This window comes from Sorex araneus, chromosome 5, assembly GCF_027595985.1.
Source record: "Sorex araneus isolate mSorAra2 chromosome 5, mSorAra2.pri, whole genome shotgun sequence".
NCBI lineage: Eukaryota > Metazoa > Chordata > Mammalia > Eulipotyphla > Soricidae > Sorex > Sorex araneus.
In genome coordinates, this window is record NC_073306.1 from 75117381 (window position 1) to 75261559 (window position 144179).

The 144179-nt window shown below is 39.5% G+C and overlaps 2 protein-coding genes across 5 annotated transcripts; both read left to right on the forward strand.

Moving 5' to 3' along the window:
- Positions 1-1150: 1150 nt before the first annotated feature.
- On the forward strand, positions 1151-29898 carry LOC101548739 (calcium-activated chloride channel regulator 1-like). Its single transcript, XM_004603620.2, has 14 exons — positions 1151-1309; positions 6844-6984; positions 7292-7439; positions 8046-8154; positions 11931-12111; positions 15962-16189; positions 17658-17882; positions 20642-20819; positions 21683-21783; positions 23342-23566; positions 24091-24361; positions 25940-26107; positions 26825-27064; positions 29558-29898. The coding sequence occupies exons 1-14, from the start codon at positions 1151-1153 to the stop codon at positions 29896-29898; spliced, it is 2715 nt and encodes a 904-aa protein (XP_004603677.2).
- A 20706-nt stretch (positions 29899-50604) lies between these two features.
- Positions 50605-93040, forward strand: SH3GLB1 (SH3 domain containing GRB2 like, endophilin B1). 4 transcript variants are annotated; one of them, XM_055139655.1, is made up of 11 exons: positions 50605-50862; positions 66851-66992; positions 70450-70578; positions 74467-74600; positions 75651-75743; positions 79442-79528; positions 80941-80964; positions 86932-87021; positions 87394-87494; positions 91438-91666; positions 92577-93040. In XM_055139655.1, exons 1-11 carry the CDS (start codon positions 50791-50793, stop codon positions 92682-92684), a joined length of 1209 nt encoding a protein of 402 aa, XP_054995630.1. In that variant the 5' UTR covers positions 50605-50790; the 3' UTR covers positions 92685-93040. The 4 variants fall into 4 exon arrangements, with proteins under 4 accessions (XP_054995630.1, XP_054995631.1, XP_054995632.1 ...); XM_055139656.1 differs by having other exon boundaries at positions 50608-50862; positions 79442-79480; XM_055139658.1 differs by lacking the exon at positions 50605-50862 and adding an exon at positions 51372-51513.
- Positions 93041-144179: the final 51139 nt, after the last annotated feature.

Sequence of the window (144179 nt, forward strand, 5' to 3'; positions counted from 1 at the left end):
CAACTATAGCTTCTCTTTACTTTTGGCTCTCTCTTCAAAGACCCTTTTATAATATAATATAATATAATATAATATAATATAATATAATATAATATAATATAATATATACACACATATGTAATTTTTTTTGCTTTGTCATTATAAAAGTCTCTTTGAACAAAGCCTTTTGGAATGCTATGAAGAAATCATTTGAGGGGGTCAGAGGTAATGCAAGGGCTAAGATGTGTGCCTTTCATGCACTCCACCTGAGTTCAACCTCTGGTACCGTATTTCATGCAACCTACCTGATTTCAATCCCTTATATAGGGTATATAGTCCCTCAAGCACAGCCAGGGTTCACTCCTGAGCACAGAGGGAGGACAACCTCCCGAGGGCTGCCAGTTGTGACACAAAAAATCAAACCAGAAAAAACAAAAAAATAAAAATTGAAAAACCCACATTGGGTCTTTGAAAGGGGTTCTCAGGTAACAAATCAAAAGAGCAATCTTAATTGAAGCATACTAAGTTTTCAAATTGAAGTTTTAAATCACTCAATGCTATTTGAAAAATGAAATATGCATTAGTCATCAGGAAAAAGAATACACCAGAAAACCCATTTCCCATTGACCTATACTTCCCCTGAACACTGTACTTATGTCACTCCCATTTATGTAAGAACATAAATCCTAATTCACTGCCTCTCCCATTCTACTTCCATTGTTTTGTTTTCTTTTCTTTGGTATGCTCAAGAGGTCCTTTAACTACTCTGTTCAGGTGCTTTTCATTTCAGTTCTTCATTCATCCATAGAAGGCTTTTTAGAAATAGATCCCAGAACCGGAATATCTCTGATACCTTTTGATGGTAATTATGATGATGACTGATACCACAATGAGACTGACAACTGTACAAACAACTGAGAAGAACTGCTCAGTTTGATGAGTGCATAGCAATTTAGCTTTCTTAGAAAGTATGACGAATGGGTTTTCAGCATAATCCCCACTGTTACTTAACAACTCAATCTACTCAATGAGTAAGATAAGGAAATTCACCAAGATATATTAGTAATTTATTGTATTTATGCAAATTTTTTTGTCTAGAGGAAATTTCCTGAGTTAACCGCTACTTAAATACTCTACTCACATTCCCTGGAGTTTAGAGCACATAGGCAAAATGGTGCTCAATTCGAACTTAATTTTGTTCCTAGCCTTGTATCTCTTACCAGCAGTGAAAAGTTCAATGGTAGATTTGAAAAATAATGGATATGAAGGCATTGTCATTGCAATTAGCCCGAATGTATCAGAAGATGAAAAACTCATTCAAAACATAAAGGTAAGGGAAAGAAATCTTATTATTCATATATCTTAGTAAGCATTCTCAATTCATGCTCTCTCGGTGCAAACAAATACTCAAGAGTCTAGCTTGGATACTGAAGAAAAAGTACAGCAGGTAAGGTGATTGCCTTGTATACGTGGACCCAAATTCACTCCATGGCACCAAATATGGTCTCTCAAGTACTGTCAGGAGTGATTCCTGATCACAGAGTAGGAGCAAGCCCTAAGCACAGCTAGATGTGTTTTAACTTTGTTTGTTTGTTTATCTGTTTGTTTAAGCTTTTTGGGTCATACACAGCAATGCTCAGGGGTTACTCCTGGCTCTGCACTCAGGAATTACTCCTGGCGGTGCTCGGTGGACCATATGGGATGCTGGGAATAGAACCCAGTCGGCCGCGTGCAAGGCAAACGCCCTACCCACTGTGCTATTGCTCCAGCCTGTATTTTAACTTTTCAAAATTGCTTTAATAATATTTAGATAGTACATATCAATCTGCCAGTTTGGGAGTGAGTGGTCTGTGAAAATATTCACTGAAAAAAATAATAATCATAAGAAAAGTTTACCAGGAAAATAGGATGCGTACCAAAAAAGGGAGAATTGGATCTTTCTACAAAGAATAATAGTGCCAGTATTACCCTTTGTTCAGATTTTTTGCCCATTTGTGGAGAGAAGACCCCCACCCAAGGGAGGCAATCTACAGGACTTGACCTGGGACTTGCAACATGACCAAAATCTAGGAGTCAGGTCTGAATCTTAAAGCTCTAAGGTTACCTGCATCCTACTGATAAGTACTATGCTGAGTTGCTATAAGTTATCATCTGGGCCTTACCATGAGAACAGAAATTTTACTGAGATATTCTGTGGGGGCAATTTTAGGGATTTGTCTCCCCATTGTGGTTGCCTGAGTGATTTTATGGCATGTATTTCCTACTGGGTCCCTTGCTTGGTTACTGGATGCCTAGGAGCAAAGAATCAGGTAAACAGTGGTATTTTATCACTACCACAGTTTAACTTCAAAATAGAGGTTTTGCTGTCTAATACTCATCACTAAGATAAATATCTGCTTAGCTTAAGCATTTTTAATCATATATTAATGGCATTAGTTATAATCCTAACACATTATTAAGCTGAAAATGTCTTCAACTAATTAAAATAACAGAAAGACCTTAGAGATCGTGAAGAATTATTCTCAAATTTTATAAAGTTACTTTCATTTTAAATAATTAATCTAGACTTATGTCCTAACAGTCCATTATCTTATATATTTTTCAGTTGTTCATACATGTTTGGTTATAAAAAATTCAAAAGTCTTATATTTGACTATAAAAAATATAGTTTATATTGGTTTATCCCTAATTTTATTTGTATTAGTATAATAAAAAATATTTCAAACTTCACTTTTTAATACATTCTCTCTTTGTTGAACCCTGTAGAATAAAAGATTAGTGGTAAATTTAATGTATATATAATTATTTTTAATGATACATACCTGAAGTAAATACTATAAGTTATGACTTCAATAAAGAAAACAAAACAATTATAAAGTAAATGAATCACCATCTATCATTTATTTTACTGAATCATAGTGAGATACACAGTTACAGTTTTTTATGATTAGATTTCAGTCATATCATGTTCTCTCTTTCTCTCTCTCTCTCTCTCACTCTCTCTCTCTCTCTCTCTCTCTCTCTCTCCCTCTCCCTCCCTCTCTCCCTTCTCTCCCCACCCTATCTCCGTTCCTCCCTCTCCCAACTTCTCTGTCTGGGCTTTATGGTTCACAATACAGATAGTGAATGGTTACCAAGTATATCTCTTTACCTACTTTCAACACTCAGTTCTTGTCCAGCATGATCATTTTCAACTGTTATTGTCATACTGGTACTTTCTCTATCCTAACTACCCTCTGTCCCCGACACACTTATGGTAGCTTCCAGCCATTGACCCTGTTTTCCCTGGACTTGTATATTAGTTTCATAGTATTTTTTGTTTATATCCCACAAATGAATTCTACATAGGTCCCTTTCCTTCTGACTTATTTCACTCAGCATGATATTCTCCATGTCTATCCACTTACAAGCAAATTTCATGAATTTATTTTTCCTAACAGCTGTCTAGTATTCCACTGTATAGATGTTCCATGGTTTCTTTATCCAATAATCTGTTCTAGGGCACTCAGGTTGTTTTCAGATTTTGTCTATTGTGAATACTGCTGCAATGAACATAAAAGTGCAGATAATGTTTCTGGTATGTGTTTTTGGATCCCCAGTGTATATTCCCAGAAGTGGTATTGCTAGATCAAATGGGAGCTCAACTTCTAGTTCTTAGACGAACGTCCATACTGTTTCCCAAAAAAGGTTGGACCAGTCAGCATTCTCACCAACAATGAAGGATAATCCCTTTCTCCCTGAATTAGTGCCAGCACTGATTGCTCTTGTTCTTTTGGATGTGTGCCAGTCTCTGTGGAGTGAGATGATGTCTCATTGTTGTTTTCATTTGCATCTCCCTGATTAGTGATGAAGAGCGTTTTTTTTCATATGCCTTGTGGCCATTTGAATTTCTTCTTTGAGGAAGTTTCTGTCCATTTCTTCTCCCCATTTTTTGATGGGGTTGGAATTTTTTCTTGTAAAGTTCTACCAACACCTTGTGTATCTTGGATACCCTTATCAGACGGGAATTGGGTGAATAATTTTGCCCATTTCGTGGGATATCTTTGCATCTTGGTCACTGTTTCTTTTCAGATGCAGAAGCTTCTTACTCTTTTTTAATTTATTTTTTTTATTAGTGAATCACTGTGAGGGTACAGTTACAGATTTATACATTTTTGTGCTCATGTTTCCCCCATACAAAGTTCAAGAACCCATCCCTTCACCAATGCCCATTCTCCACCACCAGTAAACCCAGCATCCCTCCCACCCTCCCCAGTCCCATCTCCCCCCACCCCAAACTGCCACTATGGCAGGGTATTCCCTTTTGTTCTCTCTCTCTGATTAGGTGTTGTGGTTTGCAATAAAGGTGTTGAGTGGCCATTGTGTTCAGTCTCTAGTCTACATTCTGCACGCGACACCCTTCCCCCGCATGACCTCCGACCACATTTTACTTGGTGTTCCCTTCTCTGAGTTGCCCAGAATGAGAGACCAGCCTCCAAGCCATGGAGACAGCCTCCTGTTACTTATTTCTACTATTCTTGGGTGTTAGACTCCTAGTCTATTATTCTATATTCCACAATGAGCGCAATCTTTCTATGTCTGTCTCTCTCTTTCTGACTCATTTCACTTACCATGATACTTTCCATGCTGATCCACTTATATGCAAACTTCATGACCTCATTTTTTCTAACAGCTGTGTAGTATTCCATTGTATAGATGTACCAAAGTTTCTTCAGCCAGTCATCTGTTCTAGGGCACTCAGGTTTTTTCCAGATTCTGGGTATTGTAAACAGTGCTGCGATGAACATATAAGTGCAGATGTCATTTCGACTATACTTTTTTAGAAGCTTCGTACTTTAATGTAGTCCCATTTGTTTATCTTTGCTTCCAATTGCTTGGTGTTTCATCTTTGAAGATGCCTTTAGCTTCAATGTCATGGAGGGTTTTGCCTACATTTTCTTCCATGTGCCTTATAAATTCAGGTCTGATATTAAAGTCTTTAATCCATTTTTAATATGGCTTTTGTGCATGGTATTAGATAGAGGTCATTTTTACATGAAGCTGTCCAATTTTCCCAGCACCACTTGTTGAAGAAGCTTTTCTTGCTCCACTTCATATTTCTTGCTCCCTTATCAAAGATTAAATGTCATATATTTGAGGGTCTGTATCAGGATATTCAATTCAATTCCAATGGCCTATAGGTCTGTCTTTATTCCAGTACTATGCTGTTCTAACTACCACCTTGTGGTACTTAAACACAACCACAGTTTGAAGTTGGGGAAAGGGATGCCTCTCATCTTCTTTTTCCCAAAGACTGCTTTAGCTTAGCTATTTGTGGGTCATCACTTACCCTGACTTTAATCTCTTCAAAGACATGTGAGTACACATGAAAAATCGTACAGATCTGATTCCAGACCACCAAAATAAAGTGAACATTTCAATAAAGTGAATTTTTTAATTTCCAAGTGCTTATCAGTTGTTTATTCTATCCTGCGTTCTAGGAAGTGTGCATAGAGTAATAGACATGTCTAAAAATATGTTACATACCTAAGGTTAAAAAAAAACTACTCTTGAATAAAGAAAAAGATTATTAATGAGAGTAGATAGTGATTTGTATAGTCATACAATAGCAGCAAAATTGGGATCCAAAGCCATGAGAAAGATACAAAATTTTCCTTTGTTTTTATTGGGCAATCATGTGTGTGTGGAAGAAAAGGAGCTGCAGTCAGGGCTCGCTATAGACTCCGGGATCACTCCCGGCAGTACTTGAGAGACCATATGTGTGGCCAGGGATCACACCAAGGTTAGCTGCATGAAAGGCAAGTGCCTCCTGGTGGAGGGATGTAAACAAAATGCAAACATGAAAGTTCATAAGTTTGTAACTGTACCTCAAGGTGATTCACTAATAAAAATTTTTAAAAAAAGGCAAGTGCCTTAAACTCTGTATTATCTCTCTGGTTCTGAGAACTATGTAATTTTATTTCCATTACTACTTAATAAATTCTTGAATCCTATAAATACGTTTCATGTGAGAAGATCACTGTATCACTGTATCACTATCATCCCGTTGTTCATCGATTTACTCGAGTGGGCGCCAGTGACACCTCCATTCGTCCCAGCCCTGAGATTTTAGCAGCCTCTCCTTACTCGTCCTTCCCAACAATTGGAGGTTCTTTTCAGGGTCAAGGGAATGAGACTGTTATTGTTACTGTATTGGCATATCGAATATGCCACAGGGAGCTTGCCAGGCTTTTCTAAGTGTGAGAAGATAACAAGTAAATACAGGAAAAACATTTTCAGCCACAGTTTATAAAATCTACCAAACTTTAAACTCCTAACCAAATCCTAAATATTTTTGTTCAACTGAAAAAGCAGTTTGCCAATATCTTAACATTTCACTTAATCTCTCACTCTGCGCCCTCACTTCCTTCTCTGTAATAGAAGTCTGGGTAAGCATTTTTTAACAGTTACTTTTTGAATATATAAAAGCAAGAAGGTTATGAGCCTGAGAGATAGTAGAACAGATAAGACGCTTACCTTGCATGCGGCTGGTGAGGGTTTAATCCCTGACATATCCTTGAGATATCCCTGAGATATCCCAGAGACCCACTAGAACTGACCCCCGAGCACAGAGCCAGGAATAAACCCTGAGCACTGCTAGGTGTGGCCCTCAAACAAACAACCAACAGCAGCAGCAACAACAGCAACAAAATATTTTGTTGTTTACAGATTTGAAGAGATGTAGTAAATTCAACCTTTCTTTTTGTTAGTCTTTGCTAAAATATTTGGGGAAAGGGAACTTTGATTCACTGCTTCTAGTTTGTACATATTTTAATGCTCATTTTATTACAAAATCGTTACCAAAGATATTTTTAATTTTGTCAGGAAATGGTGACTGAAGCTTCTACGTACCTGTTTCACGCTACCAAACGAAGAGTTTATTTCAGGAACATAAGCATCTTAATTCCAATGACGTGGGAATCAAAACCTGAGTACTTAACATCAAAACTAGAATCATATGATCAGGTGGGGTATTTTATTTGGCTCTGAAATTGATCCTCCCTGTGGTTTTTAAAATTCATATTCTTTTTTATTAACCATCACTATAAAAAAATTCTTATTTTTAAAATTCCTAGTTTCTTGGCCAGGGATGTGGTTCAATTATAAAGTGCATGCCTAGCATGAGTGAGGCCGGGAGTTTAATTCCTGGCATCTGTACACCTACATCTGTACACTCACCTCAGGTGAAGTCCCTCTTTTTAAAAAATGTATAATCTCTTGTTTCTATTACTCTTGAACCCTATTTTGGTTCGTTGTTTTGTCTGCTTTTTAGGCAGATGTCATAGTTGCTGATCCTTACCTAAAATATGGAGATGATCCTTATACACTTCAATATGGACAATGTGGAGAAAAGGGACAATATATACATTTTACTCCAAATTTTTTACTGACAAATAACTTGCCTATCTATGGACCCCCAGGTAAGGATAACTTCTATCATCATTTCTATTGGAAGCTGCATGTATACATTTAAAAGATGCAGAGCCTAGCACGCTACCCATGGCATTTGATATGTCAAAAACAGTAACGATAGGTCTCATTCCCTTAACCCTGAAAGAGCCTCCAATCGTTGGGAAAGACGAGTAAGGTGAGGCTGCTAAAATCTCAGGGCTGAGTGTAATAGAGATGTTACTGGTGCCCGCTCAAGTAAATGAACAAATAGGATGACAGTGATGATAAAGTGATACATATGTATGCATATATATGTATGTGTACTATGTATATAAAATTGTTATTAATGGTAGCTTTAAAAATTTAAGAGAAAAATGGGCATTTACTAGTACCAAAACATAGGCATTTGCTAAACAAAGTATGTTTTTTTGGAAATATACTAGTATCTATGTTCAACTTAATAATCTTTCATTATATGTGTAGCTTTAATAATACAATTAGCCATTTATTCATAATAAAATTAGTTATTTATTCATACTAATTCATTTCAACTTTTTTTTGTATAATGAAATGAATAGGGGTAAGGCATTTTTAAACTTCATTAAAATATTTATAGTGGCAATATTCTCTCATAGGCAGAGTATTTGTCCATGAGTGGGCCCATCTCCGATGGGGAGTATTTGATGAGTACAATGTGGATCAGCCATACTATATTTCCAGGAAGAACACCATCGAACCAACAAGGTATCATTGTATTGAACAAATATGAGTAGTTTTCTTGTGTGTACATGTGTATGTGTGTGTGAGTGTGTGTGTGTGTGTGTGTGCATTTTGGTTGAGGTGCTCCCAAGCACCAAATGGGTTTTGGTTCAGGGCGCAGGCCTAAGAACGTAATGCTGCTTGCACCCTGTAATGCTGGGGATACCTGGGCCACTTAGGGGATGCAGTGCTAGGAACTGATCCCTAACGGATGTGCTATGTCTTGGTCCTGAGAAAATATGTTTTTTAAAAGATTTTACTCTTTGCCAGATGTCTGCCCTATATGTATCCACATCTTTCTGGGGAATCTACATCAGAATAAAGAACAATCAGAAATTGACAATCATTTCAGGATTTCTGGGGAATATTCTAAAATACGCTTTCATCAGAGGAGAAGGGAAAAGGCTCTTGCCTTAACTTTTTTTTAATGTAGGAGTACTGCTATTTATTCAGCCACTGATTAAACTGATTGAATTGAGCATGAACTCCACATTACTTTTTTAAAAAAAGAATTTAATTGGATATCCATGAGGTAGATCATTACAAAGCTGTTCATAATTCGGTTTCAGTCATACAATGATCCAGCACCCATCCCTTCACCAGTGTACATTTCCCACCACCAATGTCCCTCATCTCCCCACCACCATCCCCTAATCCCCCCAGCCCCTACCTACAGCCTCCCTCTACAGGAGGCACTTTCCTTCTTGCTCTCTCTCTTTTACTTTTACGCATTATGGTTTACAAATACAGGTGCTAGGAAGTGATGGTATTTGTTCAGGGCATTTGGTATTTTTATCAGGACGGTAAGGCTAGAGTAGCTTTTCAATTAGCTTTGGGGTGTGGATGTGACTGCTGAAGTTTCCAGAAGTACAGGGAGGTGGGGGGAGGTAACCCATCCCGACCCCAAGAAAGCCTGGAGATTTCAGTTACAAAACCCGCATACCAATATTTTCAGCAGATTCTATCTTGGTGAGGTACAACCTGAGACAGTGGAGTCAGACCAGGGATATGGTGGTGATTTTGGATTGTGAAAGCAAGCAGCTGCTGGGGGCTCTGCTTGGGTGGCACAGGCCAACCCACCCCGCCTCTGACTTATCTCGATCTGTTCAGCCATGCACAGGTCCAAGCTTAAATGTGGCTTTTGATCTCTTTCGAGATTTATTTATGGGTCTCTGAAGCAAGGCTGGTAGTAGAGTTTACAGGGTGGCGCTGGAGTTGGTTCATGGGGTGTACTGCCAGTGTTTCCATGAGTATTGGAAAGTTTGGGGAGGTAGCCCATCCCAACTCCAAGAAAGTCTGGAGATTTCAGTCACAAAACCTAGGTATCAGAATTTTCAACAGGTTATATCTTGGTGAGGTCCGTCCTGAGATGGTGGAGTCAGGCTGGGAGTATAGCAGCAATTTTGGATTGTGGAAGCAAGTGGCTGCTAGGGGCTCTGTTTGGACAGGCCACCAGGCTAACCCTTCCTCCTCCGTTTTACTCTAATCTGTTCAGCCATAGGTGGGTCCAAGAATAACTGTGGCTTTTTATCTCTTTTCACATTTATTGATTGGTTTCTGAAATAAGACCAAAAAATGAGCTTATATAGCTGAGCCAGAGGTACTTTGTGGGTATGGCTCCCACATACCTAACTTTTGGCAGTTTAATTTCTTGGGAAACTTGGTCCCAAGTTGTTGGAGTCTGGTCAAAGGCACAGCAGCAACTTGAGGGTGTCAGGAAGCCTGAAGGCACCATCAGGCTGCTGATGCACTCACCCCACACGCACAGGTTGACCTGTTGGCGGCACCATACCCCCCACCTTGCTTTAACGCAAGAAACGTTTTACGTGAGAAACAGATTCAAGATTTTACCCAGTCTTTCAGGTTTTTTAATTAAGGTTTTTACTGCATTTTTAAATGTTTACTGTATTTTGCGGGGGCAATGGGAGGCACTCTGGACAGTGCTCAGGGAGCTCTTTGAGCAATGATTAGGAACCAAGCAGTGCTGGGATCAAGTCTAGGGCCCCTGTATGCACAGCATGTGCTGTGGCCCTTTGGGCTCTCTCTCTAGCTAGACTTATAACTTCATAAGGTGAATTTACTCCTCTAAAACCAACTCAACTTCTGGGGATTTATATCAAACATATTTTACTTTTTAATTCAATCTTAAGTGTAAAAAGGAGGGAAGGTTTTTCCTAAAGATAACTGGGTGAAGCAACTTTTTAAAGAAATATAATCCTGGGTGTACTTAAGTCCTGCTTTAGGTCCTATTTATGCATCGATGAAACATCTAGAATCAATGTAATGGGAAAACAAGTATTTAGGATAAAAACACATTATAGGGAAGAGAGGAACAGAATGCCTTTCCCCTTCTCCTCTGAGTGTTTAGTTTCTCTCTATCAGGAGGAGGTCCTCATTCTTCTCACCTAATCCCAGACATAACTTACTCAATAGCACTTCCTTTTCCCACATAATGTTAGTTCATCCTTTAAGATATATGTAAATGTTTTTTCCATAAACATTTTACACTCTCAGTTATGGTTAGATAGACTTACTAATGTTCCTAAAGAGATGCACATTGTATTTTCTCACACAGGGCAGTAATTAGCAGTATAATTTTATTTTCCCACTAAATTCTAAGATACCTGAGATTTATTGTATTTTTATCCCCAACCTCCAAATTAATAAGTAAAAGCTAAACACCGAATATATCATACAACAAATTTTTCATGTTAATTAAATTGAATGTTTATCAGTCATAGAAATTCATCAATAAAGGCAAATATCTCTGAAGCATTGAAATATAATTTTGCATCTTTTTCTAGAGTTAATTCTCTTAGAAAATATGACTCACAATCTTTTAGTTTATGTATCACTGTATCACTGTCGTCCTGTTGCTCATCGATTTGCTCGAGCAGGCACCAGTAACATCTCCATTGTGAGACTTGTTGTTATTGTTTTTGTCATATAGAATATGCCATGGGTAGCTTGCCAGGCTCTGCTGTGCAGGCAAGATACTCTCGGTAGCTTGCCGGTCTCTCCGAGAGGGGCAGAGAAATCGAATTCGGGTTGGTTGTATGCAAGGCGAACACCCTACCCACCGCACTAATGCTCCAGTCCACTTTATGTAATACAAATAAATTAATTATATTGGATTCATGTTATAAAGCTTAATATTAACACAGTGAGAATAAATCCTGTGGATGAACAATGATCTCTTTTAGAATCTTTTACTCATACCCCCAATTCTCTAACAGGAACTTAATAATTATTTTAATGATCATAAAGATTAAATGGTTTTTGTGCAGGCATTTCCATGCAAGATTCATTTTTATTTTTTCCTTCAATCTGATTCATTGCTTTCCAAAAGGTAAACTGAAAAATGCTATAAACATGAAATTACATATTGCTTTGCATGTTTATGGCTATATGTATACATCTCTATAGCAACATACATATGTATGTAGCATATATCACTCCCCACTAGAAACAATTCCTACTCATCACTTGATTCACTTAATCTTTATCTAATTATCATCTTCAGCTCAAGGTTACAAAGACAACAACATATGTATTCATCAATAATTCATACTAATAAATATGAACTAATAAAATTTCTTCTTAAACTCTATGGCAAATAAGGTTATAATATTGTGCCAGCTTGCATACAAAAGAAATGTGTGATACATAACATATACCAAATGATTTTGAGGAAAATATTTGTGGAAATTAGTCTATGGTTTATATAGTCTTATTTATAAATGCAATCTGACTCTTTCTAGATGTTCAGCTGGTATTACTGGTACTAATGTAGTTGCCAACAAATGCCAAGGAGGCAGCTGTATAACAAGGCCATGCAAACGTGACTCACAAACAGGCCTGTATGAAGCAAAATGTGCATTCATCCCAAACAGATCTCAGACTGCAAAAGAATCTATAATGTTTATGCAAAATCTTGATTCTGTAAGTACCTTCTTTTCTTAATGTCGCAAAGCAATCTGCAGGGAGAAAGTAATTAGGAAAGCTATATTTTCTACTATGACAATATGTGCCAATAGAAGTGAAAACAACTAAGCCAGCCAATGAATTAACATCCATGTTCTCCAGCCTTTGGCAAGATGTTTCTGGAAATCATTCTACCCTTTCTAACCAGCCTGTTTCTTTTCTTCGGATGTAGAACTGTACCCTACTCATTATGATCACAAATATGTTCTTATAATCTCCCTTTCCTGATTTGATCTCTATGGACTTGCTTCTAAAATTACAAGCTTACTCTAAATTCTCTCTTTTAGTGTTCATAGCCCAAATTTTTGGAAGTAATACAGTATATATTTTTGGAAATTACTGACATTCCAGATTCCAATTATTTTCACACCAACTTTGAAAAGGGATATGTGAAATCATACATGGCTCTCTTTCTATAGAACAGAGCCAAGGAAATAAGTTCAAAATCACTAATCTAATTTTTTAAATTACAACATAATAATTTAAGCTCCAAAGCTAATTTTTAACCTGAGATGTCGAGTTTAAATATACAAATCTTATGAATAAGTACAAGTGTCTTGGAGTCAAGGTAGAGTTAATATCAAAATCCGGTCTGTTTATTTTAATCTCAGCACAAATTAATCTCTAGGAGATTTAGTTGTTTCATCTTTTAAATAGGAAATAGAAAACCCAACTTCACAGTGTTGAAGTTAGACATACAAGAACTAATAAAAGTATGTGCATAGTGGTAGCATAAGGTAAGTACAAAATAAAATTTAATTTTTTTAATTTATAAAAATATTTGGATAATAACCACCTGTTCTTTTTCCTGGTATAGTTCTATCTTAATCAAGGCAAACATATTGTTATCTAAAGAAAGTTTCAAAATATGAACAAAAAATATTTAATGAAATTTATAAAAGTTGTCCAAAACGACAATTCAAAAAATACTATTTTTCAATATTAAGACTCTTTTAAGAGGAAAATATTTATAAATCCACTAGTTATCAGGATTCACTTCTATAATTAGAATAATAAGAACATATTTCTGGAGGCTGGAGAGATAGATAGCACAGCAGTGAGGGCATTTGCCTCACAAATGGCAAACCTGAGTTCAACCTTTGGTATCCCATAAGGTCCCCTGAGTCCACCAGGAATGATCCCAGAGCATCAAGCCAGGAGTAAGTTCTGAGCACCACTGTATACAACCCCAAAAAATCAAAACAAAACCAAAATAAGAGCCTACTGCTTCCCATAACATTTGAAATTATTTTGAAGCCCAAGGCATTGATGATGAGTAAAAACTGTAAACTTTTAAATACCCCAGTTAGATATTTAAGTAGTAGGACTTGTTTTTTAGGCTAATATAACTCCTTTTAGAAATATTTCATGTGCGAGAGGGCTAGAGCAATAGCACAGAAGGTAGTGTGTTTGCCTTGCACGAGGCCCACCCAGGTTCGATTCTCAGAATCCCATATGGTCCACTGAGCACCACCAGGAGTGATTCCTGAGTGCATGAGCCAGGTGTAACCCCTGTGCATCACTGGGTGTAACCCCCGAAAAAAAAAGAAAGAAATACTTCATATGCAAATCAGAAAAATTTACTTTAATCTGCTGAATATGAAAAAGCAAAGTTTATTCAAAGAAATTCACATCAAAATATATTACACGACACATGGATGTATTAGAATATGTACTGTTTTGTTCTGTGAAATTCAAAAGGATCTGACTACCAGGAGAGAAGATGTTAAGTACTGAGACATAAATAATAATAAAGAAAATAATGTAACTGATATATGGAGGACAACCAAAAATGTAAGATGTGGTTCAGAGATAAGACAAATTCCAAACATTAATCATACAACTTGTAAAGAGTAACACCAACTTCTAATTTATTTTTAACAAAAAATTTTTTCGTATTCACAGAAGCAGAATGGAAAAATGCAGAGATGCCATGAATGAGTGTACGAGTTGGCATGGCCCAACTTATTTTTATACAGCATTAAAATTTTTATTACTGAGTAGAAACAACCCAAATAATAAAACAAAGCAAAGTTTTAGAAAGTGGGGAAGGTTTTTAATTTACATAAATTTTAATATTCCATTTTTCATTTGTTTAGTGAGTTTCATGCATATGCAAAAGACAGTAACAAATTCAGTGTGAACAAGTAAAGGATAAATGTTGAGTAAGAAGTAGGAAATAGAGGGCTGAGCAACAGCATAACGGGTAGGGCCTTTGCCTTGCATGCGGCTGACCCAGGTTCAATTCCCAGCATCCCATATGGTCCCCTGAGCACCGCCAGGAGTAATTCCTGAGTGCAGAGCCAGGAGTAACCCCTGTGCATCGCCGGGTGTGACTCAAAAAGCAAAAAAAAAAAAAAACAATGTTGGAAATAGATTGAAACAAGAAACTAACCTTCAAAACTAAAAGCCGAAGCTTTGCTTCAAACTACTTCTGGAGTCTGTAATCAGTATACTTCTTTCAGGAAGATAATTTTGCTAAAAGGACAAAGTAACATGAGATGCTGGTGGAAGCAAGGATACCAACTGGAAGATCATAGCTTATGTAAATAAGGACCTGGTGATGCTCAGGGACTACTCCCAGCTTAATGCCTGAGAAACTCCCTTGGTGGTGCTCAGGGATCCAACTCAGGTCCCCCGTATATCTCCCAGACAAAGAGATCTATAAGTTTTGTCCTATCAAATATAATACCACCTGGGATATGTAAATGAGAAGCAAAACATAGCAGAAGAAAAATAAATTCTTAAAACTAACATAAAAGTTACTCAAATAATTTTTTTTGGTTTTTCTAAATCGGAGTTTTTCAATCACCAGCACTGCATGTGTGGTCCAAAAAACTAAATCTGAGCTTACATCTGGAGGCTGTTTGGGAAATGCTTTTCTGATAGACTGAGCCTTATTTCAAGATGAATCCCTTCCTAATGCAGATTAATGGATTAATTTTTTCAAGTTAGTAATACTTGGAGAATCAATATTAATGAATAAAAATCCTTATTACTGAAAAATGGAAGACTCATTTACTCCCTTTGCCATCAAAAGAGAAACTTTCTCTACATTTTACATTTTTTGTTTCTATTACTTTTTCAGGAGTATTATTTCACATCTCCACAGTGACATAGAACTCCCCAGAGCCAATGATTACCCAGATTGATAGAATACTTGTTTTTAAGATTATTTTGGAGGGTGATGTGGGACCAAACTCGGTGCTTGGGGCTGCCACTGGCTCTCTGTTGAAGGTTCTATCCTACTGAGTTGGGGGCCAATATTGTTCTGGGGATTGCATGCTGGCTGGCCACATGGAAGGAAAGAAACTTAGTACCTGTACTCTCTGACGCCACTTCTCAATATTTTTAATACACTGAAAAAGTTGGAAATTTATAGACAATTAAAGAAGATAATTTTCTTTATTCCACTGTTAAGAAGCAACTAGAAATTTTTATGTTATCCCTTTCCCCACTAAACACAATCCATGGCTTGAAGCTCACAAAAGGTTAGAAGGGAAAGAAGTTATAAAGCAGTGTACCAACTGCTTTTTTTTTTAATGTGTACCATTATCACTTTATTCCCCTGACTGACACCTAAGAGAATTTTTAAAAACATTCAACAGACATGGGTAACTTTTCCTTGCTTTCACTCCTCTCAAGTCTGAAAAATGTATGTCAGAAGGTGAGGCTGTGAAATAATTTTTAATTGTCAGGAAATAAAAATATTTGGATGATGCACAAGACAGTCTGCTGATTATTTGGAAAGGAAGGCGATGCCTCACCAGATATGATGACATTGTTTTTTCTTCATTTTTTCCCCTAGGTGACTGAATTTTGTACAGAAAAAACACACAATACAGAAGCTCCAAATCTACAAAACAAAATGTGCAACCACAAAAATACATGGGATATAATCATGAGCTCTGATGATTTTCAGAAAGCCTCCCCTTTGCCTGAAAAGTTTACACCACCCCATCCTACATTTTCATTGCTCAAGGCCAAAGAGCGTGTGGTCTGCTTAGTACTTGACAAATCTGGAAGCATGAGTTCAGTAAGTCATGTAGCTGTCTATAATGGTAAGGGGTAAGACCTTTTAAATTAAGGAAGTTAATAGAACTATAATGTGATCTTTGGTTTCATTCTAAAGTTATACTTTTTAAAATTTTTTTTTAATTAGTGAATCACCGTGAGGTACTGTTACATATGTGCAAAAACGTTCATGTTTGCATTTCAGTCATACAATGATCGGTTAACCATCCCTCCACCAGCGCCCATTCTCCACCACCAATGATCTCAATATCCCTCCCACCCCTTTACCCTCTTCCCCTCCCCACCCCACCTCTGTGGCAGAGCATTCCCTTTTGTTCTTTCTCTTTGGGGAGGATATTGTGGTTTGCAATAGAGGTATTGAGTGGCCATCGTGTTCGGTCTATAGTCTATTTTCGGCAGCTCCCAACCCGAGCGGGTCCTCCCAGCACCCTTTACTTGGTGTTCCCTTCTCTGTCTGAGCTGCCTTTTCCTCCAACATGTGAGGCCAGTTTCCAAGATGTAGGGCAAACCTCCTGGTCCTTATCTCTACTATTCTTGGATGTTAGTCTCCTATTCTGTTACTCTAAAGTTATACTTAATAGGGGTTGGAGCAATAGCACAGCGGGTAGGGCGTTTGCCTTGCACGCGGCCGACCCGGGTTCAATTCCCAGCATCCCATATGGTCCCCTGAGCACTGCCAGGAGTAATTCCTGAGTGCAGAGCCAGGAGTAACCCCTGTGCATCGCCAGGTGTGACCCAAAAAGCAAAAATAAATAAATAAATAAATAAATAAAGTTATACTTAATATATCCACAATACTAATAAATTTTAGTGCAATGATCTATTTGAATAAGTACTAGAAGATAATCAGCAAAAGCAAAATAATTGTACATTCATTATTAAAGATAATACAGCTCATTTTTATATTTATTCTTTAGCTTGTGGTGCTAACAGACCAGAAATAATATAACTGAACAACAAGAAAAATGAAAAACATCCGTATTTTTTCTCAAAAATATGATTATATTCTACGTGTGAAATAAGACTTTTTTACTTACTATACTTTAAGCACTCCACATAAAAAAATGACCCTATAGCATTATTTAAATGGGTCTATAATATTCACATACCATAATTTAGTCAAATAGACTAGTTATTGGGCACTTTAGAGATTTTCAGCTTTCTATTATAAAAAATCTTGATTCAATGAACAAATACATATGCAATTTTAAAATATTTTTCTTAAGAAAAATTCCTGAATACAGAAATGTTAAATTAAAATATTAGAGTCTTGATGCTTTTTCAAATATGACAGATTTCCTTGAATTTTCTCCAACAACATATCTGTTTAGTATAATGAGGGAGTAATATCCTAAAACATAGTAACAAATTATGATCATGCTCTCTGGGCTTTAACCCACTTTGTCTTTTTACCAGTGAGTCAGAATTTGAGGACATTTTAAAAATTTTCTGATATACTTTTCTTACAGGAAGACCGTCTGCTTCGAATGAATCGAGCTGCAGAGCTCTTCTTGATCCAAATTATTGAAAGGGGATCCTTGGCAGGGTTGGTTACATTTGACAGTACAGCTAAAATCCAAAGCTATCTAAGAAAAATAACAGACGAAAATGATTACCAACATATCACTGCACACCTGCCTCAAAACGCTGATGGTGGTACTTCTATTTGCAGTGGACTCAGAGAAGGATTTCAGGTAAAAATTAAACTGCTTTTCTAACTGTATTTGCCATTTTCTACTATTTCCTCAACTACCAATAAGGGGGGCTGGAGCGATAGCACAGTGGTTGAGCTTTCGCCTTTCTCTCGGCCAACCTGTGTTCGATTCCTCTGCCCCTCTTGGAGAGCCTGGCAAGCTACCAAGAGTATTGCACCCATGCAGCAGAGCCTGGCAAGCTACCCGTGGCGTATTGGATATGCCAAAAACAGTAACAATAAGTCTCTCAATGAGAGATGTTACTGGTGCCCACTCAAACAATTCGATGAGCAACGGGATGACAGTGACAGTGACCAATAAGGGATTATAGATATATAATTTTAATTTTAGCATTTATTTATTTAAAACTCTATCCCCTTTTCAAGACGTTACTGGTGCCTGCTCAAACAAATTGATGAACAACGGGATGACAGTGACAGTGATCCCCTTTTCTTGTATCCTTTGCACCTTTTCTCTCACCCCTATCTTTTTTCTGTCAAATAATCTTACTTTTATCAAGGCTCAGTAGCTCATTTATAGTTTTACCTGTTTATCAATTTTATACTCTAATATTGCACATTCATCAGTGAAATCCAATGTTCATTTCCTTCTCACTTATTCTGTTCACACAACCCCCTTTCCAATTTGTTGCAAATAACAACACTGAATTTTTTTAAGCAACTGAATAGTATTGCTATGTGTAGGTGTGTGTTTGTGAGTGTGTGTGTGTGTATCAATCTCATATTGTTTATCCAAATAGTTAGCAAGAGTTATTTTATTTGTTTCCATATTTTTGCTGTTGCAAATAAAGTTGCAGTGTACACTTTTAAAATTTTAACAAAGTAAAAACTATGAAATAAAATATTGAAAGCAGCAACTTTTGAGTACTCTCATTGGACTTCCTTCAGTACACAAGTGAATTTTTTCCAACCTAAGATTGTATTCCAGTCTGTAATGTTATTCTTTTTACCTTTCCTTTTTTTTTTTGATGAATCAAGGTAAGTTTTTAATTGAATGAAACTTACTTAGACGAGAGAGAGAGAGAGAGTGAAAGAGAGAGACAGAGAGAGAGAAAGAGAGAGACAGAGAGAGAGAGAGAGAGAAAGTATGCTTTCAAAAGAAAACAGGCTTCTCCAGAATGGAAAAGCAAAGAGATAGAGAGACAAGCAAGCAAGATACACGCTCAAGGGAGAGCACAGACTTGAAGAGCCTAAAATGCTATTCTTAAATCAGAAAACTGCTTTCCTTTCTGCCTCCTGTCTTTGCCTCACCTAAAAAAAAAACAAAAAAAAAACCCTGAGAACTGTGATTATTACCCTGGCCCCTTATTACAACCAGTGTTAATATCCTCATGATATGTATGTATTGTAAAGTTTAATGGCTTAAGATTGCACATAAGCCATGGAATAAGACAAATCTCAATATATCATATTTGAGCTAAATTATGTCAGCTAAGTTACTCAAAAATTTATACTTTCCTTAACCAGGGAAATGTGAAAAATAAATGGTACTATCTTGTTTCATTGTAAGAATTATTTAAGTAATCAAGACAAAATTGCTATTATTATGATAATTATCATGATGTTTATTAATTTTAAAAATTTAGCAGTACAGCTGTTAGAAAAAAGGAGGTCAAGAACTTTGTAGTTAAGTGGATGGGCATGAAAAGTTTCATGCTGAGTGAAATGAGTCAGAAAGAGAGAGACAGACATAGAAAGATTGCACTCATCTATGGTATATAGAATAACAGAGTGGGAGACTAACACCCAAGAACTGTAGAAATAAGTACCAGGAGGTTGACTCCATGGCTTCGAGGCTGGCCTCACGTTCCGGGGAAAGGTCAACTCAGAGAAGCGATCATCAACTACATTGCAGTCGAAGGCCATGTGGGGGAAGGGAGTTGCGGGCTGAATGAGGGCTAGAGACTGAGCACAGCGGCCACTCAACACCTTTGTTGCAAACCACAACAACTAATTAGAGAGAGAAAGCAGAAGGGAATGCCTTGCCACAGTGGCAGGGTGGGGTGGGGGGGAGATGGGATTGGGGAGGGTGGGAGGGACACTGGGTTTACGGGTGGTGGAGAATGGGCACTGGTGAAGGGATGGGTTCCCAAACTTTGTATGAGGGAAGTGTGAGCACAGAAGTGTATAAATCTGTAACTGTACCCTCACGGTGATTCTCTAATTAAAAATAAATAAATTAAAAAAAAAATAAAAAAAAAAATAAAAATAAAAATAAAAAGTAAAAAAAAAAAAAAAAATTTAGCAGTACATATGTTAGGAATATCCCATAATATTCATACATGTTGGTTTATATGTCTTAAGATTCTAGATAGCACTATAGCACTGCCATCCCATTGTTCATCTATTTGTTCGAGCAGGCACCAGTAATGTCTCCAATGTGAGACTTGTTGTTACTGTTTTTGGCATATCAAATGCGCCATGGGGAGCTTGCCAGGATACTAGATATATTATAATATTTTAACCACAGGGTCTGGTTAGATTATGCCAAACCTTATCCAAAACCATAAATATCTCTTAATTCTTTATATAACAAAAACCTATAAGTGGACAATTATTAACATAATCACAAGTGCTAATAATTATTGATTATAATATTCTTTCACTCTTGGGTAGTCTGAATACCTTAAATCACCTACTTTGATGCATGGGCCTAAAGACCAAAAATCATTTTATCCTTACTTAAAAATTTTTAGGATATTATATCCTCTAATAAATGATCTGGTTTTTCACTATCAGGTAATAAGGAAGAATTATCAGAGCACTTATGGGTCTGAAATCATACTATTAACAGATGGGGAAGATAATGCTGTAAGTTCATGTTTTGAGGAGGTAAAACAAAGTGGTGCAATCATTCACACTATTGCTCTGGGACCTTCTGCAGCCAAAGAACTGGAGACCTTTGCAAATATGACAGGTAAACCTTTGAAATGCAGTTCAAACACCAAGTACGTATTTAGTCTTTCACTTGCAGGATATATTTCCTCTTACATTTAAAAAAATGCTCAAAAATGTCCCTTTGTTTTTGATTTCCATCAGATTAACATCTATTCTTTATCCACAACACTTTCCTCTATATTTATGGACAATAATTTTGTCAAGTAGTGTCAACATTTGCTATCCTCATTCATTCTCACCACTTATTCATTTTCCACCACTTTCATTTCTTTACCACTCATTTCTCATCACTTTCCACAAAAAATAAAACTCCAAGACTATGAATGACTTCAACTGCAATTCCAAAAGTCTTGCTCAGTAACTATACCGCTCACTCTATTCTAGAGATTCAGTTAGCTAAGGAAACAAAGACCACAAAGAGTACAAATTAAGAGTTCTGATTGCCAATTCTTACTTTCTAACTCTAACTAATTACTTTCTAATTCTTACATCTAACTAATCTCTGTTAATTCCTGTATTACATAATTTCTGCATTTAATTTTTACCTTCTTCTAAACTATCGCTATTCTGGTACGTGTTAGACACAACCAGAAAATAAGCAGCTGGTCCAAAAATTTGTCTTGAATTTCACTGTTACCACATTCTTCACAAATTAGCCATTTTATTAACATGGCAGGCAATTCATTCTAAGATTGATTCACAGAAAAATAGCATTTAGCTGGTTCTGTTTTTTCATCCTAATTTATTTTGATTAATGTGTAATTCTATATGTGTGACATTGAAAAGTATTTAAGAAGAAAATGTAAAAAATATCAATAATACAGCAATAGAAAAATATTTTATCCAGATATAGTACTAAAATTGAATAAAATTTCATTATAGGAGGAATTCATTTTTTTGTCAATAAAGACATAAATGGCCTTATTGATGCTTTCAGCAGAATTTCATCTAGAAGTGGCAGTATCACTCAGAAGGCTATTCAGGTCAGTATTAAATAAAAATATTTTGCTCTGCCACCTTTGTATTAGATTTCTATTATGAAAGTGGCAAGTTCTTCCTCTAAATAGAATACTCTTTTGTCTAAAATTTTTTCAGATGTGTAGAAGGAAAACATCTATATTAAATTTGCTTTTCAGTGACCCTTAACTATATCTTTTTTTAAAAAATTTTTTTAAATAATGAATCACTGTGAGGTACAGTTAAAGATTTACAAACTTCTGTGCTTGCATTTCAGTCATACAATGATCGAGTATCCATCCCTCCACTAGTGCCCATTTTCCACCACCAATGGTCCCAGCACCTCCAACCACCCCCAACCTGTGCCCCCCAGCCCACCCTGCCTCTGTAGCAGGGCATTCCCTTTGCGCTCTCTCTCTCCTTTTGGGTTTTGTGGTTTGCAATAGAGATATTAAGTGGCCATCATGTTTGGTCTATAGTCTACTTTCAGCGTGTGTCTCTCATCCCAAGTGGATCTTTTTAGCACCCTTTACTAGATGATCCCTTCTCTGTCTAAACTGCCATTTCCTCCAGCATGTGAGGCCGGCTTCTAAACTGTGGAGTAATCCTCCTGGTACTTACCTCTACTATTCTACTATATATTAGTCTCCAATTCTGTTACTTTATATTTCACAAATGAGTGCAGTATTTCTATGTCTGCTCCTCTCTTTCTGACTCATTTCACTTAGCATGATACTTTCCATATTGATCCACCTATATGCAAATTTCATTACTTCATCTTTTCTAACAGCTGCATAGTATTCCACTGTGTAGATGTACCAAAGTTTCTTTAACCAGTCATCTGTTCTCAGGCACTTGGGGTTTTTTTCCAGATTCTGGCTATTGTAAACAGTGCTGCAATGAATATACAAGTGCAAATGTCATTTCTACTATACTTTTTTTGCCTCTCCAGGATATATTCCCAGAAGTGATATTGCTGGGTCAAATGGGAGCTCAATTTCTAATTTTTTGAGAATTGTCCATGTTGTTTTTTAGAAGGGCTGAACCAGTCAGCATTCCTACCAGCGGTGCAGGAGAGTCCCTTTCTCCCCACATCCACACCAACACCAGTTGCTTTTGTTCTTTTGGATGTGGGCCCATCTCTGTGGTGTGAGGTGATATCTCATTGTTGTTTTGATCTGCATCTCCCTGATGACTAGTGATGAAGAACATTTTTTCATGTGCCTTTTGGCCATTTGGATTTCTTCTTTGAGAAAGTTTCTGTTCATTTTATTGCCCCACCCATTTTCTGATGTGATTCGATGTTTTCTTTTTGTAGAGTTCAACTAGAGCCTTGTAAATCCTTGATATCAACCCCTTATTAGATGGGTATTGGGTGAATATCCTTTCCTATTCTGTATATATATTTTCTTTTTATTCTTCTACTCTGTATAATTGTTAATGCTCTTGAAAATTTTTTCAGAAAAATTCTTCATTATTTTAATTAGTTCTTTAAAAAATAGGTTGAGTTCTTAAAAATGACTAAATTGAAATTTTAACAACTTTTAACATCTGTTTTATGTGTTTATTATTTTTGTCTAACAGTTGGAAAGTAAAGCCATAAATATTAGAGGAAGGAGTTGGATAAATGGCACAGTGCCTGTGGACAGTACAATTGGAAATGATACTTTCTTTGTTGTCACATGGACAACTAAAAAGCCAGACATATTTCTCCAAGATCCAAAAGGAAAGAAATACATAAACAAAGATTTTGAGAAAGACAAGTTAAATATTAGGTCTGCCCGTCTTCGGATACCAGGTATTGCAGAGGTAAGAATATTTTTTTTCTCTATGCTTTATCAATCAGTTTTGAGAGGGGAGAAGGAAGTCAACACCTTACATACTCTCAATATTAAGATGGTAGCAATATTAAGATGTCATAAAAATGAAGCCTAATGGTATGATTAGGAATTCTTAGCCAAACTTCATGATATGAAATAGTGTATGAAAAATCATTACTATAAATTTGCTTGGGCTGGAGCGATAACACAGTGGGTAGAGCGTTTGCCTTGCACGTGGCCAACCCGGGTTCAAGTCCTCCATCCCTCTCAGAGAGCCCCTGCAAGCTACTGGGAGTATCTGCCCATGGCAGAGCCTGGCAACCAGTGGCGTATTTGATATGCCAAAAACAGTAACAAGTCTCAGAATGGAGACATTACTGGTGCCCGCTTGAGCAAATCGATGAACAACGGGACTACAGTGCTACAGAGCTACTAAATTCCTATATAACTTTGAATAGCAAACAAGGAGTAGGAAAATAAACAAGTCTCTCAAATAGGTTATTTAATTTTCAGACAGGCACTTGGACTTACAGCCTACTGAATACAGATGCCGACTCTCAGCTGCTAACAGTCACAGTGACCACGAGAGCAAGAAGTCCTACAACACTTCCTTTAACAGTGACTGCTCACATGAGTCAAAATACAGCACATTATCCTAGCCCCATGATCATTTATGCACAAGTCAGTCAAGGCTTTCTGCCTGTTCTGGGAATCAGTGTAACAGCCATTATAGAAAATAAAGATGGACATCAAGTAATATTGGATCTCTGGGACAATGGTGTAGGTAAGAAAACTCCCTCCCAAAATTTTAAATAGTATGATAGGTGCCAGAAAGATAATACAAAGGGCAGCACACTTGCCTTGCATGAGGCTGACCTGGGTTTAATCCCCAGCATACCATACGGTCCCCTGCCATAACTGATCCCTGAGCACAGAGCCAGGAGTAAGCCCTAAGCTCTCTTTTTTTTTTAATTAATTTATTTTATTGAATCACCATGTGGAAAGTTACAAAGCTTTCAGGCTTATGTCTCAGTTATACAAGCTTGAACATCCATCCCTTCACCAGTGCACATATTCCACCATCAAAAATCCCAGTATACCTCCCACCCCCTCACACCCCCACCCCTCCACCCCCGCCTGCGTAGCTGATAAATTTCACTTCACTTTCTCTTTACCTTGATTACATTCCATATTTCAACACAAAACTCACTATTGTTGGAGTTTCCAAAAAAAATAACAGCCCTGCTAACAAGGAAGCATTTGATAATTAGTTTTCCATTGCTGAGAATGAAGAGATATGAAGTCATGCAGCCGCTATTGTGGCTGCGCTGTTTGGGAGTTCTGTATTTTGGTATTTTAGTAACTGAGTCCAGGGAGATTTATCTTAGAAATTGCATCATTTCCCTTCCTGGGGCAGCATGGGGCTATGGCTTAGTTCACAGTCTAGAGACATTTCTGTGAGCAGCTGCTGGTACCAAAAGTAGTCTAGCTGGCCTCCAGATTGTGGTTGATTAGCATCAGAGCAACCACACAAACGTGTGGCCACCCGGGTCGCATCTCGGCAGAGAGCGTGCCAGTATCGCCCTGTCCTGAGATAGAGCCCCAGTCCCTCTGTTGCAAGTTCATGCCTCTTTTTTTTTTCTTCCCGCGCCACCAAGTTCATACCTCCTTAATGGTCCTTATAAAATGGTGGATGCCACGCCTTTTCGTTACCCCGAAAAGGAGAAAAAAGCTGAGAAAGAAAGACCTTTCCCCTCCTCGGCTGGCCTGGGGCTATAGCTTAGTTCCCCTAAGCTCTCTTTTGGTAGGGCCTTAAAACCAAAAGTAAGTAAAATTAAATAGTATGATAGTTGAGTCAGTGAGATGGCTTCAAAGGGCTATAGTCCGCGCATGCAGCCCTAAGTTTAATCCTCATTATCATAGCCCCCTGAGTACTGACGGCTCTGAGGCCTCCAAAATAAAAAATAATATTACAGTCACATAACTTAAAAATCAATATGTATTGATGGAAAACTAATTAAATATATTTAAATAAATTTAACTTTAATGTTAAAGCTTTTACTCCATAATCTTTTTCAGAGTTAAGCACATTTGCTTTCTTTAGATTTTATGAAGAACTTTAATTTTCCCATAGAATTGAAAAGGTATTTTTTAATTTTAGTGTCAAAGCTTTACATATTCTCTAGTTAACTTATTTTCCTTATTTTGATAACATTCCTTTATGTAGTTGTTACAACTACATAATGGACATGTACATTGAACAGTCCATTATGTACAGTCCATTATGTAACAGCTCATGAACAGTAAGAATGATCATTTTCTACTCTAATCGCTAATTATTACACTTTAATTCGATATCAAGGTGCTGATACTGTCAAGAATGATGGCATCTACTCGAGATATTTTACGGATTATCATGGAAATGGTAGATACAGTTTAAAAGTACATGCCCGGGCAAGAGATAACATGGCTAGGCTAAGTGTAAGAAGACTGAACAAAGCTCTGTATGTACCAGGCTACATTGAAAATGGTAAGTGGTGGGTGCTGGTGCTATAGTATAGTGGGTAGGGCATTTTCCTGTTATGCCGCTGACCCCGGTTTGATCCCCAGCATCCCATATGGTCCTCTGAGCACTGCCAGGAGTAATTCCTGAGTGCAGAGCCAGGAGTAACCCCTGTGCCTTGCTGGGTATAACCCACAAAGAAAAAAAAAAGGTGCCATTAAATTAGATATCATTTGTTTAGGTAACTTACATATAGTAAGCATCGAAAATAAAATGCAGTATGAAAAAAACCAAATGCATATCATTACATAATCATCCGCATGTTTCAAAAGTCTATCTATATTAGTGAACCTAATATAGCACTATGCTCCCACTTGCTTTGCTCACATATGCCTCAATTCATTCCATTTACAAGAGCACCTCCTGTGTGGTAAACTCTGTGCTAGATGTTAGAGCTACCAAGAATGTGACCCTTCAGTTTCCTCAAAGAACTTATAGTAGAGAGAAATAGATTAAAAGGCAGTTTTATGTCTCCTCATCAGTTTTAGCATGGCATCTCAATAATAATGTCTCCTGCTCAATTTTTAAATGATGTCAATAAAATAAGTCTTTTTTCCCACTAAAAGTTGTTACTTTTTTCCAATGTCTACTATTAATCACTGTTAAAACTCTTAAACTGCAATATGAGATTATAAGCAAGGCTATTGCAATACCATATGTTAAAAAATTGCTTTTTTTTTATAGGTAAAATTACAATGAACCCGCCCAGACCAGAAGTTGAAGATTCCACGGGAGAAATTAAAGTAGAAGACTTTAATAGAATAACCTCTGGAGAATCATTTACTGTATCAGGAGCTCCTCCTCCTGGTAATAACCCTCATGTGTTCCCACCTGGCAAAATTACAGACCTCGATGCCAAATTTAAAGATGATCATATTCAGCTTTCATGGACTGCCCCTGGCAAAGTTCTTGATAAAGGAAAAGGTAAGCTTAGCATTGATTTATAAGTTTTTATCAAGTTGAAATTAATTGACCAAACTTTATATTTTAGGGGTACAATTACATAGACATTAAATTTTTAAATATACTGTAAGAAATTTCAGCATCTTTCACGTCCTGCTTATAAATAACACAGAATGTTTACTGTAGCCATTATTCCCATATTTTAATAGTTGAACACTAGAACTCAAAGTGACAATAAATGGACCCAAGTTATTTTTTAAATTTGCTATCCTAGAATTCTAACATACTCTTGTCAGATTATGTTCCAAACTGCTTCACATCTTAAAAATTATGTTGTGGGGCTGGAGCGATAGTACAGCGGGAAGGGCGTTCGTTTTGCACGCAGCCAATCTGGGTTCGATCCCCGGCATCCCATATGGTCCCCCAAGCACCACCAGGAGTAATTCCTAAGTGCAGAGCCAGAAGTAACCCCTGAGCATCTCTGAGTATGACCCCCCAAAAAATTATGCTGTGGAATAATATAAACAGAATCAACAGCTTTCCTTTGAATTCCCGCCTAATAATGAAAAAATGTTCTACTTGTATGTTCACATGGTTTTGTTCATTTATATTTTGTTGGATTTTCAAATACTGTTAGTTCTTTAAAAATAATCCCAAATCTCAACAGAATGGTAAGTGCATAAGACACAAACCAGAAGCTAATGATATGGTATACATAAGACCTAAAGCCCCTGACGGAGGATCATCTTGCAAGGTTTATCTTTTAAAATAAAAATCTTCAGGAAAAACTTTCCCTGATCTAAGTCATGGAAAATGAGAGAAGAAAAGTGTGTGTGTGGGGGGGGAAGGGGGGAAGGAGTGAGGAAAAATGCCAGCCATAGGGAAGCTTCGGAGGGTGGAGGGCAGTGATGGGAGGGAAACTGAGGACATTGGTGCTGGGAAATGTACACGTATACACTAGTGGAGGGATGGGTGTTGGAACACTGTATGACTGAAACCTAATCATTAACAGCCTTGTAAGGGTCTATGTCACAGTGATTCCATAAAAAAAAATTTTTTTTAAATAAAAGAAAAATGAGAGAAGTTGGCTAAGTGAAGATGTCCCTTAGAGAGATGGGATAGCATGCAGGTAAACAACTAGCTTGAAGTACTTGGCCATAGAGTTTAAACAAAGTTCAAGACCAAGATGCCTGATTTACTTAAAGTTCCTAAAAAATAATTGACTTTTAAAATTACTTCTGTCTTGTTTTTAAATTTAATTGAATTTAATTACTAATTGAATACCCATGATATTCAATTGTTGTGCTAGGATAATAAAATCTTTTAAAAAAGCAAAATTCAACCAATCTTGCTATTTTCTCCTAAAAGTAAAATAAGAGCAATATGCAATACTGAAAGACTTACTATCTCAAGGCTTATACGATTGTCACTGCTGAAAGGTTATATATTCCAAAGTCTTTCTTCTGTGTTACTATAAACTCCTGCTGTATTCTCTCAAAGAAAAAGAAGATTTTTAATCTCTAATTCACAAGATAGGTTTTTAAAGTTACATTTCTGATTAACATTATCATTTCTTTAAAAAATCATTCAAACGAAAAAATATTGAATATCTATAAAAAGTTTTTTATTACTATCATGTTGAAAATTTTTATTGTGACTCCTTTTGAAATACACTTTCACATATTATCACTGTATCACTGTATCACTGTCATCTCATTGCTCATCGATTTGCTCAAGCAGGCACCAGTAATGTCTCCATTGTGAGACTTGTTGTTACTGTTTTGGGCGTATCACATATGCCACGGGTAGCTTGCCAGGGTCTACCATGCGGGCGAGATACTCTCAGTAGCTTGCTGGGCTCTCCGAGAGGGGCAGAGAAATTGAACCTGGATCAGCCATGTGCAAGGCAAACGCCCTACCCGCTGTGCTATCGATTCAGTCCCTTACATATTATAATCAAACATATAACACAAACCAAGAAAAAAATCTTTATAATATTACTTCCATTAAAAAATTCACAAATGATGTTAAGTGACTGAGTTTAGTTCTACATTCAATTCAGTCAAAGTTAAGCTTCAGTTCAAGATTGGGGTTACAAGGAATGTGTGTCATTCTGATGATAGTAGGTAAATGAAAAAAAATTATTCCACTTGGATAATAGGAAAGAAGGCATTTACCTGTACATAACCACAAAAACCTGAAAAACTCAGGTTTCTAATTTCCATTTCTCCTTGTAACAAATATGAAGAGGTTGTCGTTATTAAATGTTACCTGCTCTTCCCTCCTCTGGTACTGCAAAAGAAGATAGCAGTACCACAAAACATAAATAAATGAAGGAAATTAGGTAATCTTTAAGTACTTAAATTCTCTAGGACTCAATTTTCATTACTACAAAAATATACAAATTAACAAAACCTAGAATATGTTTCTGATAAATACATAAATGTAAGGCATTATAGTGACAAAAAGTCATCTTACTGATTTTAATACACAGAAATGTTATTTGCTTTCCAGCCAACAGCTACATTATAAGAATAAGTAAGTGTTTCCTGGATCTCCAACACGATTTTGACAATGCTGCTTCAGTGAATACATCTAGTCTGAGGCCTCAAGAAGCTGGCACAAGAGAACATTTTGAATTTAAGCCAGAACCATTTAAAGTAGAAAACGGCACCATATTCTATATTGCAATTCAAGCCATCTATGAAGCGAATCTCACCTCAAACATTTCTAACATTGCACAAGCAAACAAGATTATTCTTCCACAGGAACCCAGTGTGCCTGCTCTGGCCAACAGTATTTCTGCAATCAGTTTGGCAAGCATTGGATTAGCTGTGATTTTGTCTGTATTTTAAATTATGAAGTGCATGATCTAAAAATTAATATTGGGGCTGGAGCAATAGCACAGTGGGTAGGGTGTTTGCCTTGCATGCAGCCGACCCGGGTTCAATTCCCAGCATCCATATGGTCCCCTGAGCACTGCCAGGGGTAATTCCTGAGTGCAGAGCCAGGTGTAACCCCTGTGCATTGCCAAGTGTGACCCAAAAAGAAAAAATTAAAATTAAATTATATTAAATTAAATTAAATTAATATTATACATCACTGTATCACTGTCACTGTCATCCCATTGCTCATTGATTTGCTCGAGCAGGCACCAGTAACATCTCTATTGTGAAACTTGTTGTTACTGTTTTTGGCATATCGAATATGCCACAGGTAGCTAGCCAGGCTCTGCCATGCGGGCAAGATACTCCTGGTAGCTTGCTGGGCTCTCCGAGAGGGGCAAGGGAATAGAACCCGGGTCAGCCACCTGCAAGGCAAACACCCTACCCACTGTGCTATCGCTCCAGTCCAATATTATACATACATGTTTAAATTTATTTAAAATTAAATTTACACATAGCATAACATGTACTATAAAAGTAAATGAAGGGGATTATAAACTTCCTAATTAATTGAACTGAGTACTAATTGAGTTGCTAAATATAAATCAAAATGAGCTATCAAAATAAGAATATTTCCTATACTTAAAACATTAATATGTGGGGCTGGAGTGATAGCACAGCGGGTAGGGCATTTGCCTTGCACGCGGCCGACCCGGGTTCGAATCCCAGCATCCCATATGGTCCCCCAAGCACCACCAGGAGTAATTCCTGAGTGCATGAGCCAGGAGTGACCCCTGTGCATCGCCGGGTGTGACCCAAAAAGAAAATAAATAAATAAATAAATAAATAAATTCTAAAAAAAAAATTAATATGAAATAAAATATAATTTTAAGATCCATAATGCAGTCAGTGGCTTAGCATGCCTGCCTTGCAAGCATATCATCATGAGTTCAAATTCCCAGTGTCCCACCTATGCTTAATGCAGTCCTGGCAGCTCTGCTGTTTGGGCCACGCAGCTTTGTTCTCTGCCATCCTCAGTGCTACAGGTAATTTCCAGCAGCACAGAAACCAGGTGTATGTAAGCACAAATAAAAGAATGTGACCTCCGATAGCACTGCAACCAAAAAGATGCAGGAAGTGCACTCACTGGTAAGCACGTACGTGTGAGCACTACAGGGTTTCCTGGCAAGCATCATGCCCAGAACTTGTGCCCCTCAACTAAGAATGTGACCCTCAGTGAGCACTGTAATTATAAAGGAATGTAAACTTCAATGGGCATTACAGCTGAGTATGCAAGCACCACAACTGACATGTGACCGCAATGAGCATCATAACTAAAAATAAATATGCAACACCCAGTCATCACAGCAATAACCATCTTAGCAACAACTAAGGAAGGGAATCAAAAAAGGAAATGCAGTTTGTACTCATGGACTTTTTAAAACACAATTCCAAATTTATGAAAACCAATAATTCTGGTCTAACAGGCAAAGCGCTCAGGTGATATTACTGCCAAGTCACAGCAGGAAAAAATATCTGAAAAATTGAAAATCGACTCTTCTCAGACCCATCTGTCACTGTCACTGTCATCCTGTTGCTCATCGATTTGCTCAAGCGGGCACCAGTAACCTCTCCATTGTGAGACTTGTTGTTGTTACTGTTTTTGTCATATCGAATATGCCATGGGTAGCTTGCCAGGCTCTGCCGTGTGGGCAAGATACTTTCTGTAGCTTGCCGAGCTGTCTGAGAGGGGTGGAGGAATCCAACCTGGGTCGGCCGTGTGCAAGGCAAATGTCCCACCATCTGATCCAGCCCCCATCAGAGAATGGAAATCTTATCTCAACTCACTGCTGGCACCCCCCAGCGCCCAAATTAAAGAGATACATAAATACAGAACATCACTGCTTAACAGAAACAGAGGTCCAGGAGTAGAACTCCATTGCTGAAGGTATCACCAGCAACATTTAAATATAAATAAATGATGAATTGCCAGAAGTTCAATGAGATTAGACACAGCCCCAAGGGTTAAGCACATTGTTTGCAAATGAAGGCCAGAACTACCTGGGCCCCAGAGAAACTGCCACCCCCAGAGCCAGAGCAACAGTGCACTCACCCCCCAAAAAATAAAACAAAACTTCCAGACAACCATAGAGGACAATCCACACTGTCCTGGACTTTCCCTTCTGAAGTTCCACCAAGTATTTAGAGTGAGGCTTGCAGAAAAAATTCCTCACTAAGTCCATGATGGTTGGAGGGATCGTTTGGGATGGAGCTGTGTGCTGAAAGTAGATAAAGGACCAAGTGTGATAGCCTCTCGGTATCTATATTGCAAAACATAATGCCCAAAAGTAGAGAGAGAATAAGAGGGAAATTGTCTGCCATAGAGGTAGGGGGAGGGTTGGGATGGGGTCTAGGGGGGATACTGGGGACATTGGTCATGGAAAATGTGCACCTGTGGAGGAATGGGTGTTCAATCATTGAATGACTGAAACTCAAACATGAAAGCTTGTAACTGTATCTCAAGGTGATTCAATTTTAAAAAAAATGTTTAGCATGGGGGTGGGGTCGGAGAGATAGTACAGTGAGCAGAAGTGCCTGCCTTGCACGTGGCCAACCCAGCTTCAACCCCCAGCACCCTATAATGCCCTGCCCCCCAGGCCCTGCCTTCTCTCTGGGACACTGCCAGGAATGATCCCTGAGTGCAAAGCCAGGAATAAGCTCTGAGCACAATCAGACATGACCCAGAAAACGAAAGCAAACAAAAACTTTTAGCAGAAGAGAGAGAAAAGTAATCATTTCTGAAATATAAACATAACATTCTTTCCCCTTAATAAAAACCCTCCTCATGAGAAACTAATTTACCAGAGCTTAATCAAAGTTGGATTTTACAAAATCCTAACCAACTTCAAGGAGAAGAAACATCCATCTACAAGCCATATATGTGGAAAGAGGAAAATCCCCAATTCTAGGCCCCCTACACACACATCTTCCACATGGGGAAAAGAAAAATAATCTATTCCAGAGCCTTCTAATAGTCCTGTCTGATCAAAGTTGAAATACATAATCTGTAAAACATTTGTGAAAGTCACAGCCCAGAGAGAAAAGCACGCTAAAAGAATAAAACATAATTATAGACCATATAAGATCCTTTCTTGGACCACTTCCTCCCCACATCTTACCATCTCATTAATAAGACTTAAGTATAATAACTGGACATTACAGATGAAAGAACTAGAAATCTCAGACATAGTAAAGACATTTCTGGGGAAACCTAAAGACAATCAAGGAGACAGACAGATACTTGACTTGCCAGGCTGAACTCAGTAGGGTGAACTAAAGCAGCCTGGCTCCAAGATGCTCCCTGATGTCCCCTTCAACTGAGACCAGCTGACTTTCATTATCAATAGGAATATTGGAGTGTGACTTCTAAAAGCAGGTTATAAACAGTATTGCAGCTTCTATCTTACTATCCCCTTGATTATTACTCCAGTGCAGTTTCTCAATCATTTATTTTTTTTCTCAGCCTCTTTTGCTTTTTCTTAACTCCCTTCAATATTATTACCTTTCTGTGGTCCAAACTCCTAGCAATTTGTCCTCTAGTCTTATCTGTGGCCAGCAATTTGGACAGTGACTCCATGTTGTAAGGATATTCACACCACAAGATTCATGTGCCTTGCCATCAGCTGTCAGCATCAACTTGACTCAATGTAAATTTTGAAGAAGGATCCTTCAAGCTTTATCACACTTTCTGATGACTATAATGCCAGCTTTTATCTTCACTAACACTTTATAAGATGATTCAATCTAGAACCTCTTCACTAACCAGCTTCTGAATTCCTGACCAAAGGAAGCTAAAAGACAAAAAAAGTGTTTATTGCTGTATTAAGTCACTGGTATAAACGAATTAGTTGCACAGCAATACAATAGTCATACAATTCAAACTTAAACAGGATTTACTGACCACATCACCCAGTTATAGAAAACAAATATTCATGAAAAAAATACAAATTTTGAGAGAAAATTTAATGGAAAATATTCATTTCATGATCGAGAAAATGTAGAACAATTTCCAGTGGTAGGAAAACTAGATCAATATATCTATATGAATAAAGTGGATGACACATATTCAGAAAAAAAAACTTATAAAAACAGTTCCTCCCTTTATTATATTAAAAAGGGGGAAATTATCTTGCAGCTCAACTAAACACCGGAATCACACAGCTGCTTTTACTATATAACAATCTCTTAGGTTAGCCTGACATCTAGTGGAATGACTATAGCCATCCAAAAGATTAATTTATGAAATTTCGATAAAGACAAATATTTAATGTAAATATTTAAGATGAGAGAGAGAAGTCAAATTGGGTATTGTTTATATGCCAACAATCATACTAACTGCTCAACATGCCTCATCTCATTGCATTTCTTTAAGGATTTAGGTCTGTAATGTGAGATATAAAAACACAAGAGTTTTTAAAAGTCAGACGTGATCTCTGTTCTTTTGTATTTATTAGACTAGTATGGACTAAGATATTAAACAAATAATTATATAAATGAATACTTAGAAATTTTGTCTAGAGTAACAATGGACCTTATATGGAAACCCTTAAATTTTAATTTGCTAGGGAATTCACTAAGGGTCTCTCTTGACAACGAAAAACAATTGGTTACTGAAGAGATATTGGAGGGGAGCTAGTGATGAAGGATAAGTAAACATTGAAAATATTTCCATATTTCCATCTTAAGCAATTGAGAAAATGAAAGAATTAAGGAGAGAAAACATGGCAAAAGAACAGATTTGAATAACAGTCTTCAGCTGAAGCAAACCATAGACACAACATAATTGACATCAAAATACCAATGGCATTTTGTAAGGAAATAGAATAAACAATTCTAAAATTTGCATGGAAGCACAAAAGATCCCAAATAGCCAAAGCAATTCCAAAGAAAAGAAGCAAAATGAAGGAATCAAGTGCCCTGACTTCAAACTAAACTACAAAGAAACAGGCACACAAACCAATGAGACAGAATAGAGAACTTAGAAAAAAACCCACATATATGCAACATATAAACCATTACAAAGAAATCAAGCTCAAGCATTGGAGAAAGGAAAGCCTGTACAGGAACTAACACTAGGAAACCTGACAGCCACATTAAAAAATAAAACTAATTCACTACTTAAAACCACACATAAAAATTAATTACAAATACATTAGCTTATTGATGTTGGCACTGCAATTTGGACTGTCATACAAGGTGAACTACAGTGGTTTGCTCTGGTGACAATGTGTTAAAGACATTGATGTTAGACCCAAAACCATAAAACATTCTAAGAAAGATACATAATTCACCTAGAAACACAACAGAAACTCTACAGGCAAGAGAAATAAAGTCAAAATCAACAAATGGGACTCTATTTAATTTAAAAATTTACATAATAGAAATTTTCACAAAATAAAAAGGCCACCAACTAAGTGAGAGAAGATATTTGTACATTTTATGTCTGACAAAGATTTCTATTCAAAATACATAAAGAACTCACACAATCTGTGCAAGAACAACAACAAAAATACAACACAGAAAAAAATGGACAAAGGGCCTAAGTATCCACTTCTCCAAAGAAGACATATAGATGTTCCACTGACACATAAGAAAAGGCTTACCTGGATTGGACAGATAGTACAAAGGGTAGAGCTCTTGCCTAGCATGCAGCCAACTCAGGTTAGATCTTCAGTACCACCCAAGCCCACCAAGAATTATCCCTGAGCACAAGCCAGGAGTAAACCCTGAACACAGCTAGTGTGACCAAAGAACCAGGAAAAGAGTAAAGGGCGGGGGGGGGAGGAAAGAGAGAAAAGAGAATGAGAGAGAGAGAGAGAGAGAGAGAAAGGCTCACCATCATTTTCTATAGGGAATCACAACCAAAACCAAAATTACTATGAGGTAACACCTCACGATGATGAGAATTACCTATATTTCTTACCAAAATATTGGAAAAACAAACAAAATGCTGGCAAAGATGTGAAGAAAAAGGAATCCTGGTACTCTATTGGTAGAAATGTCAATTTTGTTGTTTCTACTGGATCTACTGGATCTCTACAAGGAGGTTGCTTTGAAAATTAATGATGTTCTGGGAGATACACAATGGTTAGGGTACAGGCCTGGCATGCACCTGACCTGGGTCCAATTCTGAAAGCCACGTTCACCGAAGAAACAACAGGTGTGACCCTGGAGGCCCAAGTACTGCTGGGGTGGCCCAGGGACTCCAACAGAGCCCTAAGCAACGTTGCACCCTTGGGCCTTAGCACTGAATCAATGGTCTGCTTGTCCCAGAATTACTGGTGGGTAATTACTGCCTAGGGGTTTATCATGGCCACTCTAGAGGAACTCAGGCACCATGAATTAAACCCAAGGCCTCACACACACAAGACTTATTTATACTTTATAGTATATATCATGAGCCTAATATCTGACTCCTGTTTTGTAGCAATTTGAGGGAAGAGAAGTTTAAGCATAGTATAGAAACAGTAAAAATTAATATATAGGTGCTAATAATGTGAAACAGATACAATTCAGAAAGTCTGGGGGGAATAGATCTTTGATAAAGAGAAAGATATTTCTTTTATTGTAATAGGAGAGAAGAGGAAGTGACAGAAGCAGATGTAAACAGCCTGAAACAGTCTATTTTTCATTCTCCCTTTTCTTAGAAAGCAATTGTCTGGAACATAGTCAATAGAACTTTAGTTCCAAATCTGTGGAATTTCCTGTTTTCATTTTGTTCATGGTATTTTATACTGACATCATTGCTATTCTTATTTTTCTTTCTTAAGTATACTATAAAGTAGACAAAAGTCTATAAAATAATATAACAAATGCCCACCCAAGAATACGGATAAATTTTCAAACCTACTGTATTCTATTCTCCCACAGATAATCACTATTTTAAATACCTATTTCTCACTGTCATATTAAATTATTTAAAATTGCAGAGATAGTACAGGGCAAAGTGCTTTTCCTGCCCATGAGCAATCCTAGTTCCATCCCTCGTATGGTATACGATCCCCCAGTCACTGCAAGGAGTGATCTCTAAGCAGAGAGCCAGAAGTAAGCCTGAGACCTGCGGGGCATGGCCCCAAAGTCCTCCAAAAGATTTTAAATTAATTTTTACTGGGCCAGATAAATAGTAAGGGTAAGGCCTTGCTTCACACACATCCAGGTTTGACCCCCAATACTATATATTAAGGACTGGAACAATAGCACAGCACATAGGGCGTTTGCCTTGCAGGAAATCAATTGAACAGGATTCAATTTCTCAGTTCCTCTTGGAGAGTCTGGCAAGCTAAAGAGAGTATCCTGCCTGCAGGGCTGTACCTGACAAGCTCCCTGTGGTGCATTCAAATGCAAAAAACAGTAACAAGTCTCACAATGAAGACATTACTGGTGCCTGCTCGAGCAAATCAATGAACAACAGGACTACAGTGCTACTACATATTAACTTTTACCACTTATATGTACTGACTATACATCATAAATATAAAATATATGTTAATACATGTATAACAGATGTATCCATTTTTACACAATATATATTATTGATGTGAATATTTTAGTATATCAGTAACAATCTAAAAATTTTCTCAATCTTTGAAAACTACCATTATTTGACACTCTAAGTGATATCTTAGTTGGGTATTATATTCTAAGTTTCTTGACATTTCCTACACTTTTCGAACACTTTGTTTAATTTCTGGTTCCTAGTATATTGAGAAATGTGGTGCTGCTTTATTACTGATCTTACAATTTCACTACAATGTGTCCGCAGTACACACTTTATTTTGCTTAAGATGCCTGACTCTTGACTATAAGATATTAATTCAACAATCCTGAGACATTATCCATCATCTCATCAAATTTGGCTCTTCCTTTCTTGTTTTCTGGAAATATTGTATCAGACATTTAACTTTCTTATTCTGATCTCATTTTTAAAATCTACTTCTTATGCTTCATTTATCTGTGATTTCTCCTATATAATTTCCTTATTATCTTCTATTTACCAATGTCTCTTAATCTCTCTAATACCCATCGGTCCATGAAGTTTTTATTTTAGTGATTAAATTTTCTAGATTCCCTTTTAAAAAAATCTTATTTTCAGTATGTACTATATTCTTTAAGCTTTAATCTTCCTGTTATCACTCTATGTATGTCCTGAGGAAATCTTATTTACTGTGTCTATGAAAATGACTCCAAAGTCTGTTTTTTAACCTAGTGTTGCCTCCCAAGGCTTAATTACATATTTTTAATTGCTTTCTAGACATTAGATGATTTGAGTTCACTGCTGTGAAGTTTCCCTTTATGGCTTTCTATTAGGTGTTCTACTCAATTAATACTAGGCAACTATAAACACTGGGGTGTAAATTTCCTTCACATGTAGATTAAATGAGATTATATTCCAGCTAAGCAAAATAATACAGGTTTTGTACATCCTAGAGTGACTCCAGTCTTTTCTGAACTCTGTCACGACTATGTGACTTCCTTGAAAGCTGTAACGTTCTTAAACTTAACTTTCCATTGGTCTGGAGCACAGCGGGTAGGGCATTTGCCTTGCACTCGGCCCACCTGGGTTCAGATACTCTCAAGCTACCAAGAGTATCTTGCCTGCATGGCAGAGCCTGGCAAGCTACTCGTGGAGTATTTAATATGCCAAAAACAGTAACAAGTCTCACAATGGAGACATTACTGGTACCCCCTCGAGCAAATCGATGAACCACAGGATGACAGTGACAGTGATTTTTCCATTCTATCTTATATGTGTCTGTCCCTTGACCAAATAAACAATCATAGTGATCTACATGCTCCACATATTAGAGATCATTCATAACACGTATCTCTGTTAGGTAATATTTTTTGTTGGAAACAGATAGGCAAGTCTTTCTGAAATATTCTGAGCACTTGAGAGTTTAAACAAACCACTTTAGGTAAGGGATCTGTAGCTCACCAATAAAGCACTTGCTTTATGTATGTGAGGCCCCACTGAAATCACAGTAAATAATTAGACTTACATCTCTCCATTTTGTGATATTGTCTGTTTACTTAAATACCTCAAAGTTAATATATGTCATTTTCAAAATAGGAAACTAATTCTAGTATGATTCATATTACCCTAATTTAAAATGATGTGGGTTAACCTATTACTCTTCCTTTTAGTCTTTATCCTAAGTCACAAATATTACTAACTAGAGTCTAAAAGTATAGTCAAGCTTTTTCTTAGACTGTAATAAATATTCACTTCTCCCAGTAGAAACACAGGCATAAAGAACAAGCTATTTCTAGAAACTTTTTAAAAGAAATAACATTGTCAGGAAACTAGCATTTTTACACAGTATCAAAGGGTGTGGTGAACTAAATTATTCCAAGATCCCAAGTATATTAGCAAAAGCATATTATGTCATTTTAGAGTTAAATTTTTATGTTACTGGCTAAGTTACATGGCATGCCTTGTACATTATGTCAAAACTGGATTGTTAGTTTTGTTTTCACTGAAATAATATAAATGATAAAATTACATAATTCTTAAATAATAAACGCTTAAAAAATTCAGTCTTTAACATATTAAATTTTTCAGGAGAAAATGCTAAAGTTCTTTTTTATACATCTTTTTAATACATTTTTTATAAATCTTTTATACACATCCCTTTTGTAAAACACTAAAGCAGTTTTTAAGTATACATGACTAAATATGAGAATTCCTCTTTCTCCTTTCCTTTTCTTTTATGTACACTGCTCTTTACATATATACATACACATATTAACTCTTTTATTATAAGTAAATGTAATAACAATGCTGTACTATATAAACTGACTTTTTATCAACATACTTTACTGTCTCCATAATTCTCTTAACAATTAATATAATTCTGTCATTATGCATGCACTGCAATTCATAAAGCTATTTCCTTGATTATTAACATTTGTTGTTTTGAGCTTAAAATAGTGTTCAAAGGGCCATAAAGATAACTCAAGAGGTTGACCATACTTTGTACATGGAATGCCCGATATGTGATCCATGACTCCTTGTGGTCCCCAAGCAATACTGAGAATGACCCCCAAGCATACAGTCAATAGTCCCTGATATTCATTGACTGTGGTCTCCAAACAAAACATAGGAATGCAGAAAAAAATCTGCATACTTATCTTTTTACTAATGTCTTTACATAGGTTCCTACAAGTAGAATTGCAAGACCAAAAAATTAACCTCCTTCAAGTTTTATTAGTATGCCAACAAGCATTCTAAATGTCTTTATCAATATATACCTCCTCCAATAGTGTTTGTGTAGGCTTTGTTACATAATCAAATAAAACTAACACAGCTAAAACTAACATTGACTCCTAACTCTCTACTGAAATTCAGAATAAAATAATAAAGGCATTATAGTCATAGTAAGATAAGGAAGAGCTAGGAAAAATAAGTTCTCATCATGCTTTTTTTTTTTTTTTTTTTTTTGCTTTTTGGGTCACACCTGGTGATGCACAGGGGTTATTCCTGGCTCTGCACTCAGGAATTACCCCTGGCCGTGCTCAGGGGACCATATGGGATGCTGGGATTTGAACCCGGGTCGGCTGCGTGCAAGGCAAACGCCCTACCTGCTGTGCTATCTCTCCAGCCCCCGTTCTCATCATCCTTAATGTAAGTTAATGGATGATAACTAAGACTAAAATACTGAGTTATTTAGAAAAAGGAGGAGGGGAAAAAACAAGAAACCTCATACAAAATAACTCCAACATCTCCATTAGAACTCTTCTAGATCTAACACCTCTTGTGGGAGAAAACAATGAAGTTTATCTAGTCATTTCTCACTCATTTGTTTTTTGTTAAGTTTGAGTTAAGTTTCATTCTATTTAAGATCTCTGTTTTCTCCCCCTGTGCATGTCTTTAGCAGTCATTTTTATCTGCATTTATATAGAAAAGATCATTATAAAATGCTAATCATTAAAATATTGGGTTGCTGGTCATTGTCTTCACATATTTCTATGCTTCTACAATATTTCATTAAGTATGCATCATGTTTATTAAAGCAATAAAGTTTTTACTTCTTAACTTCAAAAGAATAATGTTAGAAGAAATGTTACATACACAAAAGCTGTATAAAAAGAAAATGCAAAGCTAAAATCTGCAACCACACTTACTCTTAACCCATATCTTTTCATCAAAAACAATTGTTGGATAACAAAGGGTTGTCCTTGCTCCTCCCACAAGGAGCTTAGATTTATTGAGTCATTCCCACAACAGTGCCCCTGAGGCACACCCAATTCCATCAAGCACTGATAATCCTATATTACTTTTCTCTTTCCTTTATGTCATTTGCATGGTTTATTTAGCAATGTCCCTCTTGTATAGACACAGGAAGACAATTGACACTATGCTTTTGTAACGTGGAAGTTAGTTGATTCCAGATAATATGTACTCATGGAAATCCATTATATTTACTTGACTTAATTGTCAGTTGCCTTTACTTCCTAACACCACCAAAAGGAGGGTCCCAACGAAGGAACTGGACTGACCCAGGGCAAACTGTAAGCTCCTGTTGCATTGTGAGGAGACTAGAAAGAGGACTATGATGACTAGAAAATAGAGGACTTTGGGGTCTACGAGGAAACTAGAATGATTGAACTATGATGACTGGGACTATAACAAAAACCATGACGACTGTGCTGTAGGGGAGAGGTTGCTGGTTGTGGACCAACCTGAGGAGGCGACTCCCAGCCACCAAATGCTTGAGTCCTACACGGCTCTGTGCCTTTCTTTTGAAACTGACAATCACTTGTTATTTAAAATTCTATTTAAAAGGTTCTGCATATAGGATACATACTTAGATGTATGCAACACATATTATTTTTCACTGTAGAAAAGAACAAATACAGTTCTGCATCTACCTTTTGTTATTATTAATATATCTTGGCAAGTTCCCTGGTTTTAATATACACATTTCCACTATCTGTCCTTGCTACCCTCATGTGTTCACAATATCCCATGAATAAAAAATTCAAATAGGAACTGACAATCATTTATGTGGGGGGGGAAAAAAAACAGAAGAAAAGGGTGACTCTTTAGTTCTATCTGTTTGTCCTGATTCATCAGTAGTAAGTTGAAGAATAAGGCTGGAAGTGTACAGTTCAAAAAGTGAAGTTTGGGTAGGGGCATGCTCAGTTGTGCTCAGGGCTTATTCCTGGCTCTACAATCAAAAATTAGTACTGAGTCTTAGGGAACCAAACAACTATACTATATCTCTTGCCCCAAGAAATGAAATTTTAATAGAGTTTCTTTTGTGCAGAATTTCCATGACTTTGGTAAGAAATAAACATACACGCATATTTATGTTATAAAGTAATTTAAATGATTATGCATAAATTAAATGCTCTCACATTTATATATATTTTTTAATTTTTATTAGTGAATCACCATGTGGTACAGTTACAAACTTATGAACTTTCATGTCTGTACTTAGTTTACATCCCTCCAACTGTGGCCATTCTCCTTCACCAATGATCCCAGTATCCCTCCCACCACCCCCACCCAAACCCCCACCACCCCACCCTACCTCTGCGGCAGGGCATTCCCTTTTGTTCTCTCTCCTGTTGGATGTTGTAGTTTGCAATAGAGGTATTGAGTGGCCATTATGTTCAGTCTATAGTCTACTTTTGGTATGCAGCTTTCAACCCGAGTGGGTCCTCCCAACATTCTCTATTAGGTGTTCCCTTCTCTGTCTCTGCTGCCTCTTCCCCCAGCATGTGAGGCCAGTCTCCAAGCTGTGGGGCAGACCTCCTGGTTCTTATCTCTACTACTCTTGGGTGTTTCTCACATTTATATTTTATTTAAAAGTATAGAGGGTAGAGCAATTGGCTTGCCTACAACAGAACCCAGTTGGATCCCTGGCACCACATATGATTCACCAATCATATGTGCTCAAGAATGACCCCTGAGCACAGAGCCAGGAGTAAGCAAAGCTGGGTATCACTCCCACAAACTAAACTAAACTAAAATGGAATAAAATAACATTGATTAGCAAATAAAAAGCAGTGTACCAACTTGAGATAGGAACACAGATGAAAAGGAAAATATTTTATTCTAGTACCTTCTAGTAGTATTTTTTTCCCTGTTTCTTGAACAAGTAATTCCACACTTTCATTTTGCAGTGAGCCCTGTAATTTATACAGCAGACTCCATTTATCAGTCTAGTCATTGGAAGGAACTTGCACTGTAATAGAAAGATCACAGGAAGACTTTCAGCTTTACTCCTCTAGGAGTATGGTAGATGTTGATAGCATACACAAAAATGCTGGTGTGGGGGTAAGAGTACAGTGGGTAAGGCACTTGCCTTGCATGTAGCTGACCCAGATTTGACCCATGGAATCCCATATGGTCCCCTGAGCAATGGCAGGAGTCCTGAGTGCAGAACTAAGAGTTAGCCCTGAGCACAGTTGGGTGTGACCCTAAAACAACAACAACAAAAGTGCATGTTTGTGTGTCTTTGTGTCTGTATGTGTATGTGTCTGTGCATTTGCACGTGTTTGTGTGTGTGTGTTGTTTTTGGACCTATAATTTGGTGCTCCAGGCTACTCCTAGCTCTGCTCGAGGGTCATTCCTGGCACTGGTCTGGGGATCATAAGCAGAATGCAAGTGCTTTAACCCTTGTCTATCTCTCTGGTCCATTTGTTATGTTTTTGAGCCACACCCACTCAGGCATTCCATCTGGTCCTGAGGCCCTGCTCCTATCAATGCTTGGAGGGACCCCAGGGCAGTTCCAAGCATTAAACCTGGGTTTCCTGCATGCAACACACATGCTCAGTCAGGTGAGCCAACTGTCTTGCAAAAAACAATTTGCCAAATTTAATATCTAAAGAAATCAACTGTAGCACTGTAGCACTGTTCGTCCCATTGTTCATTGATTTGCTTGAGCAGGCACCAGTAACATCTCCGTTGTGAGACTTGTTGTTACTTGTTACTGTTTTTGGCATATCAAATATGCCATGAAGAGCTTGCCAGGCTCTACTATGCGTGCGGGATACTCTAGGTAGCTTGTCGGGCTCTCTGAGAGGGGTGGAAGAATCGAACCCGGATCAGCCTCGTACAAGGTAAATTCCCTACCCACTGTACTATCTACCCACTGTGCTATGGCTCCAGTCCCAAAGAGATCAATTAGCTGCAAAAATTTCTCAGATACCCATTCCTGGCTGAGACCTCTGGGACAATACGAAAGGCCCTGAGATTCTAGTCACACACCAAATCCTCAGCAATGCCTCCACCAAACTGCCCAGTTAAATATTCTGGATTCAACATCTCCAAAGTCTACAATACTAACATCCCAGTATGAGCACACCAGATTGCATGGAAATGTAACAGAAGCCAACCAATCTCAACTGACAAAAACATTAACACAAAAGATTTAACTTGCAATAACAGCTTAGTAAACCCTCAAACAAGGATTCAATGTCCCCCTAGTGAGATACTACAATTTTCATAATTTTCTCCTACAGAAATATTTTTTTATTATTCTGTTGACCACCACTTACTGGTAACAAGAAATATCATCATCATCATCATCATCATCATCATCATCATCATCCCATTGATGGTCGAGCAGTCTCAGTAACATCTCCATTCTTCCTAGCCCTGAGATTTTAGAAGCCTCTCTTTACTCATCCTTCCCAATGGCACCCCATTGGAGGCTCTTTCAAGATCAGGGGAATGAGACCCATCATTGTTACTGGTTTGGGAATATGAATACACCACAGGGAGTTTGCCAGGCTCTCCCATGCAGGCAGAAAACCAGAAAAACTCTCGGTAGCTTGCCAGGTTCTTTGAGAGAAAGACTAGGCTATAAGATGTCTCGAAGCCACGTGCTTCCAGGAGCTTAGTTTTATAGTCTCTGGATGTTGGCCATTGATGGGATTACACCACACAGGGGTCAGTTTCTGGGTGTGACCGCCTAGCTACTAGAAAATGGGGGATATGGGTGGAAGAGGCCCAGTCCTGATCCAAGCAGGCTTCGAGATCTCATCCCCAAGTCCTGCACACCTGGGTTCTTCTGCCTATTACTTCATGCATGAGGCTCATCCAAACATGTGGAGAAGGGCCTTGAACATGGCTGTGGCTGGATTCCGGAGGTCTTTGGCTGCAAGGGCTCTGCTTGGGGTGAAGAGGGAAACTCAAGCCACCCCCTCCAAGGAGCCCTGGTGAAGACAGCCAGGCGCAGGGGCAAGAAACTCTGCCAACAAGAAATATTTAATAAATAATTGTAGATCTGCTATGGGACCAGGCTTGAGGGCTGCTTAAGAATATGGAATCAATAGTGGACCAAAGGTGACAGTGGTGATGGGATTAGTTTTTGAATATTGAATGCTTATAAAATATCATCATGCACACCTTTGTAAACTACAGTATTCAAATGAAGTGGGGACAAATAATGTTATGTTCAATAAGATGTGTTGTATTTACCAAATTCTTTAGCATTTATAAGAAATCAAATTAACCAAAAGGTGGGGCCTATGAAAAAATATTTTCTTGATTCACAAAAAGCTAAAGCAGACTCAGTTTGCAAGTGCATTTTGCTTTCATCTGTTTTTCTTCCTTGAAGATATACATATTGTCTAAGATGCACATTATCATGACATGAAAAGAAAAACTAAGTACTAAAAATCGCAAAATAAAAACAGAAAACTGCCTACCTCTGAATTTCTTCATAGGTCATAGATTCCAATTTGGTTGATTCACTATAGCTTTGTTTCTGTGTCTTTATCTGTGCACTAGCAACTCTTAATATTTATAAGCAAACTAGGTATCATTCTGCAACCACTCATCCACAAACCAGTGCAGTTCCGCAGGTATTGAAAAGCTGAAAAGCAGAATGAAAGAATCACTGGTATAGCTACCTGTTATAGTATGGACCAGTATGTAAAAAAAGTGAAGGTCTGTGTAGGATAACATTGCCACAGGAAGCTTAGGTTTATTTGGGTTACTCCCACCACAGTGCTCCCATTCCTCTGTGTTTATTTGTAACTTCTTTTTTTGTGCTCTATTAATTTGTAAATATTGTTTTTCTCTTCTCCTTAAGTCCTTTGCATAGTTAATTCAGAGCAATGTCCTTTTTGTATGGGCACAGGAAGACAGCAAATGCTATGCTTTTGTAACATGGGAGTTAATTGACTCAATGATATTTACCTCCTGAGCATCTATTCTCACGACTTAAGCCTCAACTGCCCTTACTTCCTAGCCCCCCAAAAGCAGGGTCCCGACAATGAACTGGATGGACCCATGGCAAGCAGTGAGCTATGTGCTACCCTGGCATCCAGATGGGCCTGGCCAAAGTGCCATAATGCTTAACTATAAGTTAAGAGCTTGGTCATGGACAAATTCTGTCATGATCCAAAAAGTAATAACTAGATTCGGACCTTGCTAGGGTTAGGAATGATTAATCAGGCCTGAGCACTGTAGTCTGAGTCTGTGACAAGATGTTCCCAGGAGAGCTGCCCTACAAGCCTCAATATTCAATATATCTCTTACTGTATCCATACCAAAATAACTAATATTAAGAAGTAGAATTAAGATGTTAATTAAGTTATTGAACTGATGAAAAGAGAAAAACACCTTAAGTGCTATTTTGCCCATGAATAAAGGAAGGGCTTTCTTATGTTGATTTTGCTACCTGACTGGGTGTAGCCTCTCCCCCTAGTGCTGGGGGTGGAGAGAGGAGAGAGTTGGAGTTGGGAGACAGAGCAGGGAGCAAGATGGAGCGCGGAGAGATGAGGGGAAGAGACAGAAGGAGACAGGAATGAGGGGCAGTGTGAGACTAGAATGGGAGCTCAGAGAGACTGGAACAGGCAAGTGGGGAGAACAGAATAAACGGCACCTGATCAATCAACCAGCTTGGCTCTCGTTTCCTCCTCCATCTGCCCCATGGCACAGGCCACCCTGGCTGGGAAAGCGGCCTGAGACCACCCGAACCTGGGCAGCGAGAGGGAGAGCCATCGGGGCCTCCCCTAGTCACCCAGAGAGTTTCCAGGTCTGCAGATGTAAAGAGGATAAACAATGGACTATAAAACATATTAACCCTTCCTCTGCAAATACCAGGTAGTGTTGAGTAAAGCAAATATACACATATTATAGATGCTTACATACTTTGTAATTTATATTTTATTTGTACTTGTAATTTATACTCAGGCAGCAGAAATTTTAAAAGGGCGCAACACACCAGAACAGAGAGCATTCAACATGAAACTGAGTGTTAAGGGAGCAGGTCGGATCCTTGGTTTCTGAAACTACTGTGGGTGGTGACCCCATATGGGATTATGTAATTGGATATAAGGGTTGCAAAAATGTTGGCAGCAATGGAAGGTTTCTGAATGTGAAACGATCAAAAATTCATTATAAACTAAGTTTTTGGCAGCACAATCTCATGTTATATTCCTCCAGTGAAAAGGGTTATAAATGGAAAAAAATTAAGCTTTGACTTACACAAGGAAGGTGCTTAAACCCATCTGGTACTCTAAGATAAGACTTTAAGCCCTACCATATCTATATAAACTTTTGTACTTACAGTTCTAACATTTTTACTTTCCACATCTGTTTTCCCACTGACTTCCTTAAAGTCTGGAACCATGTTTTACTCATTTTTAGTACACTTAGAAGAATCTTTAGAAGATTCTTATAAGAATCTTCCTGGGTTAGAGATGTGGCTCAGTGGCAAAGCACTTCCTTGCTTTCATCAGACCTTTGGGGGTTCTAACCCTGGTACTGCAACCAAACCAACCAAACAAAAAGTTCCTACTAAATTCCACAAGTCAAAATATCAGCTTTAGAGTTTCTTGTTTACTGATATTTTATTGTTATATATTTATTATACTGTGTTATATTTTAATTTTTTTCTTTGAGGAAAACTCTTTAGGCTATATGCCCATTTTGTAGGGTTTATTTGAAGAAAAGTAAGATAGAGAAATCCACTTAACCGGGCACACTGTATTGTGTAAACATATGCTGAAGGAAATGCACTGTAGCACTGTCATCCTGTTCATCAATTTGCTTGCGCGGGAACCAGTAATGTCTCCATTGTGAGACTCTGTTACTGTTATTGGCATATCAAATAAGCCACGGGTAGCTTAGCTTGCCAGGCTCCGCCGTGCAGGTGGGTTACTCTAGGTAGCTTGCCGGGCTCTGAGAGGGATGGAGGAATCAAATCTGGATTGGCCACGTGCAAGACAAACGCCCTACCCGCTGTGCTATCGCTAAAGGAAATAAAAGAAAGTACTAAGTTTGGGTCATAAAGATAATTCAAAGGGCTCCCAAAAAAAAGAGTTGGAAGTAGCCAAGCACTGCTGGATGTAGCTCAAAAACAAAAAACTAAGAAAGTATTAATCTCAATTCTCTCCACTAGTAACTTTCCCACTCTCCCCTTAGGCTAGCACCTATTCTTACTGGTTGTGGCATGCAGCTATTAATATCAGGTACCAACTAATGGTGTTTTTAAATAATAATGAAGCAAAAGTTCTTTTGTATTTACTAGCTCAAGATACACACTACAGAACTTCCAATATTTATTTTTGCACTCCACTGGATCATTTTGCATGAAGTACATTTATCCTCACTTTTGATGTCATTAGCCTAGACACCAAGTATGGAAGACCATGCCAGCCACTAGGAAATAAAAAACTACTTGGGGCATTGGAACGATAGTGCAGCAGGTAGAGCTCCTGCCTTGCACACAGGACGACCTGGGTTCCATCATCAGTATTGTATAAGGTTCCCGGAGTCCGCCAAGAGTGACCCCTGAGCAGAGTGCGCGACCTCTCCAGTTGCTGAATGGCCATGATCCCGGAGGCCACCTATCTACTTTCGGCACCAGCAGCTTCTTGCAGAAATGTCTCTAGACTGTGAACTAAGCCATGGCCCCATGCCGCCCCAGGAGGGAAAAGGTTTTTCTCTCTCAGCTTTTTCTTGGGGGGTGGGGGGGCGTGGTGACCGCCATCTTATAAGGACCACTAAACAGAGGTACGAGCTTGCAATGATGCAATTTCTGGCAGAAATTTCCCTGGACTTAGTTACTAAAATATAGAAATCCAAAACTGCGTGGCCGCGACCTCATATCTCTTCATTCTCAGCAATGGAAAACAAATTATCAAATGCTTCCTTTTCAGCAGGTCTGATGGGGGGGGGGGGGACTCCAAATAATAATAGTGAGTTTTTTGTTGAAATATTGAATGCAATCAAAGTAAAGAGAAAGTAAAGTGAAAATTATCAGCTACACAGGCGGAGGTGGGGGTGTGGGATGGGAGGTATACTGGGGTTCTTGGTGGTGGAATATGTGCACTGGCGAAGGGATGGTGTTCTATCATTGTACAACTGAGACTTAAGCCTGAAAGCTTTGTAACTTTCCACATGGAGATTCAAAAAAAAAAAAAGTGATCTCTGAGCATAAACCCAGGAGTAAAGTCGAGCTATATGACCTGGGTGTGGCTCAAAAAAAAAAAAAAGAAAAAGGAAAGAAAAAAACTGCCTGACACATATCATGCTACCTCACATATTGCTTTTATAAAGACTTAAAGTGAAAGAAAGAAAAAAAAACAGGCGGAGTGATAGTACAGCGGGTAGGGCATTTGCCTCGCATGCAGCCATCCCAAGTTTAATCCCTGGCATCCCATATGGTTCCCCAAGTGCCACCAGGAATAATTCCTGAGTGAAGAGCCAGGAGTAACCCCTGAGCATTGCTGGTGTGACACAAAAACAAACAAACAACAACAACAAAACCCTTCATGCTTTGGGGGGAATTTGAGGTATGTCAAGGAAGTGTTTTCCACCCACCCCCATCATGTATGGGGTGCAATGTTGGAGAATAAGCCCCAGTCCTCACACAGATGTAGCGTGCGCTCTGTCACCAAGTCCCCTCCCCATGGCACTTTTTACAGAATTCAGGTTACTAGGAAAAACCTGGAAGGGAACATCGACGAGCCCTGGGGATGCCTCCCTGGCATTTCATCAAACTTTTAACCACTTACTGTCTGTCTTACCAACTCAGTTATAGGCTCCAGGAAAGCAAGGGCCACATCCCTAACGACAACTGCAAGGCCATGCAGTAGCCAGGGCTTTCAACGCGGTGGACCGACACCTGATTCAGCACAGTGGATTCGGGTCCGACAGTGACTGAGCCTGGGCTAGCCGCGGGCCGGCCGCGCAGGGATGGCCGGAAGCGGGAGCTAACTTCACACTCTTGTTCCTGCGAGGCTAATCATGCCCGTAGTTTTCTCCCGGAAAACAACAAAAACAAAAAAGACTCGGATTGATCTTTTTAATTTTTTTTTTTTTTTTTTTTTTTTTTTTGCGGGCGTGGGGGCGTCACTGCAAACGCACAGCGGCCTCTGGCGCCCGCGACACGCTGTCCGAGGACGCGTGCCGCTCCGCCGCGTTCCTGCAGGGGGCGCCGCTCCCGCCCTGCGCGACCGACGCGCTCCGCCCCCTCCCGCGCTCCCTCCGGAGCTCGGCCCCGCGGCGCCGCGGCGCATCCGTGCGTGGCTTCCCCGACCTCCGCCCCCCGCCCGCCGTCAGCGTCCGCCTCCCCGGCCCCCTCTCCGCAGCCAGCCGGCCGTGCGCCGCCGCCGCCGCCCCGGGCTCGCGGCCCGCCCTCGCCTCGCCCCACCCCTCCCCGCTCTCACTCCTCCCTCACGGAAACGACAGCTGCGCCGGCGGCCCGGGCGCCGCCTCCCGGCACCCACCACGTCCGCCCCCGCGGCTGTCGCCCGGCGCCCCAGCCCCGGCCGCCGTGCCTCCGCCTCCCCGCGAGGTCAGCCGGCGGCTCCGCCCGGCGGCTGCCGCCCAGGATGAACATCATGGACTTCAACGTGAAGAAACTGGCGGCCGACGCCGGCACCTTCCTGAGTCGCGCCGTGCAGGTAGGGAGGGGACCGCGGCGCGCCCGGGCAGCGGGGGCGCCTCCCACCCCCGCCAGCCCGGCACCCCCCCCCTCTGCACCCCCCCCGTCGGCGGAGCGACCGCGGCCCCCACGGCGCCCCGCGGCGTCGCCGACCTCCCGGCAGGGCCTGCTTGCTGCGGGCCGCGGCGCCGGCGATGGGCGCGGCCTGGGGCCCCGGAGCAGCCGTTTTTGCAGCCCCAACCGTCGCGCCGCGGGCACGGCGAGGCGGCCCGGGGCCCGGGGCTTCCATCCCGGACACGGGTGGCTGGGCCCCGGGCCGCCGGGGTTGCGGTGACCTCCCTCCCGTGGGGCGGGTCCGCCCCCCGCCCCGCCGCTCCCCTCCCGGGCCGCCGAGCCTCCGCCCTCTCATCCCCGCGTCTCCCTCGCCCCGCGCCCTGTCCGGAAGGGAAGTTTCCTTTTCCTGCCCCGCCGCTGCCGTCGCGCTCCGGCGGGGCCGGTGTCCCCCGGGCCCGACTGTCCCCGGGAGCGAGGGGCAGGCGGCGGCGCTCGGCGTCCGAACCGAGCCGCGGAGATGTCGGGAAACCAGAATTAGGGAGTTGGAGGAACGGGGGCAAGGGGACCGTCCCCCCAACACACACACACAGACACCTCCTCCACGTTTGTCCACTCGGTAACACCCCGCGGAGCCCCGGGGCGAACCGTGCTGCCGAGTCGCGCCGGGGCTGGGGGGGGGGGGGGGCGTGTGTTGCAGACGCCCTGGAAAAGTCAGCCCGCGTCGGTGCGGGGTGTGGGGGGCCGGGGACACACTCTCCGTCCACGCCCGCGCCGTGCTGACTCGCTGGAATCTGCGCCGGCCCGACGTGAATTGATTGCAGCAGCGCCGCAGCCCAGGGGATGATGCGTCTTAGGGTGTTGAAGCGCGGTGACCTCAGCAACGCTTTTGTCGGGATTTTAAAAAGCAGTGATGGGTTTGGAAGGCGCCCGTGCCCCGCGACTCGGAGGCCACCGGCGGTTGCTGGTGCTCGTTGCTTTTCCTGGTGGTCTCCAGTAACTCCAGTTGTATGGGCCTCGCGTTGGCCCCAGGTTGTCACGTCGAAAGAATGGTCACACTAAAACAAGGTAATAGCTGCGGGGGCAAAAACAGCGCGCAGTCCGCTGGGCTTTGCGAGGCATTGGGCCGGTTCTCGCCAACCCTTTGGTGCAACTTTGTCCGGCCTGCCAGCTTCTTGTACATAGGAGGACGCTGCTTGCGAGAGCTTCCGTGACCTGCTGAACTTGCATGGCTAGTACACAGCTAGTACACTGCTCTCTGACCCACACTGCAGGCCGCTTCTCCCCTAGGGTGGGTATTGCAGGTCAAGAATAATAGATGAGTATTGCAGGTCTAGGATAATAGACGGCTACACTCAGAAGAGACTTAAAAGGTGCATCTGGTATGACCTGAGTATTGTAGCAACACGTAAGCATATGCAGAAGAGCCAGGAAATCCCTTCTAGGTCTTCATTTCCAAGTTCTGCAAATTTTCTACTGAATGGAAAGATAGCTTGCCTCCCCATCTTCTGCTGAAACACTGTTTCATTAACACATGCACATGTAATGAAGACCCTGAAATTTATAGCTTGATTTCTTAGTTTAAATTAGCGTAGATCTGGGCTGGAGCAATAGCATAGCGATTGCTATAGTAGGTTCGATTCCCAGCATCCCATATGGTCCCCTGAGCCTCGCCAGGAGTAATTCCTGAGTGTAAAGCCAGGAGGTAACCCTTGTGCAGTGCCAGGTGTGACCCAAAAAGGGAAAAAAAAAAAATTAGCCTAGATCTAATAAAGGCAAGGTACACTTAATAATGTGTAAGGATTAGAGAGTTGATTATTTTTGACTGTGGGTCTTCATGTTGCCTGGAAACAGTCTTTGGTATTGTTTAGTTTGATTTCGAGATGCTGAATGCAGATTTGACACAATAAAATGACACACTTGACATAGATGTCTTCAAGTACATAACCTATCCTACTTACATAGAACACATTCTAAAATTTGAATTAAATGTCTTTAATAGGCTTCACTTTTTTTTTTTTTCCTTTTTGGGTGACACCTGGCAATGCTCAGGGGTTACTCCTGGCTCAGCAGTCAGGAATTACTCCTAGTGATGCCCCGGGAGGGCAGAGATTGAGCCCAGGTTGGCCGTGTGAGAGGCAAACTCCCTGCCTATCACTTTGGCCCCAGCATCACTTTTTTAAAAAGCTCTTAAATATTCTTCCCAAATTTAAATAACTTACTGTTTCGTACTATTTTTTCCCCCTCTTCGTTGGGAGAGCATGTCAGATCAAATCTAGAGCCTCATTTATTTCACATTCTTGAGAAAATGTTTTAAAATTCTGTCCTAATCTATTAGCTATCAAGTTACCCAAATGATTATCAAATTATTTGGGGTCTTAAATACTTATACTGCTCCCTGTCTGCTGTCTGTTGGTACTATTTTTTGGAATCTGGTGATACCGTAGTAAATAAAAAAGCAACAAAACATCACCTTTTCCTGAGTTTACAACCTAGCAAAAGAAAAGTACATCAGATAGTGATGGAGAAAAGGCAGTAGGGGATAGATAATGGCAGAGATGGCTGCTGCCTTTATATTGTATAGATCTGATAGTATAAGCATTTTTAATAGGGTTAAATTCAAAGAGACCTCAAGTAAATGACAGATTTGTCGATTTAGGGAGGAAAGACATTTCAAGCAGAGAAATCAATCAGGTAGAGACTCTGAAGCCTGGATGTTAGGAAGGCCAGTTAGGGAACTGGGGATGACCACAGAAGAGGCAAAAACAAAAAGTGGGGGAGGGGAGTGTAACTTAGGTAAGTTGTTAGCAGGGCAGGATCAGAATTTATCCAACAATGCTTTTATTAAATTAACCCTGCAGATATGAGAGAAAGATGATTTAAAGATTACTGACACTCAAAATTTTGTTTTGAATCATTGAGTTAAAACAGAAAAACAGTTTACTTTAATGTCCTTTGGTATAAGTTTTTATCTGTTAAACATACATTCTAAAATATTTCTGCATATACCGGTTTCTGGTTTTTTTTTAATATTTAAAAAAATAAGGTTTGGGAAGTTAGCTGGAACCAACATTGACAGAATGTCGATAGTTGAAATTTGGTTATGCATTCATGTGATTTCATAATACTATTTATTTTACTTTTCCCACAATATTTTTTAATGTGTGTAAAGAAAAGAGATGGCTTCAGAGTGTAATGTGAAATTTGAAATGCTGTGACAGTATTCAACACTTTTTATTTCAGTAGTAAATAGCTTGAGTTCCTATTCTGGATTGAGTTGACATCAGTATGGTGTCAGAGTGCCAAGTTTCATGCTAAGAATAGCGTAAGAGCTATGCCAGTCATTAGGAATGGAATTCAGCTTTCACATTTCTAAATAATAATTTACAATCAGATTAAATTATAACCTTAAGGACTAAGCCATTATCTGGTTATTCAACTGCTGGAAATTTTATTTTTTACTTTTTAAAATTTGCTTTAAAATAGCTCAGTTAAAAAAATTCAACATGTTCCAAGTTTTTCAATTAAATTCTAAGACATTCTGATGCCAGAGTGATAGTACAGCAAGTCGGGTGCTTGCCTTGCACATGGCCAAGCCCAGTTCATCCCAGGCACACTTTATGGTCCACTGATCCTGCCAGGAGTAATTCCTGAGTGCAGAGTGAGGAGTAGCACTTGACCACTGCTGTGTGTGGTCCTCCCCCCTCCGAAAAAATAAGAGTGAGTGAGTGTGTGTGTGTGTGTGTGTGTGTGTGTGTGTGTGTGTGTGTGTGTGTTTTGGTACTTTAAATAGAATGGTAATGTTCAATTTCTTGAATAGCTGTAATTTCTTAGTAGTCAACAAAGTGTATGTGTGAGTTTTTAACTCTATATACAATCAAATATAAAAGCATCCAGTTATTTTTCCTTTACAAATTGTTCTGTTTTTTTCTTATTACTGTTTTGCTCTTTGGGGCCACACCTGGTGGTGCTTAGGGGTTACTCCTGGTTCTGCACTCAGAATTACTCCTGGCAGTGCTTGAGGAACTGGGGAGAGGTTGGGCAGGGACAACTGTATGGTATGCCAGAAATCGAACCCAGGTTGTCTGTGTACAAGGTAAACACCCTACCCTGCTGTACTATTACTCTGACCTTGGTTTTATTATTTTCTAAGCAACTCATGTTATTTCAGTCTGAGTCTCTTTGTTGAGGACTCAACATGTCTTCATCTCATTTATAAGCATACCGCTCCAAATCATTTTTTTTAATTTGCAAATTGTACTTTCTAATCTCTTGTTTTCCTAACCTCTAGTCTTGTTTATACAGTTAAATGAACCCATTCTTTCATAATCTTTCTCCCTCTACCTCCCTCCTCTTCTCTCTCCCTCCCTCCCTCCTTCTACCACTTCCCCCTCTTTCGGTTTTAGTCCACACTTAGCAGTGCTCAGGGATCTCTTTGGCAATGCTTAGGCGGGCTGTATGGGGTGTCAGAGATGAAACCCAGGTCAGCCGTGGACAAGGCAAGCACCTTTCCTGCTGTACTATCTTGCAAGCCCGTCTGCATAGTCTTTCATTGAGTGAAGACATAGCTTCAAGTCCATCTCAGACCACAGACCACAGGTGCTTGATGTGAAGCTCTGTATTATTTTTCAGTTCTGTATGATCCCCTGGTATTTTTCTTCTAATGAACTAACGTAAAACCACTTGGAAAATTTTGCTACTCTGACTTTTAACATCTGTAATAAGATTGTGTATCCTTAGGAATCAACCATTATTTGTATCCTCCTTTGTATCCAACAATGCTTCTTAAGTTTTAAAAATAAATGCCACTTTTTTTTGTCACTTTCTAAGCATTTTTAAGTTAGAAATTAATCATGTTCCCTGTTTTAAAAATCAAACTATGAACAAAAATCAAAGCATTGTAAATGGGTCAGACCACTCTGATCTCAGCCTTCTAAATTGTTTTATCTGCCTTGGTACTCTTCCAAAGAATGGTAGGATAAAATATGTATAGTTGAAAAGGACATAGTATCCATAAGCAAAGTTTGTGCTTTGGATTATTAAGCATATGAAATGGTTTCAATATTTTTTACAGTTTTTCTACTATTACATCTGTGGACCTTGAAATTGATCAATATAAATCTGAAATATTAAACTCTTTATCTCTACCAGTATTTATAGACTACCTTCTAGAAGTTTACAGAGATAAGTGAGACCCATTCCATGTTCTCAAGGACTTCATCATCTATCCTAGTTTATAACAAATACTGTTTGTAAATAATCTGTGTTTTGACTTGCTACTCCTTTATTTCATTCGATATATCTGTCAAATGGGCAGTTCTTGTTTTGTTTTTGGACCACACCTGGCAGTGCTCAGGACATATTCTGACTCCATGCTGCTCTGGGATTGGGTCTGGCAGGGCCCCCAGGAGCATAATACATTTCCAGGATTGAACCCAAGTCAACTCTGTGGAACAGCAAGTGTCTTACCTCCTGTACTATCTCCCCAGCTTCAAGTTGGCACATTTTCAGTTCATAATAGTAACTGAATCAAAATGTTTTACTATATTTAAAATAAGAGATAGGATCAGGAAAGAGAACTCAAAGGGCGGGCTGGCACGAATGCATGCTTTGCCTGTGGGAGGCCCAGGTTTAGCATAATAGGAAATCTAAACTGGAGATAGATAGAAAGATAAATATGCCGCCTTCAGCTTACTTATGTAAGGACTATCTGGATGAAACTTCTACTTGGCCACAAATTCTTGCTTAAACCCTTTTGGAATCCCATTTCCTTTATAAAATTTAAATGCAGTAATGTACCATTTTCCTCAAAATATAATAAAACCTTTCTCATCAATAACCTTTATGGATATTCCTCAAAAAAACTAGAAATTGAGGGCTGGAGTGATAGCACAGCGGGTAGGGCGTTTGCCTTGCACGCAGCCGGCCCGGGTTCAATTCTCAGCATCCCATATGGTCCCCTGAGCACCGCCAGGGGTAATTCCTGAGTGCAGAGCCAGAAGTGACCCCTGTGCATCACCGGGTGTGACCCAAAAAGCAAAAAAATAAACTTAGAAATTGAGCTCCCATTTCACCCAGCAATACCATTCACTGGGAATGTACCCTGGTGATCCAAAAACACAGCAGAAACACCATCTGCACTTCTACATTCAAGCAGTATTATTCACAATAGCCAGAATCTGGAAGCAATCTGAGTGCCCAAGAACAGATGTATGAAAAAAGAAACTGTGGTACATCTGCACAATGGAATACTACACAGCTGTTAGGAAAAATGAGGTCATGAACTTTGCCTATAAATGGAGAAACTTGGAGAGTATCATGATGAGTGAACTGAGTCAGAAGGAAAGGGACAGATATAGAATGACTCCATTTATTTGTGGGATATTAAAAATATGAAACTAATATTCAAGGCCAGGGAAAACAGGCCAAGGAGGACTGGTTAATGGTTGGTCAGTGGTGTGGGGGAATGGATATCCGTTAAGATAGAGGAGGATCCATTATGGCAATATTAGTTGGAAATAATCACTCTGGACAAGAACTGAGTGTTTCAAAGCAGGTAAAGGGATGTAGATGATAACCTTTCAGCATCTGTATCACTGTATCATTGTCATCCCTTTGTTCCTCAATTTACTCAAGTGGGCGCCAGTAACATCTCTATTTGTCTCAGCCCTGAGATTTTAGCAGCCTCTCCTTACTCATCTTTCCCTATGGTTGGAGGCTCTTTCAGGGTCAGGGGAACGAGACCTGTTATTGTTACTGTTTTTGGCATATCGAATATGCCTGAGGAACTTGTCAGGCTCTGCCATGCAGGCGGGATACTCTCAGTAGCTTGCCAGGCTCTCCAAGAGGCACAGTATCTGTATGCAAACTATAATGCCTAAAATGAGAGAGAGAAAGAGAGAGAAGAGAGGTGCCTGTCACAGAGGCAGGCTGGGGTGGGAGGTGGCTTGATGGGGTGGGAGGGAAACTGGGGACACTGGTGCTGGAAAATTACATTGGTGAAGGGATGGGTGTTGGAACATTGTATGAACTGAAATGCAATCATGAACAATTTTGTAATGCTCACGGTATGTTCAATTTTTTTTTAAAAAAAGTCCATTTTCTCATTAGGTAAAAATTGCTAGAACTGCCCCAAAATATCCAAACTTTTATGGGCTTTTGCAAACTACTAAAGAGATATGGTTTCTTAACTTAATATTAAAATAATTATGAGTTTAGAGCTGTGATTCTCAGTATCAGCTGCACTTGAAATGACAAGAAATCTTTATCAGCTGTTCCTCCAATTCCATTAAATTAAGAATTCTTGAGACATATCCGGCATCATTGTATTTTGAGAGCTCCTTCAAGTCAAGTTATCAACTAGCCAAATTTGAGAATCGAATGAGAAAGATGTATTTCTCATTTAATAATACATAATTTATATGTAGAATTTGTGTTAACACGTTTCCCTCACAGAGATTCTTTCTAAATGTCACTCTTACCCAAAGAATTGATGGTAAATAAGAGATCATATATTAGCTAGATTTTTTACTTTTAATGGGGTGGTGGGTGGGGTTGTATTATGAAGTCCATGCTGCTTTATTAAGTAGACTATATGCCTGTTCTGTAGGTGCAGGATTCCAATATCTGGCAAAATGTGGCTGGCTCAAAGAGAATCCTTGAAGTAATATTTAGGAGGAAAAAAATTACAGAAGAGGGGGATTACATTTTTTATGTTATTTATGAAGTAAGAGCTGCATGTCAAATAACAATTTAGTCAAAGTGTGTTTGGATTTCTGTGACTGTAGGATAACATGGGGTTTGTCCTTTTAAGCCTTGCTGCAGGGAACTTAGTTTACCTTAAAGCAATGTCCTTTCTGTATGGACACAGGAAGACAGTTAATGTTATGCTTTGTAACTTGGGAGCCGATTGACTCCAATAATATTTACTCCCGGGCATCTGCTTTCTCAACTCAGTTGCCCTTAGTTCCTAGTACCCCAAAGCAGGGTCCCGACGAGGGATGGAATGGACCCAGGGCAAGCTGTGAGCTACCCTGGCATCGAAATGGGCCAGGCCAAAGCACCACAACACTCAACTATAAGTTGAGAGTATATCATAGACAAATGCTGTCATGATCCAAAAATAACGATGAGACTAGGACCCTGCTGGGGTTAGGAAGACTAACCTGACCTGAGGACTGTGGTCTGAAAAATATAGTGAGATGTCCTCAGAAAGAACCAAACTTTAAGTTTGATACATCTTATTGTGCTCATACAGAATGACATTGCTAGAAATATTGGAAGTAAATTTACTATAACTGTTTAAGCAGATTACTAGCTCACACCCTGACACACCCTTGTTTGGACCCCAACCTTGAGCGAATCGAATCTCCTAGTAATCTCCTTAGATGAGATTTTGTTAATCTCCTCGAGAAATGGTCTTACCCTTCTTTGTTGATTTGTTAATGTTCAGCCCACCTTGTGTTACCACCCTATGTAATTTGCTATATAAACTAAGACTGGGGGGGAAGACAGGGGGGACAGAAGAGACAGAGACAGAAGAAGACACAGCAAGGGGAGACACATTAGAGGACACGGGAGAAGAACAGAGAAGACACCGAAGCAGAGACAGAGAGAGGTCGGAAGAGACCAGAGGAGAGACTACAGAGACAGAGACAGACAGAAGAGAGCACAGTGGCACACAGAAGCAGAGCACAAGGAGGAGCCATCCCCATCCGGTCCATACACAGCGGCTTGAGAACACCGAACACAGCAGTGCGTGCAAGAGAGAGCTGCCCCGAGTGCCCATGGACAATAGAACAACAACACATATCGTCTCCCCCTCCCGCATGCCACCATTGTAATTTTTTACATGTGATTTACAGGCTATGTTCACAAAGGTTTAAATGTTACTGCTATAATAAAACATTTTCAAATTAACTGTACTTTCTAATCAGAAAATGGAAAAGTCTGTAAAGATTTTTCATAGAGCCAAGAAATAGCTCACTGGACCAAAAGCATGGTTTTACATTCTCGAGGTGGCGCCGATTCGGTCCCCAGCACCACAGGGTCTTGAATCCTAAGTACAGACTGGGAGTCATCCCCAAGTGCTGCCATGTTGTGCCCAAAAGCAAAGAAGCAAAATAAAATATTTTGGACATAAAGATGTTGAAAACTAAAACATTTTAGAGGAAAATACAATTTTTAGTAATTAGGTAAAAGGATCAGTCCACTTTTAAGGGAAGAATTTAATAGGTCTTATGTCCATCTGAAAATGGTGCCATTGTTATAATTTGTATTTCTGTTGAAATCATTATCATCATCATCCTGTTGATCGATTTTTCTGCATCAGTATCAGTAACGTCTCCATTTGTCCTAGCCCTGAGATTTTAGAAGCCTCTCTTTACTCGTCCTTCCCAACAGTGCGACATTGGGGGCTCTTTCAGGGTCAGGGGAATGAGATCCATCATTGTTGCTGGTTTTGGCATATGAATTTGCCATGGGGAGTTTGACAGGCTCTCCCTTGCGGGCAGGAAATTCTCTGTTGCTTGCCAGGTTCTCCAAAAGGGAGAATTAGGCTATAAGACTGCACGCTTCCGGGAGCTTGGTTTTATTGTCTCTGGATGTTGGCCATTGATGGGATTACACGGCACTGAGTGCAGTTTCTGGGTGTGACCGCCTAGCTACTGGAAAATGGGGGATGTGGGTGGAAGAGGCCCAGTTCTGATCCGAGTAGGCTTGGAGGTATCAGCCTCAGGTCCCACACACCTGGGTTCCTCTGCCGGTTCCTTCATGTGTGAGGCTCGTTCGAACATGTGGAGAGGGACCTTGAGCATGGCTGTGTCTAGGTTCCAGAGGTTTTGGGCTGTGGGGGCTCTGCTCGGGGCAGGGAGGGAAACTCAACCCACCCCCTCCAAGGGGCCCCAGTGAAGACAGCCAGGCGTGGGGGCAAGAGACTCTGCTGAGGTTTCTGTTGAAATACTGTCACTGTCACTGTCATCTCGTTGCTCACCGATTTGCTCGAGCAGGTACCAGTAAGGTCTCCATTGTGAGACTTGTTGTTACTGTATTTAGCATATTGAATACACCACAGGTAGCTTGCTAGGCTCTGCCGTGCGATTGAAATACTAAGATCATAAAATCTTGGAGGCCTGGGCTCATGTTTATAGAACTCAAATAAGATAGAAAGTATATTTACTGGCATTTTTACATTATGAACAACTTTGTAATCAGTGTTGCAATAAACATGAAAACAGAATTTTCTTTAAAAAAAGATCCAAATGTTTTACCAGTAATTTAAACTTTAGATTAAAAAAAAAGAAAAAAGAGTCTTCTGGTTAACAAAAAATTCTTCAGTCCTCACAATGATAAAATTATGGGAAATAATGTTTATTTTTTATAATCTTTTAAATAAAAAATTTTTAATTTATAGTTTCAACTTAAATATAGCAATTGCATATTATTTTTTCCCTCCCCTCTTTGCCTTGTTCATCCTAGATCCAATCAAAGTTACCCTTGAGTACCAGAGATATAACTCAAAGTTACCCTCTAGGACGAGAAAGCTTAACTGAGTTCATGCTTTTTTGTGCAGGATGCCCAGATTTGATCACTAGGACCGAATGGTTTCCAGATCACTGCCAGGAGCTGCCCCAAACAAAGAGCCCCTGAGCACTGCCTGTTGTGGAACAAAAAACAAAATAAATAGTGATAGAACAGCAGGTAGAGTATTTGCCTTGCATGTGGCCAACTTGAGTTCTAATCCCCGGCATCCCATATGGTCCCCCAAGGACCGCTAGGAGTAATTCCTGAGTGCAGAGCTAGGAGTAACCCCTGAGCATCACTGGGTATGACCCCAAGAAAAGCAAAAATAAATAAATAACATTAACCTTAATTGGTTGACTATTCAATTTTATGTAAGTAACAGAAGTGAACTATAGGATACAACTGTCCAGAATGCTATGGACAAAGACAATCAAGAGACACAGAATATCACTGTAGTACTGTCGTCCCTTTGTTCATCAATTTGCTCAAGTAGGCACCAGTAATATCTCCATTGTGAGACTTGTTGTTACTGTTTTTGGCATATCAAATATGCCATGGGTAGCTTTCCAAGCTACTCTCGGTAGCTTGCCAGGCTCTCCAAGAGTGCCGGAGGAATTGAACCCCGGTCGGCTGCGTGCAAGGCAAACACCCAGTGCAGGTACGGAATATGTTTAGATAATGGATATTAAAAATACTTGTTTCTCAAACTCGGCAAATATTTATTGAAAGTATATTATAGTAATAAGACTAATTCAAACAGATGCGAGATTAAATTTTTAAACTGACATCTTTGGCTCTGATAGGCAAATGTTTAACAACTCTTGATGTTAACTAACTTATTTATCACTAAAATTAGGATTTTTGCCTATGTAACAAGATTCTAGAGTATTGGCTATAAAAATGCATAGGATAGGGGCCAGAAAGAGAGTACAGTGGGTAAAGTACTTGCCTTGCATGCAGCTGACCTGTTTGCTCCCTGGCACCACATATGGTTACCTAGTTCTGCCAGGAGTGATTCCTGAACACAGCTGGGTGTGGCCTAAAGTTAACTTTCTGAGTGTTACACTAAAATATGTAGGAAACATGTCATGAAACCTAGCTTGTATAAGATTAATTCAGTGGCTATAACTTTAATCAGTATTTATATAGATCTAATAGTTTGTTTATACTCTTGGTATTTTTAACTCTCCTATAACAGACTATCTCCTGATTCTTAGCAGAGTGCTTTGGTAAATTCTAATGCAAATCTGTTCAATAATGTTATTTTTTTAAATAAAGGACCCAGTCTGAAGAGATAGTACTGTGGGTAAGGCATGCACCTAACCCAGATTCTACCCCCAAGACCCCACATGGGCAAAGTTTTTCTAGGAATGATCCCTGAGCTCAGAGCCAGGAGTAAGTCCTGTGCACCACCAGTATGTTCCAAAAACTCTTAACTAAAGATTTTCTACACAGAAATTAGTATGTAATGTACATAAAGGTGAATTTTCTAGAAATGCAGCTAGACGATACACTTTTAGATGAGTGATTGTATTTTTCTTTTAGATTTTGCATGAATTAGTTCTTACTGCTCCCTCTCGGGTCATTCTGCTTCCACTTCCAGGCCCTCCCCTTTGAAGCCTTCCCTGATTGTCTGTCCTCTCCTCTTCTGCAGAATTAATTCTTTCTTAATTTTTACTTCCTTTAAAACAATTGAATTATTAATTGATTTAATTCTGTCATCTCTTATCAAACAGTGGAGTTACCTATATATTGTTCTTTTCCCCACCATTCTTTAAAACCATTGTAAACTTATTTTCAAATTCCTTATTTACTCTTTCCCATTAAAATGTAAACTTTTAAAAAGCAGATTACCTGTCTTTTTGGACTGCTGAAACTCAGGTGCTTAACATAGTATCTAGTACATACATAGTACTTAACAAGTATTTGTTGAAGGATTAAATTAAATGAACAAATAGATACACTTGCTTATTAAGTAAATATTAGTGTGTGTGGTCCCAATTTTAAGGTACTAGGTAAAGAATTTTTCTCTGCTAATCATCCATTGTAGATAATGTTCGCTTTATTATTTCCCTTTCTCTCCTTATTGGATGCTTAATATGAAGTATACTCTAATCATCTGGGGTTGGTCTTTGAGCAGGTAAAATCCTAATCTAAACGTTTAAAGAGATCTTTTGCTTAGAATCTAGGCATCTGTCCTAACTAAGAGCTCTCTTGTAAGAATTACATTACATAGTTATCCATCTGGTTTTGAGATCAGGATTTTAATCTTTTACCCAATACCTCTCCTAGCCTCAGTCATAGTACATTGCAAATTTATGAACTTAGGCAATACCTCTGGAGCTGTTATTCTTGGTTCTATCAGCTTGAACAGGGTTTGCTAAAGGACACTTACAAAAACAGCTTAAATGGCTTTTATAGAGCCATTTAATCTGTTATTTCTAGGCCCTGAACCAGAAACCTAAAATAAAACTCTAAAGAGCCTTTCTGTTTAAAATATTAATTGATAATTAGATGAAAGTATTTGATCATTGGTGTTGGAATAATGTATGCATGAAACCATCATTAACGGTATTGTAAATCACACGGTACCTCATAAAAGTTTTCTAAGTATTGGGGGATCTGAAACTATAAAAAAAAAATAGGTAATAAAACTAAAAAAAATGGAGCAGATGTATATATTTTAAGAAATGAAAGGCAACACATGATGCCGGGTATTATATTTTCTTAGCTAACATTGGCTAATGACAAGCACTGAATTAGTAATCTTCCTGTCATCATTAGTGGGAAAAAGAAAATATTCTGCAGGAAAAGTACTCCATGAGAAAAGGCTTAAATATTGTTACTAGTATTTAATTTTTAATATTTAGGGCCAAAGGGATAGTGCGGCAGTTAAGACACTTGCCTTGCTTGCAGCTGACAACTATTTGATCCTCAGCACCACATAATGATCCCGTAAGCACAGACAGGAATGATGGCTAAAATTGAGCCAGGAGTAAACCCTGAGCACCACCAGGTGTCACTGATTAAAGTGGGGGGAGGGGAGGACAGATGTAAGAGAGATAGAACAGTGAGTAGACACTTCTGGGAATATATCCTGGAGAAACAAAAAAGTATAGTCGAAATGACATCTGCACTTATATGTTCATCGCAGCACTGTTTACGATAGCCAGAATCTGGAAAAAACCCGAGTGCCCGAGAACAGATGACTGGTTAAAGAAACTTTTGTACATCTATACAATGGAATACTATGCAGCTGTTAGAAAGGATGAAGTCATGAACTTTGCCTATAAGTGGATCAGCATGGAAAGTATCATGCTAAGTGAAATGAGCCAGAAAGAGAGGGACAGACATAGAAAGATTGCACTCATCTGTGGAATATAGAACAGAGTAGGAGACTAACACCCAAGAATAGTAGTATATAATACCAGGAGGTGAGCTCTATAGCTTGGAAAGTGGCCTCACACGCTGGGGGAAAGTCATCCCAGATAGAGAAGGGAACACCAAGTAATATGTGATTGGAGATCCTGCACGGGAAGGGAGATGTGTGCTGAAAGTAGACTAGAGACTGAACAGGATGACCACTCAATACCCCTATTGCAAACCACAACACCCAAAAGGAAAGAGAGATATCAAATTGGAATGCCCTGCCACAGAGGCGGGGTGGGGTGGGGGGGATGGGATTGAGGGGGTGGGAGGGATACTGGGTTCATTGGTGGTGGAGAATGGACACTGGTGGAGGGATGGGCTCTCAAACATTGCATGAGGGGAAAAACAAGCACGAAAATCTGTGAATCTGTAACTGTACCCTCACTGTGACTCACTAATTAAAAAAATAAATAAATTTAAATAATAAAAAAAGAAAAATTTTTTAAAAAAGAAAGAAAAGTGGGTAGAGCGTCTGCCTTGCACATGGCCAGCCAAGATTTGATCCTTGGCACTCCATATCGTCCCTGAGCAGCACCAGGAGTAATTTCTCAGTGCAGAACCAGGAATAGTCCCTATGCACTGCCAGGTGTGGCCCAAAAACAAAATGGTGATGGTGGGCAGGGGGTGGAGGAGTAATGAGGAGAGAGAGGGAAGAGAAAAAGAAATCAGAAGCCCCCACAAAGTTTCATTAAAATCACTATCTCTTTAGTGTGGATAATGCTGCTTTTCCTCAAAAACCAACATAATACTAATAAAATTAGTATATTGCACAAATTTAACCAAGTTTTAAAATCTTTAGATGATTACCTTGGTATATAAATAATGTTTCAAAAGTCTGTGAGTCAGTTTCTTTGAAAGGGAAGGGGGCAGAGACCTCAAAGTCTGAGTACATATGTTGCATGTGGAAGGACCACGTTCAGTTCCTGGCACTTATATAGTCCCCCAAGTCCTGCCAGGTGGGACCCCTGAGAACTGCTGGGTATAGTCAAAACGCACACACAAAAGAACACACAAAAGTAAAACATTTCAAAAGAGCAACTTTTAAAATGGTGGTTTCCAGAATTCCATAAAAATCCATCTTTTGTAGTTAAAGTACCGGTAATACAAAGATGCATTAAACAAAAAGCGCTTTTTGAAATCAGAACAATAATTTCCAGACACTTAGCTAGGTAGTTTACATATGACATCAAAGCACTATAAGATATGTATCGTTTCTTTATAATAAAGAGGATACTTAAAGAAAGATAATGAGCTGGATCGGTAGCACAGCGGGTAGGGCATTTGCGTTGTACGTGGCCGACTCAGGTTCTATTCCCAGCATCCCATATGGTCCCCTGAGCACTGCCAGGAGTAATTCCTGAGTGCAGAGCCAGTAGAAACCCCTGAGCATTGCCAGGTGTGACCCAAAAAAGAAGAAAAATAGTTAAAAGATTGCTGAGAACGTGTAACACTGTAGCTAGGATTTGTGTTCACATTCAAGTGACTCAGAGCTTTCATTACTTGACATTTGTTATGCTATATTTACATGTAAGAAGTGTCTATATATTTTATGAACTAAACATTATGCTAAATTTTCTATAGAATTCATGCCACACATTTAAGCTGAACTAAAAACATGTGTTAACTGTAATATGTAGTCATTGTTAGTGCCATTTAATAGAAAAGTGGCTATAGATACCGTAGGAGCAGATACTGAAGTAGAATTTATATACAGTGGTTTACAAATACTTATGTGAGGAATTGTTTGGATTTAAATTTTCCTTTTAATTGTTGATATATGTTCCTAAGCTGTAAAAGCTGTACTTTTTTTCCAAATTTATATTTACATGTATGTGTCATTAAATGTTGGGATAGCAGAGGATATAACTCAGCGGCAGCACATATACCTTGTATGCATTAAAACTGGGCTCAATACCCAACACTAGAGAATATGTTTTTGTTAAAAGTCAGCATGTGTATATATGACATTAAGTTCACCACTGATTTTTTTTTTTTTTTTCAAATAGTTCACAGAAGAAAAGCTTGGCCAGGCTGAGAAGACGGAATTGGATGCTCACTTAGAGAACCTCCTTAGCAAAGCTGAATGTACCAAAATATGGACAGAAAAAATAATGAAACAAACTGAAGTCTTACTACAGCCAAACCCAAGTAAGAAACTTTGTAATTCAAGCTTATTGGTATATTTTATCAAAAGTTAACTGGTAGTTTTTTATGTTAATGACTATTTAAATCTAATCTTTTGGTTTATAGTTTTGGCATTTGTGATTAATTTTTTTAATGATTTTTGGTGAAGACAGTGATAAATGTGCTCCCTTTGTGTGCTCCCTGACATAAATATTGTTCAAGCTTTTGTAGAATCCTCTTAATACTCCGTTTTATGGAGTGACTAAATTTTAAGAGTTAAAATGAACTATGAAGAAAATTTAATGTTTTCTCCCACAGAATAAAAAACTGCTCCTAAGTACTAAGAGAAATTTTTAGAGAAGCTTAAATAGTTGTCAGTTACGTTAAGTTCTATATTTTTGCATAAATGATTTTATTTTCAGATAACTATTGAGTTTTTCAGATAGCCTACTCAATAACCTTGCACGTAAGGTCCTTATAATTGTTTATTGAATGAGAATCAAGTTTAGCATCTTATCCAATGTAACACAGCAAATTAAAAGTAGAATTTGCATTTGAACCAAGTATATTAACATTGTATGCTTATTTCTTACTGATAAACAAGTGTTTATTCAGATTTACTGCTTTTTCCTTGACATTTATGCTAACATCCTTTTTTTTATCCTTTTATCTTTTAAATTTATTTAAATTTACTGGGGTTTGGGGTTTTTTTTGTTTTTTTGTGGGGTTTTGTTTTTTTTTTTTGGTTTTTTAGTTTATTTTTAGGGAGGGTTAGGTGAGCCATATCCAGCAGTATTCAGTACTTACTCCTGGTTCTGGCTCAGGGGTCACTCCTGACAGTGTTCAGGATACAGTATGGTGTCAAGGATCAAATTGGGGTAAGCTATATATATATATGAGGCAAGTGCCTTGACACCTGTTCTGTCATTCCAACTCCTTAAGTTAATTTTTAGTGGTGAAATCTCTTGAGTGAAGATGCCCAGAGATACCTATATAAGTGTATAACTAAGATTATGCCAGCGTATCATGGAACTAATTTGTGTATAGACTATTCCAGCCTGGATTATTTTATTCAGAAATGTGTGACTCAGGTTCTTCTTGGTGCCTTATGTTCATATGTATTTTCATGCTGAAAATCCCTGATTTCAAATTTTTAATTAGGCCACGTGACACATCATCATAGAGGGAAATATATGTATATGCCTCCTAGAGAGCCTGGCAGTCTACCAAGAGTATCTCACCCCAAGGCAGAGCCTGGCAAGCTCCCTGTGGCGTTATTCGATATGCAAAAAACAGTAACAATAACAGGTCTCATTCCCCTGACCCTGAAAGAGCCTCCAGTTGTTGGGAAAGACGAGTACGGAGAGGCTGCTAAAATCTCAGGGTTGGGACAAATGGAGACGTTACTGGTGCCTGCTCAAGTAAATCGATGAACAACAGGATGAGTGATACAGTGATATTTCAGTGTTAAAAGTTAGACTATTACATGAATGAGGCAAAGGCAACTTTACTGATAATAACAAAATACCCAGCCTTTGGAATGTAAAATTTCATAAAATACACAAAATAGATTTTATTTTAAAGTATTTGCCAAAATACATTATCAGATTTCTAAAATATATTTTAGAGTTATATGATACTAACATTTATATGTATATATATATACATATATATGTGTATATATATATGTATTTATATGTATATATATGACATTATACTAACGTCAAAGGACAATCATTGTCTACTTGGAGAGTAAACAATGTTTTTAAAAATAGTTCTTTTTTTACATCATTGATAATTTTTTAAAATTTTTATTAGTGAATCACCGTGGGGTACAGTTACAAACTTATGAACTTTCATGTTTGCATTTGGTTTGTATCCCTCCACCAGTGCCCATTCTCCTCCATTAATGTTCCCAGTATCCCTCCCACTACCCCCATCCCATCCCCCACCATCCACCCTGCCTCTGCAGCAGGGCATTCCCTTTTAGTTGTCTCTCCTGTTGGATGTTGTAGTTTGCAATAGAAGTATTGAGTGGCCATCATGTTCGGTCTGTAGTCTACTTTTGGTATGCAGCTTTCAACCCGAGTGGGTCCTCCCAACATTGTCTACTAGGTGTTTCCTTCTCTATCTCTGCTGCCTTTTTCCCCAGCATGTGAGGCCAGTTTCCAAGCTGTGGGGCAGACCTCCTGGTTCTTATCTCTCTACTCTTGGGTGTTAGTGTCCCATTCTTCTACTTTATATTCCACATATGAGTGTGATCTTTCTATAGCTGTCTCTTTCTTTCTGACTCATTTCATTCAACATGATACTTTCCATGTTGATCCACTTATATGCAAATTTGATGATTACATCTTTCTAACAGCTGCATAGTATTCCGTTGTGTAGATGTACCAAAGATTCTTTAACCAGTCATCTGTTTGGGGGCACTCCGTTTTTTTCCAGATTGTGGCTATTGTAAACAGTGCTGCAATGAACATTCTAATGCAGATGTCATTTCTACTATACCTTTTTGCCTCTCCGGGATACATTCCTAGGAGTGGTATTGCCGGGTCAAATGGGAGCTCAATTTCTAATTTTTTTAAAAATTTATTTTCTTGAATCATCATGTGGAAAGTTACAAAGCTTTCAGGCTTAAGTCTCAGTTATACAATGCTCGAACACCCATCCCTTCACCAGTGCACATATTCTGCCACCAAGAACCACAGTATACCTCTCCCCACCCCCTGAGCCCCCTAGCCCCCCACCCCGCCTGTGTAACTGATAAATTTAACTTTACTTTCTCTTTACTTTGATTACATTCAATATTTTGACAAAAAACTCACTATTATTGTTTGGAGTATCACCCCCCACCCCCCCAAAGTCAGACCTGCTGGAAAGGAAGCATTTGATAATTTGTTTTCCATTGCTGAGAATGAAGAGATATGAGGTCGTGTGGCCACAGTAGTGGCCGCGCGGTTTTGGATTTCTGTATTTTAGTATTTTAGTGACTAAGTCTAGAGAAATTTCTGCCAGAAGTTGCATCATTGCAAGCTCGTACCTCTCTTCTACTTTATATTCCAGTTTGAGTGCAGTCTTTCTATGTCTGTCTCTTTCTTTCTGACTCATTTTACTCAGCATGATACTCTCCATGTTGATCCACTTATATGCAAATTTCATGACTTCATGTTTTCTGGCAGCTATGTAATATTCCATTGTATAGATATACCAGCGTTTCTTTAACCAGTCATCTGTTTTTGGGCACTCTGTTTTTTTCCATATTGTGGCTATTGTAAACAGTGCAGCAATGAACATAGAAATGCAGATATCATCTCTACTATACCTTTTTGCCTCTCTGGGATATATTCTCAGGAGTGGTATTACTGGGTCAAATGGGAGCTCAATTTTTAATTTTTTGAGAATCGCCCATATTGTTTTCCAAAAGGGCTGTCAATTTCTAATTTTTTGAGAAATCATTGATAATTTTAAACCTTTTTCACAGATGCCAGAATAGAAGAATTTGTTTATGAGAAATTGGACAGAAAAGCTCCATGTCGTATAAGTAACCCAGAACTTTTGGGACAGTACATGATTGATGCAGGGACTGAGTTTGGCTCAGGAACAGCTTATGGTAAGTAAAAGACAAAAGGGTCTGATAAATATTTTTATCTTTAAACTTTTTACTATTTAGTGACATTATTTACATTTACTTAATATGAATTTTTACTTAAGATCTTTCATGTTAAAATTTTGGAAATATGGGGCGAGATAGATAGTACAGTGCTGATTGAGGAGCCTAGAATAACCCCATGCATCTCCAGGTGTGGACAAAAAGCAAACAAATTTCAAAATAGAAATGTAGGTAGCCAATAAGTGTAGTACAATTAAATATTTAATAAATGTAAACACATTACTCTGAGAATTCACATTTTTCTTTCTAGTTACAAGTTAACTTTTTTACTTGTACTCCTAGTGAATCTTATAATAGCTGTATTATATTACTTCTTTGACATTAAATTTTAATATTTATCTCTATAATTTTTTTAAGCTTTCTTAAGAACTTTTTTATATTGAAATACTTGGCACATGGTACTTGAACAAATTGCTAGTATTTTTGTTACACGATAATGTCAACACCACAAAAATGTTAACCATAATTATCTCTGGTTTGCATTCCATTTTCTGATATATTTCAGCTTCCTATAATCATGTTTTATAGATATACCAGCTTTGCTAGTTGTTTTTGACATAAAACTCAAGTTTATAGTTACACATCTTTGTTATGCCACAGATGTAATTATCTCAGAATATGACACTTTTCTAAACTTTTTTTTCTGTAGTCCAAAGTTGCTAGTTATCTTAAAATGTCAGTAAGTAATCAGCACTTTTTAGATAGGAAGCACTAGGTAAATTAAGCTACTTAAGAATAGATCTGATTTATGAAATAGCTTAATAAATTTTAGGATTGTAAAAAAATTTTAGAGGTATATGCAATTAAGTTAGTCTTTATTAAGATTGACTTAATAACCTAAGTACCATGAAGTAAATTCCATTATTCAATTGAAATTTTAGATTATAACATTGAAACTTTCATATTTTTTAAATATAATTCAGGAATCTGAAGATACTTAGTTTCTACAATTGCAATTTTACCTCTAACACATTTTTATTATCTTATTATACCAGGTGTACTTAGGTGCTGGAGTCAAAAAGATTCATGAAGAGGCCAGAGAGAAAGTGTAGGGATTATGAAGTTTGCCTTGCATGTGGCCACAAGCACAGATGGGTCTCACCAACCCAACCCATACCCCCACTCGCTCTCCCCAACAAAAAAAGATACAGGAAGTTCCAGTTCTTAACTTCTCTAAACTGAACTAGTGAAACATGAAAATTAGAAAGGCTTCTATGTTTAATCAGCTTGATCTCTTTTCACCCTAGTTGTACCAGGTTATGCACCCTTATTATTGGAGGTTAACTTCATTAATCTCTTTATTAGTAATTAATAATAGATAACAATTGAGTATTCCTAGCAGTGTGGTAATATAGTCTTACTTCAGTAAGTTCTTATTTATATCGTATTTACAATGCAAAGATCTATTTCCTTTTTTTGGTTTAATTTATTTTTTATTATTGAATCACCGTGAGAACAATTACAAAGCTTTCAGATTTAAGTCTCAGTCATACAATGATCAGACCCCCATCCCTTCACCAGTGCACATGTTCCACCACCAAGAACCCCAGCATACGCCCCCTCCCACTCCTCCCACCCTGCCTGTGTGGCAGATGATTTTCACTTTACTCTCTTACTTTGATTACATTCAATGTTTCAACAGAAAGCTCACTATTACTGTTTAGAATATTCCCCAAACAGACATGCCGAAAAGGCATCATTTGATAATTTGTTTTCTATTGCTGATATTGAAGAGCATGAGGTTGCGCCGCTGCAACAGTGGCCACGCAGTTTTGGATTTCTGGTATTTCAGTAATTAAGTCCAGGGAAATTTCTGCCAGAAGCTGCTGGGTTAGGAAATTGGTTCGTGTGCCTCCAGCATCATGGCCGTTCAGGAGCGCAGTTGCCGCTCAGGGTCTCAACTGGGCGGGGAGCAGCGCCTGTACGCCCCCCATCCCAAGATTTCCCACTCGCCCCTTCACTGCAAGCTCGTACCTCTGTCCACTGGCTCTAAAAGATGGCAGTCACCATGCCGCTGCAGCCAAAAGGAAAGTCCGGAGAGCAAAAACCTTTCCCCTGCCAGGGTGGCACAGGGCCATAGCTTAGTTCCCAGTCTAGAGGCATTTCTGAAAGAAGCCGCTGGATTAGGAAATTGGTTCGTGTGCTTCCGGGACCATGGGTGTTCAGGAGTGGAGGAGCCGTTTGTTGGCAGCCACTGGGGTCTCGACTGGGCTCTGTTTCCATTTTAAAGACAAAGAAATTAAACATTTTAGTGAGGTTATATAATTCACTTATAATCACATAACTAATAATTCAGATGTATCTACTCAGCCTAATGAAGAGAGTGAAAATCACAAAACTAAAGCTTATTAAAGTTAAAGCTAGGAGAAGAAACTTGGCTTTCTTTCATTTTAATTTTTAATAAATCATAAATGTATTTTAAGATGAGCTGCACATTCAGTCACATGATCCTGTATAGAGTCATACCACACGGTTTAAAGAAGTATAGAGCTTTATAAATTCCTGTATTTGTCTTTCTTCTACTTTATTTTCTGCAGCACTGTCATCCCATTGTTCATTGATTTGCTTGAATGGGCACCAGTAATGTCTCCATTGTGAGACTGGTTGTTACTGTTTTTGGCATATTGAATACGCCACGGGTAGCTTGCCAGGCTCTGCCCTGCAGGCGGGATATTCTCGGTACCTTGCTGGGCTCCTCCGAGAGGGACACAGAAATCGAACCTGGGTTGGCTGCGTGCAAGGCAAATGCCCTACCCACTGTGCTACCGTTCCAGTCCACTTTATTTTTTACTGTATGAACTTTTAACTTAAGATATAATATGTGGGGCCAGAGCGATAGCACAGCGGGTAGGGTGTTTGCTTTGCACACGGCCGACCTGGGGTCGATCCTCGGCATCCCATATAGTCCCCCAAGCACTGCCAGGAGCAATTCCTGAGTGCAAAGCCAGGCGTAACCCCTGAGCATTGCTGGGTGTGACCCAAAAAGCAAAAATATATATATATATATATGTGTGTATATATATATATAATATGCACTCATATCTAGTAACTAACAGTGAAGATGTATAAATATATAAATAGAAGATAAATGTCTGCTTGACCTTTTTAACAAAATACATTTTCCCATTTTGTGTTGATATAACGGGTTACATGCTTGGTTCCCATACTTGCACACTTAGTCATGGTGCTTACAGTTATTGTGCTTACACACTTCCATTGAGTTGCTCACATTCTTAGCTGTAGTGATCCCTAGGGCTCTCACACTTGCTTATGGTGCTAGCGTACTTAGTTGTGGTATTCAACAGTGGGTCATGCTTTGGTTCCAGGGCTTGCCCACACTTGGTTATAATGCACTGGAGATAGACTTTTCATCCAGTGCCAGAGATGGCAAACAGCAGTGCTGCCTTAATCATACTTAATGTGGGGTGGGGGAATCAGACCCATGCCCTCAAGTCTGCAAGGCAAAACACTACCATAGAGCTCTCGCTGGGCCCTAAAAAAATATTTTAAGCCTACATAATTTTTATAAGATATGTATATTACTTGATCTGTGACTATGTGACAAGTACCTCATGTATTTGCCCTCTTGTCCCATTGGTGGCATTGATACAATTAACTGATATATTTGTCATTGTCATTTTCATTTGATTAGTTATTATCTTTACCTTTAAAATAAAACTACTTTAATTATAGTTAATTCTGTTTAAGTTTTACTTAAACAAGGGACTACTAATATGAAAACAGAAAAGAGGACTGATTTGTCTTAATGTGATTTTGTTGTCTGACATTAACAGACAGTGATTAAAAAAGAATTTTTTTCCTTTGTAGGTAATGCCCTTATTAAGTGCGGAGAAACACAAAAACGAATTGGAACAGCAGACAGAGAATTGATTCAAACATCAGCCTTAAATTTTCTCACTCCTTTAAGAAACTTTATAGAAGGAGATTATAAAACAATAGCTGTAAGTTGAAATTTCTTTCTTTTTCAGTAAGATTAATTTAATTTAGATCTGTACTTAGTGTTTTTGATAATTTTCTCTTACTATCACTGTATCACTGTCATCCCATTGTTCGTCGATTTACTCAAGTGAGCACAGTAACATCTCTGTTACACTCAGCCCTCAGATTTTAGCAACCTCTCCTTACTCGTCTTTCCCAACGATTGGAGGCTCTTTAAGGGTCAGGGGAATGAGACCTGTCGTTACTGTTTTTGGCATATCAGATACACCACGAGTAGCTTACCAGGCTCTGCTGTGCAGGCGGGATACTCTTGGTAGCTTGCCGAGCTCCCCAAGAGGTATAGATATATATCTGTTACTGTGTTTGGAATATGAATACGCCACAGGGAGCTTGTAAGTCTTCCCAAGCGGGTAATAGACTCTCAGTAGGTTGTCAGGTTCTCCAAGAGGGAGAACTAGGCTGTTAGATGTCGTGCAGGCGCAGTGCAGCCACTCGCTTCCAGGAGCCTGATTTTATAGTCTCTGGATATTTGCCATTGATGGGATTACATGGCACTGGGGGCAGTTTCTGGGTGTGACTGCCTCGCTACTGGAAAATGGGGGAAAATTTCTCTTACTATCTAGTTATATATACTATCTAGTTATATATACTGTATAGTTATAGCAGATTAAAACATTTAAATCTTGTTAGGTGCATTTTCAAAATTAAACATTAAAGTAAAATAAAGGACTCTATTTTTGTATGTTGTGTTATTATTGAAATCCTATACATAATTCTTGTTCATTAGATGCACTAAAATCTACAAGTGATTCCTGGTACAAAATGGCCCCCATACTGTACTATAAACATATAACTATTCTGACTAAGAGTCAGAAATATAATCATTGGAAGCTACATCTCTGTATCATATACTTCCTGCCTTTTTGCATCTATAAAAATTAATTTTCAGGATTTTTTTATTAATAGAGTACAAAAAAATAATGCTTTAAATGTGTGTGTAGATTTTAGCATCATAGAATTTAGTTTTAACTTTGTCTTTCCTTTATTTATAGAAAGAAAGGAAATTATTGCAAAATAAAAGATTAGATTTGGATGCTGCAAAAACCAGACTTAAGAAGGCCAAAGCTGCAGAAGCTAGAGCTGCAGTAAGTAGTATCTTAATAGAAAAAGACTTCTGTTACTTGTTTTAAAACTTGTACGATATTTTACTTATGTCATGCAAGTTACACCTTATTATTAAGACTAGAATATGATTTGAGGATAGTGCTTTTCTGTTGTTAAATTAATTTACAGAACTTGGGGCCAGAGGTACAGCTCACTGGTAGGGCACAAGCTTCTTGTATATGAGGCCCTGAATTCAATCCTTGGCACCCAAACTTACCAGAATTTAGTATATCCAAAGCAGTGCAAAGTAGTCGTGTCAGGAGGCAGTATTCTAATGTCAGCAGTATGTTGTTCTAAAATACAAAAATGATAAGGACTTCTTAATCTGTCATTTTTCAGTTTTGGTTTCTTTGTGTTCTTTGGTTTGGTTTGGTTTTGGTTTTGGTTTTTGGGTCATATCCAGCAATACTCTGGGACTACTGCTGGCTGTATCCTAGGAGGTAACTCTTGGTGGTATTTGGGACTGTGTGGTGCCAGGCATCAAACCCAGCTTTTTTGCCCGTGAATCATGCACCTTAGCCCCCATATTCTTTAGCTGTCCTCAGTGATGTTGTCAGATGTGTCTTTTGGAAATAGATACTTTACAGTTGAAATAGGTAGAAAATATAATGAAAATAAGCCCTGTTTGAGAAAGCTTTCGTGTGACTTAAATATTAGACGTGACTTACTGACTTTAAAACCATTCGAACAGTGGCAGCACAGGTTCCTTGGTAGCTACTTTGAATAGGGAGGAAGCCTATTTGGATAAATAAGTTCTTGAATATTTTTTATCAAAGCAACCTCACAAGGTAGGGAGGTGGTACCAAAGTTAGAGCACTCAGCTAGCATGCACCTGAACCAGGTTCAAGTTACCAGCACCACATGGTGCCTGAAGTGTCTCCGGGTGCAGCTGTGGAGCCCCAGCTCCACACTGATAACCAGGTATCACTGACACCATCATTTATAATTGAGTGGGCATAGACTAAATAGAAATTCAATGGCTTTATATATTAGTATTTGTATAATTGCATATAATACATTATTTCTTTGGAGATTTCTTTGTAAGCTTATTTAATTTAATATTTATACTGTTTATGCCTCCATTCCAGACTTTAAAGAGATTAATCAGATTTGACTCAGAACACCTTTAAGATAGTACAGTATAAACAAATCTATATTAGAGGAAAGTAACAAGGTAATTCTTACTTTGAGCTAACGAATAGGCTTTGTTGTGAGGCATGATATTCCCCTACCTTCTGTTTCCAACTCACTCTCTCTAGAATACTTACACTATCCAGAATAATTACCTTAATGAACATATTATCACAATGCTGATAGAAATCTATTATGTCTTCTTATTTTGGGGGATAATAGTTTGAGATTTGATTTAGAGTAAAGTTTGATAGTGATTTGAAATATTTAATGTTAGTGTTGTCTGTTGAGACTATCTACACACCTTATAAAAGCAAAACATTTTCTAGATGGTTTCCCTTTAGGTTTCTAGAAGCTCCTGCTGGAAATTAGTGAGGTTTGGCAAGACTTCACTAGTATTTCATCTTAGAACTTACCAGAACATCATCATCAAGATTTTAACTGTCCTAAACAGGATTTTGCAAAGCCAGAATTTTAGAAATTAGTTCTGTAGGTGACAGAAAGTCTCAGTTGGTATACTAGATTCCAGTTTCTAACAATAAATTTTATATAGTAAAGTGGAACATTTTAAAGATAAATGCATAATCAGGAAAATTTGTCATTAAGATAAATAAGAATCATTTACAAATCCATATTTGAAATGAGAAAATCTCTTATTCATAAAGCCTACTTGTGCTAAGTGATTTTTGAATAAGAATATTTTTGTCAAGTGCCAATTAAAAAATTTCCTTATAGTTGCTTTTTAGGTGGAAAGGTTAAAATAAAAAGCTCTACAAAAGAATTCTCAAGTTTCACTTATACTCAAATTTTATAGAATTTGCATATTGCACAAAACAAAGTTTAATTGTAGCCAAATATTTAAAATGTTCATCTGATTAAAAATTCTGATTTTATTGTTTTCCTCCTTGATAATCTACTTGTTTTTCTTAGCTATATAGGAGTAAATCTGAAATACTCCAGAAAGAAAAAAATCCTCCTGGCTTATTAAAGCATAAGAAAGCATAAGGCTTGAAGCATATCTATATTTTGTGATCATTTCCTCCTTGTATTTCTATTTTATTTACTTGAAGAATATAGAAAAATAAAACCCACTACAAGCTTGGATTTACTTTTTTATTTGCTTTTTTCTTTAACACATTTCCTATTATTAGAAAGTTGAATCTACCATAGTAGATTGAGAACTGAGGACAGCAAAGATTTAGCTTTTTTATCTGTCATCTCAATAAAGTTCAGAATTAATACCAATAAGGAATTAAAAAGTTTGGAAACTAGTGAACAAATTTAAGAAAACATTCATAGGTCTTAAACCATAATTGTAGAGGAATACTTAGTCCCCAAATTAGTAATTCATTAAATCTATAAAAAACTGAAATCAGAGAAAGTCTGGGGTTAGAGTGACCTCTTCAGCTACCATTGTGGAAGCCCTTTGAGCTATTTTTATTTTATTTCCCCAGCCCAGGTTTACTCTTAGTCATATGTAAAGTTTAAAGAAAATTAGAGTTTTGTTAATTTAAAAAAATCATATTCCAAGCTCTCTAATATTTATTAATTTCACCTCTTTTGAGTATTAGTATCAAATTTGACAGAAAATACATCTTCAAGTAACAATATCATGAATAAGCCACCCTACCCATTTAAGCATTTAAACATTTTCACATTTAACCTTTACTCATTTAAACATTTTCACATTTAAGCATTACTCATTAAAGCATTTTCACTGCAGTTTATCCCCATAGTTTGTACTGAGTAAAATTTTAATACAATCCTATAACCTTAAGTTTAATATACCTATATTAGAATTTCAAGTTTATTAAAAATATAAGGATTTGATATGCATTTCATATTTCTTTTGAGTATGCCAAAATTTGACTGAGACTGGTTAAAAAAGAATGTGGTGGAAGGCATCAGATATTCAAAGAATTAAAGCAATCTTTAAATAGAAAAGTTATGGGGCTGGAGTGATAGCACAGCAGGTAGGGCGTTTGCCTTGCACAAGGCTGACCCAGGTTCGATTCCCAGCATCCCATATGGTCCCCTGAGCACCGCCAGGAGTAATTCCTGAATGCCGAGCCAGAAATAACCCCTGTGCATTGCCCTGTGTAACCCAAAAAAAAGAAAAAATATAGAAAAGTTGTGAGTAGGAAGAACTGCCATAGTAGAAAATTTAATTTAAAAGTTGACAATTTTTAAAATGACTTTTTCCTAAATTATTCTCTTTATTTCTTTTTTTTAGTGAGGGGGGTTTTACGCCAGTGCCATGCCAGGCATGTACTCTACCAGTGAGCCACATTCCCCACCCTGAATAATTCTAATTTTAAGTTAATCATCAATTCTGCTTTTTGTTATTAAAAATTTTAATCTTCTGGAAAAATTAAATAGATACCACTGTATGAAATTCTTAGAACAATATAGTTTTTTTAATGGAAAACCATTTTATAAGCTCTGTCAATTTAACACTTGTTTATGTCTTCTTTATTGTGCAGAAGTAACTTGTTTCACAGTGCTTATTGGTATAATGTTTTCTTTGTCTCTTACTTATGCACTTAAGCAACTAAACTCAAGTCGCCATGAAGGAGATAACATTATGGTAAATTTCTCTTACATGCTCAACTTCCTGCATGTAAAATGGCTGAAGGTTTGTTGGCCTACTGTGTTTTTTACATCTCGAATAAAGTGCCTTCTCTTGCTACTATATGCATGTATAAGTCCGAAATAGTCAAAGACATGCATTCACTATGACAAAAAATATAGGGAATGCTAAGTGAAATTGTATGTTCTAATTGCCAAATATATTAGGTATACAAAATTCATGTTGTAGAATCTGAAGTTTTGTGTATATATATATATGTATATACTTATAAAATATAGTGCCTTTTATACCCAATAAAATATATTAATCTTACTGGCACTTTGTATATTCTCTTTTAGCAAGAAAAACTAAGAAAACTTACTAAGAGAAAGGTATAGATAACGTCCAAATTATTACAAATTGCTTTTGTATATCAGTATCTTCAGTATAAACCTTATTTTCCAAGCAAATGTAATTTCAAACTAAACCAAATCCAGTAGTTTATGTATTTCTGTGGTGTCAAGATACATTCCCCATTGAGTGCCAGTTCAGTTAAGTTGCAGACAATACTTGGCAAAAAATTGGAATGAGAATTGAGCCTTACTATATATACAGTGTATATATTGAACTTGATTTAAGGAAATGTTTGAGATTTTTAGGAAATTTAAGTGTCATGAATTCTGCAGTACAGATTAATTTAGAAATATCAGTGATTGCTTTTATGCCATTAGCTTTGAATTAAAAGCAGGGAGTGGGAGAGCCATGTAATAAGAAAGGTTATTATACACAATATTTTATGTGCATTTTTCTTTTTCTAAACTATAATTAAAGCCCTCAGTAAATTAGCAAGAGAATGCATTAATATATTTTCATTGTCCTTTATGTAGGTAAATGAAAGTATGAGATTATATTAGGTAAAATACTCTTGTAACAATTAGCAGGACTTTTATATTCTGCTTTTTTTGTTTTTGACAGTTGCTTTACTACCTGTCATCTACTTATACTAAGATGTATTTTAACTTAGTCAATTTATACTCATTGTATCTCATTTATTATGCTATCCAAAATGGATATATCAGTGTCCAGTGTCTGTTTATCCTTGCTTTAATTTCCAAATATCTAGAATTTTATATCTAAATGAGAAAGCAGAAGTTATCCCACATCTCTAATATTACAAATGAGAAAACTAGAACTAAGAGGCATTACATACTCCCAATTTGAGAAACTTTTTCTTAGTAATTTGTAGAATTAGTATGAAACCAAAAATTGATAGTATTTTTTATATAAATGAGATTTTAACAGTATGGTAAGCTATACTGATTTAGTTGCTATTGTATTTAATCTGTTAGTATAATTCTAGAACAGGAAAATATGCCATTTGAATTAAAATACATTTTTCTATACTAAGTTGTAGAAAATACTAAATTCCAACTTTCTTTCATGCTCTATATTTTTCTTTAATTTTTAATGCTGGCTAGATTTGGGCAGAGGAAGTGACAAAAGTAAGTAAATTATTACTACAGAATTAATGAAACAACTTATTTGTCATTCATTCAGTATATATTGAGTAGCTACTGTGGGGACAGTCACTGTTTGTTACTACATCTTATAAAGTCTGAAAATTATGGGAAGTTCTGTTTGAAACTTTTGGAAAGGTTTTGGGAAGGCTAGTTGGCTAGGAATGGATCTATAGACTAATGATGGAGAGATGTGGTTTGCACATACTCTTATAAATACTAGATAGTATTTATATATCCTAAAATCATACTAAGTGGTAATCTTTACAATACCTTATCAGGAGACTTTTTAAATACTGGCTTATTTATATGACAACTGTGTAAAATACAGTAAACACAGAAAACTAACACAGTTTTCAAAGATAAATATTTCCTTTATCTTTGAAAAAATGTATATACTATGTCACACAGTCCAAAAAACTCTAGTTATCTTCTAGATAACTGAAGGTTGGTCTCTAGCACCAAAGCTAATTTTTTTCTCAGTCATTTTTTAAATGCTGCCTAGCATCTAATTGTACATTTTATCATTATTATGAATATCCAATAACAGTTGAATTTTCTGTTTGTTTTTCATGTATACTGTCTCCTCCCTCAGTGTCAGTTATCACTTTAAGAAACTGTCCTTATACAACTGGAACTAGCAGTTTGTCTACTCGTAGCATAATTTCTAATATTCTCTGAGCGATGTAATCACACAACTAAACATGTAAAGAAAAAAGCTGTGGCTCTTATGTATATCTGTTTCACATTGTTTTGAGGTCTTCAGAAGCATTTATAACTGTCCTTGTTGAGAATATCAAAATCTGATCTCCAGATGAGGGCAGGGCAAAAGAGTTGAGGGCAGGTGGCAGTTGTGGACCCTGATTATTAATTGTTTTACCACTCCAACTTTTTATCTTATGACTTTGTAGAATTCCTGACTAAACAGTATTGCGTGCGTTCATTATGGAACTGTTTGTGACTTAGAAAATCAGTATGAAATTCTTGATTCTACTCTCAGCTGCCTTTGTGAAATCCCTTTATAAACTTAGCTGTGTTTCCATGTTGACCTTTGGTTTCTTTCTGGACTCTTAGTCAAAAAGGGGAAAGAGCCATAGGTTGAACAAGAGAACCAGGGTCTCTTCCCATTTAGTAGGCAGAGAGGTACACTGTAGCACTGTCCTACCATTGTTTATCAATTTGCTCGAGCAGGCACCAGTAACATCTCCATTGTGAGACTTGCTGTTACTGTTTTTGGCATATTGAATACGCCACGGGTAGCTTGCCAGGCCCTTCCAAGAGGGATGGAGGAATCAAACCTGGGTTGGCCATGTGTAAGGCAAACACCCTACCAGCTCTGCTGTCGCTCCAAAGGGGAAAAAAAAGTGATTTGATTCTACATTGTCAACAATTTTGAGAAATTTTTAGCTTAATAATTGGGAAGAAACTAAAGAAACAATTCTACTATCTATGTAAGAAAACAAAGGAAATACATAAAAGTGGATTTTTTTTCTCACATTAGCATTATAGTTTTAAAGTATATACTTTAAAAAACTGTTTTTGGGATATTTTCAGATTTAAGCCCATAAAGAAAACAAGAGTTACAAGTTACTAACTCTTAGCATGCATCTGCCTCAGAAGCATGAGTAAAATTTCTGGCCTAAAGTTTCCAGTTTTGATACACAATCCAACAAAAACTTGGGTGGAGGTGGGTGGCAGAGATGGGGGGTGGGTTGGAGTGAGTGTAGCCACAACCAGGAGTCCTCAGGGCGACTTGTGCCCTGTTCTGGAGTCACCAGTCCTGGTGGTGCTCCGGCACACTGCTGGGGGTGTGGGCGACCCACCTGGACCTCACATGCAAAGCATGTGCCCTTTAGACTGTTTCTCTAGCCCACACATCAACAAATTCTTGAACTTTTCCCAAGTTACATCCTAAAAGAACTTTCATTCACTTTTCTTAACTCATGTTATGGTATCGTATACTATAAATCGGTTAATCCCCACTTGACAGTAATTCTAAGTAGTAGGTCTTTAGTGCAACCTTGACCCCTTTTCTTTTTGGTGCCATTGATTGAACCTAGGGTCTTCTGCCTGCAGAGCAAAACTTGTAAAATTAAAGGACCAAAACTTTAAGGGAAAAAAATTAATTGAATTCATTTCTGTTTGTTGTTATTTTTTTTTATCTAATAGGAATCATTTTCTTCCTAAGTAAATTGATTGTGCTGAATCTAATTTCAATTATCTTAGACTATCAGATGATCACAGTTACATGTTTCAGAAGTATAGATGGTTTGGGGCAGTCAGCTGTTAAAATCAACCCAATCTAAAATGTGTTTAAGAAATTAGATATATTTTTTTATTTGCCTTTTCTAAATAAAAGGACTAGAGTGTAAAAAGTAATGACATTCTAGGCTTTGGATCATGGTGCCTTCACAATTGAATTTTGCTCAAATATAGAAGACATTTTTGTTCTTACTGATTTTTGAAAGTGTTTTTATCCCCCACATAGTGTGGTACTACGGGTTATTCCCGTGTCTGTACCCGGTGGTTGGTCCCAGCAGTGCTCAGGGAACTATGCCGTGTCGGGATCCAACCCCAGCCTTCAAAGTTTGTGTGCACGCAAGCGCTATTCTTCAAAACATATTTCCATTTTATACCACCTGGTCATTTTAAATCTGCACAGCTATTTGCTTATGCCTTTTATAGAAACTATCTTTGAGTATTTTCTGCTAAAAAAATCTATTCAAATTGTATTTTCACAGTCAAAGGCATATATGAAACCAACCTAATTTAATTTCTTTTTGAAGTTCACTTATACTTGGCTTTTCTGTAATTTGATTTCACAGTAATCAAAATTACTGTGTTCAATAAAGCAGAATTAGTGAATATTGCAGATGTTACACGGTGGTTAATTGGTTTTCCGTAACACTTTCCTTTGCAAGAACATTGATTCTTCTCCTAGGACTTTTTCTGATTTATGATGTCTTTCAGATGAAACTTAGTTGCTTTATTGTTGACTAATTCACTGGCTTAGGATTATTTTCATCAAAGAGTGAAGGAAAGGGGATAAAAGTAAAAGATCCAACTTGGTCTAACGTGGTCTTATTCTAAGTTCCTCCCAACATGGGAAGTTTTTCTTTCTTGAGTGCTTTCCAGTAAACTTTTCTACTTTATTAAAAAAATAAATAAAAGTTTCAAACCTCTTTTTTTTTAGTGATTTTTTATTTATGAATCACCATGAGGTACAGTTACTGGCTTACAAACTTTCGTGCTTCTTGCATTTCACTCATATAATTCATATAATGATCAAGTACCCATCCCTCCACCAGTGCCCATTCTCCACCACCAATGATTCCAGTATCCCTCCCACCACCCCCATCTCATTCCCCCCACCCCATCCTGCCTCTGTGGCAGGACATCCGTTTTGCTCTCTCTCCTTTTGGGTGTTGTGGTTTGTAATAGAGGTATTAAGTGACCATCATGTTTGGTCCATAATCTATTTTCAGCACACATCTCCCATCCCGACCGGGCCCTCCTAGCACCCTTTACTTGGTGGTCCCTTCTTTATCTGAGCTGCCTTTTCCCCCAGCATGTGAGGCCGGCTTCCAAGCCATGGGGCAATCCTCCAGGTACTTATCTCTACTATTCTTGGGAGTCAGTCTCCCATTCTGTTACTTAATATTCCACAAATGAGTGCAGTCATTCTATGTCTGTCCCTCTCTTTCTGACTCATTTGACTTAGCATGATACTTTCCATATTGATCTACCTATATGCAAATTTCAGGACCATCTTTTCTAACAGCTGCATAGTATTCCATTGTGTACATGTACTAAAGTTTCTTTAACCAGTCACCTGTTCTCAGGCACTCAGGGTTTTTTTTCCAGATTCTGGCTATTGTAAACAGTGCTGCAATGAACATACAAGTACAGATATCAGTTCTACTATACTGTTTTACCTCTTCAGGATATATTCCCAGACGTGGTATTGCTGGGTCAAATGGGGGCTCAATTTTAATTTTTTGAGAAATGTCCATACTGTTTTCCAAAACAGCTGAACCAGTCGACATTCCCAAGAGCACTAAAGGAGCATCCCTTTCTCCCCACATCCTCGCCAACAGTAGTTACTTTTGTTCTTTTGGATGTGGGCCAGTCTCTGTTATATGAGATGATATCTCATTTTTGTTTTGATCTGCATCTCCCTGATGATTAGTGATGAGCATTTTTTCATGTGCCATTTGGCCATTAGGATTTCTTCTTTGAGAAAGTTTCTGTTCATTTCCTCGCCCCATTTTCTGATGGGATTAGATGTTTTCTTCTTACAGAGTTCAACCAGTGCCTTGTAAATCCTTGATATCAACCCCTTATTAGATGGGTATTGGGTGAATATCCTTTCCCATTCTGTAGATTGTCTATGTATTCTGGTCACTGTATCTTTTCAGATGAAAAAGCTTCTCAGTTTAAGATAGTCCCATTTATTTATCTCTGTTTCCACTTGCTTGATCAGTGGAATGTCATCTTTAAAAATACCTTTGACTTCAATGTCATGGAGGGTTCTGCCGACCTTGTCTTCAATGTACCTTATGGATTCTGGTCTGATGTCGAGGTCTTTAATCCATTTTGATCTGAGTTTTGTGCATGGTGTTAGGTAGAGGTCTGAGCCCATTTTTTTGCATGTAGTTGTCGAGTTTTGCCAGCACCATTTGTAAAAGAGGCTTTCCTTGCTCCACTTCACATTCTTTGCTCCCTTATCAAAGATTAGATGATCATATATTTGAGAGTAAAAGGATATTCTACCCTGTTCCATTGGTCCGAGGCTCTGCCTTTATTCCAGTACTATGCTGTTTTAATTACTACCGCTTTGTAGAAGAGTCAGACCTCATTTTCATACTTATTACAGTCTTAGAATTTTTTAAGGAGTTTTTTTTTTTAAGTTATTTAACCTGGAAAGATGAATTAGAAGCTAGTATAGTAACATTTCATAAAAGATGATTCGCTGTTAGGGAATAAACTATAGAATTTTTTTTTCCTCCCCTTTTACTGTCAACCAACTATGGCTAAATGTTTGAAAATTTTAGGAGGGTGGGCAGTATTTACTGTGTATATTTAGATAAGTTAAATTTTCAGTGAGGTGTTTATTTCCAGCACAAACCAGTATCAGACAGTTGAAGCCATTATTTGGGTTATTCATTATCTTTTTCACCTCTTCCCAGTTCCATGGTTGGTGACATAATGTTGGTAGCTAGAAAACCACTCTGTTGCGAATATTTATACCATAAAAATCAAGATATTAAAGTTGGGGTTTTTCCTGTAGAGAACTGATTTATATTATGCCACTTAACTACATACAGGTCACCCATAACTTGCAGGAAAACTTTAGCTCAGCTTTTAAATTATATTTTTGCTTAAATATATTTTAGGCAAAGTTTGAAAACTACAAAAATTAGTTTGTATACTCTGTACTTATGTAAAATCAAAGAACTGTGTCCTAGAAACAAATTTATGTTTGACAGTTAAACATAAGAAGTAAATTGGATTTGCTTCGAAGTTTTTATTTGTGGTTGAAGGCAGTCTTTAATTTCAAAATAAAGTAATTATAATAATCATGAATTATTTTACAAATTATGTGACCTTACATTTCTGTGCTGTTAAAATTAAGCAAAATTGATAATGGAAAATATATGAAAGTAGAATGACTCTCTCATAGTAGGTTCTTTAGGCTTTTATGTATATATCATTAGACTTTTGCATTAATGAATGCTTTTAAGTAAGCTTATTGTTAGGGAAATCAATTCAGTGTGGATAGGATAATATAGGAGCTAAGGTGTAGAAACCAGGAAATGTTTTGGGTACAAAGTTAAATTAAGGAACTGCCTGATTATTGTTTGGGGTTTGGGGAATCTTTTAACTGTCTAAACAAATGTACACAAAATTGACCAAGTCTTTTGAGATTCTAAAACCATGCTCCATTTCAAGTCTGAACAGGAATTAAGGATAACTCAAAGTGAATTTGATCGTCAAGCAGAGATTACTAGACTTCTGCTAGAAGGAATCAGCAGCACACACGTGAGTGTTCAGTCATTGAAAATTTACTTGAAATAGAAGAATGTGTCCTAAGCCAACATGGGGAGGTAAAGCTAAATTCCATTTTTCTTTCAATAAAGAAGTTTTAAATTGTGCCATTTCCCAAGGTATATGAATAGATATATTAAATACTTATGCCTCATTCTGGTACCTTCACAAAATCCTATGGTTGATTTTTGTTAACTAATTGTTCTGTTACTGTGTAGTTCACTAAGGTCAGTCTTTATAAGCTGTATAATAAAATGCTAGCTACTGGTGATTCTTTCTACAAGCACAAACAGTTTCGCGCTATTTCCCCTTCGCATTTAATAACTTTTCATTGACTGTAGAGCTGACTGTAACTTTTCCTTCCAGGCCCATCACCTTCGTTGTCTGAATGACTTTGTAGAAGCCCAGATGACTTACTATGCACAGTGCTACCAGTACATGTTAGACCTCCAGAAACAACTGGGAAGGTGAGCATTTCCTTTTATGAAACTCATAATACGAGAAGAAATTTAGGGCTTATTGCATAGTAATACTACATAATAATAGAGCTGAAGATTAAAGGAATCAAAGACGTGTTTGCTTGCTTAAAATCAGGGCTTTTTCTTAAGGAAAGTAATCATTTTTGAGATAACATTTTGAGTTTCTGACAAAGAATATAAATAAGATTGGGGAGACAATTTCAGTTCTTAATTATTTTGTTTTAAAGCTTAAACATGTTTTAATTCACTTTTCATGGAATGCCTCTTTCAGTTGATTAAGAAAGTTATCCTGAGACATAAAAATTTATGGTTTGTTTGTATTTTTTTAACCCACATTTGTTTTTTCTCATGGGGGTGGGGGGTGTTATGAGAGGTACCTCCCAAACAGTGCTCAGAAGGTTGGGGAACCCAATGGTCAACCAGCCATAGGTTCAAGGGCCTGAGGATGTGATGCTACCTGGGCCCTGAGGTGTTGGAGATATGCCGTGGTGCTGGGGTACCTGGATAACCCCAGAGGAGCTAAGGGCCTTCTGGACTGCACCTGGAGATGCTTGGGGAACTGGGATGCAAACCCAGACTGGGTGCGTGCTAGGAACACTCCCTAACTGCAGGGCTATCTCCTAGTCCCTTGTTCATTGTATTTTTATTCACGATCATGCTCACGATCATGAAATCCTGTTGATCGTCGATTTCTCGAGCGGGCTCAGTAACCTCTCCATTCGTCCTATCCCTGAGATTTTAGAAGCCTCTCTCCACTCGGCCTTCCCAAGGATGCCACATTGGAGGCTCTTTCAGGGTCAGGGGAATGAGATCCAGATTGTTACTGGCTTTAGCATATAAATGCACCAGGGGAAGTTTGCAGGCTCTCCCATGTGGGCAGGAAACTCTCAGTAGCTTGCTAGTTTCTCCCACTAGCAAGAAGTAGTAGAGGGAGAAGTAGGTTATAAGATATCGCTTCTGGGAGCTTGCTTTTAAGTCTCTGGATGTTGGCCGTTGATGGCATTACACACCTGGGTTCCTCTGCCGGTACCTTCATGCATGAGGCCTGTCCGAACGTGTGGAGAGGGGCCTTGAGCATGGCTGCAGCTAGGTTTCAGTGGTCTTCAGCCGCCTTCGGCTCTGCTCAGGGTGGAGAGGGAAGCTGGAGCCCATCCCCTCCGAGGGGTCCTGGGGAAGACAGCCAGGCATGCAGGCAAGAGACTCTCTGTTTTCTTATTGTTGTTAAATAGAAGGTGTTAAAGGGAAGGTCAAAGGGATACTATAGCCTGTAAGGTACATGCCTTTCGTACAGCTTACCCTAGCACCCCATGTGTATCACTGAGCACTCGAGGAGTTAACCCGGAGCACTGCCAGTTGTGGCCAAAAAACACAAAAACGTTTTGAAATATTTTAAGTTCTATAAGATTTCAAGCCCTTTGATATTACTTTGAGCGTGGTAATATGCTTTAAAGCAAAACAGTAGCATTTAAAGCACATATTTCAATCATTTGTTTATCAGCTGTTTAAAGAACACCTATCATTGTCAAACACTGTTCTATATTCTAGACTTATATCAAACAAAATAGGCTACAGTGCTTGCCTTCACTATAAGGTGAAAATGGAAATAAAATTATATACAGGGCAAACGTGTTCTCTGCTCTCATAAACAGTTAAAGACTGTATAGAAAATAGAGATTGGTGGAGATGGTGAGATGTGACTGGAGATCTGGAGATGTGGAGATGTGACTCAACTGGAGATGGGTCTGACAGTAACACAGGTGAAATTATCTCTGTAGAACTAGTCTTGATGAAAAAGGAGCAAGGACAAATATTCCTGACAGAAGAACATAAAAGGACCAGACAAAAGAGAATGTACAAGTCCAGGAAACTGTCAGTAGTTCTTTTTGTTTGAAACATACTGTTCAAGCTAAGAGAATGAGAGATGAGGCTAGAAGAATTAAGCAAGGGCCTGACACAGTATTGTCGTAGTCAGTAATAGTAAAGAAATTGGCATTTAAGTAGTGAGGAGCCATTAAACAAGGGAGTTATAAGTGACTTGAACAAACACCAAGAGATGTTATTTCAATGACAAGGTTTTTTAAGTCTTTTTATTTTCTGTATATAATTGTTCAAACTGGACCTAGAATGAAATTAGGCATTCCACAATGCCGTTTTCGATCTTACAAATGTGTTATGAAGACTCAGAAGGGCTTATAGGGCTAGCCAGCTTGCTTTGCATCTGGGAGCCCCTGTTTCAGTCTCTGGCACCCATGGTCCCCTGATCAGCACTGGCAACATGCTGGAGTACCGCAGCTGTGGCCTTAGAAGTTGTGACCTCACAAAAGTATTACTGGTTACTTGTGGACCAGCAGAGGATTTGTGCTTCTATGTGTTGAAAGCTTTGTTAGAAGTTTAATGTCTGAAAGCAGAACACTATTTTATTCCTACATCATCACAACAGTTTTAAAGCAAAAAAGAACTTAGTGCTTCATTTTTCCTTTGTCATAAAACTGAGAGTGCCACACAGGGTTTTGCTCAGGTAACCATTCATATTTTCATTCTGCTTGAAGTCACATAAATGCTTGGAACTGAGCCATTCAGTCCAGTTATTGCAGCAACTTGCAGTAAACTCACACATAACAGTGGAACTGCTGCATGATTCAAGGGGCTAACATCTCACTTATCTCTCTGCCTTCAAAGAATTCTGTTATTAATAAGACTAAATGATAGACCTCGGAGCAGAGCCAGGAGTAATCCCTGAACACATTCCAGATGTATACTGAAAACCAAAAGTAATTTTTAATAAATTTTACAGATGATTTTCAACCTTAGTAATTTTTAGATTAAAATTATTAGAAGCCAGATGTTTCACTTAGCTATTAGACTTATAGTAAACTGAAAATTCAAGGTTATCTTTATATATATATATATATATTTGCTTTTTGGGTCACACCCAGCGATGCTCAGGGGTTACTCCTGACTTTGCACTCAGGAATTACTCTTAACGGTACTTGGGACCATATGGGATGCCGGGGATCAAACCCGGGTCCACCGTGTGCAAGGCAAACGCCCTACCCACTGTGCTCCAGCCCCTGTCTTTATATTTTTAAGTTTGGTGATTTCAATGTTTTCTGTAAAAAACTTCCTGTACCCTCTTTCCAAGGGAAATAAATGAACTTGTGAAATTTGTTCTATTTCCTCCTTAGGTCTTCATTGTTCTAATTATGAGTCATAATATGCATTGTTTGAATGTTTGAATTTTCATCTATTTGTATGTCCATGAAGTAATAGTACTATTTTATCTTTGCATTTAGTTCATGGTCATGATTCCTGGCTCCTTAGATACTTATTAAATATTTATCATTTAAAACACAGGAAAACGTAACTGAATCCATTTTTTTATTTAAATAAGATAGTTTTCATTCTTGTAGCATATAATTCTAAGTGACTTTCTTTTATTTTCACACAAACATTCATAGAGAATAAAAAATTGATAGTGATTTTTAAGTGTTTCAAGGATATATTTTCTGGAAAACAGTTATGCTTCTTGAAACTTTTTAAAGTTAATTTTTAATACATTTTTAACTTAGGTAATGTGATTTATATTACTGTTGACAGCAGTGTTTCAGATAAACAGTGTTCTGGTACTGGTGGTACCAATATCTCCATCTCCTCTCCCGTTCCCCACACCCACCCCTTTGCAAAATCTGTTTTGCAATTGCAAATACAGCTTTAAAACAAACTTACGAGGTTTCATACTTGAAAAGCAATCTGATGTTTTTTCATATAAATTGCAAAGAGAAATGCTAAACTGTCCCCTTGCCATTAAAGTATTATTAGCAGTTGTAAATCTTTAGCCAAAGTGACGTTAGTAGAAAGTAAACAGTGCCACCAAGTGGTATTCAGGAGCTTTGATCACTTGGAAATCGAGCATTTGTTTTCTTTCCAACAGTTTTCCATCCAGTTACCATTCTAACAACAATCAGGCGTCAGTGGCGAGTATACCCTCTTCTGCATCAAATGTGATTGGTTCTTCTACCTTGACTTCAGCAAGTGGTTTAACAATGACATCTTCTTCCAACATCACTAACCTTAAGGAGAGCGGTGGCTGCAGGAAGGCCAGGGTTTTGTATGATTATGATGCTGCAAACAGTAGTGAGTTGTCACTTCTGGCAGATGAGGTAAGTGATGTGTGGATATAAGGGAGGAAATGCCATAGATTGATATGCCTTCTGGTTTTGTAACAAAATGCAAATTTATTCACTATTTACAAACAGTTAATCCTGGATACTTTACTAGCTATTAAGATGGTTAGTTATATGAACCTTTTTGGGGTATGGAATCAGAAATCAGACCCAGATCTGAGGCGTGCAAGATAAGCACTTTACCACTGAGCCACATTTCCAGTTCCTATATTAACGTTTTATAAAATTTCTGTTATTCCTTAACAATATAGAGCACCACAGAAATACTTAAAGCTTTTAACTGGGACTGGAGAAATAATTTAGGGTTAAGAAGTTTATGTGGTTCTATCCCTGACACCACACATGGTGCCCTGAAGACTATAAGGACTTATCCCTGAATATAGAGCATGGAGTAAGCCCAGAGCACCATGGAGTTTTTACCTACCCAACTCCCCACTCCCACCCCATCCCCGCCCCCCCCCAAAAAAAAAATAAAACTTGTAACTAGTAGGAATTGAAGTAATAGCTCAAAGAGCTGAAGCCCAGGCCCAGGGTTCAGTCAGTCACCGGCACTCAGAGGTGGTCCAGGTGACCCCCAGCACCACTTAGCTTGAGCAGCCCCATGTCATTGGGCTCAAGCGCTGGGGCACAGAACCATCAGGCCCACTGCTCTACCAGGAGTAGCCCCAAGAAGTCCCGCCTCCCCTTCCTGCCAAAAGAAGGAAGGAAAAGAAAACTTGTAACTGCTGAATAACTGGGAGATTTCTAAACTTGCCTCTAATAAAATCCTCTAACTATAAAACTGATACAGTCCTTTGATAATGAATAATTTTTTAATTAAATTTCAATTTGGTTTTCTGTTCATTTTTAAAATATAGCTTATATCTGGAAATATTTTCTTTTATAGGTAATCACTGTGTTCAGTGTCGCTGGAATGGATTCAGACTGGCTCATGGGAGAAAGAGGAAATCAGAAGGGCAGAGTGCCAATTACTTACTTAGAACTGCTCAATTAAATAGTCGGGCCATTGGGAGATTACCCATGATGATGCCATATTTATATACAATTAACTGAATAAAACAGGTTTATAACTATCTTCCTTGTTAATATCTTAAGAGACTAAAAAGAAAATATCTGCCATCAGATACCGGCCTTTCTGCCATTGAAGTTGCATGGTAAATATTTCATCACACAATTTATGTTAGAGCTTTCATGCCAAGAATGTTTTCTTACAAATTCTTTCTACTGAGGTTTTACTAATAATAGCAGCTTCTACTTTTGAGCCCCAACTGAAAGCAGAACTGTTTTCTACTGAATTTTTCATTAATGCAAGCTTTTTCTTTTATGTGAAATAAATTTATTGTGAATTGATATCAGTGACTCATTTATTAGGTATAATTAACAGCCAAAGAATAATTTTAAATTTCTTTAGGACCAAGGATGTAGTTCAGTAGTTGAATGCATGCTTTGCATGTATGGGCCTCTGGATTCCATCCCTGGTACCTAAAACAAAAGTTTATAACTTTGGGTTTAAAGATATGAGATACAGAAATTTCTTTTTTTGAAGAATAAAATGTTTCTGGTAATCTATGTAAACAAATGAAGTTATGCCATGCTTACCATGTTTTCCAACAGAAATTGAATTATTTTAGCAATTTATTTTAATGGGTTTGGGGGTGCTTGTTTTATTAAACACTACTGGATATTTTCTTTTAAATTCAAAAACTATCCTTGAAAAATATTAACCACATTTCTCTGGCATCTTTGCACTTAAGATTCAAAACATCTGGGACAGAGTAAAAAGTGTTTTTAAAATTGTTCGAGTTCATAACCAAATGCATTATCAGAATAGGGTTTGTTTTTAAAACACTGTAGTACAGTCAGCAAATTCTTATTTAATAACAAATTCATATAAAAATGTATTAGTGCAGTTATATTCTTCCTTGAGTAAATTGCATTAAAAAGGAATAAACTTTGGTTTCATGTGAACATACTAATACATTTTTTATTAGTGGATTTAGATGCTCTTGATCAGGATCCCTAGTTATGAAGCACGGATTAATGGTTAGTGACATACTTAGAATCAGAAAATAGCTCACTGGACTATTACAATGAATCACCATACTGATTTTTTTACTCATTCTTTTACTCATTTATTAGAATAGTGCTTGAGGCTAGATGCTGCTGATTTCCCAGCTTATAACCCTTAACAAGATCCACATGATCCTTCACCTCTGTAGATCTAAACAGACCAGTGGAGGATAAAGTAAATTACACAACTGTAAGAAAACAGAATTAGTATGGTTGATAGAAGAAATATAGGTCCGCTACTTGGAGTTCGGGGATCACCTAACTCAATTTTGGGGAGTATGGAGAGAAAATGCTCCAGACAGAGGGAAAACAGTATCCCGGGATTATTGACCAGAAAATGTAGAGCAGTCTGACAACTATCAGTGGTTTGGCCAAGCATGAAATGCAAAGATGACTTCAGGCAGTGTTAATATATCAAAATGGTATTTTGGGTTACTTTTAAAAAGTGGCTACTTAGATGTCATTTTAAAATGTCCTTTTAGGGTAAAGAGATAGTACAGGAGGTAAGGTACTTTCCTCGCATACAGCCGGTTCCAGTTCAAATCCCCAGCACTGTGGTCTCCTAAGCTCTGCCAGGGCTTCTGAGCACAGAGCCAGAAATAACCCCTGAGTGCTGTGAGGCTTGACCCAAAGACATGCACATGTGCGAGCGCGTGAACACACACACACACACACACACACACACACACACACACACACACACCACACCCCACCCCACAGCCCCACCCTCTTTTGTATTACTAGACTCCTAATAAAGCTTGGTAAGCATGGTAATAATTTATTTCACAAGTCAAATGTTAACAGTTGTTAAAGTTTTACGTCTACTATTAAAGTAGTCTGCAGTTTTATAGTTGAACAAGATTCTTGGATTCTCATTCGATTTGCCATACTCTGAAATAATCCTAAAAGCTGCTCAAGCTGATTTAATTAGCTGTTATAATCAAGTAGGGAAGATTTTATTCCTCCCAAAAAATAAGTGCTGGAGCCACACTTGATTATATTGACATCTGTTATATAGTGCAGATTTATGGTTTAAATTATTATACAAAAAAAAAATTTTGTCAGTTTAATAGCAAATACAAATCAGGCTCGTGGAAAATATAGAAAAGGGGAAAGAAATATGGATAAAGAGTAAGCACAGTCCTGCATTCAGATCTGGTCTTTAACACACTGTGTTCCCAACTAGGAGATTTTATTAACTGCCATTTCTTTATTAGTAAAATGAGGATAATTAGTTACACCACTCTTAAGGGTTGTTTTGAGGATTTATAGCACATGATCTAGTCTAGTAGGCAATTGTAGAGAAAGGCTGTACACATCAGAAATGGTCTGTAACCATCAGTTTCTTCTTGTTACAACCTGTAGCTTTCTGACCTACCCAGACTGACCAGAGATCCTCTTTTATGTCCTTGCTGCTATCCCACTCCTTATCCTCATCCTCTTTAAATCAGACCCAGACCTTATCACAGTTAATAAAGTTTTAAATCAGAGAACTTGCTTTACATTAAACCAATGTTGATTATAATAACCCCAATACATACAGGTTTCAGTAAAGTCAAGATGTGTACAGCAGCTTCTTGTGCTTTTGTCTACCACAAATCCACCACAATATGTGAATGTGTTCTTACATTTATTTTGTCTTATTTTAACAGGATTTTGTTTGATTGGGCCATGGTTGGGGCATGGTTTTGTCTTTATTTTGGTTTTGGCTTACAGAGTCGTAAGTTTAATTTTACTCAGGTAAAGCATAAATGTTCTTAGGCATGGGAGAAAAGCTTGGGAAGCATACCAATAGACCAATTCATGGTGCAATTACTAAAAAAAAATACCCTTCTGTGCCCCTGAGCTTAATCTAAAAGTATAAAAAAGAATAGTAATGTGAAAGATGCCTAGATGAATGAAATAGTAAAGATGGAAATAAATATAGGCTCTCTTACAAACAAGAAAAAAAAGGAGTATTGTTTCTGCATTTTGTCCTCTTAAGTAATTTAATGTAAAAAGGTCATGATGTTAAATCTTTTATGGTGCTAATCGGAAAAATTCATATTGTAGGGGGGTTAGGTCCCATATGTATCATTAGGATGTTTTTCTGAGTAACAGTATAGAAATGTGTCTTATTCTGAATAACGATGAGAAATAAGCCTGAGACCAGGGTCTTCTGTCAGTGGGCCAGAGTTCACCTCAGTCTGTTGTTTTCTTCCATTAGAATAAAGGGACAGAATGCACAGATGAGCGTGTATGAGAATGACATTTGGGTAAAGATGATGGAGTATAGAAATAATAGCGTCAGTTACCCAGAGAGGTCTACCTCCATGCTTTATTGATAGGGTTCCTAAGAATCTCCTCTACCTCCCACACACACCTGCAATTTTCAAATAGGTCATTCTGGCATATAGCACTTTGAGCATTGGGGAGGAGCCGTATATACATATACATATATGTATATATATGGCTTTGCAATTTGAGCCAACTTTGCCTCAGCCTCTCTCCAAATGAAGTGACTCGCATTTCACTGTGAGACTCACAGGGAATGACGGAGTCTGCTAGTACACTTGCCCTGTTCTTCCTTATTAACCTGCTGAGAAGCTCCACGCTGTAGATGTCAGTGGACTACAAAGTGTGGAACCCTGAGATGGACAATTTTACCATCACCTGGGAACTTGTTAAAATTCATTTTTCACATACTTTCTATTGCTATTTGTACTTGTGTTCAAGATGTTCTAAAACTACTGTTCTGTGACAGGTTTTTTAAAAATATTTTAAGACAAAAAACTCTTCTAATCTTTACTATGTTTTAACACTAACCATATTACATTTATAATACTTTTATAATGTTTTTAGTACCTGTTGCTCTAGAATGTAGACTCCCTGAGATAAAGGCTATCATTTTCCTGGTCAGTTAAATTTTCAACTCTTATCACAAAAAATATTTGTCAAGTGAAAAAAAAAATGTAATTTTTAAGCTTACTCAGGGCCAACTGAGAAACTCTTGAAATAGAGCCCAACAATCTGCTTTTACAAGCCATTTGGGTGATTATGTGCACGAAAGTTTGAGAACTGCTTCAGTAGAACAAAGAAACTTGACCTTTCTCCTTCCGGCCTCCTTACTGAAGTTCTCACTGCCTCCTGTACCATCACCACTCTCTCATGGAGGAGCAGCGTTAGGCTCTGTTACAAGTGGATAAGGAAATTTGAGTATGCTTCATGTATAAGAAATAGGAGCTTACAATGCCAGTACTTGGTTCCTGTGGAGGTTTTCTAAGAATGTATCCTTTAATATGAAGAAGGGCAGACACTGCCACCACCCATAGTTCCACTCAGCAATAGTGACAGTTCAACACCAAAGTACCGTAACAAACCATGGAGGTCGTCTCAGGCTAACATCTCTCTGTGCCTCAAGATGCTAAGTCCCAGTCTTATTCTGACTTCAAAGGAAACTTTTTAAGACTTGTTAAAGCTTTTTTTAATGATTTACATATGTGTTGGTAAAAAGGAAAAAAAAACTTTAAAAGACAAAAATTACCTATAATCATACCATCTAGGGAAAACTGTCAGGTTTTAACCTTCCAAACGTCTGTGAATTTGGGGCTGGAGCAATAGCACAGCGGGTAGGGCGTTTGCCTTGCACGCGGCCGACCCGGGTTCGATTCCCAGCATCCCATATGGTCCCCTGAGCACTGCCAGGGGTAATTCCTGAGTGCAGAGCCAGGAGTGACCCCTGTGCATCGCCAGGTGTGACCCAAAAAGCAAAAAAAAAAAAAAAAAAAAAAAGAAACAAACGTCTGTGAATTTATAGACTTTTTTTTTTTAGTGACATCGTGTTGTACATACTGTTTTGTAACTTTTTCACTTAACAATACCGTGACTATCCCATGTCAAAATATTTCTACATCATTTTAAATGGTTGCATGGTTCCATTCTTATGTGCCACATTTTATTAAACTCGAATTTTTTTAGGTTGTTTCCATTTTTACACTAATAAACTGCTTTAAAGAACACTGTGTTGTTAAATTTTATGTCTTAATATTTCTAGAAGGTCAGTGCTTTGGAAATGGAATTGCTACTGAGAGTATGCCAGTTTTTAAAAGCTTCTGGTACTGCCACTTTGCCCTCTAAAAAGCGTACCATTTTGCTCTGTTATCAGCAATATGTGAAATATTGCTGTTTCTTTTTGGAGGGCTTCCAACTGAATGTTCTTAAATCCCTAAGAAGATAAAAGGGATTTTGAAAAATTAAAACCAAGGTTAGTCTCCTAATATGATATAATTTAATATCCTGCCATCTGTTATGTGTTTTGTGATACGATGGGAATGTGGTAGTACTAGCTTGCCCCTTTTATTCATTATGCTTGGCGCACTTACCACCTTTCTGCCCTATGTTGAAGTTGTTGGGCAATTTTCAATAGACTGAGATTCTGTCATTTCAATTCAGGCCTGCTATTGGCTTGGGGTGGCATAGTCAAAGTAGAAACTGGAAGGGAAGCGTAACTTTGGCTCTCCTGCTTGATCAGTCAACCACAGCAAGCCCATTTGCTTATATCTAGCGTGAGAATAATCTAAATGCTTTATAGAATTGAAAGAATGAATCATAGTATAGGCATGGCAACCAGTACATAATTTCTTAATGATTTCCGTTTGAGAGAAATTGCTATTTAACAACCTCTGGAATAAATACCACTGGCATTACTAAATCTTTCTTGAAAATGTCAAAAGAAGTGGACACCACCCTGTACATCCTACTGACCTACAAAATCTCATTTTTCAAGAAACTTTGGAGCCTAGTGCCCTAGGCTCAAAATATGCCGGTGTGTGTACTCTATGTGGAAAGCCCAGATTTGATCCTCCAAGCACCATCATGAGTAACCCCCATCTTCCAAGCATTATCAGATGTGACCCTCAAAACTCATTTTTCTTAGGAGGTGGGTTAATTTTTCTTCTCTACCTTCTTTTCTACATTTTTGCACATGCTTCCCCTTTCAAAAACATTTTGTTTATTAAGAAACGTACAGGGGCTGGGGTGATAGCACAGCAAGTAGAGGTTTGCCTTGCACACACCCAACCCGGGTTCGATTCCCAGCATCCCATATGATCAACCCGAGGACCTCCAGGAGTAAATCCTGTGTGCGGAGCCAGGAATAACCCCTGCCCTGTGCATCACCGGGTGTGACCCAAAAAGCAAAAAAAAAAATTAAAAAAATAAAATAGTACACTTACAAAGGGGGAAAAATAGCCTAAAAATGTGTTGAGGTAAACTTCCTTAATGCTTAATGTTCATGAGTGGAAGATCACAGATTCTAGCAGCCATGGCAAAGAAGGAAGCCTAGTGACATTCACATTGCTATTCACGGGTAGATTCATGCTCACTGCTCCCCAAAAGACCACTTAGAATGGAGCAACAAAGATAACATGAAGCGCTTAATTTATCAGAGGAGCTGGTTCTTGCTCTGATTTAAGAATTAATGTGACAAGACTTGTGCCACTTATCTAGACATGTCAGTGTGCATAAAATGACTAATACCCTGAGATACAATGACTTTCAGCCTTTCCTATACGTTTCTAAGACACTCAGCACACTGAAGTCTACAAATCATACTCTACTGATTGGAAGAAGCCAGGGGACATCATCCTGCCTCCAACCCATCTCAAGCTCCAGGTTTCCTCAGAAGCGTTGCTGTGGCCTCCCAGTGATGTTGAGGTTTAGCCGGCTGAAAGTTGGTGAAATTAGATCACCACGGCGCTCGATGTGGATATGGAAAGCAGCTTGATTTTAAGCAATAAGTTTGGTGATCATGACTCAGTCTTGGAGGGCTTAGATGGTGAGATCTTTCTGTCATCTGTAAACTCATGGAGAGCCACTGCTTCAGCTATTTCATGTATATTATCCACCAGCCCGCCGCCTCTTCAGTGCTAGCTACAATCTCCATACCTAGCTCGATGCTCCTTCCAGAAGAGCTGGATGTCAGAGCACTCTGGTATGACAAGTGTCATTTCTTCCTTCCTATTATGTTCAATTGAGTGACTCCCCAAAATACAAGACATTTAGTCAGTTTATACCACAGCCAGTTCTTTCGGGAGTAATTCCAATAATGCTGGCTGGTGAAAATACATCATTTCCACTGTTGTAGACTTGAAACCAAGACTCCTTCATCTCACACATAGCCTTTGGTGTGAAAACCTTTCATCAGTCCACATAAGTTTCCTCTTTAAGGGCACATTGCTGACAAACCCATCAATCTGACTTTGGTTGAAATTAACAAGATCCAAACATTTTTTTAACCATGTGTTGGAGGAGTTACATGGCACTGATTCCTGTTTCTTCTGTAAAATGAAAATTGAAATACCTATCTCCTAGGTTTATGGCAAGTCGTAGCTCCCAGAACATGGCTCCCAAACAAACACTTAAAGGCTTAGATATAATTTCTGGCACTCCTACTAATTCAAACAATTGGTTTTTTAACCAGTGCTCAGTCAATCTGATGCACACTTAACGAACCATTGGTGAGTCAGTGAAGTAATGAAAGAGCTTGACTCCATAACTGGTATGTGATTCCTATTATTACTATATGAATTTCTGAAGACAAAGAGCCATATATATCCCTCTCATCAAGCGATTGAGTTTGGCAGGGCTGAAGAGAGTATTGGAGAGAAAGTGCTTTACATGCAGTCAACCCCAAGCTGTTTTTCAGCGTGTAACACACACGCGCGCAACACACGCACACACAAACACACGCACACACATAGTTTGTGAATCCCCAGCACCACATATGGTCAGATCATTGAGTACTTTTAGGGGTCTTTTCTGAATCTGCTGTTGGTTATGGCCCAAACCTCCTCCCAATTAAAAAAAAAAAAAAGTTGGAGGCTGAAGCAATAGCACAGCAGGTGGGGCATTTGCCTTGCACACGGCCAACTCAGGTTTGATTCCCAGCATCCTATATGGTCCCCTGAGCACCACCAGGGGCGATTCCTGAGTGCAGAGCCAGGAATAACCCCTATGTGACCCAAAAAGCAAAAAAAAAGTTTATAGGCACAGATAACTTTAATCAGCCATGTAGAAAATGAGTTGAAGAGTTTTTGTTTCGTTTTGAGGGGTAGGGGAGTCACACTCAGCGATGTTCAGGGATTATTCCTGGCTTTGCACTCAGGAATTACTCCTGGTGGTGCTTGCGAGACCATATGGGATGCAGGGGATTGAACCTGGGTCAACTGTGTGCAAGGCAAATGCCTTACCCGCTATGCTATCGCTCTGGTCCCAAGTTGAAGTGTTTTGAATGAAAAATCAGTCTGAAATCTCTACTTAGAACTTCTACAAAAAAAGAAGTATTTGGGAGAAAGGTATGGGTTTTTTCTCAGAAAACAGTCCATTGTGTCCTTATAGATAAGTAAAATTGAGAGAATGTTCCAATGTTGTGAGTCATAGAACATACACATGATCACTTTTGGCCTGCAAATTTTCAAAGCATATGTTACAAATTGTTATTATGACAAAATTTCAATCTTCACTGAAAACCTGAGTCAACTTTATTTCATGCAACTTTCTGATGAATGCCTCAAAATAAATTTGTTTCACAAAGTTATCCCGGGAAACTAAGTGGACTTAGCTTCTAAGCTAGGGTATTTGGATATAAACCAATTATGTGTTGCAAGAGTCTAAAATAATTGTGCTTTTATAGAAATTCAAAATAAGCTATTTTTTTAAAAGCTTTAGATGGCAAGTCCAGTAAAAATTAAATTTGCGGTTATATGCCTTAGGCAAATTATTCTCCTAACCTTGCAGGTCTACAGATTTGTCATCTGTAAAATGAAAGGATTAAAGTAAATTATTTCTAAGGTCCTATCTCTTACATCCTAAATGATCTAAACAAGACAAAGTTGGTCCTGTCTTAATAATAATCAATGCTAAACCCTGAGTTGTTATTAATTAACATGCAGCTTGCACAATCTGTTTAGGCTGAGAGCTAGTGAAGATGTTTTCTTCTTTGCATTTAATTTTAATATACAAAGCTCTTCAGCCTAAGTTTTCTAGAAAATACCTTGTGGGAATCCTTTGGAAATCACTTATCTCAGCTGGCACAGCCTAACTGAATCAGACATCTGAAGGAAAAATGTACTTTGTACTCACTTTCAGAAGGGTTCTAAGCAAATGCCAACAGTATTGTCTTAGGCATCATGAACAGTATTGTCTTACATTCCCTGAGAAAAATTGCTATCATTTATTTGTGTCCTTAAACCCAACAAAAACACTGATGTCCTTCACCCCATTTTGCAGGCAAGAAAACCAGTCTGAGAGCCAGAAAGGAACAGAACTAGGTCCCATTCCTTGTCTTCCCAGGACCAAGGCCCAAGCTCTTTTTCAGTTTGTAACACACATACACACATTTCTTTTAAATGTATGCCCCAAATATAATCAATAGCCTATTACTCCTAGCATTCCTGGGTTAGTAGCTTTTCTTGAGATAGAGGGGTGTGTATATATATATATATATGTATACATACATATATATACACACATATATATACACACACACATATATATATGTGTGTGTGTATCTATATAGATATATCGATATATACTTGCTCTGCTTAATAACTTAAATAACTGCTTAACCAACTAGAGAAAACCGCCCTTTGGGCACCATTTAGCCTATCACCACCACAGCTAAAAGTGAACAGAAATAATCAGCCTCAGCTTAAACCTTTGGAGTAGGATCCAACCATCTTATAGTTCAACAAGCTCCCCAGGTAATTTCTAAGAACGTTTGAGGAAAATTTATTTCTATAAAACAGATTAAATTATATTTTGCCTTTCCCTTTAAAGCTGACTTATCTGCAGGAACAATAAAAGAGAATAATGATGGTCCAGACTATTAAGCTGCAATGTGATATCATTTTACTGACTCTATCAATTAAATAGGCCATTACTAATGAATAATTTGATCAGCTATTGTGCTCAGAATATAACTTTGTCAGGAACAGAAGAAAGGCCCCTTAATTTGAAAAGTTTATTCTGAAATTCAGCTATAAAGGAATATGCTCTATAAATTTATCTCTTGTCAAGGTAACAGATGTATATAATCTCCGTTGTTCTTTCTAGGTAGAATCGAATTACATGAGAGCTTTAATGCTGTTTAGAAGGGCACCAGCTTGCCATTAAAAAAGCAGATGCTGCTCACTGACATTCACAAAGTTGTAGCCACTCTATGGATCCTGCCACACACTACCCCTCCTTTCATTCTTGCAACACAACTGTGAAGTAGAGATTACTGCCCTCAATCTGCAAATGAAAGGGGCTGGAGCATAGCACAGCGGTAGGGTGTTTGCAGGTTGATTCCCAACATCCCAGGAGTAATTCCTCAGTGCAAAGCCAGGAGAACCCCTGTGTATTGCCCATTGTGACCCCCAAAAAGCAGGGGGTTAAAATCTGCAAATGAGAAAACGGAGGCTTAGATAAAAATATTTGGTGTGAAATTGTGCCACTCGCTTTCAGGGACTTGCATCTCACTTCTTCATTTTTTTCATGTGTATCCTCTAACTTTCCATTATTCAAGACTGTCAGACTCAGGAAGTCCATAGAACGCAGGTGTTCCATCTCAATCCATTCCCACATCTCCTGAAACATTCACATATGGCTTGTTTTAAGCCTGATTTCTGTCCATTGTAGTACCTTTAAACAACTGCTTAACCAACTAAAGAAAACCCCCATTGGGAATCATTTAGTCCATCACCACCACCACCAAAAGTGAACTCTCCCAGTCAGCTGACCTAGAACAACCTGTAGAGGCTGGAGATGAGGAAAGATAGGGTATAGGATGTGTGGACATGACTTCATAGAGTGTTGGGAAGTGTGTCAGTGATGATATTGGGCAGAGAACACTAAACCAGCAAAAGGAATAACTCACAATAGGGTTGGGGGCCTTCTATGTGCCTGACTTCAGACCAATTCCCCAGCACCTCATGGTCTCCCAGGCATCACCAGGTACAACCCTGGAGGCCCCTGGAACCCTACCAGGATGGCGCATGTAATCCCCTCAGACTCTCACATTAAGCCACGGGCCTGGTTGGCCCCCAAACTACCACCTGTTCAGTAGGAAAGTGCAATTAGTTTAATCAATTGTTTTTGTTATCTACTTCCCCAAATAAATACCTCATTGGACAGCCTCCACTAACTCTACTACCCAGCCACTGCCATGCTCCAGGCCACTTTCTGAACCACTTTGTGGCCGCACAACACACCATAAGACACTTAATACCCGTTTTCCATAATTACCGCACCATATTTGATGGGTTTCAAATATGGTGTGAACCATGCGAACACCTGTAAGGGCAATTGTAGGCCTCCCTAAAAGCCTCCATCCCTCTAAGAGAGCCCGGCAAGCTACCGAGAGTACCTCGCCTGCACAGCAGAGCCTGGCAAGCTACCCTGGCGTATTCAATATGCCAAAAACAGTAACAACAATGGGCCTCATTGCCTGACACCAAAAGAGCCCCCAGTATGGCAGCATTAAGAAGGATGAGCAAATTTCAGGGACAAACTAGACTGCCAAAATAAAGAAGAACTAAAATGACTGTCTGTACTTTCAATACATGTATGCTGGCATTGGAAGCATCCATCCAGGACCTGATGGTGCAAGTGCAGAAGATCAAGTACGACATCATTAGTCTGACTGAAACAAGAAAGCATTGATCACATCACGCCATTTTTGACACTGGAGAAGAACTGTTCCTCAGAATATGGGACAACAGAGGCGTTGGTGGCGTCGGTGTCCTTGTCAACACGAACTTGGCCATGAGCATTGATTCATTTGAATGCCTAACAACCCGAATTGGATAATTATGCTTGAATAGATGTGGCTCACTGCTGGCAGTTTCTATCTTCGTCGTCTATGCACCAACATCCAACTACAATGAAAAAGAAATTGAGAAGTTCTACATGGAGCTGGAAAAGTTCTATAAAGAAGACCACAGCTTCTACAAGATCAGTGTCGGTGATTTTAATGCCAAGATATGACCAAGAAGGTCACCCGAAGAACTCCACATTGGGACCATGGCCTAGAATGGAACGAACAGGGTGAGAGACTGTCTGAGTTCATCACATCGACCAAGACCATCCATGGTAACTCACAGTTCCAGAAGGCTGAATCTAAACACTGGACATGGGAGTCTCCCGGTGGACAGTTCCACAATGAAATTGACCGCATCATATTCAATCAAAGGTTTTGCTTGACTGATGTCACTGTTGTCCCAAAATTCCAAACGGGATTGGACCACCGTCTCCTTCATGCAAAACTCTACTTCACAGAACAGGGAGAAAGGACTGCACAGTTTAAGTTTAAGAAGAAAACTCCCAGGTGACCACTCAATACCCCTATTGCAAACCACAACACCCAAAAGGAGAGAGAGAGAACAAATTGGAATGCCCTGCTACAGAGGCAGGATGGGGTGGGGGCGATGGGATTGAGGGGTGGGAGGGATACTGGGTTCATTGGTGGTGGAGAATGGACACTGGTGGAGGGATGGGCTCTAGAACATTGCATGAGGGAAAAACTGTCACTGTCACTGTCATCCTGTTGTTCATCGATTTGTTTGAGCGGGCACAGTAACGTCTCTCAATGTGAGACTTATTGTTACTGTTTTTGGCATATTCAATATGCCACGGGTAGCTTGCCAGGCTCTGCTGTGCGGGCGCGATACTCTCGGTAGCTTGCTGGGTTCTCTGAGAGGAGTGGAGGAATTGAACACAAGTTGGCTGCGTGAAAGGCAAATGCCCTACTGCTGTGCTATCTCTCCAGCCCGGTAACTATAGTATTCATGCATAATTTTAGAAATTCGATTTTTTACTAAAAAGGATTTCTATAAACTTTTTATTGTTGTTGTTTTTTTTGTTTTGGAGCAACACCCAGTGGTTCTCAGAGCTTACTACTTGTTCTGCACTCAGGAATCACCCGGGTGAACCTCAGGAGACTATATGCACTGAGGGGATCAAACCCAGGTTGGCTGTGTGCAAGATGAGCATCTTACTGCCCTACCTTCTGGATTTCTTTTTTACTTTTATCTCACTAATTTTTATGCCCCCCTTTCTTTGGGTGGTTGCTACAATGCTAGAGGTCATACGTGCATCCTCATCAAGCAGTTCCTATCTATTGGCACTTACTATGTGCCAGGTACATCTTCTATTTTATTTTAGTTTTTGACTTTTGGGCACATTGTATAAACCTCATGGCATTATGCAGTAGAAATTACTCTCTTTTCTTTTTTCATGTGTGCGGTATGGGTGGGTACTCAGAGTCTACACATGACTTAGTGCTCTGATTTGCTCTCAGTGATACTCAGGGGACTATCTGATGCCAGGGATTGAACCAAGATCACCACTAATCTCTCTCTCTCTCTGACTCCATAACTGTTTTATACAAAGACACCTAGGCATGAACTTACTTACACAAAACTATTTAAACAGTGACAGAACCACATTCACACACAGCAGTTAATCTGATTCCAGAATCTAGTCTCTTCCTCCACTCCCTGTCTTCCATGATTTACAAAGCTGTTGACATCAGGGTTCCTAGCATCCGGTGTTCTGATTCCAAGCCCCTCCCCCCACGAGGATCAGCATCTCTCCACCAATGTTGCAATGTTGCAGGTTCTTAACAACTTCTTTGTATTTTGTTAATTAGTGGTGTTTGCACAAAAGCCTTGTGACAAAGTTCATTTACTGACTTCCCTTACCCAGGCCTCTTTTATATTTTCTTTGGGGGATAGAACTGAGTGGAAGGATTTTTATCTTTGAGAACTTGGGACCCAGAATCTCTCAGATTCTTACCACAAAATAGATGACTAGGGGCTAGAGAGATAGTACGGCAGGCAAAGAACTTGTCGTGCATGTGCTGGACCCGGGTATGATACTCAGTACCACATATGGTTCCTCTGAGCCCTGCAAGAAGTGATCCCTGAGCACTGCCTGGTGTAAACCAAAAAATGGGGGGAGGGGGGAAAATAGTTAGGTAGTTGTAAAAAGTTACAAGATGCGTGCGCACACGAGAGGGGGACAGGGGGAGATGCGATGATGTGTTGTGTTGTGTTGTGTTGTGTTGTGTTGTGTTGTGTTGTGTTGTGTTGTCCGAGGGCTCTCAGGCCAGTTCTCTTGCATGCGAGACGCTTGTGTTTGGTGTTTTCGACTCCACTGTTCTTCCTGCAGTAACATATGCCTCAGAGACAGGGCCCTACGAAAACAGGATGAGAACGCTGTTCAGGTATCCCAAAAAGGAATCGAAAGAGCTATGCTTGGAGTACCATGTTTCACTCAAATAAGAGAAGGAATCTGGAGTTCCCACGTCCGTTGACGATCAAGAATCAGGGACGCTGTCTCATTTGCCAAATTGTCAAAAATCAGATGAGCTGGACACATAATGCGATTTAGAGACGACCACTGGACTAGAGCTATTACCAACTGGATTCCACGGGCCGTTAAAAGACCGAGTGGCCGCCCACCAACGAGATAGTCAGACTTCTTCGTCGAAACCCTGAACAAACGGTTTGAGGCTCTTCGTGTTCCTGGAGTGAGCAGATATACCATTGGGCTACACTAGCACGCGACAGGGATGAATGGAGACATTACTGGCACCCACTTGAGCAAATTGAAGATCAACAGGATGACAAGTGACAAGTGACTTCCCCAAGTACAGAATAATTAATATTCCAGTGATTGAACAGGTTGGATAAAGTTGGGTTTAGTTAGGACACTGATTTCTATACCACTATGGTGAGGCCATATTTTAGAGTATAGAACACATAGTAAAGGTGCCCACTCTGTTTCATTGCTGGAGGAACCACTGATTGTATCCTTATTTCTCTAGATTAGAGAGCATAGATGCCGCATCAAGAAAGCATATACTCTAACACAGAACTTGGTGAAGCCCTTTAACAATGGACAGATTTGTGGTGCATCCACTCTAGAAATCCACCTGGCAGTGATAAAGAACTTTCCTTCCATCTGTGTCCTGAAATACTTCATTGTGCCTTATTTGAGGATTGGACAGGGACTTCTCTGCCCATTATCCCTAATTTACTTCCCACCTTTCTCTTTCCCCCAAAGCCCTATCAACATTGAGCTAAGCACTTAAGAAAAAGAGAATAACCATCACTCCCATGATTTAAATACTTTTTTGCCTGCCAGGCACTGTGCTAAAAGTGATTTACACTTAGCAGCTCACTGAAATAACTTATGAGGTAGGTGCTTTTTTTTTTTTTTGGCAGGCTAACGGATCTGGAATCTGGACTCTGGGCTGAGCTAGTGGTTTCCCGGTTCTGCACTCAGGGATCACTCCTATTGGTGCTTAGAGGAACGTTCAGTATCACGGATCGATCCTGAGCCAAAGACATGTAGGGCGAGTGCCTTTGTGTGCTATCTCTAGCCTGATAGGAACTGCTCCTATCTCCATTTGACACTAAAGTAAATGAATGTTCTCAAACTGCACAACTGAGAGAATGGCAGATCCCAGACTCTGACTCCAAAAGCCTTGCTCTCAGTTTCTACACCAAGAGTTTCCTCATCAAAAATGGTTAAGCCATGTCGCCTAGCTGGTGTTTAGAAGAGGAGCAGAACTTACTCTCTCTGCAAGCGAGATGAGGTGCAGCTTCTCAGACAGAGTTGAACGAACTACCCAAGAAGGTAGGACCCCTGCTCAGCCTCCCTCTAAGCAGAATGCTTTTCCTTTCCTTCCATTTCAACCTCGGCTGCTGCCCATATTGGTACCTAGATGAACTGAGAAAGTCCCTTTCATGAGGATCAGGAACATTCCTCTCATCTGTATCAAGGCAGGAGACGAGGGTCGCTCTAATTTCTCCCAATCTACTCAGCTTGCCTCAGTAACTGGGGTTTTCAAAGCACCTTAGAAGAGGCCACTGCTTGCACCAAAACAAATTCATATGTTAGTGATGAGATCTCCATATTAATTTACCCAAATCCCTTCAGTCAGTATGTATCGTGGAGTAGCCATGATTAGAGCGGCTTAGAACAAGAAACTCCAAAGTTTGTCTGAGCCCAGACTTTCTCACGCCTCTCTTAAGCTCCAGAATGGTGACAAATGTCCTACGAATTAATGACCCCTCAAATTTCTCAACCACTTACCAAGGGGATGACACCATGCTCCATGCATGGGATCATTTGCCCTCCACGGTATCTTAGGTTGGAGGCATGCATGATTAACCTCAAGAAAATTAGACATAGAGAAGCTTGATAACTTCCCAAGGTCAGGAGTGGTCGGCAACAGGGAGCCCAGGCAGTCTGGGTCCCACACTGAAAAAAAAAACCTTCACACTGTATTGCCTTAGAGAACCTTTATTTACAAGGGGACTAGAGGGGGAGGCCTGAGGCTAAGTGGTGGCTACTCATGTGGCAGCTTCACAGCACAGGCAGGAAAAAACCATGAGCAGGCCATGAGAGTGGGTGGGACGATGCCCAGGCAATGCCCCCTCATTCAATGGGAATGTGGGGAGTCAGGACAATCTCATCAGTGCCTGTGCCTCAGAGAGAGGAGATGAAGGAGCTGCCTGCCCTGTTTCTTCACAGCTTCGCCTGCGGCTCTGGGGCAGAACCCTGCACACGGGGGTTACTCCTCTATAAAGTCAGCACAGCAGCTATAGGGTCTTTGTGGTCATCCTGTGAGGTCACTCGTCTAAAGCGTGATCCACAATCAGCACCCACTCATCAAGCATGTCCTGTCATAGTTAAGATCATCATCACAGCATGATGTCACTTGGTTTCGAAAAAAAAAAAAGTAAGACCCACTGGAAAGTTCTTCTCAATAGACACGGCTAAGACAAGTAGAGGAGAAGCTTTCACCTCTTCACTGTGAGGTAATGCTGACTGGCAGTGGCAGGACCAGCCCTCCCATGCCTCAGCTAATGAAGGTTATAATTCTTTCTCCTTTCCCAGCAAACCTCTTACCAGCACCACCACCCAGAGGCATAATAAATTGGCTGGAGTCCCTCCTCTACGTTTCTGCCTCTGTGCTCTCAGAGCTCAAAAGATGTGAGATGGAGGGACATTGGAGGCAGGAGGAAGAAGCCAGTCAAGCCAAGAAGACCCAGAATAACCAGGCTAGAGAACAGGTCATAATTTACTCTGAAATGACCTCTAATGGTGTTGGCAGTGGGGCAAAATAAAGGAGGAAAAGCAGATGCCCCTTGACATTTTTCATCAAAAGCCTGATGAGCCATACTTTATGAATGCAATGGTATTTTATGATCTACTCTGCAATTCTCTAAAATGTCTAGGTCCACAGCCAGCTCTCCACTTGTTTCTATCCTGCCAATGAGTGTTGCTATCTTGGCCACCACTAATGTTATTCTTTGATTGGAGAAGAAAAAAAAAAGCCAAGATGGATGAGTCCTAAACTTAACACTTGGGTTTGCCATCCCCTGTTATATATTAGCTGGAGACTTTTGAAAACATAACAGAGACATTATATGTAAATCAATAACAATTTTTCTTTGTGTTCAAACCATGAATACTGACTAGCTAATTTTCATGGCATCTCTAAAAGATAAGTGAGTTTTATTATCCTACATCAATTCAATTTTTCTTCAGTGCTTTAATCAGCCTCGGCGATTTTATCTCCATGAAATGATTTTTTCCAGCACCCTACATTTTCATCAGACTTTCTTGTCATAGCTGAATACAGCTGTCACAGACAGTTAAGTGCTGCTGAAGGAGGCAGATTGAGGAAGACAGAATCAAGCAAGGCACACAGGCAGAGCCACATGGGTGGTTGGGGGGGCCTCGCCAGGTGGGCATGTTACAGCTTCAAGTGTCAGGAAAAGTGATCCAGTAGTATCAGGAATCTACAAAGATATTCCCATGAATTTAAATAAAAAGGGGGAATTCTAAGTAGTCATAATATACTCCATAATATAAGGCAATTGGTAGGTATAGAGAATGCTCCCCCAAAGTAGAGTGCCCCGTTTCCCTCATCCTTGTGGCAGAATGTACTCTACTTCAGACTCATATAAGTGATCTGCTCTGTTCACAGGATGCTAACAAGAACCTAAGAAGAACATGGCACGTTTGTACAGCAAGTTTGCCATTTAGTAAATTAGAGGTGACTTTTTTTGTGGTGCCAGGATTGACATATGCCAGGTGTGCATGCTATAAATAAAGAGCAGAGAAAAAGAGGTTGAGGAAGGGTCTTCAGCAGTGGAAAGAGATATTCTGGAGATCCACAGTTTAAGAACATTAAGTTTGAATGTGCACTAGTGAGGGGATGGGTGTTTGATCATTGTGTGATTGTAACTCAAACATGAAAGCTTGTAACTATATCTCATGGTGAGTCAATTTAAAAAAACACATTGTTTATCCACATTGTTAAAGGGCCAGCTTCCAGACCACTTTCACTTGAAAACTAAAACTTTCACTTGACAACAAAAAAACTCCCTGTTTCCACCTGCTCCCTCTATCTCCTCACTATAGCACTCTACTTGCTAACCCTTGAGTTTATCCCTAGGTGACTCATGTAATTAAAGTCATAAAGATTGGGCTTCTTGTGACTAGTTTATTTCAGCTAGGATAATACCTTCAGGATTTATTTGTATGGTAAGATGTCAGAATTTCCTTTCTTCTCAATACTGAATAACAACCTATTATAGGTACATCCCATATTTGGCTTATCCATTAAATAAGTGATGGACACTTGTGTTGTTTCTCCCTCTTGGCTATTATGAGTAATGCTGGAATGAGCTTGGGTTTGCAAATAACTCTGCTCAAGTTCCTGCTTGCAGTGTCACATCTCCTTGTATGACTTAGCCCAACAATTTGAAGAACCTCCTTGTAGTCAAAGTCATAAATCTACCCAGATCCAAAGAAGGAGCCTAATGTCTAGCTCTTCATGGGAAAGGTATTACAGTCATATTATAAGAAGTTCACATGGAATGGGATATTTATTACATTCATCTTTATAAAAGAAAATGCAACCTTCTATACATGGGTCTAGCTAGAAATATAAGGTAGGGGAAAAATTTGAGAAGGGGTCCTCAGCTATTGGTAAAGATAAACATTACAGAGGTCTACATCAGGCTTTTATCATACTGATATGGTTATCAGTGAAGACCCTGCTGGCAGTTAGCCTCCTTTCATATTATATATATCACTGTATCACTGTCATCCCATTGTTCATCAATTTGCTCGAGTGGGCACCAGTAAGTCTTCATTTGTCCCTGTCGCGTGCTAGGGTAGCCCAATGGCGTCTGCTCACTCCAGGAACATGAAGAGCACGTTGTTGCTACTGTTTTTTGCATATTAAACATGTCATAGGTAGCTTGCCAGGCTCTGCCATGCGGAAAAAAAATAAATAGAAAATAAAAATAAGGTGCTAGAACAATAGCACAGCAGGTAGGATGTTTGCCTTGCACACAGCCGACCCAGGTTCGATTCCCAGCATCCCAAATGGTCCCTTGAACACCGCCAGGAGTAATTTCTGAATGCAGAGCCAGGAATAACCCCTGTGCATCACCAGTTGTGACCCAAAAAGCAAAATAAAAATAAAAATAATAAAGAGGTCATGCAGCCAATGAATGCAGCTGCGTGCTCCAGGAAAAATTGTGTCACTCTGTTCTGGGAGCTTTGTTTTATAGTTTCCGGATCTTGGCTGTTGATGAGATTACATGGAGCCAGGGGGAGTTTGTGGGTATGACTGCCAAGCTACTGGAAAACTGGGGATCTGGGTGGAGGAGGCCCAGTCCCAATTCAAGAAGGCTTGGAGATCTCAGCCACAGATCCCGCATACCTGGGTTCCTCTTTTACATATATATATATGTATATACATACATATAAATATCATTTTCTATCTCCTTAGCCATATTACTTTTCTTCATAGAACTTGTCTCCCTCTCAGTACCTAATTATTTAACAGCTTATTGTATGTTCCTTTTCACTAAAATATAAATTTCCAAACTTACATAAGTTTGCTTCTATGTCCTAGGGTCTGCCAGTGCCTTCCATTATATGGCACATGGGAAGTACTCAATAAAATTTTACTAAATTAATGAGTGGATGGATTAAAGGCAGTGGAAAATTTGGCCAGTTTTACATCATATAGTGGAATCAGGGTTTACTGGTATAGTCACAGTCCAGCATACAAACTCCTGTCTCTCCTCTCATCGTGTGTGAACCCTTAAGGACCTTTTAAGAAAAAAAGGGGGGGAAGGAATAGGTAGCAAAGTGGCAAAGTGGAAACACAAAAATCAGTAAAATCATCAATAAAATCCTGGGGGCAAGTGATAGTCACTCAGGGGCCCCTCAGAACGATGTGGCCTAATTCTCTCATTGTACAAAGGAGGAAGTTGAGACCCAAAATGCAAAGGGTTCTTCCCAAGACCACAAAGTGCCAAATCTAAAACACTCTGGGGCCCAAGTCTCATGACTCATCCTAAGCTATTTTTAATACAAACTCAAAGTTGCACTGGATAGAATAGGTTTCTAGAGCCTCATAGAGGCAGTGGGGATACCCTCATCTCAAATGTTCTGTCTGCTTTCATCCTTTTCTGTTACCTCATTGTAATGCTTCCCCCAAAGTCACAGAAGCCCACTCAGCCCACATACAGGTTTTCTAGAAAGAGGGATTAGTTAAAGTCCCCTGGTACAACTCTCAAATGATGGTCTTTGCTCTCAACCAAATGGGGATGAAAGCCACTAGACCATTACCCTAGAACCTTCTCTCTGATGAATGGACAATTCTGTAAACTGCTCAGTAAGTTTTGGTAGTCCCTATGGGGCCCTTCAGGGTTGAGTTCCTGAATATTGAAGCAGTGACTTCATAATGAACCCTTTATTGACTTTTTCCTTCTTCCGGTATGCTCTCACTGTTCTCTCTAGAATTAGTTGTGGTCACATGCCAAAGATCTACATTCCTTTAAAACTGTTTAGTTTGAGTTTTGATTTTGGAATATTCTAACTAAGAGATGAAGCTATTAGTGATGTAGAAAAATAATTAGATATGTCTTAGTTATCAGAGACTGATCATAAGTAGCAAAAGCAGAAAGTAGAAATTAAAAAACAAAAGTAGTGCTTAGCCAAGTCCCTTATCCTGATAAATGCTTGCCCAATGGTACTATGTTTTGTCTGCTCTGAAACATCTTTTTTCCTAACATTTTAGCATTTCTAAAGATAAGGCCTGTCTTAAAATCAATGCTATCTTACAACGAGAATTGGAAACACTTCTTTCTTAGAGATAAGTAAATACAGAGTGCACTTTGCAATCAATATTTTAGAATCTTTGGAACTTGGTAGTTCCTCTCAGATTTTTTTCTGTAGAATTTTAAAATGAATTGCCAAAATACAAAGGAATTATGAGGTCAAACGGCAATCAAAGAGCTAGACTCCATGAAAGCTTGATGAGCCTAAAAATCATCCCATTCCCATCACTGAAGTGGAAAAAGACATGCAAGAGTCAATGATCTTCCAGAAGGTCATAAAAGCAGAGGCTTTGTTTTATTCATCCACGGCATTTGATCACCTGCTCAAGGTAGAGGCCTGGTAAGTGTTTATTTGTACAAAAAAAAAGAAAAATGTAAGTGGATTCCTAGGGATGTGACCTACCTGTCCGGAGGACCTCAGAAGAGGGGTCAGATAAGGCCAAGAGGGGCATCTCTGGAACTTCAAGAGTTTGAAGTGCTGGTACCATTAACAACAGTGAGCTTGACCTTCTCTATGACCTTATCCAGCAAAAAAGGAAGCCACAAAAAACTATGCCCCAACATGAATCCTTCTAGGCAATAATAATTCTGTCTAAATCTTCAAGGCAGTAAATAACTTATATCCGACTCATTTTCTACTCTACCCTCTTGCCTCTCCTTCCTGAGGCTCTGCATGCCTCCCAGCCGAGCTCCTCCATCTCCTGGTGGGCAGCCTTTGAGGACGTGTCCCTTCAGCTCCCCTAATACTTCAGAACCAGGTCATTCCCAGCCTTTTCCCTCCACTGAAGCTTAGCCTCGCCCTGTTCCTACTCTAGGCTGAGAGCACTTTCTCACCAATCAAAGCTGCATCCAGCCTTCAGAGTTAGAGGTTCACCACAGACAGCCTCTACTGCACCTGAGAGGGTTGTCGAAGATCATAATGGTAATTAGCCTTCCTCCTATACAACAAAAAATTCTATCCCTCTACTTAGCCCACATCACACTTATCCATAGCACCCATCTCCAAACTAGTCGCCCTATTCACTAAGTACAGTTATCCCTGAAAAGGGTAAATATCTCTCAACTTTCTATGTCTGAAGTCCACAACCGAACATGTGTCAAGAATTTTATGGAAAACTCAAATGTGTGCTGTGCTTTCAAATCTTGGGCAGAAACTGACACATGCAATTCTGTATACAAATGACTACCATTAAGTTGTTTGGAATTAACTATTTCATGAACAGAAGAACTCTTAGGTATTTCTTCCGGCCTAGGGGAGTCATGGGGAAAAATTAACATTCTAGGAACTGAAGAGTTTGGTAAGTTCTGACTTAAATCAAAGGGGTAGGGGCCTTTGATAGTACAAAGATTAAGGTACTGGACTAACACGCAACTCTAGCAACACTGGTTCAAATCCCTCCAATTCTCCAAAAGCCTCCAGAGCCAGATATGGTTCCTGAGCATTGTCAGGTATGGACTTAAAAAAAACAAACAAAAGGGGAGTAAGAGGTATAGTTTTTGGAGGTATTTACTAAGCTCGGGGGGAAATATTTCTGGAGATAAGTACCCCTTCAGGACCTCACATTTCACCATATACATGGGGGTCCACTCTTTCAGTGCCACAAGATGCCAAGTCGTGTCATCAAATTCCTGGTCTAATTTTAAATGATTCTCATTCCAGAACCTTCTGACCCCTAAAAGTGACCCTGACCATGGCTTTTGCATCAAAAAGGCATATGCCTATAGACTGAGTTTCAGTGGACAGAGCTGGAGAGAATCTACTCACCCTTTCTGCTGAGATCCTAAAATCATCTTCCTTCTCTAACCCTGTTACTCCGTCTCTCCTTCCCCTTTACAACACAGATCCTCTCCTTTTAGCTAAAAATTTTTGAATCCTTATTATGTCTTATGTGTGTATGTTCCATGAGGATATGCATTTCATTTGGTTCACTACCATGTGTTTATAAAAGTGGCACACAGCAGGCATTTAAGAGACATGTTAAGTAAGTGAACTGAGATTCCATGAGAGAACCAGACCCCAAATGCCCCCATTGTTCACTGTATACATGGACTTCTCCCCTGTGTATTAAGAATGGCATCAACAAATAAGAAATTATTTGAGAATACAGTCACTCAAATCACTGACTTCTCTGTAGTTTAGATGGGATGCCCTTGTTGAGAAAGGTTGAGGAAGCTCTAAATGAATGGCTGAAAAGACCCATTTCTCCAAGTTAACTCCTCTGACCATTCCATATGAGGGCTATTAATTGTATGTTAACATAATTAACAGAACTTGTATAAAGAAGAAGACAGGGGGGGGGTGGTGGGAGGTATGCTGGGACCATTGGTGGTGGGAAATGGGCACTGGTGGAGGGATGGGTACTCGATCATTGTATGACTGAAACGTAAGCATGGAAACTTGTAAGTCTGTAACTTTGTCTCACGGTGATTCATTAATAAAAAAATTGTTTAAATATTAACAGAACTTGTGTTCCTGTCTTTTGTGACTTCCTATATTTTTACGTATGTTACAGCTTGAAAATGGTTAATAGTGAAAGACTACTGTTTAATGACTGGTGTGCACTTAAGAGAGGTATGCTCAGCCACCCCTGTAAGATGACTTTTGGGAGCCCATACTTAATGGCTCTGTAAGCAGATCCAGCCTTTTAAAGGTTTCACAAAAGGGCACACACACAATTGAGGCCGCAGTTCTGAGTACTGTCTGGTCCTGATAAGGATGGCTGGGAACGCCCTGTTCTATCCTTTCCCCAAATCAAATGCTCTTTGAGAGCTGGCCAAGCATTCAAGAGCAACCAAGCAGTGCTAAGTGCATTATCTTGTCTAAGCAAAGCCTGAGAAATAAATTAAGATCCTTGCTGACCTCACCAACTTGAAAAAAAAAAAAGAAGGAAAGAAATAAAGGAAAAATGCTGCTTTTACCTAATGTCTTCTCCAGTCCCTAAAGAGGATCTTCCTTCCCCTGCCTAGCTCTCCATTTAGGATAAAGAGATTCAATTCCTTCAGCAGCAAGTCCTGTATTACAAGGACCTCCTGCTCTAGCTTTATCTGATAATTTCTAAACCAATCACTGACAAGAGAAAAAACAATCATAATTAGCTTAGGATCCATTAGGATCTTTCCAAGGAATTAGGAGTCAGTTAAATGATAACTGGGGAAGCTGAGACACCTAGAAAAAAATCATGTTTCTCTTAGCAAAAAAAGCAAGGAACAGGCACTGGATATACACCCATTAGGATCCATCATGAACCAACTCAGGGTGAAAATAACTTAAGCACTAAAAAAAGAATGAAATGAAAATGTGTATTCCAGGATTATCGTTCAGTTACAGTGACCCAATGTTAAAAGGGAAAAAATTGAACCTTATTTTCTTGAAGTGGTAATTTTGAACTATTACACACCACCAATGTGTGAATTACATGTATTAGACCTTATCAATCTACTAATACAGTGAAAATCAGTGGTAAGATGATTATTATACCCACTCAAAAGTGAAAAGATAGGAGGTCCAGGAATGTAGCTCGGTGATAGAGCACTTGATTTGTATGTGTGTAGCCCTGAGTTTAATCTCCAGCACCACAAAAATTATGTGCAAAGTAATGAACAAAGAGCAAAAGCTGATCAGGATAGACTGAATACTTCCTGTTGGAGGGCCTTAAGAGCACTGACCTAGTCCCCAATATTTGTCCATTTTCTCTCCCTGAACACCTCTTCACTTTCCTTTGTATTTCTTTTATTCTTTATGTCATTCATTTGAAAAAAAAAGAAAAAAGTCTTTTCACTTGAGGGAAGGTGTGCTAGGCATTGGGGTTACAATGGTGACATGAGATTTAATTGATGTCACTGAAGAGTTCATGCACTGATGAAGGATGCCAACATGTAGCATTGTAACACTGTAGCACTGTCGTCCTTGTTCATCAATTTGGTCAAGTGGGCACCAGTAACGTCTTCATTGTCAGACATGCTGTTACTGTTTTTGGCATATTGAATACACCATGGGGAGCTTGCCAGGCTCTGCCATGACAGCAGGATACTCTCGGTAACTTGCCAGGCTCTTGGAGAGAGGCGGAGGCATCGAACCCGGTTGGCCATGTACAAGGCAAATGTCCTACCTGCTGTGCTATCGCTCCAGGTGTGTGTAAATATGGAATTTCCATGACAATGAATATAATTTTAATAGAATAATTTTATGGAGATTCAGAAGGACAAATATATACCTTCCTTAGAAAAGGTGCGATATTAGCTGATTAAATCATGCTTTGTTCATGTTGTTTAGAATCCAGATTCAGGAACTGGGGCACATTGTGTACATCCTCAGTGTAGCACACGTGCCTTGCATGCTTGAGGCTTTGACATGGCATGGTTCCCCAGAATAGCCCCAGGGCCACTAAACACTGCTCAGAAGACCCTTTAGCCACAAAACTCCAGATCTTGGATCCAAGTTGAGTTCTGTGGTGAGCATCCGCCTCACAAGCATGAGGCCTTGAGTTCAGTCCCTGACACCACCCCACATGCCAAGGATAATCCTAGCTGCTATGCCACTTAGGGCCCAGCACCACAAGGGTTTATAATTCTTTATGCACCACAACCCAAGTGTGTGTGAGCATCACAATTCAAGGGTGTGAACACCAAAAACAAGTGTGTATGATCCCCCTCATCATGGCAGCAGCAACCCACAAAAAAGGTAAAGAAAAAATGAATTCATTTCTTGAAATTCAACTGCTCTAATTGAGCTTTAAAAGTCATGTCCAACCAGTCCTATTGCCCATTCAGCTACACAATCTTTCCTCCTACTCTCCAGCAAGAGAGAGAGGAAATCTCATCAGGTCCGCACTGGAGACCAAAGTTCCTTCTGCCATTTCATGAATACCTGCCATGAGGTCATTCTAGACAGTAACATCACCATCCCAACACCTGGCACTTTTGGTTCCCTGAAGATGTTAGCATGAAATAAATGGAACCCAGGAGATGGTTCACTGGCAAAGGTGCCAGTCTCCCAAGTATGAGTCTGATAGTTGGATCCCTGGTCCAGCCCAGAGCACCATCCTGGACAGTTATGCCCTGGAATCCCCAACAGAGTGATTTATCTCAGCAGTGAAGTGTGTGAGCCCCACAACCAAATGCCTGGGACCCCATTATCCCAACAGCAAAGGGAAGAGAAGGGGAGAAACTGAACTAGAGATTAGCATTCATCCCTGCCTTTTCATCTGGAACCATCCTAGCATGCTGTAACCCCTGAGCCCAGTTCCACTTCCACAAACTCCCTCAGGTGTCCCAACCATGCCTAGCTCAAATGCTGAATTCTCAGGTCAGTCTTTCTTGAATTTTCTTGCATATTTTCTTACACATTTTGAAAAATCATCTGTATTCAACCTATGTAATTTTAAACTGCATCTAAATAAAAGTATTCACCGTATGCTTATTTCCCAACATATTCTAATAATGTCTGCAGGCTCTGAATATATTTTTGTTGAAATCTCAGCAGGGGGCAGATTGAGAGTATAGCAGGTAGGTGCTTGCTTTTCATGCAGCTTACCTTGGTTCAATCCCAGGCACCCCATATGGTTCTGCAAGCCTGCCAAGAGAGTGATCCCTGAGCACAGAGCCAGTAGCAATCCCTGAATACTAATACTAATACAGATATCCCCCCAAAACACATCCAAAAGAATCTCAGCTTGGTACAGTCTTGTTACAGACTACTGGTAAACCCAATTCTTATTGTCAAACGTATGTATCTAATCAGGAGCACTTCCTATCAGAAACGCTTCCTTTATTTTTTTAATTAACACAAACATGCTAATGCCCACTCATCTGACAACCATCTCCTTCCGATTTCTTCCTTGAAGTGGACAGCTGCAGGAATAAACAAGGCCCCAGAGAGCTTTTCTCCTGGCTGAAATCGGGAGTCCAGCTCCCTCCCACATTTCCTCCTGGCAGCTCATCAGACTCCTCTCAGGGGCAAGACATCCTGGAATTGTCCCTTTGTTCAGTGTCCACAAACCGGCACACTGATAACACATAGGATTGATGAGAAGTTTTGCCCCCCTTTTTTTTGTAAATAGGAATTTGAAAAAGGATCTGGGAAGAAGCAGCTGACTACAGACTCCCACACCAGTTTCAGGAATGACATCAGTTGGAAATTGAGGACCTAGATATTGATATCTGAGGCTGGGGAGATAACTCAACAGAGATAAGCACACACCTGGCACGGGCAAGGTCCTGAGTTCAGCCTCCAGCACTGCCTTGCTCATCCCCTGCCCCAGGACTACCAGGACAAGCTCAGAGGGATCAGGCCTGCACTTCCAGGCCAGACACCACCTGGAGTGGTCTCCAAACACCACCACCAAGCTCCTCTTTTTAAAAGAAAAAAAACAGAGGTGAAGAGGTGACCCCTCTTTAAAAATAGAACAGAGGCACAGAAGAGATTCTGTTCAAAGAGCTGAAGCATATAGCTGGCACACGCAAGGCGCCAAGTTTAATTGCCAGCAAGACATGACCTTCCAAATACAGCCAGATGTAACCGTGGTTCTAGCTCCCTGGGAGGCCCCCCATAATTTAAAAAATAATAATAATTAGGGCTGTAGGGAGAGTTGGATGGGTTGAATATATTCTCTGCATGCCGGAGGCCCAGATTCAATTACTATTACCACCTGTTCTCCTAAGCACCAATGGGAGTAATCTCTAGCACAGAGGAGGGGTCGCCCCTGTGTGAGTCTCCCCCACCCATCCCCCAAATAAAGCAAAAGAGACAGAAATTTATTCCCTTAAATTAGTTTGAAGGTCCCATGGGAAATCACTTGTTCCTCTCCCTGGGTAGGTATTACCTGGGCTTATAGAGTGTCATCCTTATGTGACCTGAGCAGGCTCCAAATTCATCTGATCACTGTGAAGTTTGGGAGCGTTATGTCTTGACAGCTTTCTGAACCACATCTTGCTTTTCTGAGTCTTTTAATTCCTCTCCATTTTCTGTTGCCTATTGTGACTTATTTCCATTTTGTTTCCAGAGTATATATCTGCAGTTCTTGGATTAAGAGACTTTGAAAAATTATTTTAACTTCTCTAATCTTTCTTCTGAAAAGATAAAAATCCTCACTGGATCATTTCCTTTCTGGTCAAAAGCTTTCTAAAAAAGCACCTTGGAGACCAAAGAATGGATTGGAGGATATAGAAGCCAATTTGGAACTGGACAGTCTTATTTAAGTTATTTGATACAGCTGTGAGAAAGCACAAGCAATTTCCTCTGACCCATCCAAGACCACATACCCCCTATAGAGACAGGAATATTTATAGGAAATCTGCCTCTTTACTCTAGAGCATTTTTGGTCTTTCATTTTATGGGTTCCATATTAGACTTATTAGAAATGGAGAAAATGTTCTATTTGTTAAACACTACATAGTGGAATGTGTCAGGAGACCACTGACTTCAATTCAGTTCAACCACATTAACTACTAAACAAATAGATGTTCTGCCCTGAAGGAGTGCACAGATTTTGGGTGATTGTGTATGTTCATAGTCCAGTCTCATTTATGAAGATGGTTATTTGAACCCAGATCTCCAAAGACTGAAATTCCTTAACAATTAAAAGTGGATTTCAAGAGGCATTAAGTGTTGACCAGCTAGCTCCTCTGCTGGGGCTTGCCTAGTTCTCACCCAGTTCTACCCATCCCCAAATTTTCCCAGCTGAATTCTAATCTCAATAAGCTACTAACTGCATAAAGAATGTCCTGGTTACCTCTTAGTATTGCTACATGGCACACCCTGGTAAAAAAAACTCCAAATTAAAACAATAAGACACACTTGTTTGTATTGTTACACAGTGCCAGGGATCGAACCCAGGTCTCAAGCCTGTGAAACATGTGCTTTGTTGCCAAGATAGACCCACAGTCCTAAAACCTAATAACAAGACATCACTTATTTATCATTCTAAAAACCAAATCTAGATTTCTCACTTGGCTCTATAATATATGATTAGTATTCATTAAATAAGGGTACCTTCATACTAATGTGGTTTTAAAGTCAAGAAGTTTATATGGTTTTTAAATGCCTCAAGGCTACAATAACAAACCTAAGGACAGTTAACCATAGTCAACTAGGCTATAAGCTAGCTAGTCACTAAATATTTTTGCTTTGTTTCCATCTTTTCTCCAAAATTGTAGCATTCTTAACCATTTCCACTTTGTTGCTACAATATATGAATGGATTTTTGGATCAAACTTCAATTTTTAATATGTCCCAATGTATCTTTTAACACGAATAAAGAATAAAGTTATCTAAGTATTTTCTGAAGAAGTTTTTCTCCTGACAGACTGGAGCAAGGCAGGTTAAGGACATAGTTCCGAAGATCTAAGACAGGCTGGTACTTCTATCCTATGTGCAAATGTACTGACAGCTGCTTCAGTCTTCACTGTCCTGGTGGGTGGTTGTCACCAAGGTATCTGTCCCTTGAACTGGGTTGCTTGGTTAGTCTTTAAAGGGAAAGATGGTGTGATTGAACTGAAATCCTTTTATTTCAAGAACTTAATTGTTAACTGGATTAAAACACCTCTTGCAATATCTTTGTTAGTGATTCTCTAAAGATAACAAAGTTTCAGATAAACAGTTGAAAAGTTTATATTTGATATGTATACACATTATTTTACACTGTATATATAGTGCTTTCTACCATATATATAAGTATACATGCACTGTTTTATACTGGAATCAATGTTCAGAGAGTAGAACATGTATCATTCTAAATATCATATAAAATAAGATTGGCACTATCAGATAGAAATAAAGTATGAAGGTCTGAAACATCTCAAGAATCAGTCAAAATGTGGATCTTCATTTGAGCTGCCTTGTTCTTCCTCTCTTTTCCTCCCTTCCTCTCCTCTCCTCTTTTCTTTCCCCTCCTTCCCTTCCCTCCTCTCTCCTCTCCCCCTTCCCTACCTTCCTTTCTTCTCCTTCACTTACATTCTTATTTCTTTTCTCCTTTCCTTCTTCATTCCTTTTTTAATGTATCTGCTATCTTAATCTAAATTTAATTTGCTTCAAGCAAGCAAAGTCGAAAAATTGGGAAGAAAAAGTTTACCCAATCTATAAAAAAAAAAAAATAAGAATAGAATTACCATGCAATTCAGATACCACTTCTTGGCATCTATTCCCAAATCACAAAATCACTAATTTGAAATATATTTTAAATATATAGTACACCTATGTTCATTGCTGCACTTAGCACAATACCCACAATGAAATACTATGCAGCTCTAAGAAGGAACAAAACCATGCAATTTGCAGCAACACGGATGAAGCTAGATGATATCATGCTGAGTGAAGCTAATCAGAAGGAAAGGAATAGAGAATGCTCTCTCTCTCTCTCATATGTGGACTTAAAGATGCACAGCAAAGTAGTAACAAAGCTCCAAAGGCAACATAATGGGAAAACTGATCCACACAATTGAGTTGGGAGAGGGGTCTTGGAGTCTTTGAGAGAAGGAAGCGGCACACTGGCAATGGATGTGGTGTTGGAATTATGCACATGAGAAACCATCATTACTATTGGAAACCACAGAATCTAAAAAAAAAAAAATCTCAATCAAAGAGCCTAGATTTTCACTTTACCAGATTAATAGTCTAACAGGAAAAATTGGGATTTCCTCCATGTACACACTTTTGGAGACTAAATATAGGTATTGGAGAGGGTATGAGAGCTTCTATTGACTAGCACAGCAGCTACAAAATGTCCAGGTGCAGACTTTGGCTAAGGTGACAAGCTTTATTTCTTTCTTTTCTCCCCTGCCCTCCTTTGGCAACGCTTGCAAACACTCTCTGCCCCAACACTTTCCTCCTCCATCTTTATTCAAAATCAATAGAACAAAAAGTTATGATAACTGCAATTAATGACTAAAGGGGGGGAAAGCCCATGTACGATCTTCACACACTTTAGATTTGAATCAAATTGACTCTCAACTCTTTGTTAAAAACGTCCAAACAATATTCCTTTACCAGCAGCACCTCCTTCTTCTCTTTCCCTTTCGGAGGAATGCTAATTAAAGTTCCAGCACTGAAGAAAGACTCTCTCTCTTTCTCTCTTTCTCTCTCTCTCCCTCTCTTCCTCCCTCCCTTCCCTCTCCCTTTCTCTCTTTCTTCCTCCCTCCCCCATCCCTCCCTCTCTCTCTCCCCATCCCTCCCTCCCTCTCTCCCTCTCTCCCCCTCTCTCCCTCTCTTCCTCCCTCCCTTCCCTCTCCCTTTCTCTCTTTCTCCCTCCCTCCCTCCCTTATCCCTCCCTCCCTTCCTCTCTCTCTCCCCTCCTCCCTCCTCTCTCTCCTCTCCCTACCTCTCTCTCCCCCTCACCCCCCACCCCGCTTCCTGTCCCCCTTTCCTTAATTGGGCATGCCTGACCCTATGCCAAGCAACCTCTGTGATAGCAGCTGCAAGGGTCTGTTCACCCACCACCCTCCTCCTCTGGAAAAAGGATCTTCTTTCTGTTGTCAACATTCTTGGGCAATGCTTCAGAAGCTTACTCATCCTGCTGTTCCCTTCCCCCACCCCCCTACCTCTGCTCTCAAACAAGATAGTAAGAAGGAAACAGGAGAGATTTTATTTTAGCCTAATTGAACAATAGCCCTTATTTCATCTTGAGTAAGATAAATGGGCTGTCCAAGTTCACTTCTCACTTTATCTGTAATGAGGTTCCTCTCTCGACTGCTTACTAAAGTATTAAAAGCACTTTGCAGTGCCTGCTGGTATATTCCATCAAAGAGAGTCAATGGAACAGATGAAGACATATGAGAAAGTCGTGGAGATAAGGTGCCTCTTATGGAAGTTCAGATTCCAGAGCTATTAGAAAGAACTGCATCTGCTCCCCACCCCCACCCCACCCCCGCAAATTTAGAAGCAAAAAATGGCCTTTTCTCCTTGGCATCCACTGTTTTCTACAGGGCAGGACAATATCAGGTTCTTCAAAGGTCAAGTCAAGGTGGTTTGTTAATGCAGCCTTTAGCATCCAGGTCATAAGAAAGGCCCTGAATTGAGAGGCAAAAAAGTACAATCGAAACAACATCTGCACAGGTATGTTCATCGCAGCACTGTTTACAATAGCCAGAATCTGGAAAAAACCCGAATGCCCCAGAACGGATGACTGGTTGAGGAAACTTTGGTACATCTATACAATGGAATACTATGCAGCTGTTAGAAAAAAGGAGGTCAAGAATTTTGTAGTTAAGTGGATGGGCATGAAAAGTTTCATGCTGAGTGAAATGAGTCAGAAAGAGAGAGACAGACATAGAAAGATTGCACTCATCTATGGTATATAGAATAACAGAGTGGGAGACTAACACCCAAGAACTGTAGAAATAAGTACCAGGAGGTTGACTCCATGGCTTCGAGGCTGGCCTCACGTTCTGGGGAAAGGTCAACTCAGAGAAGCGATCACCAACTACATTGTAGTCGAAGGCCATGTGGGGGAAGGGAGTTGCGGGCTGAATGAGGGCTAGAGACTGAGCACAGCGGCCACTCAACACCTTTATTGCAAACCACAACAGCTAATTAGAGAGAGAAAACAGAAGGGAATGCCTTGCCACAGTGGCAGGGTGGGGTGGGGGGGAGATGGGATTGGGGAGGGTGGGAGGGACACTGGGTTTACGGGTGGTGGAGAATGGGCACTGGTGAAGGGATGGGTTCCCAAACTTTGTATGAGGGAAGTATAAGCACAAAAGTGTATAAATCTGTAACTGTACCCTCACGGTGATTCTCTAATTAAAAATAAATAAATTTAAAAAAAAAAAAAAAAGAAAGGCCCTGAATTGCAAGATCCTAAAGAGTCATTAGCATCTCTGTTCTGAAGGCATGGGCTGGAGCTATAGCACAGTAGGTAGGGTGTTTGCCTTGGCCAACCTGGGTTTGATTCCTCCATCCCTCTCTGAGAGCCCAGCAAGCTACTGAGAGCATCCCACCCACACGGCAGAGCCTGGCAAGCTACCCCGTGTTGTATTCGATATACCAAAAACAGTAACAACAAGTCTCACAATGGAGACATTACTGGTGCCTGCTCAACCAAATTGATGAAGAACAGGATGGCAGTGTGACAGTGTGTGAGGAACTGGCCCAGGACAGACCACAGGAATCTATTTTGCTTTCTTAAGACTCTTTACAGGAGCCGGCATTGAAGAATAACTTGTCTATCTGTCCCTGAGCAAGGAATTTGGATACAGGCACCCTGGATCGCAAGAAGGGTGGTGGTCAGACCAGATAACCAGACCCATTTCACACGACCCATATCACAGGACCCAGGACTGCCCCCAGAACTGGGACATTCCTGAATATTGGCGCGAATACTGATCTCTAAAACCATAGGCTAAGGAGTGATGTCCTTTTAAATGGATTGGTTGAGAAAGTTCGCATTACAAATCTATTGGCTATAAAATGCGCGGGCTCTGCTGTACCGGCCGGGGAAGGCCTATATAAGATCTCCTTTGGAGAAGCTCGGGGTCTTGCCCAACCTGCAGGACCTGCGTGTCCGCGTAGGCGGCTGGACCCTGGCTAGCCAGTCTTACAATAAACCCTGCTTGCTGTTTGCAGTCTCTGGAGTCTCTTTGTCGTCATAGGGAGATTTCGATCCGAGCCCTAACAAGTGCTACAGTGCTCTGAGGGCACATTTGCCATGCCTTCACCCATCACCCACTGTGATGAAACTCAAGTCTGTTCGTGGTCAGATGCCAGTTGTCCTTGGAACATTCAGACAATGACCACTACAGAAATGGGGGTTAGGAGCTCAGGGAGCAGACCATGCTAGGGTTTGACTCCAAGTACGGCGTGGCCATACCCGTCACTAAATTTGGCTGCTGTGTCAGTTCTTCCTTTACAGATTAGGAAGGAAACCTGTTACACGGGTAAGGACTCCTCTGCAGTACTGGACCTCTCCATTTGAAGTCTTGAGATTTTTATGTATGTTTAGTGCAGTGGGCCTCCAAAGACCCCGCAGAGTTGGGGGCATATGCCCTGCATGCACAAGGAGCAAAGTTCTATCTTGAGCACTAACTGGCCTACAAACATTGCTGGGTATAGCACTAGGAGCTCCCGAGCACAGCCAGGGTGCCCTACTCCTTCACTTTTTGTAAATTAACTGTTAGAACTACGTTGAGAATTATTGGAGGCACACTCAGAAGTCCTAGGGCTTACTTCTGACTCTGCACTCAGGGATCACGGCTGGCAGGGCTCAGGGGTCCATATGGAATAGCAGGGGTGGAAACTGGGTCAGCCACATTGAAGACAAGGGTTCATCCACTATGCCATCTCTTCAGCCCTCTTTTTTTATTTTTTTTTTTACAGTTCTTTCAAGGTTCTAACCCAGGACCTTACACTGTCACTTGATCTATAATTAAGCCATATTGCCCACCGTAGATTTTCTTAAACAAAAACAAAACCAAAGATAGTTTAACACTTTTCTAATTATTTTAAAACTAACTCAAGGTTCAATTTAGGCTTATTTAATTCTCTTTTTTTTTTTGGTCTTTTTTTGGGGGGTCACACCCAGAGATGCTCAGGGATTATTCCTGGCTCTGTACTTAGGAATTATCCCTGGTTGTGCTCAGAGAGTCTCTTGCCCGCATGCCTGGCTGTCTTCCCTGGGGGCCCCTCAGAGGGAATGGACTCCAGCTTCCCTTCCCACCCCGAGCAGAGCTCCCGGCAGCCAAAGACCACCGGAACCTAGCTACAGCCATGCTCGAGGCCCCTCTCCACACGGTCGGATGGGCCTCACGCATGAAGGTACCAGCAGAGGAACCCAGGTGTGTGTAATCCCATCAACGGCCAACATCCAGAGACTTAAAAGCGAGCTCCCAGAAGTGCGCAGCCACTTTGTGGCTGTGCAATATCTTGTAGCCTACTTCTCTCTCTGGGAGAAACTGGCAAGCTTCTGAGAGTTTCCTGCCCACATGGGACTGCCTTGCAAGCTTCCCATGGTGTATTCATATGTTAAATCCAGTAACAAGCTGGATCCCATTCCCCTGACCCCGAAAGAGCCTTCAGTGCGACATCATTGGGAGGGTCAGGTCGAGAGAGACTTCTAAGATCTCAGGAAAAGGATAAATGGAGAGGTTACTGAGCCCACTCGAGAAATTGATGATTAACGGGATTTCGTGATCGTGATCGTGCTCAGGGGAATCGGGATGCCAGGGATCATACCCAGGTCAGCTGCGTGCAAGGCAAATACCCTACCTGCTGGTACTCTGCTCTGGCCCAAGGCTTACTGAATTCTTATCTGTCAGAACTTTTGTTTGTTTGTGTGCAGTATAAGGGATTGAACCCAGGATCTCATCTATGTAGGACTTATGTTCTGCCACTACCCCACAAGTCTGGTCTTTCAAACATTTGCAAGTATTGATTCAAATAGAAATCATTTAGTTTTGCCTCCCACATTTCTGTCACCTCAATTTCAGTTGTCAAGTATCCAGTGTCTCTCTTTCATTGATTTTTTAAAGTCAAACAGCACTAAAGTTAACCTATAAATCTAGTTAACAATGAATGCATCCACCTTGTGCTGTTTTTAACTGCTTAGAATTAATCTAAATAAAAATCCATTAAACCAAGAGCTTCCAGCAGGTAAGAAATGTGCTTATTCATCTTTTTTCCCCCTATCACCTACTCCAGAATCTGGCAGACACTCATAGCAAAGTCACATTTCTTATGCCAAATCCTTTAGGAAATCTTATCCAGCTCTCAGAAATTCAACACCGCTGGTGCTGCAACCTCCTTGGTCTCTAAAAGAGTAACCAACATTTTTGGTAAAGGCTTATTTTGTTCCTGACATATTTATTCTCTCTCTGTCTCTCTCTTTCTCTCTGTCTGTCTGTCTGTCTGTCTCTCTCTCTCTCTCTCTTTATTAGTGAATCACCATGAGGTACAGTTACAAACTTAAGAACTTTCATATTTGCATTTCAGTCATACAATGGTCATTTATCCATCCCTCCAACAGTGCCCATTCTCCTCCATCAATGTTTCCAGTATCCCTCCCACCACCCCCACCCCATCCCCCACTATCCCACCCCACCTCTGTGGCAGAGCATTCTCTTTTGTTCTCTCTCCTGTTGGGTATTGAGGTTTTCAATAGAGGTATTGACTCAGCCACGTTTATTCTGGCTCAGATATATGTGACTTTCATTCCTTAGTCTTTACAAAACGTTTGCTTAAAAAATATAAATAGAGCAAGTGTATTTGAAAAATAACAGCATTGTTTGAACCAATAAAAGTTTAGAAATTTCTCTTATTGAAGATTCCGTGCAGTTTTTGAATATACCTTGTTGCCAGCTGTAATTATTACACATTGTTATCACTGCAAATCACTTCCCTATGTGTTTAATTCTGCCCTCTTGTAAATGTTTTCATCATTAAACACAGTGGCAGGGCTGGAGCAATAGCACAGCTGGTAGGGTGTTTTGCCTTGCACGCGGCTGACCCGGGTTTGAATCCCAGCATCTCATACGGTCCCCTGAGCACCGCCAGGAGAAATTCCTGAGTGCAGAGCCAGGAGTAATCCCTGTGCATCACCAGGTGTGACCCAAAAAGGGGGAAAAAAAACCACAGTGGCAGATATTATTCCACTTCTAAAAAGAAAATTTACACTAGAGGGTAGAGAGATAGTAGAGGTGTGTAGACACACGTGAGACACCCATGCCTCCATTTTTATCCCTGGCACCATGTTTCCCAAAGCTTTGCCAGGTATGGACCTGGAAGGCACAAAACACCTCCAGGTAACCTGGGCATCCCCAGCACTGCAGGGCCTTTGTAGACCCACAACCACTGGCTCTCATATTCAAACAGTGACCCAGTTGGCCAAGAAGCTGGGAGGGAACCCCCAAGCCTTCTGAGTATCACTTGATGACCCTCAAATAAACAAAATAAAAATCAAACTAGGATCTTGTTAATCTTAAAAATAATCCAATACCCTGGGGTATGGTGCCACCAGCAGGTAAACCTGTACCTGTGGGGCGAGTGCCTCAGCAGCTTAATAATGCCTTCAGACTTTCAGATATCCCAAAATTGCTGCCGTGCCTTTGGCCAGACCCCAAGAATTTGGCGCCAAGTTTACCAAGAATTAAACAGCCAAAAGTTAGGTATGTGGGAGACATACCCACAAACCACCTCCAGCTCAGTTATTTTTTTTTGTTTTTGTTTTTGGGTCACACCCGACGATGCACAGGGGTTACTCCTGGCTCTTCATTCAGGAATTACCCCTGGCGGTGCTCAGGGGACCATATGGGATGCTGGGATTAGAACCCGGGTCGGCCGCGTGCAAGGCAAACGCCCTACCCGCTGTACTATTGCTCCAGCCCTCCAGCTCAGTTATATAAGCTCATTTATTGGCCTTATTTCAGAGACCCATGAATCTCAAAAGAGATCAAAGATGTAGTTAGGGCCTGTAGCGCAGAGGTAGATGAGAAGCCATGACTGAGAGCCCAAAGCTCACTTGGATCAGGACTCAGCCTTCTCCGCCCAGGTCCCCAGTTTTCCAGTAGCTTGGCAGTCACACCCACAAACTGCCCCTGGCGCCGTATAATCTCATCAATGGCCAAGACCCAGAGACTATAAACTAAAGCTCCTAGGAGAGAGTGCCGCAGAATGCACTGACCCCACGCCAGGCTGTCTTCACCAGGGCACCTCGGACTGGGGCGGGTTGATTTTTCCTCCTTGCCCCAAGCAGAATCCCAGCAGCCAAAAACCTCCAGAACCTAACCACCGTCATGCCCAAGGCCATTCTCCACATAATCAGACGAGCCTCACCCAAAACGGGATGAACTTCACCAGAGAGTGGACCGACAGGAAAACCCATATATGTGGGAACCCATGACTGAGATTTCAAAGTCCGCTTGGATTGGGACTGGGTCTCCTCCCCCCAGGTCCCCAGTTTTCCAGTAGCTTGGCAGTCACACCCACAAACTGCCCCTGGTGCCATGTAATCTCATCAATGGCCAAGACCCAGAGACTATAAACTAAAGCTCCCGGAAGAGAATTACACAGAATTTCCTGGACATTATATTCTCTCCATAACAAGCAACACAAAACAAATTGTCTAGCATTACCTTTTCAGCAGGTTTGCGAGGTGAGACTGGTGTTGAAGTATCGAATGTAACCAAAGTAGAGAGTGAATATGGGGAAAATTGTCTGCCACTCAAGTAGGGGAAGGATTGGAACAGGGAGTGGGGGAGGAATAATGGGGAGTTTGGTGGTGGAAAAGTGTGCACTGGTGAAGGGATGGTGTTTGATGATTATATGACTGAAGCTCAAACATGAAATCTTTGTAGCTATGTTTCATGGTGAATCAAAAAAGGGGGAAAAATAATAATAAAATAAACATTTAGAATAGAATAAAGAAAAAAGTAATGTGGAGTTAATGCCCAATTCAATCAGTTTAATCAATGACTGAATAAATAGCAATACTCCTAATTTATTAAAAAATAATAATAATCCAATACCTACAGCCATTGATAAGAAATAAATGTTAAGATGTAGAGCCAGAAATGGTACAGGGATTATATATATAGCAGCCAAAATAAATTCTCAAATATACTGTTTGAATGCCACAAAGTCACACTAAATACACACATTAATTTCACTGCCATTTTTCCAGATACAAAAATAGATGCACTACAAGGTCAACTGCCTTCTCCAAAATCACCTAACTAATAAATCCCCAGTGACAAACTGGCCTTATTCTCTCCTAGCGACTGTTTTCCCAGACCTATACTGTTTTTTAGCCAACGAATATCTACTGGCCCTGAGATGATTCTAGGATGGGAGTAAATTCCAGGATATGCTCATGAAGAAGCAATGAAACATTTCAACAGGAAAGACACGACGTTAATAAATACTTGCAATCATTATACATATTAAGAGCAATTACCACGCAGAGGTTAAAGTTACAGCTCTGAAACATATGGCTGTGTTTGAGCTATACTACCTATGTAATCTAGGGAGACTTTTCTTCTCTAATTTCTTCATCATAAAATAGGAAAGAAAATATCACCTTTATTAATCTCAGGGATTTTGCAGACTGAGTTCATAGGTTAAATGTGTATTTTGTGCCCAATAAATGTTACCCATGATTGAGGGAAGATCTTAGACAAGGGGGTCCTTAGCATGTGCGTCTGAGGAGGGGGTAGAGGCTGGAGAGACTAGGAAAATGTTCTGTGGCAGGAGAGATAGCTCAAAGGGTACAAGTTTTGTATGGGGGAGTCCTGGCATCATAGAGTTCCACGACCTCTACCCAGAGAAATCCCTGAACATGGAGTTGGGAGTAGCTCCCCGCATCCCACAAGGAAAAGATGCGGGGAGAGAAAGAAAGAGAAAGAAAAGAAGAAGGGAAGAAGGAAAGAAAGAAAGAAAGAAAGAAAGAAAGAAAGAAAGAAAGAAAGAAAGAAAGAAAGAAAGAAAGAAAGAAAGAAAGAAAGAAAGAAAGAAAGAAAGAAAGAAAGAGAAAGAAAGAAAGAAAGAAAGAAAGAAAGAAAGAAAGAAAGAAAGAAAGAAAGAAAGAAAGAAAGAAAGAAAGAAAGAAAGAAAGAGAGAGAGAGAGAGAGAAAGAAAGAAAGAAAGAAAGAAAGAAAAGAAAGAAAGAAAGAAAGAAAGAAAGAAAGAAAGAAAGAAAGAAAGAAAGAAAGAAAGAAGAGAGAGAGAAGAGAGAGAAGAAAGAAAGAAAGAAAGAAGAAAAGAAAGAAAGAAAGAAAGAAAGAAAAGAAAGAAAGAAAGAAAGAAAGAAAGAAAGAAAGAAAGAAAGAAAGAGAGAAAGAAAGAAAGAGAGAGAGAGAAAGAAGGAAGGAAGGAAGGAAGGAAGGAAGGAAGGAAGGGAAGGAAGGAAGGAAGGAAGGAAGGAAGGAAGGAAGGAAGGAAGGAAGGAAGGAAGAGAAAGAAAGAAAGAGAAAAAGAAAGAAAGAAAGAGAGAGAGAGAAAGAAAGAAAGAAAGAAAGAAAGAAAGAAAGAAAGAAAGAAAGAAAGAAAAAAGAGAGAGAAAAAGAAAGAAAGAGAGAAAGAAGGAGGAAGGAAGGAAGGAAGGAAGGAAGGAAGGAAGGAAGGAAGGAAGGAAGGAAGGAAGGAAGGAAGGAAGGAAGGAAGAAGAAAGCATTTTTTGGAAAAAAATGGAACTTAATCTGTTGTCTAAGGATTTATATGTCTTGTATGAAGGAGGAGGGGGAGAGATTAAAAATAAGGATTGGGGGTTTACAGGCATAGGGAAGAGGAGGGGCAGGGCAAAAGAACAGCATGTGCAAAGAATCTTTCAGACTGTAAATCTCCGGCTCCTTCACCCTCACCCTCACCACTGATGCTTGGTCTTCTACCACTCCCCAGCTATTCTTGCTTCATCTCTACCTTGATTCCTGCTCTGTACATTGACATAACACTTCGTACATTGTTGTGGATTTACTTGAATGAAATGAAATACAAAAGTCGTGTGAATCTACTTGATTGAATTCTCAGCTTTGATTCTGTCTGGCCTAGAGGAAGCACCTTAACCACTCTGAATCTGATTTCACGTCTGTTAAGCACGAATGGTATGAACATCATTTTCCTTCAGTGTTGACATCTTCTTCCTCCCATCTTCCCTTTGTCCAGGGCTTAAAGGCCACACACACTTGGTTTTGGTGCTTGCATACTTGATTGTGGTGCTCAGCAGGGGTTACACACTTGATTGTGGGCAATCTAAACACTCCATCTTGGGAGGGGAGGGAAGGTGGAGACAGCTTTAAGAATGTTCACATTTTTTATGTATGTACGTTAGTTGTCTACAGATTGTGCCTAAATTTGTTTACTTCATCATATTTGGATTGCTATTAAACTTTTTGGGGCAAAGATATTGCAAAAGCTATAGAGTGACATTGACCTGACAAGTGACATCTTGGCATAATAAAATGTCAGAATAAGAGGCTCTAGACCTAGTTCTGTAGTAGAGGCATTGAGTTCACAACAATATACAGTCAAAAAATGTATTCATGAGAACATTCAAAACAACTTTTGAAGTCATAGAACTCCAGGGAAGATCAAAGTTCAAAATAGGCATGACAAAATACGTAAGAAAATTTGTCTCAATTCTACCATACATATTTTTAAAATAAATAAGATGAAGCATTTTAGCTAATTTAACAATTCATCATATACAAACTTCGACCATGAGTGTGGAAAGGTCGGATTGCAGCTGAATCTCAAAAAGACGATGTTCATGAAAAACAAACTGATCCCTGAAGCTCCATTTGCTCTCAATGGAATGAACATCTCCAAATGCAGCAGCTATGTGTACCTGGGTCGAGAAATCAACATGAGGAACGACTTGGTGCCAGAACTGCACAGGAGGAAGAGAGCAGCGTGGAATGCATTCAAGAGCATCGAAGAGGTGGTTAAGAGAACGAAGACTCCGGGCACATCTTTTCGATTCCACCGTTCTTCCTGCACTAACATATGCCTCAGAGACCTGGGCCCTACGCAAACAGGATGAGAATGCTATTAGGGTATCCCCAAAGAGGAATCAAAAGAGCTATGCTAGGAATATCATGTCTCACTCAAGTGAGAGAAGGAATCCGGAGTTCTGACCTCCGTTGATGGTCAAAAATCAGGGATGCTATCTCGTTTGCCAAGGAATCAAAAATCAGATGGGCCAGTCATGTAATGCGATTCAAAGACGACCGCTGGACAAGAGCTGTTACCTACTGGATTCCACGGGACGTCAGAAGATCTCGTGGCCGCCCACCAACTAGATGGTCAGATTTCTTCGTCAAATCTCTGAATGAACTATTTAAGGCTCTTCCTGTTCCCGGAGCGAGCAGATATCATTGGGCTGCACTAGCTCGAGACAGGGACAAATGGAGACGTTACTGGCGCCCACTCGAGCAAATCGAAGCTCAGCAGGGCTGCAAGTGATACAAGTGATCATATACAAAGGAGCTCCGGTACAATTAGCAGTAGATTTGTCAGCTAGTTGAAGAAATTCTAGAAGAAATAGAATGATATACTATAAGGAAAAAAATCTTCCAACCAGTCACAAAATTATCCCTTAAAAAATGAAGGATAAATAAGAACTCCAAACAGACGAAACTTGAAGGGTTTCTCATCACTAGACATACTTTGATAAAAATTGCTAAAGGAAATCTTTCAAGTTGAAATAAAAGGATGCTAGATGCAACAAAAGCACATGAAAACACAAAACTTTCAGGTAAACATTCAGACAAACATAGAATATTAAAACACTCTAATGATTGGCCCAAATCACTTTAAATTCACGTATAGACTTTAAAAGAAAACACAAAAATATCTATAAGTATAAAATGATACTTGCTAACTTGTACAAATTATAAAAGGTGTAATTTGCGAAATTGACAGCATAAAATTGAGGGCAAGAAGGAATAGATTTTATACACAATTGAAGATTTCAATAGCCCACTTTCAATAATAGATAAGTCCACCAAGATAGAAGATCATTAAGGAAGCAGAGGACTTAAATAACATTAAATACCAGCTGGACTTAATAAGCACAAAACTCCACCGAATGACAGCAGAATATACATTCTTCTCAAATGTTCAGGAAACTTTCTCCACAACTAACTAGGGATAGATATAACTCATTGGCAGAACATCATTAGTCTTGCATGTTTGATGCCTTGGATTCAATCCCCAAAATCACAAAAAATTAATAAAATAAAACTAAGAATTTCCAGGATATATCATATATTAGACCAAAAAAAATGTTTTAACAAATTCAAGAAGATTGAAATCACATTGACTATCTTTTCTGAGTACAATGAAATATAACTAGAATCCAATAGTAGAAGAAAAGCTGAAAATCTATAAATATGTAGAAATAGAACAGTGTATATTATTTGGGGTTTGGTTTTGTTTGGGGCCACACTTGGTGATGCTCAAGGGATTATTTAACAACAGGGATTGAACCCCAAGCCACCCATAATCAAAGCATGTGCTCCATTCCATTGAGTACAGAACCAAACACACACACACACACACACACACACACAGAGCCCTAGATTTCTCTTCTCTCTTCTGTCTTCTCTCTCTCTCTCTTATTCTCTCTCTCTCCCTCCTTCCCTCCTACCCTCCCTCCCTTCCTCTCTGTCTCCCTCTCTCTCTCTTCCTCTCTCTCGTTATAATCAGTAGGGTCTGGCCAGGTCAGCTGACCAACCCCTACTCCTGGACCTGCAGGAATCTGCTGGAGAGGGTGAGACAGGGTAGGTAGTGTTATGGGGGCGTCTGGACACTTAAGGTGTCTTTCTGAGACATGAGAATAAAGGCCTCAGCACCTCAGTAAATGAGCTTTATATGCTAAGATCTTACCTCTCGACTTGAGGATAAGGGCTGCAAGGCAGCTCTGTCCCAAATACCAATTTAAAGATTACAGATTCCCAGCTGCAATCTGTGCTGAACACTCTGCTCTCTCCATACATACTGGGGTTTGTAGAGTGAACAGTTTCTCAGAAACTTCTTTTTCCCTTATGGGCATGAGATGACTGATAAAAGTGCTGAGTTCCACCTGGGGTGATTACCAAGTACAGAGCAGGGAGTAGCCTCCAGCATGCCAGTTGTGACAAAATTTAGGTAGCTTCAATAGTGTTAAAGTATGTGGTAATTATAAGTATGTGGTACTTATTTTATTGTATAAAATTACTATGTACCCTCACCACATGGTCCACCACTATCCCTGTGTCATCTCTAATAATTTACATATCACATGTATGTATGTATATATATATATATTTTTTTTTAAATTTTAAACGCCATGGTTTACAAAGTTGTTGCATATAGACCAGGTTTCAAATTCTTCTGGATGTTTACCCAGTAGTTGGGGTGCTGGATAATCTGATAATTCTATTTTTAATTTTTGAGGAAGTTCCACACTCTTTTCCATAATGATTTGTTTGCCATTCCAACAATAAGAGTTACAAGGTTTGAGGAAGTTTCATACTCTTTTCCACAGTGATGACTTTATCATTCCAAAAACAAGGGTTCCAGTTTGTCTATGTCCCCACCACTACTTGTTAGCGTGTGTTTATACATATACATATACATATACATATACATATACATATACATATACATATACATATACATGATACTGAGAGTTTCCTGCCCACATGGGAAAGAGCCTGGCAAGCTCCCTGTGGCATATTCATATGCCAAATACAGCAATAATGATGGGTCTCATTCCCCTGACCCTGAAGAGCCTTTAATGTGGCACCATTGGGAAGGACGAGTAAAGAGAGGCTGCTAAAATCTCAGGGATAGGATGAATGGAGACATTACTGGGCCCGCTTGAGCAAATCGATGATCAACGGGATGACAGTGATACAGTGATACAGTGATATACATATATATATAGCTAAGGATCACCCTTACAGGTATGAAGTGTTAGTATTATCTTTTGGTTTTGATTTGTATTTCCCTGATGATTAATGATGTTCAGTATACATGTTATCCACGTGTACATTTTCTTTGGAAAAATATTTCCAAAGTCATGTATGTGTGTGTATTTTTTCTAACTACAAATGTTTTTATTTCGGGAAGGGTACATGAGTACTGTATGTGTAGGGTCTTAGAATGCACAGATATGTCATGATTTCCTTAATGAAAGTGATAAAGTTGGGAAGAGTGGTCCGGAAAGCAGAGGTTGGAGAGGAGAGCGAAGAAAGTGATGTCTTGCAGAAGACAGTGGAGGGTTGCTGAGGGCAAAGAGCAAGGTAGGTTAAAGTGCTGGGGACAGACCCCAGGTCTCCTGTGTGCAAATCATGCAGTCAGGCTCACTGAACTATCACTGACCCAGCACTTCCATGTACTGCCAAACTATTTGAAATAGCAAAGAGGTGGAAGCATCCCAAATATCCAAGAAAATGCAATCTACATAGCAATGAAATCTTATTCTGCCTTCACGAGGAAGAAAATTCTGGGGTCTGGAGAAGGCTTGGCAGCAAAACCTCCTAACTTGTGAGTCTGGGGACAGGGAGATCAAGGGTTCAGTCCCGGGTACCACACTGCAACTAATGGTCTAAGCACCCCAACCTGGCGACCTCTGGACATCACCACAACAAAAGGGAAAGGAAGGGACATATTTCTTAAGGAAGATATTGTGCATGGTGCAGCATGAATTACACTTGCAGACATTTTTCTGGGTAAAGTGATCTGCTGCTGAAGATGAGATCACATATAGCTCTGCTTACACATGGAAATCAGTAATAAAGTCCTACCGCCAGAAGGAATACTGGTTGCGAGGGGCTGGAGGGAGGGTAAAGGGGCAGATGTTCTTTGGCAGATAGAGAGTTCAGTCTTAAGGGATGAATACATTTGAAAGATTCATTGCAAACAATGTGTGTGTTATTAATCCCACTTGACTATATATTGGGATGTGGCTCGGGATGATAAATTTTTGTTGTGATTATTTTACCACGATGAAAAGTAATATTGCACAAAATGATGTGGACTTTCCTTTAAGCCACATCACAGACTTCTGGTGTCACTTTGCTCTGATCTTGGTGATTCATTGGCTATCTTGTTTGATAACCAAGTGAGTTAATGCTTACGAACAACAGCACAGCAGCAGCCAAACATTCTATAAGGCCAGCAGTTACAACGCTGATGACTGTTTGGAAGGATCTTCCCTGAGTAAAGTTCCTGATTTCTTTCTCTTTATGACAGTGATAAAGGCCTCTTGGCAGGCCTTGCCCATAATCTTGCAACTGGACTCTTAGTCCGTAGGTTTCAGCCTTCTCAAATCTTCACAGAGACTCTGGGTCATTCTGGTAACAAGATGACAGAATATTCCCAGAATCACCATCTCCGTTATCTTTCGAGTTAGTCTGACCATGTCCCTGAGGGAATCCCTGGTCTGGCACAGGCTCTCAGTTACCTGGATGCTGACTACATGTTTATCCGAAGCAATCCATCTCCTTAGCCGTCTGCATTTACAATCAAAGGCTTCACTGGGGCTGGAAGAGAAAATGCCTTCATTCCCTCATTCAGCAAACATATATCAAGAACCAGCTGGGCGCTCGTTCTCCAAAAAAATAAAAGAGCATCTAGTCTAGTGAGGGTGACAGATGTCTAACCGGGCTCTTCCCAGATGTCTAACCGGGCTCTTCCCTAGAGCGTAAGTCCTGAAGCAGCACTTTGTGCCAGAGACTGGGGCTTGGGGGGAGGGTTGGCGTGGGTCAGGGGGTGGGGGGTGGGGGCACAAAAGGGCTCTTATCAAGATGCATCAGACACCTGTGCTAGTCTGGCACAGTGTTAGCCCTTGTGGCACCTCTTCTTTTTCTGTTCTTTAGTTTGCAACACTGCAGACTGAACCCAGGACCTCGCTGAGCTGCATCCTCAGCCCTCTGGGGGCTCTTTCTACCCCCCATTTAACTGGATAGCCCTGACCAAGGAACAGCAAGAGACAACGAAGTAGATGAGCAGGGAAATTGCTCAAAGGGCAGGACTGCATGATCTGCATGTGTGAGACCCCGTCCTTTCCCCTGTTGCCAGTCCTTACTACATATCTGCACCCCAGCACCGCTGAAACCAAACAGCGTTGCATCACTTCAGAGCATGGAGGTGTTCGAGTTGAGCAGTACCAAAAGTCACCTCTGGATCCCCAGAGCACAGCTTGAGGGTTGCAAAGGGAGCATTGCCCTCCCTGTCCCCACAAAAAAAAATGCTTCTCAACAAGGTGGAGAAGTGAATGTAGGTGCCACAAGCAAGTGGCAGGGAGGAAGAACACAGTGCCTCAAGTCAGAGCAATACCTCATGACTCAGTTCATGAGGTCACTCTGGGTTTGTTTTATTTCCTAAGGTGAGATGCTAACGGTGCCCTCCAGTGACTGAGAGTTTATGTGTGGTACTATGATCAAGGTAGCTCACTGCCAATGGCAACTGAGCTGTTTCTATTATTTCTGTCTAGGCCTAGCTGTTCACCTGAGTTGCAGTAATTTAAAATAATAAGGCTCTGGCTCCTTAGAAAATGCAGAAAACAGGATCAGAGGGCTGTAGCAGCGATAGTACAGCAGGGAGGGTGTTTGCCTTGCATGCGACTGACCCGAGTTTCATCCCCCTGGCACCTCAGATGGTCCCCCGAGCCAGCCAGGAATGATCCCTGAGTGCAGAGCCATGAGTAAGCCCTGAGCATCACTAGATGTGGTTCAAAAGACAAAACAAATAATTAACTTAACTTAATGCCAGGACCCAGCACCTACAGAGAGAACCGTGGCCCCCTCCCTCCCAAGAAGCAGAACAGATTATTTCTCCTCTCTGCCTCATGCATCATTAGAGTCTTTCTAAACCTTAACCCCTGTGGTCAAAGACAAAGTGCTCTACCCTGACGCAGATCCCTAAGCTTAGCTTAATGGCTTTATCTTTTTCTGGAGCTCTTATTTTCAAAAATATCCCTACCGCATGCCTTTCTGCTTCTGTCCACATTTCCTTGGGGTACTAACATTTTGCTCTGTCAAATTTTTCTTAAGATAAGTAGATATGCCGTAGAAACTGGACCTCTTGTAGTTATTTAATCATTCTGGTAATGAGATTTGATCAGAAAGAACTTGCCAGGCCATATTTTAAAATCAAGTCATAAATGTGAGGAGACACTTAAAATGATGGCAAGTCTCTCTTTGCCTAGATAGTGCTCCCGCGCTTTAGAAATATTACCGGAAATTTTGATAACTTGGACTTCATTAAAAATTTTTAGATACTGTTGAAAGAATGAAAAGAACAGGCAAAGATAGGAAATATTTGCATAGTGTGTGATAAAGGACTTATATCCAGAATATTTAAGTACTTTCAAAGCTCATAATAAGAAAACAGACCCATTTTTAAAATGGACAAGAGTGAACCAGAGACATTGTACAAGAGTTAGGCAATTGCCTTGCAGACGCTTGGTTTGATCCCTAGAACCCCTGACAGTCCCCTGAGCACTGCCAAGAATAACCCTGAGCACTGCTGGCATGGCCCAACATCTCAAAAGATCTGAATCCATACTTCACCAAAAATACATTCAAATGACAATCCCAAGAAAAGATACTTATTGTCATAAGATATTAAGAAAATGAGAATTGAAACTGCAGTATAATAGTGTAAGTGCATCTATTATAAAGCTAATTCTTTAAACATCAATTTTAAGTGAGGGTTTGGAAGAACTCGAACCCTTATACATTATTGGTGGGCTCATAAGATAGTTCAACATCAGAAAGAAATTTGGCTGTTTCTTTACTAGTTCAATACGCCACACCATATGACACAGCCCCTTCAATTGAAGTATTTATACAAAAGACATAAAGGCACAAGTTCATACCAAAAGTTGTGTACACATGTTCGTCGAAGCTTTACTATTAATCATCCAGAACTGGAAAAAATTCAAATGTCCATCAGTAGGTAAACAGGCAGATGATAGCATATTGCAAAAGTAGAATACCACCTAACAATGAAAAGAATTTTCCACGGATAGATGTATCCCCCAAACATGGATCAGCTCAATGACAGCCGCCAGACATAAAAAGCGTATATGATGTACGACTGCACTCACATAAGACTCTCGGAAATCCAAACTAATCTTCAGTGACAGAAAACAGATGTGGTCGCCCGGGGCTGGGTAAGGGGGAGAGTGGATAGAACAGGCCTTGGAAAGGAAGGGATACCAAGAGACAGGAAGAAGCTTTGCAAGGTGATGGTCCTGACTGTGGCAGTGAATTTACACAAGTATGTTCATGTATCAAAACATATCAGAGGGACACTGTAATCATTCACGGTTCAATGTATGTCAACTATGCTTCAACAAAACTGTTTTATAGAAATAAAAAGTGAGGCTGGAGTGGTAGTACCGCAGGTAGGGAGTTTGCCTCTCACGCTTCTGACCCGGGTTCTATTCCCAGCATCCCATGTGGTTCCCCGAGCACTGCCAGGAGTACTTCCTGAGTGCAGAGCCAGGAGTAACCCCTGAGTATTGCCAGGTGTGACCCCCAAAAAAGCAAAATAAAAATAAAATAATAATAATAATAATAATAATAATAATAATAATAATAATGATAAGTAACCGAGGACTAAAACGATTTCTATTGAAAACTGGGCTTCACTGTGAATTCTCTCACACTCAACCTTTGTTCTCATGGATAATTTACTATGCATCAGAAGTAGAAATCACCCCCTGGCATTTTTTTCTCTTCTCATATTACTGGTATCGCCTCAGTAGTTAGTAGCCAGAGTTCTGAGGATCCACTCCCACCCACAGAATACATCTCAACAGCTGCCAGTGGGCGGAGGCCATCCAGGGCTCTCTGCAACTGCTCCGACAGCTGAGTGAGGGAAGTTGGGGGTGGGGAGAGTGGCTCACACCTGCCACAGGATGCCTGACCCAAATCCAGTCCCTGACATGGCATGAGGTCGCCATGATTAATGCAACATAATAAGGAGGTAATTCACCCCGTCACTGGGGGAATGGGAGATTACTGAAATAGCATTATAGATCAACATCTTTATGTACTACACTATATTCACTACAAGGCTACTTCCATCCTTTATCGTACAATTGACCTCTTTTACTCAAGTTCCCACCCCAACCCCCCTTCCCTTTTGATGGCATTTCAGCCCGGTCTCTCTTTCTCTCTCTCCTATTGACCTCCTAAACTTCATAACCTTTGAGGGAGACTGTTCTATTTATCTGTCTGCCTCTGTCTGCAGCTTACTTACAGACAAGGGCTGGTGAGTAAGTCCTTCCTTACTTCCTTAAGGCCAGAGAAAGAGGATCTTTGACCCCTGTTTCTAAGCACAGTAAACAAAGGCCTTCTTGGCTGCCAGTAAACTCAAAGTGCTCATTAAGCAAGAAGTGTTCTGGCCGTGGTTGGAATGACATCATGCTTCCTACTGGAATCCAACTACAGATAAAAATCAGGTCATTCCGTTTACAAAGAGAGAATGAGCCCTTCTGCTACCAGCATCAGGGTTGCTAGTTTCGCCGAGATCAAGGAAGAAAAGACCCTATTGGAACTCCAACTTTGAGAAGGCCCCTTAAACTACCTATCCTGAATTCCTGATACTCTGGAAGGTTTTCCACTCCAGATCACCGAGTGTCAGAGAGCACTTATCTTCTCCGGGTTTTCAAACCGAGCATTTAACTTAGAGTTGCAGTGGGCAAGCAGGTCTGACTAGCTGGTAACAAGATGACCCTTCAGAGTTCTAACACAACTAGTAAATGGAAGAAACGGATTGTCTTCCTTTTTGGCACCAGTGCATACAATTTGGCATGGGGAAAGACTTTTTAAAGAAGCCCATTCAGCATCTTTTAATATAAAACAAAACAAAACAAAACAAAAGTACTATTTTCGGAGGGTGTTGATCTATATTCCATGGGAATTCGCAAGATGAGAGGCATAAACGGGGAAACATTATGGGCTAGTTACAACAATAGCCAGATATATACATACATACATATATATATATTTAAATCTAAACTAAATCTGGTATAAAGAATCTTTTTCCAAATATCCTTTGCCACTTAGGAAAATCTGTAAACAACACCTCAACCCAGTGTTCAGACTAAAATTTACAGATGATTTTACCCAAACTAGTAGTCTACTTAATAAAAATAAAAGATAAAACCCCTACAAGATGAAAATTTTTAAATAGTCTATTATATTTTCCCAAAAGGGGAGAGAGAGAGAGAGAGAGAGAGAGAGAGAGAGAGAGAGAGAGAGGAGGGAGAAAGACAGAAAAAGAGAGAGAAGAAAAGTGTCTGCCACAGTAGGGAAAGTGAGTGGTCAGAAGGGACACTGGGGATATCGGTGGTGGGATACATTGTTGAAGGGATGGGTGTTGGAACATTATATAACTGAAACCCAATCATGAACCACCTTGTAACCATGTATCTCATGGTGATTTTTAAAACATATACATTTTTAAAAATTTATAGTCTATTATGCATTCTATACTACACTAAAATGCATTATGAGGATACATTCAAAACATATTTGGCTGCGGATAAGTAGAATAAATTGTACGTATGTATGCATTCATTTATTAATTGTATATGTATTTATTTACTGCCGTGGCCGTACTCAGAGTCTTCTCCTAACTTAATGCTCAGTGGTCACTCTTGGCAGTGAGCGAGGGACCACAGTGTCAGGGATCAAACCTGGCCTCCTATACACAAAACCTGTGTTCAGTCTGTTGAGCAATCTCTCTGGCCCAAAAATATTATTTTTAAACATACTATGAGCACATGCATCTCATAATTTACTGATTTAGCAATAAG

What these genes read in the sequence shown, in the direction of transcription:
- LOC101548739 (XM_004603620.2), top strand. Translation starts at nt 1,151, where the DNA reads ATGGTGCTCAATTCGAACTTAATTTTGTTCCTAGCCTTGTATCTCTTA. An exon ending in GCCTATCTATGGACCCCCAG is followed by an intron (nt 7,440 to 8,045) that starts GTAAGGATAACT and finishes ATTCTCTCATAG; the next exon opens with GCAGAGTATTTGTCCATGAG. An exon ending in AATCTGGAAGCATGAGTTCA is followed by an intron (nt 16,190 to 17,657) that starts GTAAGTCATGTA and finishes CTTTTCTTACAG; the next exon opens with GAAGACCGTCTGCTTCGAAT.
- SH3GLB1 (XM_055139655.1), top strand. Translation starts at nt 50,791, where the DNA reads ATGAACATCATGGACTTCAACGTGAAGAAACTGGCGGCCGACGCCGGC. An exon ending in CTGCAGAAGCTAGAGCTGCA is followed by an intron (nt 75,744 to 79,441) that starts GTAAGTAGTATC and finishes TATGCACTTAAG; the next exon opens with CAACTAAACTCAAGTCGCCA. An exon ending in AAGGAATCAGCAGCACACAC is followed by an intron (nt 87,022 to 87,393) that starts GTGAGTGTTCAG and finishes TTTTCCTTCCAG; the next exon opens with GCCCATCACCTTCGTTGTCT.